The 144179-nt window shown below is 44.2% G+C and overlaps 1 protein-coding gene across 2 annotated transcripts; it reads right to left on the bottom strand.

The window, feature by feature from the left end:
* Positions 1–24802: 24802 nt before the first annotated feature.
* LOC100644762 (nucleolar protein 4-like) lies at positions 24803–121076 on the bottom strand. 2 transcript variants are annotated; one of them, XM_003397005.3, is made up of 9 exons: positions 119769–121076; positions 59149–59203; positions 51240–51473; positions 39082–39413; positions 37744–37947; positions 37266–37412; positions 32551–32765; positions 31099–31289; positions 24803–30284 (listed from the first exon to the last, which is right to left on the bottom strand). In XM_003397005.3, exons 1-9 carry the CDS (start codon positions 119811–119813, stop codon positions 30118–30120), a joined length of 1590 nt encoding a protein of 529 aa, XP_003397053.1. In that variant the 5' UTR covers positions 119814–121076; the 3' UTR covers positions 24803–30117. The 2 variants fall into 2 exon arrangements, with proteins under 2 accessions (XP_003397053.1, XP_012166338.1); XM_012310948.2 differs by having other exon boundaries at positions 31108–31289.
* Positions 121077–144179: the final 23103 nt, after the last annotated feature.

Here is a 144179-nt window from a genome sequence, read left to right as displayed (position 1 = left end):
AATCGTCCAGGATCGACGGAACAAAAAACTAGACAGTCCAAATAATTACGTTAGACGCGATAAATTGACTTCTATCTGATACTTGGGCTCATCTATTTCCCGCGGAATAAACAAACAGAGAAAAAAGGCCGACAATTGCCTGACGTAAAGCGAGCAAGCTTTTTCCATGCGTCCATAAATTTCACTACTGTTAGAAACGAACGACTAGACGGACTGGTTTCTAAATTGCTCGCTCGACTTTCCTATGAATACACTCTCGACCAAGGAGAAAGCCAATGAACTAATGAATCGTCAAATCGATTTTCTCCTTTAACCAGCCTTGCTCATCCTTGATCCGATGTATCCTTGCTCAAGCCCTTATCCGTTTCACTTGGATACGTATACGGAACCTGTACCGCTGCATCCTATTCCGCAAGTACCACCCCGACGATCGACCTTCGACCTCCGTTCGAACGAATCCATCGATCCTTACGGTCGATCGATATCTCGTGGGTAGCAAGGATAAAACGGGTACGAGTACGAGCACGAGCACGATGCACGAGCGTATAGTATTTGTCACAGCGGCGATCACACGGGCATCGACACTTTCGCAATGTGTTCCGCGTGCTCGGCGTATCTTGTGGCCAGAATACCGTGCAATCGCCGTTGATCGACGAAATATATGTACACGACCGATGTAGCGTACCGAGTCTCGACTTTGTTACACCTTTGGCGAAGTCGCGAGCGCGCCCGCTAAATTACGCGTATCCGTGTCAAACGCGTCATTAAAGATTATAGGCACATCGAGTTACCGTAGAACGTGGAAAAACAGATGCAATGGTAAGGGAACCTGTTATCTGCTTCTTCGGCCAGTATAATACGTATTCTCATGTTATAAGAAAATTCCACCGTTCCTACGTTATATTTCAATTTATTGGAGTTCGCTGTTTCTGCCATGAAAGCATCGGTACGCTATTGTATACAAACGTTTCACGTATACTTAGAATATCGCCGTTTCTAAGAAACCTTTCAACGTGCTCCCTGAAAAACCCGTTCATTCCGCATGATTCGTGGGCGTGCGGACTCTCAGCCCCTATCACGCGATGTATCCACCAATCACGCGATAAACCCGTGAGAAAACATCCATCTCCTCTTTACTGTACGACCGTGCTCCATCCTCGTTCGAATCTAACCCAGCGTATATATTGGCCCGTGAAAACCGATGCAGTCTAACCACAGTAATACGTATCGTTCGCCGATAAAAAAACTTACCATGGCAAATGACGGTACGCCGACGGTAGCTTCTAGCCGGATAAGCCTTTCCAGGATGATGCGCGCGTTTTGATTCGCGGCTAGCCTTCTAGACGGACGTTAACACCTCTTATCGTGCCGCATGGCTATGATAAATGGCTTGCATAACAGTCGTAACGTAGCCTCTTTATTCTGTTAGCGAGAATCGTAATAAACGGCGGGGCCGAGGCTTTGATCAACAATTATGGGCTCCCGAGGGAACGTTTCCCCGAATGCGGCTCTGCTGGTAATACGTGCATTTGCGCAGCAACCAATTACCGTTCCGGGAGTCATCCGAGAAATTGAATCTTTATCGACCCCTCGCAGTTTGCGTCCTTTCGTTCCGTCTTCGAGCCGCGACGCGATGGAATTATTGCCGAACACGCTAGTCGAAACGCGAGGTTCGGACCGTTTTACGACACGCTCGAACCGAGTTCGAACTTGACAGCAGCCGTTTACTGCTTCGTGCATCCATTATGTTTACGATTATTTTTCGAAATTCAATGCTCCGTACGAAAATGCAAGGATACTGGTTTCGATCGGTAAGCGAACAGCAATGTCTCTGTTTCGTTTCAACGCTAAATAAAAGCGGTAGCGAAGGAAGCTGGAGAACGAGTAGCGAGTAAAGGAATTGGTTTTGAACCGTCGTAAGGCAAGCAGTCGCAAATATTTTTCTACTATCATTTACCTGTATCGGAAGGACGATGGCAGATTGGCAGTCTGCGCGGGCATTTTCAACGCGACAGGTGGAATCGCTATTCGGAGAAAAGAAGGAAGGAGCAGCGGAATCTCGTTATTCGGTAACCCGATTCTAAGGCAAGAATAACGCGCGAGTCATCGATTTACCGGTCAGCCCCGTGAACAATTTCGTGCACAGTTAACGCCCGTAGCTAGGGATTCAGCCTTCGGGGTTCGTGTATCGGCGTTCGGAGGCTCGCTGGTACGAGCTGCGCGTTCAGAGCATTTGTCGCAGTTATTCGAGCCGATGCGATGGTGCAATAACGGGGCGCACGATAGTAAATCCTGATTACTATTACTGATACGAGCGCAAAAAGCTGCCCGCTGGTTATGCATACACGTTCGCCACTGCGTAAGCGAGTTACACCTACACGCAAAGAACGTTGAATACATTTGAGACGCGTGTGTTTCACCACGGGGAGATAGAGAAGCCTTTTAACGAATGTTGGAAAGTTCATTGAACCCATTATCGCTTGCCTCTACCGAGCTAAGAATCCGAACAATCGTGGCTGACAGTCGGCCGGCTAGACAACAACGGTGTTACACTTAAGAGCTGCCATCGGATAAATAACTGCGGAGATGTTCGAGTTGGTAATGGCTGTTGAGTGTATAGTGTGCATAGTGTTTTTCAGATCTTCTAATGTGCAGTAGTTTAGTTTCTTTTCTTCCTCGTCTTTTGTTTATGCTTTGCTCGGGTTAACTCTTTACGGTGACTTCTGAGCTTTGGAAAGAAACGAAGGGGCGATGAGTATTACTCGAATGAAACGTTTATACGAGTTTAATTAAACACAGTTGAAACTTACAACGAAATAAACGCATATAACGATGATTTACTTGATAATCGAATCAATCATAGTAAAAATTAATATTGTTTCGATATGGTTTCGCAAATTTAAAGATATTTTCAGTTACCAGTAATTTTTCGGCAGCAATATCTTGGCACTCTTGCCAGCGAAATTCCATTCGAGAGTATAGAGTTCCATCCGAAATGAGTGCAATTGCAACTGCATAGATGCACGAAATGCATAATAGTGGCATATGCAGAATCCATTGTGAAACCATCTAATTTTGCCTCATAAAATTATTTTCCTTTTGTAATCGTTTCGAAATTATAGCTTAGCTTACTTGAAGGAGTTATCTCTAGTTGTGTGTTGAGCAATTCTTCTGGAAGATGGATAACGAGGAATTTAAGTTAATCTGGATCCTAAATGGTGTAAAATTTCTACATCTATTTTTACACGAATGCAAATTTCCTGGTTTTCACGAGAATTGCGCGTTTCCGTTTCGAATGAAAATAAATAGATAAAATTTAACTAGCAAAATTTATGTTATCTTTAGTCGCGTATCTTGGTTTCCACTTATTTCACTTAAAAAATAGGGACGAATTACTTCATCGTTAAAACATTCAGCCGATAATACTCAGAATGTAAAGAGGTTAACTGGATATTAACCAGTTTATGTCGCTATCGTTCCATCTAAAGTTCGATGAAATTCAAACTCTTCCAAATTTTTGCAACTTCAAACGAAAAGAATAAAAAGGAATGGAATGGAATGGAAAATCTTACGTTTTTCCAAATATTAATCGCTCTCGTCCCGTTCCGGAGTTATCTGTGAAATTTCATCGCGTGACAGAAAAGTTTAGATAATTTCTAGGAATCTCTCAAATTCAGTCTCGATATCGTATCATAGAATTTCATTTCACGCTAAGAAGCAAGAACAAAAAGGATCCAAAAGCCACACGCAATTACATACGCAATCTTCCATTCCCATCTATTGCCGACAAAAATCTTCGGCTCGAACGAGCACGCGCTGCAAAGAAAAGAACGAAATACGTATTCTTGTGTCATAAATCATTTTCATTATTACCGCCTGGGGGATCAGCGGGAATTAGAAATTCCGTGATCGAACCCGAACAAAGATTCCACATCGATTTCCTACGTTATCTCGACTCGAAACTTCTCAAGTTCGAGAAAAAGTGGATTCTATACGCTCGATCGTCGTGAAAGACTTGACCAGCGGGAGCGTGAAACGGTACTCGCATAATCAGAATTTCCCCTTCGGGACAAAAGGTCATCGAAAACTCGCGAATGTCCCGGCAGGCTCATAGATCTGTCACTGATGGTGACTGGTTCTATTATGCCTGGTTTCGAGGGCGAGAAATCCAGGTACCCATAAAACAATAACGCGGTTTTACACGCGGACGTCCGGCCATTTGAGCCGCACCAACCAAACGTTTTCACGGTAACAATCGTATTCTCACTTTCAATAAACCGCTCGGTCGTAAATAACCGGCGCAACAAGCCGCGCGCGTGTGTGTCGACCGGGAAAAAGTACGATCTTTCGCCGTGCATTTTCAGCTCGCGTACTCGTAGCTGCTCGCCCGTTCCTTTCTTTGTTAGAAGCGTTCTGTGAGCTTTTGCCCCGTTCGATAAATTTTATTACATCTTTTCTCTTCTCCTCTGCTTCTTGTTGGGTTGCACGGGAGATCGTGATGAAAATGAAATTTTTTCAGGACGGCCGATCGCTAACTTTGAAACTTAGGTCGCTTAGATGCCGGTTAAAGACACTTTTACAAAAGATCAAAGCTCGAGAAAGATTGGATAGTACTGATCTGAGAAAACCAGTGATTCTGTCAAGGATACCGCGTCATCGAAACAGTCGGCTGGAATTTGCATTTATACGGTACCTCTGTATCGCGTATTACGTCTTCATCGTCAAAGGTAAAAGATATCGTTCTCCTTCCCCAACGATGGAGAGTGGCAGGAAACTTAGCCTTGCTACGAGTATAGCGATGAAATAAAGAGAATAATCTCACGAGTGAATTTTCATCGAACGTGATTCCGCGACGCTCGAGGTTCTCGCGTTTCCTCTTCTCCTTCTCACGAGGGTGATAGCTATTGAACCCGGTGCGGATTTACAGGTATTCCAAGTGAACCACCTGTAAATCATAAATACAAGGGCGGACGCGATATTGTTGATCGTAAATCGTGCCGCGTCACTTGCACTGAAAACTTTGCCTGACGAGGTAGAACTGGTTGCTTCCAGTTCGCCTTGGTTCGGCCTGCTGGTTTCGTTCCGTGGGCCTCGCAATTATCACGAAGAAATATGTGTAACGAGCATCAGTCGGAGTAATAATTTTTACGCGTTATCGATGAAGATCGTTTAAGTTTCAAATGGATTGAAACGAGCCAAGTTCTGAGGCAAAGGCGGTCGAGGTTAAAGAAGATATGAAGCAAGAAACAGCGAATCGGGTTTGTACGTACAGAGAACGCGCTATATTCTTTTCGCCAAGACTTAGCAAACTACCTGCGAAGTGCGTAAACGCAAGTTCTACCATGGAAACCATAAACGAGTCAACGCAACTACGCAAACTATGATCAGAGATCAAGATTCGACGGAACGTTTTTCGCAGCGTGACACCGAAGTCGCTTGACGCCGAAGAAGTATCCACGAGCCAGCGAGACCAATTACAGGTACAACGTTCCGCAGGTACGTATATCTGCCTCGAAAAGAAGCAAGATTTAACAGTGATAGAGGCGATAGCAGCTGGTCCGGCCTCTACGGGGAAATCAATTCCTGAGATCGGCGGTGCGAGATAACAGCGGCCGAAGCCGCCATTAGATCTTAATTAAGAAGACCGTGTGTTCTCGTTTCACCGTGGCGAATAATGCCCACGGCGCGGCGCGGCGCAGCGCGGCGGCGTCACGTCCCAACCCCAAGGACGCGTACATCTCAATTACTATCAACGCGATTCCAGGGCTTGAAGTTTACGTCGCAGAGGAACGATCCGAGCGGTGGCCTCCAGCGATCGGTCGGAAAGAGATCGGCCTTTTCGAACTTCGCAGGAGATCCATCCGAACTGGATCTCTCACTGGGCGGAGTTGCTTATCGGGCTGATCTAAAAATTCAGGGATGTCGTCGATCTTGCTGCGTCGCCGCACCGCCGCTGTCCTGACCATCCAGAGGCTTCGCCGAAGCGGAGACAACACGCAGGAAGCCAGACGAACGCAACCGATGCAAATTGACGGCTAAGCCTTTCGATCGAGCACGTTAGGTCAGTCGGATGCTCTTTGCTGCTCTTTGATGTCACCGATTGTATACGCTTAACGGAATTTCGGCTCTACTCGTTGCATTCTTGTTGAGAGAACATGGATCGGAACAGGCCTAATCGCCATTCCCAATCACAGTCCTTCTAAACATATTTGCATAATAAAACGTTCGAATATATATATATATGCTGGATGTTTTACCTAACTTTGCCACAAACATCGTATGCTATCGAGGGAGACATACTGTGTCTTTTTTTATTTGGCCTTATGGTGATCTCGAAAAGGCTAGTAAAGGTGACATTAAAATTTTTTAACGGATGCCTGGATCTTTCATCGCATACTCTTGTAGCTGATGTTAATCGTAGCTCGATAATTAGAAACGTTCATAAACATGTATCTCCAACGAGATGAATGTCCGGCCCATACATAAGCAAGAAAATTTCGCCATTCTTAAAATGAGAGCTGCCACATAGAAAATCAAACGTTTGCCAAGGTCGGTTTGGAAAATCACGCGATTCGGACGAATATTTCTTTGGCAATTTTCCTATTACGCGCATTCTACGTGCTGCAATTCGCTCTAAATTCATGGACCTCTTGTAACATCGGGACGATGCCTAGTTCAGGTGGCTTGTAAATAAAACACCTTCGATTTATCACGTCGAACTGTTGTACATTACATTTTAATAATTCCATGCATAAACCGAACATGATTCAAAAGGCACGCCCTGCGCGCGTTCCTACAGAAGGTGCAATTATGCTTGCGCAGCGTTGCACACTCGCGTGCAAATACACTCTGTAAGACACGGGGATACCTGGAGTATTATGCGCCTTGGTGAGCCTCTTAAATCCTGCTCGACTAAGCTTAAATCAATCAGCGTAATTAACGCGCGCTTTGTACCACTAGCGCTAGAATCCGCTCGCGGTTAGTTTTGCTGGCACGCCAATTGCTTTCTTCGTGTCCGTTCCCTCTCCCCAGTGTCGCATTCTTCTCTTTTTGCTGTTTAGACACTGTTCTTCCAATGATCTTTCTTGACTTTAATTAACCTGCTAAAATATTTGTTGTTCGTTGTATGATAGATGGAATAAGGATAGCTTCTATACAATGTGGCATAGATTCGAGATAGAATTCGCGTGTTTTTGCTCTTGTAATTGAGATCCTGATTCTTTAGCGGTGTTCTTGTGTACATATAATTAGAGATAGATAGAATATCTATTATCTGTAGAACAAATTGGAATTCTTATAATGCAACGCGGACTAGACACGAACCAGACAGACTTCTGCACTCTGTCAATCAAGGAATACCACGTTGGAAATGTGATAATAAAATTCCGGGAATAACTGGTTTTATCGTTTTCTTGTCAAAATTAAGCAAATAAAGCAGCGACTATTTTACGGGAAAATAATCGTGTTGCGATTCTTGCTTTATGATTTATAAGCGTCCAGAAGGAATCAGTTTCAAATCCAATTCACGGTCACGCGTACTTGAATCACTTTTGATTTCAAAGTGGCACCTCGATTATGAAACTGGTTCTTGCGCGCGATCCTCGCGTTTCTGCAGCTCCAGAGACAATTAGTGGCGCCATATAACGGTTACGTAGCCAGAGATTCAATTGCTCTACACAAGTACGGCTCTGACTCGCTTGCGATTCCGATGAACGAAACTCTACCGGGAGAGATCAGATTTTATACCGGCGTTCGCTAGATTGTACGGATTCTGTTACACAATTGGTCGTAAACGTTCGTATAAAACGGCCGGGGCATCGAAATTCGAAAGAATTTTACGAGATTGTAAATTCTCTGTACGAGAATTCTTTTCCTAAGCTGATAATATTCGATGTCAATTGGATTTTATCGGGGCATTTAATGTCATTATATATTTTCCATCGAATACACGGAAACGACGATAAAATGATTGTACGCTGCTGCGAATAGAATATAAATTGGCTAGATGATAAACTAATCGTTCTAGTTTGCAATAACGTTATGCGTAAAAGTTTGGAAACTTTTAGAGAACGGAATTATTATAACAGAGTGAAAGTTTACTGCTTCTTTCTATTTTTAACAACTCATCTATAAGTACTTAAAAAGTATGATATTTTATTTCGATAATGGAAATGGGCCTATAAATTTCGAAACACCGTCACCTGTAAAAAAGAAACATATACGCGCGATCGAACAGAAGTTCCGTGCGCGACAACTTTTTGTAATTTAAATTATATCCGTCTATAGAAAGATGCAAATTCAATGGCTGTATACTTTTGAATACCTTGAGTATCGAAACACATATTCCGCTGCTATTATTCTTCGCAACCTGTACTACTAACTTGCACATATAATTGCAAATTGCATGTATAACTTGTCTGAAATACATCGAACGTTCGCATCTCGTAGCAATAGGAACGGTGATAATTATCATAAAAATAATCCACTATAACGCTAAAAGGTCATAATGAGAACGTTGTCTCGGCTTTCACCGATCCTCCAGCCAGGAAATCCTTATGCAACTCGGTGGAATTTCATTGCAAGTTGATCCGTGTACAATGAATATACCGGCGTTTCATAAATTTGTCTCATCCCGTTGACTATACGCGCTCTATGCTTTCACATCGACGCTGGAAACACAGTGACGGCCGACGACTATACATACCCGTCTAGCAACAGATTTGTTCCGAAGTTTACGTAAGATCGCTGTTCGAACGAATTTCTTTCTTGCACGTTCCACGATCGACGAGTTTCTCCCGAGTTTTCCTGCTTTTTTATTTCTTCGTATTTTCGCTTGTTCGACGAACATGATAATAGTTGTAAGTCAGCAGGAAAAGGTCGCTCGATGTAGCTTGGTAAAAAGAGGAGAGCCTTGAGAGGAATGATATTCATGGTATTTGTGGGACCAAGTGCTCGAGGATATCATCTTTTTTTTATTTAATCGATTGGCTAAAGCGAAGATTTTGTGTTGCGATATTTCGCGATTCTTCGAGTGTGAGATTCGTTTAACTCTTTGCAGCTACCGGAACAAAAAAATGTACCGTTGAAAGTTGAGTAAAATATGGTACCAGTTCGGTGAATTCCGTCTTTGTACAGATCGATGAGATTTTTAATTTATCGAACGCGTTTAAAGGTTAATTAATTCGACTGCGGATTGTCCTATAGAGTTATTCCGTCGATCGATGATATAACGCTTTTATGTTAATTTCTAAATCGCAGGAAGAGAAAATGGAGAAATATAATAGATACAATGGGAATTTAATATTTATCGTATCGTCGCAATCGCTCGAACGAGTATAAAAAAGTCATAAAACATCGTACGAACGTACATCCTGTTTTAAATGCATACGTATATTATTATTTATAAAGAATAGTATAGATATATGAATCTAAAGTTATTCATTCATGGCGTGGTGATTGCGCGGCGAATAATTAAGGAAATCTATTCAGGCCATCGCTTTGTATATGAGAAATGGAAAAAACTTCGTCTTCTATCCGTTTTCTCACAAATCTGTTACTGGCGAGAGAAACGTTGCTAACTAACAGCGTACACACCCCGTATACCAGTGATCGCCATTGTTCTTCCCCGTGACGTTACACACCAGGTTTCCGTGATATTCCGGAAGCCGCAGAATCGCTGGATCGTTCACGGTACGATCGAAGACCGCTGGAAAACGAAGCACGCCGTGAAAAAGAAAGAGGGAAACGGTAGCGCGTTCACGTTTCCACGTTTTTACAGGCGTCGGACAGGCCACGTTTCGTGCGATTCGTTTTTCTCCGGTGGCCGGCGCAAGAACATAAAACGCGGTGAGATTGCATCGGAAGGGAATCGCGCGCATAACAAACCTATGAATTCCCCGGGACGCGAGAAGTCCGAACCTTCAGCGGGGAAACGCGTCTGACAAGACAAAGGACATTGCTTCCTCATAGCGGCTGGATTCCTCTAACGGGAACGCCACTTCGCAACGTTTAACGAAGATCCTGAAAAGCTCGCGCGGAAGTTATTGCTGTCTCGCGGAGGAGTTCCATCGTTCTTCCCTCTTTGATCGCGCGTTTACATCGATATCGCTCCAAGTTGCGAACGATAACGAAACGTAGTAACGAGAGATTTCTTTGTAAGCTAGTGCCAGAGGGAACTCCACGAGGAACATCCGTCGGATTAAATAATTTCTTTGGCTGTTAAATTAACAGCTCGCTTTGTTATAACGGATTAGAGTCTATGTTCGAGGTCGTACTCCTTTCTCGAAGGTAGTGCATAGTTTTTGTTCATTCTTTGGTCGTTCGAGGTGTTTGCTGTATCGGTTTGCTGTAACGAGCAATGAAACGCTGGTTATATAACGATTAATTCACCATTGTTAAAAAAATAGAAATTCATTAGTGGTCTATACCTACTAGTTAATTGTTATGATCAACCAATAAACGAAAGATCCGGGTTCTTTGATACCTGTCCAACGATCTGAACAGCTAAGTCGATTCTTTTTCTTCCTGAATATGATACGTCGATCTTTAGATAACCTTTTAAAGCGTTATAAAATCATTATTTAATGGACAGATGCAATAATGCGTGTACCAAGCGCACGCGAGTAGGTTGAATACAATTACGTTTAGAACGAGATAGACGTTCCACCACTACCACGTATTTACATCACTTTCTCCGACGAACATTTTTCTTGTCAACGTTTTACGTATGAAATATTTGTTTAATCGAGATATTGCTATTCACAAATAAAAAGAAAGAAAAAAGAAATGGCGTTAAAACACGAACAGTGAAAGGCTACTCTGTTTCAATAAGTTCTCTCAACAGCATCTCCTCTATTCTCGCTAGCGAGTTTCGTTTAAAATTATAAAACTCGCTTCCATTTCTCCGTTCTCTTGTATTTTTTTCGAAATTCTCTTCTATAGGAATTGCTTTGCTCTCTACATTTCTGGCACACTTTTACTTCCACTTTGGTCCTACCATCCACCCACGCCTTGTAAGTCACAACTGTTTCCATTCTATTCTTTTATATTCAAACGCGTTTCTTCTTAGTCCGTCTTCATTGTCATACGGCTGGTAACGTACGAAAAAGCTTCTCTCGGTGTCTCTGTCTGTCTGCGCGTTGCTGCCCTTCGATCTAACTGTAGTCCCTATTCAATTCTGCGTACGCACGAACCGTAACGGTGGTTGACAAGCTTATCAAATTGCACGCCTATTTGCGATTCTCATTACACGCGTTACAATAGATGATGCGGTGATATCTATCATTATACACGTAGACGGAGCGGCTGATCGCTGCGGCGCGCCGCTGCGTGATAGTGCGCGTACAAGGAAAACGCGGACGAGCGTTCGGGAAATTTTCAACGGGCAATTTCACGGGTCAACGGCAGCTCTCTGTACTCCGAACAAAGTTTCCTGATGCAACAACCTTGCCGCACGAGCTGACCGAGGTTGAAATGCGGCGTGACGAGCGGACAGGGCCTTTGGTCGAAGCGAAACGGGTCGAAGGGTTAGCTCGAAGAATCTTTCTTGTACCATGGACTCGTATATCGCGGTTGCATTTCATGTATTAGATCAGATGAATTTAACTTTTTTAAACAGTTGGCTCTTGTCTACGCGCAACAATGTATCTAGTTAATATACGCGGTACGGTCAACATGAATCAGACTCGAGACGATGAGCAGAAAGATGACTACGAGTAGAGATTACACCGGAGATGACGCTCATTAATTAATCATTAAATATTTCCATTGAGAAACAGGATTCAATTCATGGAAATGGCACATCACAGGTTACTCGGTAGAAAACCGTCAAGTCATTCGAAGCATCGCTCGAAACTGTAGGTTCGTCATAATCTTAGAAAGACTTCATATACATATCTGACAAGTTTGAATAGAGAGTGCTGCGAGTATTTCAATGACAACAATACATCGTATAATTTTCTATGTAGGTACTTACACCGCTAGATACCACGCACCTACATATGTTATATACTATGATGCTCATCGTAGAATTGCCATTGCTGCTTTAATTAATATCGATTATTTTGATTTTCTTTGTCGATGCCAACGATACGAATAGATAGGGCTTCCTAACTTTCAAAGCTGAAAGCCTTATCAGACGCATCGGATTTCCAATATAAAAATACACAGGTACGCAAGTTTCTCGAACTCTGATTTCAATCGTCGTCCAATTTCAAACGTCCAAAGCGATTCTTGTTTCTTTGGAACGGCATCGGTCGAAGAATCGAGGAATGGAGGATCGAACGCCCCATCGCGAGCTCTGAATGCATCCAGGTTGACCCTCGTGACACCCAGCAGCTTCCGAGCCATTAAACACAAGAACGTACACGCGGTTTCAGCGGTGATCGAACCGGTACCGGACGCTTCGCTCGTACAAATCTGCATTTTGATCCGCTGATCCTATCATGGCTAACATTACTGGAAACTGGTGCCTCATTAATTCTATCCAGCGGCCCTTGTTGTTTAAATGCACGGCACAGGGGAAGGCAAACCTGCCGCTAGATCCTCCGTGTCCATTAACCGGTCTTCCTGACGCATGGCTCTCTGTGTGCTTGAAGGGAGTCGCCAGAGGTCGAACAGGAACACTGCGCGCTCTCGTTTCTTTGCTCGCGTTTGCCATATACTATACCGCGGTATCGATAGTTTTTTTTTCGATTTCACTTTCGCATTACGCGTTGTACGCGTTACTCAAAATGAACGACTTTATACGCGCGATCTGACCTTAAATAATTATTCCTTTATCTTAAAATAATCTCAACGATGATTTTCCACCAGCTGTGCCTCACAGTGCTCTATTAAACACGAAATCGTTACATGCCAATTGCCTTTGGTATCGTGTCCAACCGATCTAAGAATTTCAATTAGATATTTTGTTGCCCTTATTCCATGTTCGACACCTATTTTCTTCTTTCTTACTTCGCGTGTGACACGCAACGGTCTCTGCTAATTCGTTTTTCGAAAAAAGAATGCATTTCAATCTCGTTTTATCGAGTACACCGGCGCTCGATTAAAAACCACGTTTTTCGCGTGTCTCGACAAACTAGACCACCTTGACGTTCTCGAAAATCGCGAATTTTAATCAATCCTGTCCGCACGATACGACCTGCGCTCTAAAAATCCACATTCCACCATTTGGCATTTCAGCTGGAGTCCATAAAGCAACGCTTCGTTTCGTTTCTTGCTTATACGTTTCGTACGACCTTCAGCCTCCGAACTTTCCACGCTTTTCCTTCTCCATCGCTGAGACGCAGTCAAACGTAGAATCTGACGCACACACGCGTGTAACACGCGTGGTCGTGTGCAAACACAGGGACGAACCGCGTGCATTAGCTCGCTGGCACGGTCTCTTAAACGGCATCGGTGCTCTCCGCAAAACAAGTGGTCTAGCCAGTCGAGCAAATTACCCACACTTATTCCCGCTGGTACGTAGGCAAGGGAACGTAGCCAGGACGTCTTCATTCGACATCGACAGCAGGCCGCGGTCTAGCAGTTGCCCGCCGCTGCCGACCTGTCCCGTTGCTCGCTATTTTTCCGCTCTCACGCACGATCAGCCTCGTCGATAATTATCAACGACGCTTCCATTGCCTGTTGAAGTCGCCGAGTCTGTCCCCCTCGAGATCCTGGAGGTCTCCTTTCGGTCGGAACGGACGGTGACCTCCGTGTTTTCCTCGATCGATCATTGACTCGCATCGGAATTTTCTAACGCGAGAATATCCGCTGGAAAATAGCGCGGGATTGCTTGGAAAGTTTGTAAGGAAATTTGAATAATTTACGGGCAACGTTTTTATTTACAACGATACTTTACGTAAAACTCTACGAGTACGTGGAATCGATTTCATGTGGTATCTGCTGAAAAGTATCAGCCTAATTTCATGTTTTAAGGACTCGATAGACAAATCTCGCTGTCATAAGTTTAATTAGGAGAAATCTGCGTTATCTGACATCGGAGGAACAGTAAATTCGCTTACCAATTATTTCACACTAGCGACGGCTTAATTAAGATTCCGACACCGTTTCGTTTCTTTCTACATTTTTCATGACACACGCGATTCACGTTCGAGATAATTACAATAGCTGTGCACCACCTATAACGCGTTATTAACAGCGAAATGAATTTATATAATAACACGAATGTATATCGATCTGACAACTTCGACACAGTTTTACTCGCTTTACAACTGGTAGAGAAAAGACGAACAAAAGGTGCTCGAAGTCGTGGTTCCACGGCGATTTATCCGTTTGCAATGCCGTTGTTCCAACAGTCGGCGATCTCAGACATCGCCGACGATCGCGATCGCAGCGATAATCCGACTTCTGTTCGATCGAAACGCCGATATTTGGTCTTCTCGAGTACAAGAACGCCGGTCGTTGCGAAGAAACTATAACAGGAAATAGTGGTCTCCGAGAACTTCAAAGGGAAGTGGTGAAAGAAAGTGAAAGTTATCGTCGGAAACGTTGAACGCAAACTCGACGTTGTAACCCGTCATCGGTCGGCTGAAGAAAACAAGGGTCGATCCTTGGCAAAATGGATCGCGCTGTCTTCGAAAGGTTGCACAATAGAAATCGACAAAATCGCAGAATTTAGCGAGACTGTAGTCGAACAGCGCTGAAAATTGATACCAGTCACGTTCAACGATCGACTAATTTCGATGTAATTTATGCGTCAGATTTCATATTTCGGAAAGAGTTGGTATTCCAAGCAATCTGTCGAAAGAAGATATCTAAATTTCAAAAGTCCATTAGCGGAAAAGATTGATCTCGCTTTCCCCGGTAGCTTTATCTGACGTTAATTGAGAACTGATGCAGCGCTTCACGCTTCGCTCCAATCCTTACAACATCGAAAAAATATCTCTTCTAATGGGTAAGAATTTTAAAACAGGTCCAAACGGTATAGCGATACGAACAGATACATATTAGGTAGGTTTCAAAGGCAGGTAGCCGAATAGTTTCACTGGCTATACTATAAAAAAGAAAGAAGCTCAGTCACGCTTTATTTAGAGATAGGAGTTCGGTATAATACGAGGATCGAATTATCGGTACGATCTAACGACGCCAATGTATTCTAAGCGTGAAGTATTTGGAACGATCCAATCGCCGTTTTCATCAATCTTCATCGTCGTATCCCTCTCGAGCCGCGCGCTCGCGTAATCGAATTCCACCACTAATTCGTACAGGAGATTTCTGGCAGCCACAGATCGACGCGTAGCTCGCTTCACGGCACCATTATTTCGCCGGCAATTCGTACGCGCACCGAACCATATCGCGTTCCTTGAAAGGCTGTTTTCACGTGCGCCTCGTGGCCGTTAGGGTAAAAAGTACGTCAGCGATCGGTTGTAATTGCAGCTGAGAAGGGCGAGCAATTAATCTCCATTGGGCTGACACGAGCGTTAATGCGAAGGGAGCGTGCAGCATTGACACGTGACGAAAAATGGACCCGGAGATCGTGAGCAAAGATTTTCGTGGCCGCCGCGGTAATTGACGTGGGCGGTTCGAGATACGAGTAATCCTCTCGAGAAACATGACAGGGAATTTGTTCGAACTTAAAAGGCCAGGTAAATTACTTACGTACGTTAAGAGTATGTTAATTATTTGTTGTATCCTTTCTTTTACAGATAGCCGTGTATACGGTGTTGGCGCAGACGATCGTAATATTACGTCATGCCATAATGAACGTCGTTTGCCGACGTTTTATTTAACTCTTCTGTACTTTTCGCCTTTCAGAGGTTTTACAAGGCATACGCGCCTTCCTCGTACCGATGGATGGATGGAACTCTGACGAAAGAAATGAGGCGCGTACGATCGCGAAACACGGTTACGTGATCGAATTCGAGTCCTACCGCGATATAGAAAGCCGTTTTGAGTCAGAGCCAAAGCGAACAACGTGTTCGCGGCCGGATGATCTTGTGACCCGCGCGCGAACCACGAGTCACGCGGAAAAATACGAAAACTCGGAAGGCTGCGAGTGGCTTAAACGCGTATGAATTATTCCGCGGACGTCGACGCCGCGCACGATACGCAATTAAGCCGGTCCGATGAATTGCAAATACAGTCGTTAGCTCGCCATTACATTCGAATGCTTTCAAGAGAGGCCGGCGGACACGCGGTTCGAGGGGAGAGCTACGAGAAACCGTCCAGCCAGCGTCACTGCAATCCGAGCCACGAGCGGAATTTCAATCTGCCGGCAAATAGAACACAGTGGTCCCATGGCGTAAAGGTCGCCAACCGCCATGCACGCCAACCTAGCCGGACGGTCTGATGATGCCCCGGGTCGGTCGTTACCCAGGCTAAGTGGACCGCCGTTACGGTGATCAGGGTAAGCGCTCCATATTCCGCGTGCTGTTTCATCGAATGGCTAGATAACACGCGAACCGGCCAGCCGACGATTCACAGCTGCGCATAGTCACTTGTCTTCGGCTTTGGCCACGTGTCGCGTCAATTCAGATTCATCCTCCGCCGAATGTGATTCATCATCGTGCACTTTCTACAATGCGCATTACATTGTACGGTGTAGCTTAGACGAAGCTATCCGAAAACTTTGTTCGACTTCATTGAGGATACGCGAGACGCGACGCGTGTTATATTTTTGCGAGCGGAGGTGTTTCGCAGATTCGAAAGTCGACATGCTTTTCGCAAGTTAAACACGCTATTCATTTAAAAAATTGTCGAATTCAACGTGTCGGCGTTACAAGCGTTTCTTTCATCCTGTGTACAAAGAAGTTCTCTATTCCCAAACCTCGACCCACAAGCCTGTGGCTTACGCATCAAATTCCGTGTCACGTCGTCCCTGTCATGAATGTAAATTACCTCCACCAACTCTGACTTGTCCTTGACTATTGTTATCGCATCCCACCTGTCCACTTTCCACGCGTTAAACAAGGAACATTCATCCAAGGCTATCTGTATCTTCTTTCTCGATCTCGCGTTTGCGAGAACTATTTTCCTTTAAAAAAAGTAGGAAAACGGTTTTAACCGTCCTCTACAGAGTGCGTGTGTGTATGATAGGAACGAGTTCGTGGTCGATTCAATACGCCGTGAATGGCTGAAATTTAAAAGACTTCTTGACCGCGTCTACAGGACCCTTTCTTCGTTTCTGCGAAGTCGTTAAAATTATTCAAAGTTTCTCGATGCTGCACTTTCCAAAAAGTTTCGACGAAACGCACCACGTAAGCACAAGCAATCCCTTCACCGGCGATCTTCTGTAAAAGTCGAAACTTTCATCGGTGAACTCGCTCGCTCGCGTGTTTTCGCCTTCCGATGCAGCAACGCGATCCAGTGGGAAATTTTCGATGCGTTTCCACGCGGAAGCGCGGCCAACAATGAATCGTTGGCATAATTGGTAAGCGCAAGAATAGTTTCGCAACGCGTACGTCGAGTCTTCTCGTTCCGGACCGAGTCAGTAAGTCAGTCAGTCAGTCAGCCGGCTCGCTCAGCCGTGGGATTGGATCTCGACGTGCTAATGAGCGCCCGCGGTTACGCAACGCTCGTTAGAGCTTCTCCCGCGAGGATCCTCGTGATCGGCCCGCCCCCGGAGAGAGTCCTTGCGCGGGCGTGACGATTCCTTGCGACATTTCGCACAACGCAATCATAGCCAGCCCACGCCGCTTCGTTTAGAAATTGCCCTCGCCCTGTCGACGACGAAACTGACAATGAACGCTATTCTTCGAGAATTCCACGCGGGGCGGTGCCTGGCGAAAGCGACACGTTTCGCGACGAGAATCAATTATTTTCTACGCTTCGTCTTTTGATTGCTATAACCACAAGCAACGTTGTTGCTCCGTCTCCTCGAGAGAATCTTGCGAATTCAAGGAATCTTGCTTTGGGATACAACAAAGATTTTTTACAATTTTTGTGGAAAGGTATGTTTCGAAATTATTGGATCAAAGTACTGGAAGATCATCCAACTAGTCATTTTTCAAGGATCTTTGTTCAATATCAAATTCCTATTCGCAATCTTTTTGTTCCTAACTGAACCGCCGTACGTGTTATCCATTTATGGCTGCATTTCGAACGCGTCTAGTTTAATCGCGATATTAGACACGTGATTCTCGATAGCTATCGCCTCTCTTCTTCTCGTTGCCACGACCTTCGTCGTCTGGAAGACGACCCTCTCTCGGAAGTAATCGAGAGCCCCTCATTATTTTCTAGTTGACTATCCGACACTCGATTATTCTCGCAGTGATGGATTAATTAAGTTGGCCGATTTGTTGGTGTTCCTACGCGTCAACAGGTGTCGGACGAGTACAATCGATTTCTCAATTAATCTCGGATACCCTCTCGCGTAATTCTGTTCGCGTACGCTCTCCTCGATCTATCTCAAACATTCGTTATTTTCAGACAAAGGAGCCATTATCGTCTCGGATAACGATTACTTTTCCATTAAAGGGCTCGAATTAACTTCTCGCCGATTAGCGTATGCGTTCGACTTGAAAGAAACAAAAGTCAACTTCGGAAGAATCTTTAATCGAACTTATATCATTCCTAAAATAAATCATCTTTCCCATCCTTATTCGTTAGACCTTCGAACACCTTATTTCGTATACGAGAACGCCTCCCACAAGCCGAATCTCCCTCTGCTTCCTCTCCGTGGTAATTTCCATCGAACTACCAAGCCAAACAGCCTGTCCAATCAACCGCTCTAAACGAAATAAATCCAAAGAGACAAGCGCATACGGGCGAAACAAAACTGACACACGTTAGCTCGTAAAACCGCGTTCTTGGCAGCCGGTTTCCGACTAATAACGATAACGTGGCGAACGAAAAGATCGCTATTGGAAAATCCTTCGACCTCGTTCTCACGATGCCGGTTTCAACGGTAGATAGGAATTCTCGACGAAACGCGTACGTTTTCCAAGCGAAGCGAAGTCCAGGGGACTGGTCGATCCGGTCAGCGGCCTTGCGGTGTTTTTCGAAACAATTAGCACGAGCGATTTTTCGTACCTACGATGGAGATTGGTTCACCAGGCCTGCGAATAACGAGATTTCGCGAGGTTCCCGATGGGAGAATATATGTGGAGGCCAGGGCGGCCAGGCCAGGGGGCAGCACGTTTCTCTCATTATGCTGACCGCGGCCGCTCGAAATCCTAACTGTACAATGCACTCACCCCGCCCAAGGGGCCAGCATCCTCGACACGCTCCCGTGTGGACGTGGAACGCAGGAACGTGCTCGATTATTTCGCCGAGCCGAGAGGGAGCGTGCGAGAAGGTCGCAGACACGCCGAGCTACTAAGGGCCTCCTCTCGAATCGGTCATCTTGATTTACGACGTCGGAAACGGTCGTAGATACCTCACGCACTCGCGCACTTGCGACGGTTGTTCGTTCTGTCTACCAGCCAGTGCTGCTGCACTCGGAAAAATCGGTCCGCTTCTCCGCGTCCTTCAGACGCTTCGCGTTTTCATTTTAGTATCGTGTGCGAGTGCGTCGACGCGCGACGAAAGGAGAAAATGAAGGGGCGTATAGAAGGTTTTAAGGGCTAGTCGTGGATGTAATTTCGGTTGAACGAGGTCGGACCGCTACTCGCATCTCGATATGCTTCTTCCATATGATTGATAATGGTCGACGATAGGACATAACGTAATTGGTAGCGTTAGTCCAATGGATTGAACCTGCGGAGAAATAACATTGCGTATCCATCGATCTGAAACGTAGAACGAAGCTAAACTACCAGAATTACGAAAGGCTACCTCGGCTAATTGCGTGTAGCAAAAGATAATAAACTCTGCAACTTCGGTAGTAATCGTGGAGCAATGAAAGTCAATCACCGGTGTAGCGAGGCCCGTGAGATTTATCCAGTTTTAAAAGTAAGAACGTTCCAACCTTTGGCCCCTTTTGCTCGCGTAAAGGAACCAAAGCGAAGGAAAAAATCAATCACGGGAGGAAAAAACAACACCTACAGCGATATTAGCCAAGACTGGAGCGGCACGCGGTGGATTTGAACGGATCGACGCCAAAAGGAGCCAGCTTCCGCTCTCGAACGCCTAATTGGACCTCTATTCCAACTCGTTGATCGTGATAATGACATTTACATAGGACCCGGTATCGGTTTACGGAACTGGTTCGGCCGCGAACTCGTTAACGAAACTAATCTCAATTAAGACTGAATCCGATAATGAGGTGGCTTAGTGTTGGCGTGCGCGCGCGCCACCGTTCTAGCTTCACGTATACATGTACACAGGGCAGAGCAAAGCCCATCGACTTATCTAACTTTCACATTCCAGCGAGCGCGAAACGATTTGCCTTGGTGCTTTATTAACAGGCTTTAATTGCGAATGCAGCAACCCGCCGCCGTGTTTGGTGTCGATTAATCACATTTGTCAGGACAAGGCGCACTTCCTAGTGCATCGTATAACCGAACAGACCCGATAGAGTATCCCTGATATCCTTGTCGCGATGATACAGAGCCAGGTGCTTCTACCAACTAGCGCCTATCGTATAATCGCGATTGATCGATAATTAACAGCGGCTTCGGCCTGTTCCTTTCTTCTTTATCGGATTCAGCTAAAAATCTCTGCTTACTTTTCCTTATCTAATGTCCGATTAGCCTTACCTCTGCTGTACAACGCGGTTTTTTAATGACATGTTTCGCGATAGACCTCTGTAACTTTTTTTCTAAAAAAAAAAAAAGAGTTCTTTACGTTCCTATCTGATAATAATAGAGAAATAGGAAACAATAAGTCGTTTAATAAAGCTTAGCTACGACTATTTATACGTGTTTCGCGTACACTCGACACACAGCTATTTTAAGATCTTGATGTTTAAAACGTAGAACCAGTCTCCTTTTTTCGCTTAGTCCGCTAGAGTCTGCTCGGAACAAGAGTTTCTTCCAGCAACGATAAGGTAGTTTTTTGTAGCAAGTAACTTGTTCTAGTCCACCCATACAAGCCCACTCTTTGTTACCTCTACGTGTACTTCGATTTCTTATACCCTTTAGATTGACCTTGTCGGATTAATTACTCCGTTACTCCACTGGTATTACATGTCTCGTTTCACGCGTGTCTATAGGAATTTATTCATTATCTGTAATATCACAAAGATATTCTATACCGAATTCCAGAAATTTCATATACACGCGTATAATAACGTAGGGAACGGGTCGAAGAAATTAATGGTTCCGAGTATTTGAAATTCTCAGCCGACTTTATCAGAAATAAAATCGAAAATACGTATCTTTAACATAAGCCGACCTACATATCCTATTTATGATCTCGGTTGCATACAATGAAACCGTTATGCTTAACACAATAGAAAGCCAGAGAAATTTTTAAACAATTAAGCGAATACAATCACGTCTAATCGCCGCCACGTGTCGATAAAACGAAGTTGAAGAAGTATCGCGACAAAAATGTTACCTAAACTGTTGCATTTACCGATCGAACGATATATACAATGGCGGATTAAACCTCGTGGTAAAGGAATCGATTTCTTTAATCCTTGCCGAATATAAATCCTTCGGATCGAAACCGCGCACCACCGGATTCGCTTTCGAGTCACGTCCGACGATCGTTGGAATCGATTCACTGACGCGTGCACGCCTTGACCGCAACACGGCGCAACATATCCGTAAGGCTGAGGAACAGAGCTCGCCTTAACCTAGGCGAAGCAAAAGGCAGTCAAGCAGTGAGACGCGCGAAGCAGAGAGGCAGGCTACGCCGGAGGCCGAAATGAAAGAGAAGGTGAACGCAAATACGGCGTAAATCACGCGTGGCACGCACACGAAATCAATCGAACCGGTGATCGAAGATCGTGGCCGAGCCAGTATCAATAACCCCAATCACCGGGTCGTTAGAGATCGCGGTCGGTCGGCCCTTAACGATGCAATTAGAACGCACGAGGGTGCTCGAATTAGGGCTGATAAATGTCAGGAACGCCCCCGCGCCGCTCGCGTCGTTTCGCTCGCAATCAGAGGCGGACGAATTTATTCGGTACGTAGCCGCAATATACCGAGTCAGTCCGCGTCATTAATCCTCTGTCGCGCCGGTAATAAGCCCTTAATCTTCTCCGCAAGTTGGCTACCAGCGCGTACCGAGCACGATCTCGCGAGTTATACTTGCGAGTAGCCATCCGGTCTGTTCCCGTTCGCGTTCACGTTGTATTCCGGAATTTCTAAGCGAGCTACGCTTCTCACGCGGTCTCCGCGCGATATTTACGACGAGAAAGACACTTTTCGCGCCGTCGCGATTAATAAAGCTAATTAACGCGGTTAATAAATATCGGCTTGACCGCGTTAAATCATACCGAAGGCCGGCCACCGGCTGGGATCGAGGCTTCTGAAGATTCTGAAACACGGGGCCGGTTGCCGATCAACCGTGGAATTTACCCTTCTTTTCTTTCTTTTCTCCTTCGTATCTTTGACGTTCTTTCTTTGTGCCCCTCCGCTTTTTTTCAGACGCTTCGGATGCTCCTCGATCGCGCCAGGTTGATCGAGTGTAGGAAGATGATTTATCGGTGGATCGCAGGGAACTTTTCGAGAGCTTCGAGCGTACATTGTTTCTGTTGCTGCTGCGTGTCGAGCGAGTATACGCGCAGATTCAACTGCGGAGAGTTCGCATATAGCTAAAATGGCGCGTTAAATTACTTTCTCGTTAAGATATTAAGTACTTTTCCTTGGGTTATCTTCTCAAGAATCTGACGCGGGGCTGACGTTCGATAGAAACGGAGGAGAAGGTCGTAAATTTAACAAGAATCCGCGAAAATCGTCGAGAAATTTACGGGACGGATGGACGCTCGTGATTGCGCGTTTGCATCTGTAGCTGCGTCCAGCGATCTTCGATTTAAATTCGTTTAAATACACCGTAAAAAGCGTCGATTTATTTCTGTCGCATCGCGTAATCGCCACGAAAGAAATATTCTTTAGCGAAGGTGAAAGTTCGAGGATCGTCCACGGAGTGTCGTGTAAATCATTCGACCAGCAAGGAAATAAAAGAACGGAAACCCTTCTTGCTTGCACCGCCTCTCCCCTTCCTCCCGCCCTTTCTGTTTCGTTCGAGATTTCTAGACAATTGTCAGACGCCACTCTTCGATCCACTAAGTTCTCATTTTTCCTCCGGAATCTTTCATTTATAATTCGAAATTAATAAAACGCAGTCTGCATTTTACTTAGACGAGAGCAAAAATTATCCATCCTTTGTCTGTTCGCCATACCTGGACCCTGAGAATGATTCGAGATATATTAGCCACAAGGTATCTTCATTTTCCTATTCTAATTTATCTTCGTCACTTGGAAGCCCATTGCGAGAAGATAAAAGAATGTATCAAAAAGCCGAAGACAATTCTTCTTAGCCACTACCGTACGATAAGACAGTCGGTCAAATGCTAGCCGACATCCCAGCTGGGATTTCCATTACGCATTCGTCATCGTCAAGCAGTTAAAATAAACAGGCAAACAACAACAAGATACGAAAATATATTCATGCAACAAAAGCAAAGACCCGAGGCACGCAGTGGTAGCCGGAGGTTCGATGCCAGCGAAATCGCGGCTCGTAATCGTTGGCTGGTGAGTCTATACTATAACCTTGACGTGACCTTCCTTTGAATCGAATGACCCTGACAAGCGCACCGGACCCAGCGGGGGACGGGCAACGTTCCCTATTTCGCGGCGCGGAGGCCTGCGATGAGTCCATCCCATTACGGGATGCGGTGGAAGGGCATTAAAGCCGGATTTAATGAGCGGTTTCGCCTTTCGGTTGGCGCGATACGCGCGCCGATTCCACGTCGTAATTGGTATAATTGGCGTTGGTCGATCGGTGACCGGGCTGCTCGTTTCAAGGGTCGTCGCCTTCGGCTGCGCCAAATTCAATCGGTCCGCTCGGTCTCCACCGCGTCCGGACCCATTATTTTCGCGGCTTTGATCGATCTCGCCGGGACACTTTATCCTCGAAACTGGGTTACAACAGCCGCGTTCTCCTATCTGAAATTTTAGCCTTTCGAGTCCCAGCTCGTTTCGTAAACCCGGCGACCAATTTTCCTGAATTTTCGTTGTCCTGAGATCTTATTTCGTAGCTGACGATTCCGTAGCGGCACGGACGAAAATCTTTCGACCAGGATAAAAATAGATTCACCAAGAATAACATTTTCCACAGACCTGGAACGACCTGGTTACAGATTTGGATAAAGTTGCTCTAAATTCTTTCCGCAACGGGAATAGTCCGCGTAAGACGAAAGTCCATTGTCCGAAATATTAATGTTTTTCGTTGTTGGTATCGAACGATTCGAGCGCTCGGCTCGGTTACACGGCAAAGGGACGGATAAAAGAACAAGGCCCGATGTTACTTTCATTCGTTGCTGTGAGCCGCGCTCGTGGGCAACTCTTATTTCACAATCGAACTATAAGATCGTGATCTCGCGCGGCTCTCATTCGACTTTCCATTTCGTTCGATACACCGCGCACATAATACATTACCCTGCTGCTTGTTCGCCGCTTTTAAGGCGCTGATTATGCATGCGTTCGGATATTTATGTGCCGCGGGAACTTCGGCCGATTTTTATTTTTGTCCGACGTTAATCACACCCGGCTGAGGACGACCAACCAAAAGATTTATGAGATTTCGTGGCGCGGAGCCACGGAGAGCCGCCGATCCTCTTTTTTTCTCTCAGCCTCGCTCGAATCTGATTTAAAATTGTCGGAATTATCGAGCAACGAAACAAATTTCACTCTGCACTCGAATAAATATTTCTCGTACGATGAGATTTTTCGTCTTAAAAGCGTCGCGCTTCTAACTCGATTCTCAAAATCTTAAACAGGACCGGAGAAAGAAAGACAGGCTGGACTATAAGTTGAATAATCGATTATATTTGGTAAAACATTTACAAGGTAATAAGACTTTTTTTTGTTCATTTAACGTTACATTTACAGGCAAGGCATCATCAAAGACCGTACCAACTCTACAATAATCGTAATAATTGTATAATGTTTACTTATAAGAAAGTATGTACCATCAAATTATCTTTATCGTTACTATCGATATTAATATTACGGTAGTACTACTCTTATTAATTCTTTCTCAGGAACAAATACATATTCTTTTTTTTCTTTTCAATATATTTATATATTTATATATATACCATTTTTTTTTTTTTGTTGCTTTAATCTTTAATCAATATACATCAATTCGCGATTACATTGAACGGTGTTAGAACTGCACCCCGTGTAGGCAAATAAGATTATTTCGACACATTGTTCGAAGTGTGCCTCCACGCGTTCGTAGACGATCGAACGAACAAACAAATTATACGTGTTACATGTATATATAGAATATGTACGTGTATGCATACGAAAATGAAAAAGAAGATGAGAGATAAATGAAATCGTAAATGTGTGTTTGTATTGTTTCTTCCTTCCAAGTTTCTCGTTACTTTCTTCGTCTTTCCCTTTTCCTTTCGATCGCATGTCGGACGTATCGTTGACTCGATGTTCTTTTCCCTGCGTGAACGATTCGATCTACTACGTTTTAATGGAATCGTAGTTGCGATTCGTCTTCGATCGATTTCAGTTTCCCTTTCGATGATCATCGTCGAGTGAAACTACGGAGGGTTTGGTCAGTCGCGGAGAAAATCGAACCGAACTCGCTGTACCGTGTTAATTATAAACGATTTTAATTGAAACAAGACGAGGAATGATTTTGAAACAGTTGTATTCGAGGCTAGAGATAAGACTTTCGCGTTGGTAGATCGACGTAGGAACAACAACGATCGTTATTCAAACTTAACCGAACGCAATCCAATTTCTTCGATTAAAGGATAATTGAATCACATACAAGATGGAAATCTATTTAAATTAAATATAATTCAGCTGTAATTACAATTAGTTTCCATCGAGTTTCATTTAAAATTGCATTTATTCTATACGACGGAACAATTTCCAGTTAACTCGTTCTAACCACGATGATAAAAAGAATACCGTACGTATTACGACAACTATAAAAGCATTTCATTTCTTCCTATGTTCGATTGAAAAATCGTTCGCAATCTATTATAATTCAACTTCACCGAGGTAAATAAGTTTCTTTAATTCTCCTTTTCGATTAAATTCGATTCGATCGTGGCGCGACTAACCGTAGAAACCGTGATGCAAAACGGAATTATCGTGGCGTGTTCGTGTAGATGCACGCGGTCCCATTACACACGGAACAAGTGTACAAGTCTGAGAGACACGGATCTAACGCGGTACAACTATCCTGTATGATACGACGATCCTAACGATTATTACATTTCGCGAAGAGGAGACGTTCGAATGAAAGGAGGCGTTCCACGGTGCCGCGAAGCGAAGTCTACTTTATGCTCACGCGGAAAGAGACAGACAGACAGACAGACAGACAGACAGGCAGGCAGGCAGGCAGGCAGACAGAGACAGAGAAAAAGAGTAGCACTTGTGTGTTTGTAGAGAACTATTGCACTATACAGATTCACGATACTTGCTCGATTAACTAGGCAGCGGCAGCGTTTCTTCGAGATTCCACAAACGAGACACGTTCGATGGTGGGCTCTCGTAGCGTTTCGAATCACTTCGAACGTGTGACGAAAGTTTTCGATCGTTTCAAACGTTGCCGAAACGTAGCTTGGAAATTTATCGGGAAAGTTTGGAGAATACTATTTATTTATCGATAGAAATCTGGCGGCTTTCGGGATCAACTGGAATTTTTATACGAATTTTCCGAAGGTTGTCGTACACGGTAAAGTGACTTTCCGATCGTTTGCCTTGTTCAGTCATAAAATGTAGAGAAGAAAAAGTTAAGACATCGATTCGTATTTATTTTGTAATATTCGAGTTACTTCTACTATTCTTATCCTCTCGGTAACAATAAATTTTCAAATATCTGCTACTTTGTCTTTTCCAACAACTGAATTATTCGATACAGCATATAAATTGCGTTTATGTGTTATGATCTATTTGCTTATGGCTTATAATATTGCACTATACAAATTATCATCGAAATGTATATGAAATAAATAAAGTTTAATCAAACTATATACACATTAGATAACAATCTTTGCCAGACGCAAAAGAATAAAATCATGAGACAAAGTTCTTCAACACCGAATTCATTTATTACATAGACTTGTAACATTTAAACGATTCAAAATTTACAGATTCTTTGAAACCCTCGTTCCAATTTTCAAAACCTTTCGAAATGAGATCTCAATCTCCTCCAAGATTTCAAATATTTTCCAATTCCTAATAACTTAGGAACTTTTGAAGTTCCATGTACTTCGACTGAAAATTAGTAGATTTTTAAATAGACCGTCAAATCTTCCAAACCATTCGACTTCTCGCTGGTTCTCTAAAGCCTTCCCATTTTCAGCAACGTTCGATTCGGTTCCAGTGTACGGTTGATCGAATTACTTGAACAATTAGCAACCCGCTTGTTTCTACAGATATTCCAAACGGAGCGATCGCCGACCGATGGGACAAGTTGAAAACGATTATACGTTCGTTTGTCGAGAGACGAAAGCAATTGAATGCGCGATCGAATTCAATGATAACGGTCGTTGTCGAAACGGAGAAGGGAAAAGGAAGTACGACATCGTGTACAGGGGTCGGTTGATCGTAAAACAGTCGGAGAATCGTTCGTCAACCCTTTCCTTCTTTCCAATTGTTCGTTCATCCCTGCCGATGGAATGTTTCTCCGTGTCATTCTCAAGCTCGAGTTCACGGCGTCACGGCCATCAATCATCCGTAAAATATATTTTACAATGGTACATATACATTTATATATATATGGATTTATATGTATAATAATAATTAATTAATTAATAATAATATATTCTCTCTTCGTATCACGTTAAAAGCAATTCACATTTTCGAAATTTTCTTTCATCTCTCGATTTCTCCGTCGTCGCGTCGCGATACGACTTTTATAAACTATGTACAAAAAAAAAAAAAGAAAAAAAGAAAAAAACACAACGACAGAATTGAATTAACGCGCGAAGACTGTTAGCGATAAACTAGAAAGATTTTTCTAGAATGCTTCCCTCTCGAATCGTCGGTTCGAGGGTAACCGTGGAAAATCGTAATCACGATGATAACGTAAAACATAATGAAACGTAATAGTGAGCGAATAGCGATAGGCAGACGCAACGAAATCGATAGAATCGATAAGAATAATGCTTACGTGGCGGAAGATATCGGATGTGGCGCAGAATCTTTCTTTTCTTTTTTCTTCCCCTTATTTCCTCGTAAACACGTTAGAACGACTCGTTGGCCCAACGATAAAACAACGGTTTTGCCTTAGAAGAAAGTAAAACGGAGACAAAATAAAGAAAAATTAGAGAGAAGAAGGAATAAACGCGTGTCTATATAGCCCTACATGTATCATCGTATAATGATAATGATAATAATAATAATAATAATAATAATAATAATAAAAATAATAATAATAATAATAATAATAAAAATATTAATAATAATAATAATAATAATAATAAACAGTGTTCTTTGGTAACACAGTGATGCGTCCGGAGACCACGAATACGATTTCAACGTATTGTCCGATCGTGACAAGATGGTCCCGATAAATATATGCAGCGTTGGTCGAGGATCGTAATTTTTAATATCTTTTTATGATAAAGCGCATTAAACTTCAAGTACTTGTTGTTTTCGCAGGGGCTCTATCTTTGAAGGAAAAGTTTCAGAGGTACAAATAGAGTTCCATAATAAATACAAATATCTCAAGAGGTTTTTTCATAGATTAGACACGAACGGTTTACAAATATGGTAGAATGTTTCGACTATTTAAAAAATCATATATACAATCATATTTCCAATGCAAGAAATAAAAATACATGGAAATTTTCAATCGCGAAGTACGTTTACCGCGTTCGAAGCGGAGTCGAAACAGCCTCGAAAATCTTTTCCTTGAAAGCTAAGCTTCAGACAAGACTGGTCACTTTGCCAATAAAATTCTTGGAAATCCCCAAGCCAATCTGCACGATTCAAGTACTATGCTTTCAGCCAGTGCAGGATTCCTGTGTACGATTAATCGTCTCGATCCACTGACCGTTTTCTCGCGTAACAAAGCATGGCCTGCATCTTGTCCCGCGACCTAATGTAGTACACACGTTTACTCGCGCGGACGTACATGTAGTTACGCTTGGGCTCTATATACACGTAAAGACTGGAGCGTTCTTCGTCGTTTTCAGGCTACTCGCGTCTCCCCGACTTCTCATCTTTCATTCCCGTAATTATGGTACGTGATCCTGTTTCTTTCACGTTGATTCCTATGTACATGACGACGTTCTCGGGTAAACGACAATGGCGACGTTTGATAAGTTACACGATAGACGTTCGAAGCAGCGAGCTTTGATCGATCGAACAAAAACGGCAACTTCGAACGTACAAGCGGTCGCTGCGATCGGGGATTGATTCGCGTGGCTAGCGGAATTACTCTAAAAAGATACGCCAGTACTTTCGAGTAACGATCGATCGATTCTTCCGCCGGGTCGCTCTTCGTCAAAGCCTCTTCCATGCATTCTCGCACGCACGCACGCACGCAACACGCATCGTCTCATATTCTCTTAAGCTTAAGCTTATCGATAGTTAAGTAAATATCTGTAAATCCTCTCTATGTACACCCTGTTTGAATAGTTCCCTTAAACCTAGCCCTAGAAGAACCGCGTGTTTTCCGGCGATCCCCTCGCTTGGCGTTTGGAACTCTGTTCTTTTCCACGAATAAAATTCGTTTCCGCTTCGTCCTATCGATCCAGATGGACGTCCCTCGTTATTCTTTCGAGGCGTTACAGTCTGCAGAAGAAGCTAACCGCTGTCATGCTCGAACGATAGGAAATTCTATCATCCGACGTCCTCGGGTGTAAGTTTCGCCGGGTTGCATCGTTCGTTCTTGCATCCTCGAGGCGATCTGTTCTCGGGAATCGTGTTTCCCAGTGGTGGATAACGGAATCTCGTTACCAACAGTCGGTAATTTCCACTTAGAGCAAGGTAAACGGGCTTCGTTCATTGCGGGCATTCAAGTCTCCGGATTCGAGGATCGGCCGTTTAGTCGGTGTATTCGTGTTGCATGGCAGTCTGGTTCCTCGTTAGGAAAGACTTACGAGCCGAGCTGTTGGCCACTGGCTACGTAAATGTAACTCTATGGTTGTTGAAGCAACAGCTGCTCCAGTTCGTCGGCAGATCTCAGGAGGAACGCTGCTGATTCTCGATATCCAGTGATCAATTGCCTGACGGCCGTCATCTCCGTTGCGTTTAACTTGTGACTGAGAAGCGGCTTCGTGTTCTTCATGCTCAGATCCGTCGGTCCTGCAAAAGTAATCACGGTTGCAAGAGCTTTCATCGTTTTTATCGCGGTGGGCTTTAAGCGTGTTTTCAAGCGAACATCGTCCAATTTACGACACATCGACTGGCATTCGAATTAATCCTTTCGCCACGGTATCTTTGGAATTGAAAGCGTTCTCGATATATACTTAGACCATAGAATCGGCTTTTCTTAATACGTTCTGTTAATCTACGTTATAAAGTACGTATATATATACAGAGCTCACGGCAAACGAATTAAAACGTTATAACGTAATGATATATGAACGATTTGGTGCAGAGAAAAGAGAACAGACCTTTTTCTACTGTATCACGGTTTCGTTCCAAGCAACGAATAAATAAACGTTTCTTTTTCTATTATAATCCCAACGTGTAATTATTTGGAAAGCTACGCGTACACATCGTTCGAATTTACTACTGGAAAATCTACACCGACCGGATTATCTACTACCGTATTATATACAAACGAAAGCAAAACGAAACATCCCATTCATTCTGCGGATCATCGAACAGAGAGAAATAGGCAACACGTTAAAACAACTTGTCGAAAGAACGCGTATCTCTCCGAGATTAAGTTCGATCTGTTTTGTACGAGCGATTCCTGCGGACGAAACTCGTGCAGCACGTGACCGAATTCTCTGTCGGTAGAAGCTGAGCGAGATTTTCTGATCTCGTCACGAATGTTTCGCGATTACTCGAATCTCGTATACGCAAACGGCGGAATATATAGCGGAACGAAAATAAAATGGAACTAGCGCGGCATAAGCAAACTCATAAGAACACCGATAAGCAATATTACTTTGTGTACCGTTGCTCAATAGACCCGACGTGAAGCTCTGCGTGGGGTAGAGGCCTGCTGACAAGGTTGGCGGCACTGTGGTCGGTCCAGCTCGCTGGAACGCTTGGCTGAAGTTCGGTCTGTACATCGCCGTCGGTGCACCGCCGCTGGCAACACCGTTAACCGTCGACGAGCTGACTATCGTCGCCTGGCTGAAAAACGCGAGCGAGATTCGTGTTAACGATAACGCCATGTAGCATTGATTAGCTCCGCCCGATTCCGCCTCCGGTCTCTCTTTTAGTTTCGTTCCATGATCTTTGACCGTCTACGAGACGTTTTATCTGCGAGCTCCTTCCTTCGCCGCGGCTAACTCGGCTCTCGCTGTGAATGAGAGATCGTCGATCGCGGAGTGAGAATGGGCGGTCGAGCCACCGATTACGACAGGAGAACGTGCTTTTTTTCATAGCGATCGAACGTCGTGTCGACGCGCGAGCTCGAGGCGTGTAACGATCCAGTTGTGGAAGACATTTTACATCGGCGCTGCTTTTATGGTTTCTATTCGTATTTGTCTTAATACGACGAATCGAATGCGACGTTTAAAAAATTTCCGTTCTTACGTTATTAGAGGAGAGAAATATTTATTCGCCTTTCTTCTAATTTAATACGAAGGCTAGGACTGAAATTTTACTTAATTAATTATACTAAGTTAAGCTATTTTTAGCCGAGAGGAAAGGATAACTGTGTCTACTGAAATCCTTTTACTCGAAATCGAATTTCTCACTGATCTAAATCCGGTCACCTCGTCTAGACGCTATCTTCATTTTTATAAAATCCAGCATCACAGTTGACTTTAGACGTATTCTCGCAAACTTAAAGCCATTGTCTATCTTTGTAGCTGTGTAATTGACGCGAAGTCGAATTACCGGACCAAATAATATGATTTAGTCACTCGAAGTTCGTCGTTTACTTCATTTTTCAACGTATTTAACTTTGATTAACGAAGCATATTTGATCTGACATGTTATATTTGACGTTTGAAAGTACCACGTTTTCTCGAAAGAAAATTTGCTATTTACGAAACGTATCGAAAATTCAATGTATAATTTTATAAAAATTCAGTAGAAACGCTGAAAAGAGAAAAGTTACTTTCAACTTCGTAATCTACAGATTTCTCCAAAACCGTTACTGCTTGAATTTTTTTTCCTAGCATATATCGTAGCCTTTCGTAGCCTTCGTAGAGTTCGCTCTATCAGTACGTTCTAAAAATGGTATTAGTATCTTCTACTTATTAGTCAACAATTTAATAAATTACGCTTTTTAGAAATTAAACGATCGTGAATTCAATTACAATTACTAAACGAACTGATAACAGTGTAAATACAAGTAATCTGGAATTGTGAATCTCTAGTATTTACTGATTGTACGAATTATCAAAAATAATCGCTCCAACGAAACTAAACGATTTATACTGACCTCATGAGACTCTTGTTGTCCCCTGGCGCGAGCAATTTCGACGCGGGTGCGAGAGACAAGGGTGTAGAAGAGAGGGTGCTGCTCGGCAAGTTCGCCAAACCGGTTAGAGGCGCCAGGGACGTTAGCGATGCCGGTGGTGTGTCCTCCCTCTTACCAGGAAGTGACTTTATCGGTGTACTGGAGAAATGGTCCAAACTTGACCGAACATCCGTTTGCTGTAACAAGCGGTGCATCTTAGCTCTCGTTCGAGCGGTAGTAGAATCGAAAGATCGTTGAATTTGGATAAGTTACAGAAAAATGAACTTCCGTTTATTCTCTATTATTCGGCAAGGAACGAACTTCATCGGAAACATAGGTTTCCAATCTTAAAACTGATGGCTGAAGGAATGACGATGTTGTTGGAAACAATCTTCAAACATTTTCATTGATATGAAAATATAAACGTTTGTAAAATTCACAAACGAGTGCCTATAATTCATCGTTTAATCCTTTGATCTTTATTTCTGTATATCGATAACTACAATCGTTACATCGTGTTATAAGTGAGCTAATAATAATAATAATAATACTGACAGTGGGATAGTTTGGATTCTCGTCGTGCTTGAAATTTCTTCGAAGCTCTTCCGAACGACGTTTTCTCTACACTATCGCGCGTATCGATAAACAACCGATTCACGTAATTCCGTATAATTAACAAAACTCCGTATCAACGAGTATCTGTATCAACAAATGGTATTCCAAACGACCATCTATAATTAGCAACTCGAGACAGCCAGTTCACCGATTCTCGGCTGAGATTAAACGACAACCGACGTAGTTAGACAAGTTACTTTTGAAGATGCATGATACACGATACATCGTCGTATACATAATTTCGAGTATCATGAAGCAGCTGGTTTGTAAGCAAACTTTACAAGGAGAATGTAAAAGGTTGCCGGTCGTAGCGAATCCGTAATTCAGCGAACAAGCTCGACTCGCACGTAAATTGATCGCAATCGAGTCTATTCGTGTCTGAGACGGGGCACGACTTTTGGATCGCTCGATAAATGGACCATAATCGTTACATTTTGTTGCCTCTGCTGATTGGCTGGATCCCTCCTCTGTTGGACGCCCCTCCACCCCCAACGCATGAGAAACCATTATCTGACGCTCCACATTTTTAAGCATTCTGACCCAGTTTTCGCCAGTGGCGATTGAGAATCGGTTTGGCGCGGAGAGTACGCGAAAATCGATCGGACGCGACGTCTCCTTTCGAGAATAAAACATGGAAGCACGTGGCCGTAAACTTCCTTCGTACCTGCTGGACCTGCACGCGATCGTACACTTGCTTGTGCATCACTCTTAGGTTCTTCTTCCTCATGTTTGACCCTCGTTCTCTAGTCCGTTTCTTTGTCGTCACCGTCAACTGGCCAATATTTTCTGCACTTGCTCGTTTCGACGCATCGTGACGAATTGTTGACGCACACTGGTTGTTTCTCGACGAGAAGATGTTCGTAAAGTCACTTGCAACTCGTCACTGACAAGCACACCATGGCCTGCTGAACCGGACTATCCTTGAAACTCGATGATACACCGTGTCACTAAAACACCACGTGTTGCCAGCGATGGCCGAATCAACGGACCACCGATCCTCGGTCGAACGAACGATCTGCCGGATGAACCCGCGACACGATCATCCTTCTGGTCGAGCAGCCAGCCCGGGGTTGAATCACCTGGCGCGAGAACGGTTCGGACGGATCGGCGAAAAACGGTGGCAAAAAAGGCGCGGAGGGACGGCAGCAGCGAGATCGAGAGGCGGCCAGATGTGGCGGACAGGGACGTCGAGGCGTGAGTAAGCTCTCTCTCGTGGCCAAGGAAATTAATTCGTGGAAAGAGAGGCGTGCTAGTGGCGAAAGAAAGGGGAGAAACAGAACCGAGGAAAGGAAAGGAAAGGAAAGGAAAGGAAAGAAAGAAAGAAAGAAAGAAAGAAAGAGAGACAGCAGAGGGGCGCGTACCGCGGGAGGGGTAAGGGAGAAGAACGTGATCACACAGGCGTGCACGGAGGAATGAAATCGTCAAGAGAGAGGAGAACGGATGTAGGGAGGTGTTTTTATGAAAGGCGAGCAGTGTGCGTTGACGTCAATTATATAGGTGGCCACGGCAGATAGCCGAGTCCGTACACGAACCCCGGTCTTCTCCTTAATGGGTTAGGTTTAGGTCGCCGCAGAGGTTATCGGTCTCTCCGAGCTCCCTCTCTGCTCCTCGCCAAGCTGCCACGACGCTATCTTGCTCCTCCTCGCTAGGGATTTTCAAAGTAGATAAGCCTCGAGACGAGAAACTCCGATGGTTCTAGCTTCTTGCCTCTGATCCGAGGAGGGATCCTCCAGAGTAGGTATGTAATATTCACGAGGGCAGAAGGGAGGATTAGGCGCGCCAGTGACACGCTGCTGACACCCACGCGTTAGACGCGCGACACGGTGAACACGTCGCGCGATTCTACGTTTTGTTGCAGGGTGAACGAACAGAACAGTGCCAGGGTAGCCAAGGATACCGGTTGCAAAATGACTCGTTGTGCAGACTCTTGCAACTTGTGAAATTCGTGTTGGATTCGCGGCATCATCGACTACCGAGGAAGCGCCGCATAGATGTCGCTGGCTTTGCGCCGCCATGATCCAACGGATGACGGCCTCCGCAGTGAACATCAGTCATACAGTTATACGACCAAGGGACGAGGTAATTCGTTGAAATGCTGGAATACGGCGGTTGGACGAACGAGAATGTGCGATTTTCTTGATCGGAAGGCGGAGCAAGTCAGCCGTGGCCCTTTTTAAACGATGTCACGGACGCGCGATGATGACTAACGCAAAAAAAGCTGAGACTGATGGTGATTCGGGCTTGTTATCACCACCTTTGACACATGTGTATCGTTCGATTTTTATCTGAGACAATATAGCCAAAAGAAACGGTGATGCTTCGATCAAAAATCAAACCTCAGGTTAACTCTATTTCTCGCGTGATTTCTCCGTTGTGAAAGGAGCATCGATACGCGGTGTTGGACAACGCAACCATCTCTACGATATATTTTTTTTTTTTTTAATCGAGGAACGCTATATGATCGTAGAAGCGAAAGTTTCGAATTGTCGCGTCCTCCGTTAAAAAATTAATTTTGCCAAAGTATCGCGAAAAGTTTCACTGGCTTATCGATCGTAGCCAAAGCTTTGTTGCCGAAAAAACAAACTCTGCTACGCGAAGACCAATTTCGATTTCGAACATGGTATTTCGTCCGCTCTTCGAACATACCATGGGAAAGCTATTCACGGCTGGAATCTCGGTGAAAATTTCGATCGAGCTATCCGTAGCTTGTTGACGACTCCTGGCCTGGCAGAGAGAAAGAGAGTGTAAGAGACAGAGAGAGAATATTTCGATTTTTCCGTCGTTACACGACCACGCGTGGAACGTGGTCAGCGTGTGTGCGTTGAATCAGAGTGGGAGAGGTGCGCGACCCATGGGGTTATCATCGGCCTCTCTGTGTACCTATATCAATCCTAGCTTCGTTTCACGTATCACGCTCCGAAGCGTTGCGCAGGAGCCGCGCGACGTTCTCTCGGATCTCGACGCGCGATAATTTTATGGACGGAGCTACTTTCATGGAAAACTTTATCGTACACGGTTGCGTCACCAACACGATCCGGATCCTCTGTCGCGAACCGTAGATCTCGACTCCTATACTTGGTCACTTTTAGTAAAATATCTCCGTATTCGATCGCACATTTTCGTTTTTAAAAATGGTAAAACGTCGCATTTGACAAATCGTCCATCGCTTTGCGAATAGTTAACTATTCGTAGTGAAAAAGAAAGTCTGGCATTTTAGTCGTATCGTATTTGAATTGTCGGGTTTTGTTTGCATCGCAATTTCAATCGCTCGTACGTCAAAATTACGACAAAATAGCGTTTGAGGTTATCGACAAACGTATTCAACGATATAAATTATTTATTACTTTTCCTAGAATGAAAAGCTAGATACGCAGCTAGAAAGTTACGTCAGGTGATGTCATACGATCGATATATTTCATAGAAGAGATTGATATTTCTTCGATAATTTAGTGGAACGTATGCATCAATTAGAAGGAAAAGTATAGAGTGCCGATGCTGTTGCAATACTATTCATGTGCAAAGTGTCGTTAGGATCATATAATAATCACGTGATGGTTTGGCAAGCGTTTCTAACGCACGATGATTTTTGTTTTATCAGCATCAATAGAGGAGGCTGACGATGATACGTATGTACATAATTTCCCATTTCGTATGCTGAAACGATACCGTATCGTCGTGAAATAGTATCGAGTTACGTTGCTTTGCGCATCGAATTAGAAAACATAAGTGCAAACACGTTATCGTTTCTTCCAGTTTTCGATTTTGACATGCAATAACCGTAATTACGCTGACGTTAACATATTAAAACGTGATATAGAATATTTAGAGAATCGATTTTGTAATATTATCGCTGTGATCGTTGCGTCGTTATTCCCTTCCTTGTCGCTAAATTAATAATTTGCAACGGAAAACAGAAACGTCGAAAAGTCTTCATTTTCGAAGAGGCACAACTTTCGGTTGAAATAAAAAAGTTAGCGGTCAAGAGAACGAACCGTAAACCGCGACAGGCAGAACACGAAGCAGAGAGCTTGAAACCGCGTGGACGAGCGTGACCGTGCTCTTTTCATTCTAATTTTACTCACCGTTGCGGCCGGAAGAGTTGGCATGGGCTGTGAGACGGGCTCCAGACCGAGTCTCATGCGTCTCGCGTTGTCGCCCTCATTTTCGCAGGCCGCTGACAAAATCTGCTCGGCCTGTACGGAGGTCAAGTGTGCCGGAGTGGGCCTCGCCTAAAAAGAAATCCCACGGTCACGTGATCGTCGCATACCGAAAAGCTCGAACTTGACTCAGACCACCGGAATTCACGAGCCTTCGCGGCCGATCTTCCTTTCTCGAGAATTTTTCCCGTGGAATTTTCGTACGCTCGACGCAGTCGAGGTACCCGACACATCGATGTTAATCAATTTTTACGATAGCGAAACACAACAAGTTACTAAAATAAGCAATATTCGTCTTCTTTCCGATTACTACTGATACTACATCTTCGGATATCTACCACCCACCATATTGCTCGAAATTGTTTCTCACCGAGCTCACACGACAAAATAAACCTCGACTCACCGGGTCCCAGGCTACACCTTCCCTGCCACGTTTGTTTCTCCGACAGCTTTTCAGGTACGTTCTGATCCTCTTCCTGGCCCTTTCTGCGAACTCTGGGAACTGCCTGGTGCAACTGTCGATGATGGCTTGTATCTTCTCCTTCGGTTGCTTGGAGATCGGCACAATGCGGTCCAGGTTCTCGTCGACGAACAGCCTGACGAACATCTGTAAAGACGCGACGCGGACAGACCGCCGCGGAATGAATTAAACGAGCCCGTACAACTTAACCGGCGTAGGAATTAAGGATTTCTGCGATGGTGGGAGCGTGTACCGCGGCCCTCTATTAAACTAATTGTAATTAATTAAGGAGACGCTGGCTGGCCGACCGGCTCACGGCCATCTGCGGGCCCCGCTTGGATTTCAGGTTCCGCGAGGGCAGAAGGGAGGCCGCGTGCCGCCGCGACGTTGCCTTCGTAAAACTTTACGATAATTGAGGCTTTTTCGGGGCGAAAAAGTCCAATACCGGTCTGGTTTAGCTTTCGTTTCGAACACACCCCTCGCCACCTCAGCCCTTCCGTTGCGAACGCGCGAACAACAATTCCGTATCTTTTTACGCGGTTACGGAGCACCCCGGCTAATACCAGCCGCAATAAACTCGCCGTTTCCGGTTTAATGCGGCCTGCTGCTCCAGCATACGGTAGTAACGGCAGACGCTGCTGCGGGGTTACGGTTTCAGGTGTTCCTACGGACGTTTAGCGCGGATAATTACGCGAAAACGATCGTTCGCCGGTGATGCACCGTGCACCGAAGAACAGAGTTTCTCTTTCGATCGTATGGTCGTGCTAGTGACTTGGGAAAATGGTGGTTTCAGCGTGTTACGGTAATGGTGTTTTGCATAATCGTAAGAATATTCTTGCGAATGTAACCTTCCAACTATATATTTAGAAAAGCTAGAGATATTCCATGGAATGGAACGCCTTTGCTGCGTCGAAAAAAGATGCGTAAAAATGAATTCCGTTAATAAACGTTAATTCCAAAGATAGGTGACTTATCTCGGCGCAGTTACTACGTTCTTGTCCGCAAAATCCCAATCGCAGCATCGCTCTTCGTCTCTAAACGTAGCCGAAAGAGAGTCGGTCGCCCTTCAACTCGAAGCTTCGGCTGAAATTCATCATTCTCGCCAACCCTCGATTCGGAAAAAAGGCAGATACGAAACCTACTCTCAACTCCGTTTCGCGTCATTAATCACGTCGCCGCGGCGCGGCAGGGTAGCCTCGCGTTTCGTCTTCACCCCGAAACAAAATAAGAAGAAAAAGGAAAACGACCGGCAGAAGGGAATTACGTAAATCGCGAACTTACGTTGAAAGCCTTCTGGCGCTCTGGGTCGTGGTGTCTGGGATCCAACCTCTCGTCGGCATCCTCGTCGTCGTCGTCCTCGTCCTCCTTATTACCGCTGCTGCTCGTTTCGTCGTGAGCGCTGCCCGTCCCCTCTCCAGGTGGACTGGACTCGCGATCGCGATCAGATCGCGAGGGCGTGGCACCGGACGCTGGCGACGGTGTCTTCTTTAGTCCCATGGCGTAGGAAGCCCACAAGGATGCCATATCCTCGCCTCCGACTCCTGCCACCGCTCCCAAATTCGGAACGGTCCCGGCTGGCATATCCACCAAATCCGAGGACCCGTTTCGCGAGTCTGCAATATCGATAAAAGAGCGTGGTTATTCCTCGTTGTATCGGTCATTGATCCGCTGAAAATAGAAAGGTGGATTGGCGGATTTAGGTTCTGGGGTTAGCATGGAAAAGATCACGAATTTTAGCTGGCCATAGCCGTTACGCTGAAAGACAACTTGGAACAAGTGATGGTTGATCGTTATCGTAGATTCGTCTGCCTCAAACCTTCCGGAATTTTAGCACATAAATCGTCGAAAAAGCAGGAAATTCAGAAAGCAGGAGTCAATTTCTCCTCGAACGTGACTCGAGAAACACGTGAACTTGCTGGTACTATAGATGTTTGATGACGGGTTTGAAGCAGTCTGAGATACGTTCCTGTCTATAAATCACCGAATGTTCGCTACGCCGCAATGAAATGCTTCTACGTAAGATCTTCGAAAGGAATAGGAATTATTTATAATGAAAATCAAACTTAAAGCAAACACACGGATCATACGGAGAAAGAACACCGCCGTAGGCACACTCGTCTTTGTTCTGGTTTCGTTTTTAAGTACGAAGGAATTCTTTGCCCGCCGTATCCTTCTGTGAAGAAAGGCATTCCAATTGACCCCGGCCATAATTGTGCTCAAAAGCAAGAACGTAATTGGCCCGAAACATTCGACTAAAGTGCTAAAAGCCGAAAACCATGCCTGCATCGTCAATCTTCCCATCAAACAATTCCCGCGACGTTCACGAATTACGCGAAACGGTGAAACGAAACGTCCAATTCCGCATTTACATCAACGACCAGTCGCGTAGCTCGGCATTAAACCGTGAAGTTTTTATCGCCGCATCTAGAACGGCGTCTGTCAACTTGTTGCGCCTAGCCAACCCGCCAAGACAATTCAAATAACCTCTCAGTTTTCCGTAGAACTTGTTCTCATCTGGCGATCTAGCAATTCCCTTCGAGCCTCGATTCTCCCGCTTCTCGGGATCTCGCGAAGCGATAGATCACTGGGACGACGTTCGTTCGGAATCACGCGATTGGGAAAATATTATTGCGCCAAGGAGAATTATTAAGGACAAAATATCGAGTGGAGAGGAAAACTTTCGCATAGAATATTAGCGCCGATGCGATCGATATCGTAGAACTTTTCCATATTTTTTTGGACGCTTGCATATAAATAATGTAATTTGCATTCAGAGTTAGAAAGGATGTACGTTTGAAACTACGTTTAAAAAAGCAATCGTGCTATGTGGTTGGCAGTTGGTCAACTATGCTAATTCTGTTTTCTTCGATTTTGTTACGCCGAGTAAAACACGTTTGAAAATCTCAAAGATATATCGGATGACTTTAAACGCGCAATACAAGCTGTTAACTGGAGGAAGATTGATGGGGCGTTCCTGTTCAATTGAATTCCTGTTCGCGGAAGAGAAGGACGATCCCCTTTCTTCCCACGGTTAAACTGGAAAACACTAACCGGTTAAATAAACCAACTGACGACGAGCATGTGGGTGGTATTTATGGCATAAATATAATAACGATGCTACGTTTGAATTGCGTGACGCCACTGATTAAGGACGATCGAAGGAACAGCGAGCCGGCTCGCACTACCGTATGCATCGTATCTGAGAACGGAGCTGTTAGCATTACAGTTATTCAAGTTTACGATGGAGATGTGATAATTTCAGTTGTACTAGCACGATCAAACAAGAATACTATCTGAAGTCGTATCGGCATTTATCGTTAAACGAACTTATAAATTCTCCTTTCAACGGACGATTATCAGATCGACATATAGGGCGATATTTAGCAAAGTTTTATATTATTAATTAAATAAATCGATTTTTTTTTTATTTTAACACGCTATAAGCACGAAAATTAAAGATCTCCGCCGTTTATCGAACCCCATTCGACGGTTCCTCGTAAACTCGCCACTAAAAACACACATTCTCTGACAATTCTCCACCTAGAAAACCATAAACTTAACGAACGGTCTTTACACACCAAAATTACTCTTCTAAAGTTCTTCGCTGCCCCACCTCGTTCGTAGCTCCTGGTATAATCACTCCTCGGCCGAGTTCAACCAATTGCCAACGAAACGGGCACGAGAATAAAACATAACAGAACGGAACACTGTCGTCGCGTTAACAACAGGATATCTTAACGGTTCCCGAAGAAACTCGCTCGGCAAAGTTCGAGCGTCGAGCCGCGTTAAGTCGCGATGCCTATTAGAAAATCGTTCTTAGGCAACGAAACGGCTCATCTTCGTCTGTTAACGGCTCCGTATTATTCCGAATGATCGGGTTCCGCCGAGAAAAATTGCAGCCCGCGACCCGCGCTCGTTCGAATAATGAACATCGTCGACAAGTCGGCGCGAGTACGCGTGCAACATGGAGCGCGGCGTCCCGAATACGGGGCTCTGTCTCCGCACCAACCGCTATTTACAGGCTTGTCTCGAGGCGTCTCTTAGGAACGTATCCTTTCCGCCGTGCAAAAAGGCCGACCTGTTTCCAAAACCCGTAATAAGTCTAAGTAGATCCCTTCCACCGGGTGTAAGAAAGAGGCACGCCACCGCGGTCCCAGGAGAGAACGTACCGGGCGAAGGTGCTTTCACGAGGATGTTGCCGAGGACAGGTACGAGTCGGATCGGCGCGGCGAGAGAGGCTACACGCGCGAACTCGACCGACACCGACGCGGATCCGTGGGTAGGGAGCGCCGCGGGGGAATCGTAAAGAGGCTACCTCGGCTTCGTCCACTTCTTCCACTCTACCTACTCGGTAATCGATTCTGGATTAGAAAAAAAAATCGAGGATTGGGAGGAAAGCGTAATTGTCTGCGCAGGCTGTTTAGATTGCACGGATTTTTCAATTTCGTTGAAGTAGCAAGCAGAACAAATGTATAGTAAACCGCGTGGAAAGCTACCTATTATTCGTCGATAATTTTATTCTCGAAAAAATGAATCGCCTACCAAATTCCGTATTCGACGACTCGGCTATGTCCGAAAGACTCGCAGAACGCATACGCTTCGATCGGCGAGAAACTCTCTGCCGCGTTTCCCACGAAGCAGCGCGCAACGTGAGCAAAAGTCATCGGACAGGAAGTCCAACCCTCCTGTACCGAGAGAAAAAATCCACCACAATACTAAACTTACACAGTTAGACCAACGCTCGACGGTGCGAGCAGAGTAGTCTGACCAGTCGCTCCACAATGAAACTGGCTGCCACGAGCGTCGAAAACAACAAGATTAATGGCTAAATAATCGCGTTTTCAATGCCGTTTGAGTCTCGTTCAGTCGAGGGACAAATTGCAGGACGCGACATCATCCCGGAAGCCGTTCGACTCGAGATTTGCGTGGCGTCTACGTCGTAAGGCGATGTCATTGGTAGAAAGCCGGGCGCCGCGCCGCTCATCGTTGACCACCCCGAGTCGCTTACCGATTCTAATTCCGCGCCGCGCGTTCAACGATCGCGCGCACGCAACCACGCATGCCGCTTCCAGGAAGATTCCGGTAGAACCAGTAACTGAACGCGCGAGTAGACGACCCAGGAAACTGGACCCTCGTCCAGGAGGCGGCGCAACATCGGCTCTCCTTCCCTCTTTCTCTACGGCTGAAACGGCTCCGAGGTTGCTGCACCTTGGTTCTTGCGCCCGTACACTCGGCTCAAACAATTCGTGGCCACGAGGAACGCGCTGAGCGGAACGGCTTCCCTATTCCCCACCCCTTGTCCTGGGTCAGGGAACGATTTCTCAGTTTGGTCATGCTCGATTGTGTTGAAGAAACATTTTGCGGCGGATGTGATACAAAGACCGTTGCTCGATTTTTTGACCGAGTTTGCAGCAGTTTTTGGGTAAAATCGAAGTTCGATCAAATCGAGGATAATTTTGAGGAGGGAAATCGCTCGGGTACGTTGAACTCCCGTTTCATAATTTAAGGAAGAATATCGAAGAGTCATGTCCGGTTCCACGCTACTTTGATATATTTTTTACATTTACATACATGTATATGTATATACCATTTTTATTAATCGAGACGATAAGCGGATGTAAGTTCACGTTACTGTGAATGTAGAATGTTAACGTAGAACGAAAGCGTACGCGTATCGGATTTCCGAAGCTGTAGATACTAGTACCGAATACGTCTAAACAAGTGCAATATGAGTTTGCAGTATCAGAAATACGATTTACAGGCTGCGAATTAACTAGCGAGAATAAATAGCTATCCGATGTGGGAGAAAAGTGCGTGTGAACGTAGATGATCTCATGAGGGCATACTTTAACGACTCAGCGAGTCGAGGACAATGAATAAAGCTATTAATGATCTTCAAAAGGAGTAAGAAATCCGCCACGATGCTCTTTGACCGAAGAAATCGCAGATTCAGCAAGAACATAATAGGGTTGTAATTATGGTTAGTAAGAGACCTACTCGAACCCAACCTATATGCCGTGAACTCAAGAAAATTACGCTGCACCCTCTCGGCGTGTTGTTTATATTTTATCTGCTTTGGCACGCTACGACACAAAGTGACAAATAATGTTTTATTTCTGGCGAGAACGAATATTCCTATTGCACGCACAAAAGTAGTAAATAATAGATAACTTCGCGTATCTAAAATTCTAATATAATATCGTATCTAATATCGTTTCACTCTCACTTCCTGAATCTCTCACCATGCAACGTTTCATTTTGATATTTATTTCAAACAAAACGTAATATAATATTACCCTCGCCATTGCCTCTTATTAACTCTCCTCTGCGATAGTCAATAGCTGCTTCAGGCCCAAAACAAAATTACTAAAACCAGCCATTGCTTCATCCCCCGTCCCCTTCCATGTCTCGAATGCCGTCGGTGAAAAAGCGCGCAAAACGAATCGAGGCATCGGTGTTCGTCCTGCTGGCGAGTCGTTTCAGCCGAATGTACATAGGTACTAGTACGTGTACGGGTATACGCACGCAACGTGCAGCAGATAGGAGCAACGCACGGTATACGGCATACGGGGTACGGTACTACGCTTACACCGAGGCATCGAGGGTTTCTGGCCTGCGGCGAGCGGATGCCGGCGTTGCAAAAGCAGCAGAGGGGCCAGGGGAACCCGGCCTAGGCTCGGCTAGAAAGCCGGTTAGCAATCCCAATCCCACCAGGCAGCACCGTTCCTGAACTCGAATGGCCGTCCTGAACCTGAAATCAGTCGCCTCGGCACCCCACCCGGCAGAGTTCGTCCTCCTCGTTCTTTCAACCGCTTCCCGCAAAAGGAAACTAATACCCGGCCCAGGCGACTTCCTCTTTTTCTAGCCGCTACATGCGTGGCCGTGCAACAAAATTCACGGACGAGCTGGCGCACGCCCACGGCCCCGTCCGGCCAGCTATGAATACATACCGGCAAACCAACTCCGAGCCAGCGTGTGTTTTATCTCGTTCAGCCAACGATACACGCTAGAATGTTGCCTGGGATATAGCGTGGAACACGCCGGGGCTTGAATCCGAGAGGATGTCGTGGATTTTAACGGCATGGTCGCTGCCGCGATACCGCACCAACCGCCGGACGTTTACGCGTTTCCTTCGGACTTTGTTGCGTTGGTGTGATGCTCGTTCGGCTAAGGGTAGGGATAAGGATCTTTCGTCCTTTTACTTTACGCTTTATATGGTTCTGCCGATGGAAAATTTTATATTAACGTAATGCGAATGCGTGGTTCGTCTGCCTGTTTTCGCAATCTATTCGTATTTTTGTCTTTCAATGATTTTCAGCTAACAGCTTGCCCATCCTTGTTTTCCTTGAATATTTTATTTCCACGATTGGCTTGTTTCCATAATATATATCTAGATGGATAAAATATCTATATGCGCTAGATTACAGAAATTCAGAAATTTCCAGTTCGATCGATCCGATGCTATTCGCCCGACACCGGAGTAAGTGCACGGTCGTTTAGAACTATCTTATAAACTGTCAAGCATCGAATCCTACTGCATACAAAGTAGTCTGGCAACGCTTTCTCTGACGGCACATAATCGTAATATCATTTTCATATCTCATGCCGATATGTTCGCACCAGTTGTCGTCCCATGGATAGATGTTTCGTTCTATTTTAACTTATATAGGTGTTATATGTTTTAATGAACGTTTAACGAAACGCGATGACTTTCGCTATCCCTCGATATTATATCTCGATGCATAATTGTAGTATAATTTTCTGCACGAGAGAATACAATTGATCGAGTTAGCGACGTTTCCTAATTAGACGGAATTATACCCTTGTTTCAATTATAAGGCTATTTGCAATCTAATTCAATTACGAACTCGTTAGAAACTTCTTTGCGAGTCGAAGCTACTGTTATTTTTGAAAAAAGAAAGATAGAGATCATCCCTGCACTTTCGCGATTTCTTCGCGTCAATTTTCACGTAAAAATTCTCTGAATCACCAAGTATAATACATTCTGAAACTCGTAGCGTCCACGTAATTCCGTGGTAAACGCAAATACGAACAGATTCGCCGGCACAGGGTCTTATCAAGATTCGCGTTATCCGAAAATCACCTGACGACACGTACGGCCATGACGAGAGAAAGAAAGTATCCGTGGCAACCGAGCTAATAACCATACGAGAAAATCACCGGAGACACGATTCGCCTCGCAACAGGCGTTACTTCGCGTCGCTTTCGTAAATGTCACCAGCCATTAAAGCGAAGATTCTTTATCGCGTCGCCGACCGCAGGTTCTGCGAAACAGCGAGATTTAAAATCTCGATATTCGCTCGAAAGATGAAAAATCGCGGAAAGACGTTTTTCCCTGGCAAAGAGAGAATTCTGTACGGAGCGTATCTCGCAAGAGCTGTATGCTCTTCTCCGAATGAAAGAAATTCGTATCTTGTAATTTTATTACGAGCCGGAGATATTCGTTGGTAATTTAAAGACAGTTGGCAAAAAATTTTAGTCGCAAGTTGGACTTTAAATTTCATATTTATCGTATCGTCGAAGCAAGAACGCGCGTACAAACTGTCGAGTCGTAAGTAGTATAAATACAAATTAAAATGACAATGCGTCGCTCGCATCCATCGACTCGAAATTTTACGATCGTTCGTACCTGACGTATCTCTATTCCCACGGAGACAAAACCAAAGAAACAACGTACACCATGGAAACAGATTTCTTTCGCCGATTAATAGATTTACACAACAGCCATGACTATCCTTTGTCACGAGCGGCCGTGTTTCTGACCAACGTCTGTTCGCCTACGAGTATTTCGCAAAATCGATTTCCCGATAAAGGCCCCGCCATTCCGCGCCGCGATCGCGTTGAAAAGATCGCCGGGAAAATATACAACGAGCGAACTTTCGTTTCGCAAGCGCGGCTGCTATCTGCCTTTTGAATCATCCGACGAGAATTCACCTTTCTGCAAAAATATAAAAAGGGAAAAAGAAAGGGAGAGAGCGAAAGAAAGAAGGAGAAAAGAAAGGACGAACCTTCCCTTAATGGTCAGTGACATTTGCGAGGATGACGGAACAATCCGCGCGTCTCCCCACACCTCCACGAGATTCCTGATACCGCACCGGCACTTTTGTTCCTTTTTTCTTCCCTCGACCTCGTGTTCGCGTTGGCAGTCCAACGTTTCGCGAGAATTCATTTTCCTGGGACATTAATAAATTCTTTGGCCGAGTAGCACGCGAAAGAACGTGGAATTGCTTCGTACGGATGGTCGACGTCTTTGGTGGCAAGAGTTTTCGTCGATTTATGAAGAACGGTTCGTTAAACAATATTTTTCAAGCTTGTATTTGTATTTCTAAAGCTTTGGTCATCTCTTGTTGCTTTTGGTAAAAATTCTAGTTCGTAGACGCGTCCGTCTAACGATTTATTTCTTCGTCTATTTTCCATATATCGCGAGGAACTCTCACGAATGTCAAACGATAATTTAACAAAAGGACAAAACAGTCGTAGGAGAAAATCACTTTTGCTATGCAAAATCAGGTTTGGTAATCGCACGACATCAGGCATCTACCGCGCAGAAGGTACGTGTTCTCTTTGGCAAACATCGTCGAGGAAAGATTCTTTACCGTTAAGGCACAACTTGAGCAGCAGTATATTAACTGATTAAAAATCGTGATAATCACACGATGATAGGACGAAGATTTATTCGTTCTTCTCTCGAAGCTGTTCCGTCGACGTCGGGTGACAGGCGCAACCTTCTTCGAAGAATTCATCCGTAAGATACATCGTTGCCCACGAGAACCTTTATTCGGAAAAAGAATCGATTTATCTTACCGGCTACTGTTTCGAAATTCTATCCACTGTTAATGGCTTTATTGGTAGTTGAAAGCTCATACAGGGACCGGACGCTAACGAGTATTCGAGTGGTTTGTCAATGTATCTATATTAGGTGCGTCGCTACGGTAGAAACATCTGTCGAGAAGGATAAATCCAAGATTCGTACACTTCGCCATTGCAAAACGCAGAAACCTAGAGAGACGCGATTAAAATACGTTTCTCGTTTTTATGGAAAACAATCTAACATCGCAGGAACGAAATTCAAAAATCAGACAAACTCGAAATCCTCGGAATTCCCAAAGCGTGATAAACATTTCAATTAACACACCCTGTGCACGCAGCCAGGCGAGACGGGACGAGGCGGAGGCAGAGCTGGAACCGGCGTGAACGACAAACGGGATGGGAGGGACGGTGGAACGGGGCGAAACACCAGTAAACCGGTATAAAATATCGTCCGCCATTTTCCCAGCAAATTTTCCGCGGCGATCGTAAAACGGCGGCCGCGCGTGTTTATCGCGAAATCGATTTGCGAAACGCGCGTCCGGGGACAGGAGAACGACGACGAGCTGTCCCACGTGAAACGCAGAATCCGCGCGCTGGTCACCGCAGCCGGTAAAGGAGCGCAGGGAGGCAGAAGGGGAGGCGTGGAACGATCCTCCGGTTTGCGCGCGTACCATCGCGTCTTCGTCGGGCTGGTTCATTACGCAATGACCAGGTCCGAGATGCGGAGGCCCGGTTCGAAACCAGTTTTGCGAAACGGCCGCCGCCGACCAGGATCCCGGAGGAGGGGACAGAGGGCAACGGTGAATTATCCTTCCGCAACCTCGCCTAACTGAACCGCTTCGGCATCGAGTCAGCGGCGAAAAAGGAGAAGGGAAGGCTGCTCGGTCTCCGACAGGAGGTGGTGTGCATGTCATCGTGATTTAACTCTTTCGCTACGGCCGAGTTGCCCTAAAAATGCTACCGTTCTACGACAACCTCAATTGCGAGCCTGGATATTAATCAAGACGACGAGTTATCTCGTCGTTCGCCAATTACATAGCTAAGTGATCTGCTTAAGATTTCAAAATTCCGAAATTTATTTTATTAAAAAAATGTCATGACGAAAGTTTTATGAATCGAGAGAGATAAACATTCCGATTGCAAGGTCGCTGTTAATCGTACGATTAATCTCAATGTATACTTGCAAATCGGCTGTCAGAACGAAATTGATTCATCGCTTTGATGCCTAATGTATACTTAATTCGACTATGAAGATTTAAACCTTATTGTATAGTCGCGCTTATCTAAATGAATAATCGCGGAGAAAGAGAAAGAGATCCTTCGATATTAATCTCGACGATCAACATTCAATTGAATGCATTCATTGATTCAAATCGATGTAGCGAGGAAAGAGAAAGGACTGCTTTGGAGTTCAATGTCTAATTCGACGGTAAAGAGTAACGTCGGCACGCAGTCGCGTATCTGAATCGATTCGTTCTTGCGAGAAAGAAACCGGGTATCCGATGTCTGATATGATAAGATCACTATGTACTCGTGTATCCGAATGGCTTTAATGCTTGTTCGCTTGTATCGATTCTTACCACCTTGAATGGAAGATAAGAAATAGTTGCTTACGTACTCGAGTGTTTGAAATAACTGATACGTTAAATAGATGTTATTTAAAAAAATACGTACACGTGCCGTACCATGCATTCGGATAACGATAAAATTAGTTCCATTAATAAACGTGAGTTGTCGCGACCTTGTATCGAAGCCGATCTTAAACGTAGCGCTGTTTTCGTGCTGTTAACGATCGGAAATCAAAAATTTAAAATCTCGCGATTTAACCAACTCGGAGAAAAATATGACAATAAAAATCGAAGAACCGGAATCCATCTATCGGGCTGTAAAACCGTTTAATCGTAATTAAATTTCATTTTTACGTTGCAAGGTAACATCGTTCTCTCTTCTCTGTCGCGATTTTCCAGACAACGAAAGTTCCCGAAATAATCCAACATAAAACGTCAACCGATCGATCCGCGTAATCCCATGCATGAATCTTCGTAACATTGCAGCATTAGTCGAGCGATTCCGTCAGACGATAAAGCGACACGAGCTCGAGACGATTCCCAGCGCGAAAATATTCCAACGAACGATTCCAATCCCCGTCCACGGTTGATCGAGGCATTTTCTTCAACGTTCCCGTGTATTCTATATCTCTAAGTACTCCTGCGTTCCCGAATATCCGCGATTTATTTCTGCTCGTCGAACGATGCTAGGGATTTGCGAGTACTGCGAATCGTTCGACCGTGTTGATGCAAAGTCTAATTGTTATTACGTTTCGTTAATATTTGAAGATTTTCCTTCGCTCTATGATTTATCATTCAATGCGTGATCACGGGTAAAATAAAGGAATACGACCGTAAGCGATGTTAATATTCGCAAAAGTACTAAATCTTTTTCCATTCAAATTCAGTTTCAATTCAAAACCGCAAAATGGTCGTTCTTTATCTCCGGCGAGCATTCTATGTAAGGTTGAAAACCGAATGACAAAGGCAAATTTCCTCATAGCGTAAATACGTACCGCACGATACAACGGGCCACGCGTGGGTGACATGAGAAATGAAGCACGGTTAATTAGTGGCGTTAATCACGGTCGATTAACAGAGAGAAGTATGTCGCCTTCGAAACGGCTCTGTTTCGCGGGCCAAAGAAGGCGCAGTCTGAATTTCCTGCGCGGCACGTCACGGCCCGACAATCCATTAGTCACGTCAGCCACCACGACAAAACTCGCGCGAGCTAAATAGCCGGTACACCTTGGCCCCGCGAAACCTGCAATTCACTGGCCGCCGCAGAAGGACGCGAAACTCGAGCATTGAAGTCTCCATGTTTATGCCGTCGTTGCCGCGAGATCCTTTTCAGCCTGCGTCCAGCGTTTCGTCATCAAAGTGGAATTAAGCCTTTCTTCCTTTATATACCGCATAACGTTATCTCAAAGGATATTCTTGCATCGTTCTCATCGTTTTTAAGACGAATCGCTCTGACGAAAATTCCTCGAACTAAAAATTGTTTAACCGTACAACGAGTACACTACGTTAAACGCTTGCCTTTCTTCCCGACCCCCCCTCCCTCCCTCACTCCCGCAAGCGAATCGATACGATTCAAACAGATATCCAAATTACAAAGAAAAAAGAAAGAAGAAACACTCCATACCAACCACAAAGTACATGTAACAACTAATAATGTCAACGAAATATTGCAACAATATTACCAACCAAACAAGATATACCATACGAAAATACCAACTTCCTATATTCATGCTAATAAACAACACACGTTATCAAATTCTCGAAGTCCTTTTTAGTCTTCCCACCGAGAAAGAAAAGCGAAAGGAAAAAAAAATATATCAACCCCGGTTGAGAAACTTCAAATGTCTACCGACGTCGCAGCAACCGATTTTTCAAGCAAATAAAAAATCCTCCGTACTGTTTCGTTACTCGCGATCCACGGTCACATGGAAGAAACGATTATCTTAATTCTTTGTAAAAAAAAAAAAAAAAAAAAAAAAAACGTGGAAACAGCGGGAAGCTCGCGGTCGGTCGTTCGCGGTCGATGAAATAAGGTGTTACCTGTAAGTGTGGAGTTGTTAATGGTGTTGTTTGCCGTGGAAATGGCCGATTGGCTGGTGACAGGTGTGCCAACGGTGGTGGCCGTGGTTGTCGAGGAGTTATTTGGCGAGAGGGCCGCGTTGGCGGCCTGAGCCTGTGCCTGGGCCTGGGCCTGAGCCTGAGCCTGCTGTTGAAGATTATAATTCCAAGCGAGCAGCATCAGCTTCAGCTTATCCGCGTCTTTCATGAGCGCGCCTGCCGAAATTAAAAGTGCCAATTGGTTTCAGGGCATGATTAACACGGTGAATGGTGCCGATGGAGGGGTGAGAGTCGGATTTTTCGCGCCCACTTCCGGCCCGGCCGAGGCCAGACCGGAGACCGGACCTTTCTGGTAGTGCGACTTGCATATAACATACATAATATATTGGGATTGTTAGATTGTGACGTGGTGCTTGAACGATCGAGATCGTTAAGGATCGTGATACTGTAGTTTCTATGATCGTTTAATATTTGGAGAATTTTGACATGGTGATTTATTCGATGCTTTGATTTGCGTTTCACATTCAGTTTGATTTGGGTAAGCTTTGGGAAATATAGTTCGTTTTGTCTTTCCTTGTCGATCTTTCGCAAAGGAATATCCGTGAAAATCGTAATATCTAAAGACTCTTGTACTTTTCTTTACTAACGGATAATAAAAATTGCCCTACAGTCAACATTCTTTTCTAGCGACCGAACAAAGATCGAAAAAGTTAACGGCAGAGAAAATTTTCAATGAATTACTTTCGATGAAAATAAACGAGCTAACGATCGCGTAATCGATAACTCTTTGGTTTCGTATATTCGTGATAACGGTTATCAACAGTCACGCATGCTTGTAACTCTTGTTAAAAATATCATTTGTCTTGTAATCTTTATGCAAACAGCACAAATTACTTATTTATAAATACAACGTTGGATCTTTGACAAGTATATTCTAGTGTTAGTAGCCTCGAATTAAAACGTTAGTTAAATTACATCCATGCTCGTTAAAGTAATTCTCGACGTTTCTCTAAAATACTTTAGAATATGGAAAATTATGAACCACGTACATAAACTTTCTTCGCACTAATAACGATTATTGCCACTTGAGCATGTATTAAATCGCTTGACTCAAGATATTTATACTCGAAAAGTATGTAGTCTTAGTATTCTCGTCCTATATAGAAGACTACTAATTGGTCATTCGCCGAATGCACATGCGCTTAACAGACTTTCAAACTCACTTTCTTCGAACGCGAAACATCTGACGTTAATTTCAGATTTAGGATAGAAAATATTTCAGAAATATCTTCAATAATCATTTTTATCAATCTGCTATCATCGAGACTAATCTCAACGATATATTCCTGGTCAAAAAACAATTCTAAAATTGTACAATTCGGCCAACTATTTTGTTTGCATAATAATCGACGCGTATAGCACCGTAAATAATGAAAATCCGATCAGCAGCGAAGGTGTTAAGCATTGAAGAAAGTCTTTCTCGCGCGAGAATTCCTTAGTGGCATCTACGTCGATTCGTTTCTCGGTCGATCGACGTTCCCATCCCTTCGAACGGGTTCTGCGATGCAACAGGTCCAACCATCGAAATTCTCCGGCATTCGACGAATTCCCGAGCTCATTCGCGCGAAAATGCAGCTACGTTAACAGTTTCGTCACCGATCGCGCATGGAAGCCGCGTTTTCAGGATTTTCGTTCGATCGCGTCAACAGGTACACACACACGCACACAGGCACACACACACGCGCACGCATAGACGCACAAACGTTTCGAACCACGAACAAAGAACGGGTATACCGTTTGGACGAACAGCGAAGGCGTTTCGTCGAATATTTTTACTCCCGGAACAATGCGTACCATTCCGAGCAATTTCATGCGTGACATTTTCCGTTTTCCGCCTGGTCCTCCCTTTTTTAATTGGATTTGGATGCAGTGCCGATTTGGGATTCGAGTTTCGTGACTCGTGAAATCGTTGATAGTCGCGGTAAAAGTTGTCGATAATCTTGTAGAGTTTAATATAGAAACGTTTTTATGGGAAATTTCATACGAACAATTTTAATAAGAAATGTTAGATGTATAGAACGGTCACCGTTGATCGGTAGTTTTCTCTCACAGGTCACGATAAGCCTTAAAAATGCTTAACTCTTGCTTTTTAATATCCTGTATCGAAACTGTGGAAGAAAAAGTGTCACGTAAGTGGTACAGATAGAAGAGAAAGCACAGCAGGAGCGTGGTAAACACGACGCAGAAGGGCGACAGTGAGTTGGTCGAGTGTCAATTAAAATCTCATGCCCAATAAGTACGAGCCTCATCTCGATCGTGCACGCGCTTATCGATCTCTCGTCGTCTCGTACAAGTAAAGATTCCCTTACGCCCGAAGACAGATTGCGCTGCAACAAGTTACAGCGAGAAATCATTCGTTGAAGCATTTTTGGCACAGCCAACCTGGTCGTTTCACCCAAGTCTGAAATCACATTTGGAAAATGAAATAACCGTAACATAAAAATTAAAACACTTAGAATTAACTGAAATGGATATGTTAATGCCAATACGAGTATACTAAAACGAATTAAGTTCCAACACGTTAAATCTTCGAGAGGACTATAAAATTCGCTAAATCGACGATCCACATTTCGCGTATTGAATATATACATCATACTTCGTAATTACAATAAAATGCGATGATATAAATGTTTCAAATGCAATTCCGTTTAATTAATCAGCCCGAAATCAGATTAAATACGATTAATCCGATTCTGCCTGCCGTTGTAGATTTCACCGTGTTTCATTTATCTAAAAATCATTGTGTATAGAAACAAAATTTAATACAACCATGTACAACGACTGCGTATAATCAACCAATCGACGAGCTTTCGTTCGAAGCGTGTAAAACTTGGAACGTTACGTTATCACCGTGTAATTTAATTAAATTACACGGAACTGTCATTTTCCTATAATCTTTATAAGGAGAGCGTCACGGTGACAGTTCACGGTTCATCGTTTCAGACAAGTCTATCGCCGCCGATGGATATCACTTTGAAAATTTGTTAACGCAAACGCCAAGTTCGCATAACGTCCTAATACTTGGAATTTGATCACCTTTTTGGTTGCCGCGTGTGTCGCGTCGGTTTGAGTCGCGCTCAAACTCGAGACACCGGAGGAAAGTTTGCACGTGGTTAACGAAGCCTGAAGAGAGCCTCGTAACGCGAATCTCGAACAATAAGACTCGATGATCGCTTTCGACGGAATGACGACAACCTTTGAAAAAAATTCGCTCGATACGAGTCGTTTGAAAATTGTGACTACAAATTTTTCATTTCCATATTGAAAGATTAATCGCGAGACTACTTGCATACGAACATTGAAAATTGGCGACGTAAATCTATTAGATTCCGATTTTTCACTGGTCAAATCGCTTTCATAATCGTCCAAAGTAAATACGAACGTAGAAGTAACGACGAGACGTAAACACTCGGTTACGTCTATCATGTAGCATCGCGTATAGCATCGCGTAGCGCGAGTCGAAGATCGCAGGAGATCGGCAACGTGCTACGTACAATTTCATCTGATCGAAATGCCGCGGGATCGTGATCGAAGGAGGACGCCACGGTGTCGGTGCGAAGATCCTCGTCTGATTAATCGGTCGATTCTCGGAACCGCGAGGCAACGTCATCGCGCGTGAGACGCGAGTGTATCCCGTTCTTTTATGTAAGAGGCCGCGGTAACGAGATTACGAGGTTGAAGTGTCGGTACATGCTAATAAATACGTAGCTCGTTCGTGACGCGGATGAATCGGCTCGCTTTTACCAACGCGTTTTTGAAAAGGTCCCTTTTACACGCTCGAGCCTCCATCGTACGAATCGATCGTTATTTCAATAAAATCGTTAGACACGCGTTTATGATGACGTCTATAAACTGATTAACGACTTGCACAGTAAAATTATGTATTTTTTTATGTTTTCGAATATTGACGTCGAGCATAGACCCTTATCGGAAAGTAGGAGCGGATGAAAAATTGTTTCCCTCGAAGAGGAATACTTGGAAGGAGAATTACAAATTACTGAAACGCAAAAAATAGCAGTCGCTTAATCTCTCCACAAAATGATGTCAATTTTCTAAACGAATGAAACTCAAGTATACCTATTCGTACTACAATTAATAGAATATAGACGCGCATCTTGAAAAATTCCATTAAACCGAGCAATCTTCGTAGAAATAATTCCCAGAACAGTATACAAACAGAAAAATATAGGAACCTATGAGCGAACGCACTCGATCTATGAACAGAAGGCAGGGGAAACGGAAGAGTGGGGCGAACGAGTGACAGTGGATTGCCTGTAGTCTATAGTCAGACACATTTTACACCGAATGCGATAATCGCTATAGAGAATACATCGACAGTGACAGTGCAGCCACGGGTTACGTATAAGGCTTCGTTTTCGAGAAAATCGATTCAGATTTGTACAAGTACGCGTGCACTTAAGCGCAAGCTTTCTTCGTAGAAATATGTTTCTATCTTAGTTTATATCATTGCCGGTGTAACGAACTGTAACATCGCCATGCACGATCGTAAAAAATATTATCAATCTCGTTCCGATTCTACCAACACCTGGCTGTATGCCCCTAAGCAGAATTCATACTCTTGACCCACGATGACATATGTATATGCATATGAAAAATATTCTACTGCTGCATAATTATGAACGCTCGTGCGCATTCAGAGAAATCGGTATTTCTTTCGACAAAAATTATGCCATCTTATGAAACTTCAAGCAAAATCGAGGAATAGCGGAGATTATCGAATAATCAAAGATTCGCTCTTGAAGGTTATTTTCTTTACGCAGGCAATCTTTACGCAGAAACGAAAAACGTGTTTCAAAGCGAGTCTTACCAACGTGTCATGGTCATTTGAATTTCGACCAATTCGTTTGCAATGTTCAATTGTTTAAAATTCATTTAATCCGTGCCTTTGCCGTTTTAAATACCCAATCTCGAGCTGCTCGAAAATGAAGCCCTGTACGAAGAGAGATTATTCCAAAGTTTAGACTTAGTTTTCGCAGAAAAAAGACCAGCCGATGCAAGATTGGGCTGTCGTTATTGCCGGATCCTGTATATTCATGCAACCTTTGAAGAACACGTTGAGAAAAAATTGCTTGAATTAATGGGAACTTCAAAGATACGTATAGATTTGCATACATGATTCTTGGCATACGTTTCTGTGTATCCCTTTAGGTTGGATTAAAATTATCTCTTTCGTTCCCTGGGAACAGTTTCTTCGCCTATGGTGAACTTTTAAAAAGAAATTTGGTTCCACTGTATCGCTTTAGTAGATCTTCGATGGTAGGCAACTAGATCCTAGCGTAACAAGTTTCACAGCTGCCGACAACAATGGTAAAACTAACGTATCAAGATTTTTAATTCACCTGGCCCTAGCGACGAAAAATATTCGCCACGCTCCTTTTACCTAAAACCGCGATCGCACAGCTTAGAAATATCATTTACTCGGATTGTATGAAACTGACACTTTGACCAACCACAGGCACTAAACTCTCAAGAATACAACGTGTTAGCAAAGTCCACTTGCATTCGCATTAACGAGTTCGTAACACTGAATTACCTGAATTTCTTTCATACGATATAAAATCATAAATATTATAGAATAAAAGTTGTAATTTGTTAAAGAACGACACATCGTTGCCCGGCAAAGCGAGGATTGAAAAACAATTTCAATTATCACCTCCGTTTTTGCCATCAGTAGTAAGGAATATTGATATCCGATTCTAGAGAAAAACCGTCGGTATGAAATAAATTGCTGTTATCCAGACATCATTACTCAATCGTTAATGACTTACAATTACTTAAACGTAGAATCGTATTTATACGCAATAATAAAATGTATACACGATATAAAAACGATCCGCCGATTTAAAAGACGCGTTGCTAATGACTCGTTGAGAAACCATACTCTAAACGTTGAAACTTTTTCAAGTTAACGAATCAATCGCACGGAAATGATACAAATTCAAAGACGATCGATCTACATAATCGAAATTACTCTTCTCCGCTTTATCGCGTTTCTTTCGAATCCTTAATTATTGCTTCGCAGTTAATTTTATTCTCATCGTTTGAATATATTTCCATTGCACGCCAACAGTTAAGGATTAATTAACCCATCCACCAATAAAAAGGAACCAACTGAAACGAAACGAAAAAGAAGTGGAAAACGAAAATACGACAAGCGAAACCTAGACAAAGTAAGTCGCAGTGCAAATCGAAGCACGTCGCCCGATGAGAATCGATATTGGCACCCCATGATCGGTCTCTGCCACGAAACCATGATCGGCTGAGTAGCTCGCTGCACTCCACATTTCCCTCCAGTTGCAGCGTCGATTCGTTCAAGCGGGAGAATTAGCAGTGACACGTAGAAGGGTACTCGAGTCGCGCCAGAACGAAAGCATACGGAGCGAGAGAGCGAGAGAGCGAGAGAGATTTATTAGCAGCCGGATAAAGTTGGCGGCTGACGGGGACGGTGTGACGTCTAAATCATTCAGTCCGTTCAATAATGCAGAAACGCGACGCCACCACCGTAGGATTTGGGTCAGATTCTCGAAACGGCCGCGACCTGACCCCGTCCAGGGGACAACGAACGTAAAATTGAACGATTCCACTGCTGGAGTTCGTCGATCTCCGAGCGGACGCCCGATCGCAGAAATAGTGAACGCGTTTTCATGGATGCGTTCAGGGGGAGAGGGGGATTTTCTAAAATCATCATCTGTTACGAAAAGAAGACGGGAACTTTGGGCTGACCACATTTTGATCGATCAAATCTCAAACTTGTTCGTGTCTCGATAGAAATCTAATTTTGAAATTGAGCAATTAAAATTTGTCACGAAGAATTTCCAAAACAGAACGATACGACAGTCAAATCCAACAATTTTGTTTCTGAATTCTTCTGATTCAAAGATCCACTGCTTCAGCCTGACGTACCGTGACCGGTTTTATTGCGAACGTATCGACGTTGCATCTATCTAAAAGAGTCAAGTGCGTGCGTCCAGATGCTCGCTTCCAGAAAATCCCACCTTTACGTAACTGTCTTGCGTCTTTTTTGGAAAACGTTTGATCACACAGAAAAGTCGTACGAAGGTCCAGGTGCGAGTATGGTCGCAGTGAATGTTCCAAAGGTTTGCGAGTATGGATGCTTCGATGAATGGAAGTTTGGAAGAGTTGTAAATGAATATTTGTTATATCTTTTCGTTGCATATTAGGGCGTTATTTAATATTTCGTCTGCATGATTATGTTGCGATCACTTGGACAATTTTGTTCGTAATGCAATTGGTCAATGGTAAAAATGTGTGCGAAAATTAAAAAAAATGGATCGGATATATCACGTACAGCGAAGAACCATTGTGCTAGGATTTAGGATAGTTTTGTATCATTTGCAGATTGCTCCATACATATTTAATGTACGAGAAAGGAAACAAAATTACGTAAGGGTGTATGAACAGTAGAATTATAGGAAGAGGAAAATACATTTGATTGGACATGAAACACATGCATCGAAGTACGCTGTATAATTCTAAGGTTACGATAAATGTATATTCTGATATTTTATGGAATCACGAAATTGTTTTAAACGTATCGAATGCTACTTGCGATCGCTAATTATTTTCGAAACATGCAAACTTCTATTCCGATCCGTCTATTCGTATTATAATTACAGAATACGAACAAAGGTTTATTCTTCTCTGTTAAACAATTTTTTCTACGACTTGGGGAACGCGTGTATAGCAAGAGCATGACGTAAAAACCTCGTCTCGCGTTCTGATCGCCTCTGACACGAATGGAAGAACAACAAGGTCCACGAGTGTACGGGTAATGAAAGGTTTTGCTTACTTGAGTAGTGATCCTCCTCGGATATGTCGGTTGGCTCCGGGGTCGAGATGTTTTCCTGCAACAAGATGCAAACGTGTCGTTAGCAGCGTGCACATTGCCACTTGTCGCGCGTAGTCGAACGATCTTCTCGCGCGAGCGCGAGAGGTGCGAAAGAGCTTTTCAACTTCCTCCCAAATAGTTTCCACGTGTTTTTCTCACTACCGATAATTCTTAATAAGAAACGACGCGACGAAAACACACGCTATGCTACTTTTGAATATTCCACGAGACGCGTGCTACTTTGCAGGAAAAATGATATCGCCATGTATTTATTACACGTGTCACGACGTTCGAGTAATGCGAAGTGCAGTGTCTTTATAGCATTATATATTGGATTAGAGATTGTAATATATAACGTTTTGTTAGGCGCGAGTAAAGAGAAGCTGTTTCAGTTTGTTTCGAAAGATATTTCAAAACGCGGTACATGATTGATTGAACATTAAACGAATGGAGCGATTTAATCGTCATTTAATCGAAAATTGACAAGCTGCTACTGAAACGGGAGGAAGGATTATCATGGAATTTGTAGAGAAAAGGGGGATTTGGCGAGTTCGTTAAATAAATATTTAGAAAAATTCTAAAGGATTTTAATTATATTTCACATATAACTTTTAATTGAATGTATTGAAAGGCTCGCAGCGTGGGGAAAAGCCGATACCTGCGACTAAAACTAGAAGAGATCAAGCTCGAACCTAAAACGCGTCGTCTCGGAAAAACACGAGGCGGCTAACGCGAATCCATAGAAACCGACGAAGTGGGTCGACTTCCCGGGAACTGGATTATTGAAAAATTAAGAGGCCGCAACCTCGGACGAACCTCACGGTTCCGCGGTCGAACGTGCACGCTTGGTGTCCGACGCGTTTCATGGAATCGCGATTGTCTTCATCCGCGATTGCGCCACGTTGAAACACACCAACACAAACCTTTGCGTACACCCACGGAACGGCCGTGGACTTTATTGTCCCGGATCGAGAGCTGGCTGTGGCGGCTTGTGGTTCGTCCGAACGCAAATTACTTACGCCTCGGCTAGGCTCGGCGACGCTACGTGCCGTGGGAGACAGAATCGAGGCACGTCGAGAATCTCCGATCGATAGCGTAAGACGGCGGGCCGCGGGAAAACCTAAACCCGCCTGCCACCCAACTGTCCGGCGTTCATGTCACCAAGAATAGCCATAGCTTTTTATCACGAAAGTTCCTACGTCCGATGGGAACAAGTTTTTGAACGTACGTACTTTTTCGAACTTTGACTGTGGCTGCTTCGGACGTGGTCCCTAGCGATTTTAATGAAATTTCATAGATGAGATTTTTCATCGCAACGTAATACGTATCGGTTATTCGCGCTTGAAGATGCTGCATAAAGTAATTAAATATAAAACGAAGAACGTTCATTGATGTATTATATCGTTAGACGCGGCTGCGATAAAAAAGAATCTTGTGTAATGTATTTTCATTCTTCGATTCTTCGTGATTCTGTCTGCAGCATTGCACGGCCGTTTAATCTCTCGATCAAGATTCAAATGTCATTCTCTACGAATAACAATCATATTCCCTGTGATATCTATATAATTATTATAATAACAGAATATACAGGCAGTAAAAGGTACAGATAATTTCCTCATTACTTAACGAGAATAGAAGGTTTCCAATTAACCACTTTTAAAAGTCCTTAATAGCTGACTACCATCATCGTAATGCGCAAGTATTCCCAGATGTCTCATCGTTGTTACAAGTTACGAGTTACGAATAGGACACACACGTCGTTTCCTTTTTTCTCGAATAATCGTAACGTGAAAAATTAATCGGTCTAATAACGAATACGATTGTCGGTTTAGGTAATTTCTGCAGACAAAATTTTCTGCGACGAATATCCCATAAACGTTCGCACTATCCAATCCTCGACCTAGTCCGTCACGCGTTCATTCAAACACTGCCGTTCGCATTCGCACACTCTAGATCGAAGCGGCATTTCGATCGATTCTAGGATCACGAGGTCGTGGTATCCTCCCATGCCGAGTCCGCGTGGCAACGTTGGTCCTTTTCTCGTCACCCAGGGTTTTCCGTTGAAACGAACGGCGTCCGATTTCGCAAGGCGTGTGCACAGTGTGCGCGCGGCTGGTCTGTCACACCGACCGAGCGCGGCTCTCCTATCTGTGTCAGGTCTCGTGTTGCAACTGCAGAAGGTCGACCGGTGTACGCGGAGAGCACGGCCAATTGATACCGGCCGCAATTTTGTCCGGCGGTGTAGGACGACCGGCACGACCGACTTGCACGCGCATACCGCGCTGTACCGGCGCAAAAACTGCCGCTGATGTAACCGAGAAATTCCGTACCGTGCGCGAGACCGTTCGGCGATCCGCTCCGTCGAATCCGGCTACGAAAAAATCTGCCAGGTACTATAAGTTTTATCGGATAATCGACCCGTGGCAGAATGGAACACGACCCGGTAGATATCGTCTTACGAACGAGCTTTTACCCCGACCTGATCTTACGCGATGCGAACATGAAAAGCTTCGCGCGAATGGAACCGTGTGCATCGGTCTTTACGTTTCTCAAGATGGCTCGTAATTTACGTGTCTGAACGCGGTGTCCTATTATTTGGACTAAAAATGATAGATAACGAGGAAAAGCAAAGAACTCGTTTTATATCGGTACCATAAAGAGTCATTGCGAATGCTCGGAGAAGCATAGTAGGAAGTCACGATTTTAACTTCGCGATGTTCGAACTGCAGCTTCCTAACGTCATTTGACCACCCGCTTTAACACGATCTGTACCACGTGTACCGTTTTCGGTGCACGCGAACCTTTCCAACGTATGTAAAACAAGCGATGACATGCACCAACGGTGGTACATGTGACTCGAATGGAACGTCGTGCGGAAGAAGCGCGACGCGAAACGTGTTAGCCATCGTTGCTTTGAACGTTGCTTCTCTTACTTTCTTCTCTCCTCGTATAAATTTTCCATCGTTTGTTGCGCTATTTTATCGAGATACTTTCCAACGTTCAAGCGTTTCGTTTCCTCGGCTTTATTAACCAGCGATTGAAAACTACGTAGCGCCTCGTCAGATGTCGCGTCTATCATGTGTAATTGGCAAAAGCAGTCGAGCAGAGATCTTTGAAAAGATGTATTACATAAACCTCTAATTAATCAACAAGTCCCGCTGATTATGTTGTGAATATTACCTTACTACCGGTGTAAAGATACACCTATATCCTTAGAAACATCAAGACCAAGATCGCAGTCATCTATCAAGATCCTTTAAAAGATCTTTACGTCTCGTGTGCATACAGTCATATTTCAAATTCATTAATCTTGAAACGTAGATGGGATCGTACGAGCCGAATGAAGAACGAATGAAACAATTAAAAGGCACACGTAAGCGGCCATAGAAATCTCGCGGCCGTCTGGCGAATTGATAGTCCAGATCACGAATAAAAGGTGAATCCATTAACCCATTTGCCGGATACCCGCCGCGATAAATCTCTCCGCCTACTGGTATCGCGTGAATTGTGCAATCCTCTCGAGCTCGAGGAAAAAAAGGGAAAAACGGAAGAAGTAAAGAAAGAAAGAAAAAAAAAAGAGGATCATTGACACGAATAGCTCCCTTTGAAAAACGACAGGTCGGTGATTTGCCATTCTCGTTTCTCCGATCCTGAGAAATCGCGACACCCACCACCGATCGTTTCTCCCGTCGTTCCACCAAGAACAACGAGACACCGTCCTCTCGAGGGTCTACCGTTACAATCCTCCCGCGCATTCCTCTCGTAATCGCACGATCGAACGATCCGATAGCCGGCTACCGAGACCTCTGCGTTTAATAATCGGTGGAATTTATTGGCTAACAGCTCGTATCTTCATTCTCCAACTACAGTTTCGACTTTGCACGGCACGGGTTATTTTAAGAATCTTTCATTAAGAATTTAATATAACTCTGTTCCGGCTAACCATTGGTACACGCTTGCGAGGCGCCACTTTTGTTGCCAGTTCCGCGTTGCGCTTAGTCCACATCGCGAGAATCTCGCGACAGTGTTTCTGGTTTTCCACGGATTCTACAGCTTTCTGTAAAAACAATGACCTACATATCTAGCTAACGTGAAGGGGGAAAAAATGATGAACACGAGGAAATTGCGAGTTTATCAATTTCGAAACGAGATAGCAATTATCTATTGTTCGCCTTTTTATATCTTTAAATAATTTATCGACGAACAGAATGTAAAAGATACTATTATCACACGTGGAAATATCAATAAGATGAAATCATTGTATTGTATTCGAAATGGAGTAGAAATCATTCTATTGCTATTTCACTCCTCTCGAAAACAATCTATCGATCGAATCCGTAGCAATCTGTGTCGAATTTTTAGGCGATCCGTTCGTTATCAGCGATAAACATAACCGGTTACGGCGATCGATCGATCGGACAGCTTTAATACGAGTAATTCGTTTTAGAATTTTAATTAATTCAATCTCTTACGACCTGTCTCGCCTTCCACGATCGTTGTCGCAATTAAAATTCGTCGACATCCGGGAAGTACGAGTCTGGCAAATTTTTAGCAGACAACCGGCACACCAGTCCGAATTGCTTCTTTTTACTCAATTAGAATCGACGCGCGATACCGACGCACCAAAAAATCGAGCAACTTGTCGCTATCGATTTGTTGGAGTATTTTCTTCGAACAGACAAGCACGGATCTCCGATCGACGTGCATGACTGTGTTAATTGTTTCAGCGTATAGAGAAATAATGTAAAACATTGCGTTTTCTCGGAACTTACGCTACGTAATCGCAAACAATAGAATAATCGAAGAAAACGCGAAAGTAAAGAAGGCTGTAACTAGAGTTTATTTATTGACAAATTATAACAAAACATATCTGTTACGTGTGCTTTATATAACTTTGCAATATTTTTATTGCGATGTTTCGACCATCTGTCAGTTAACGATAACAAGAATTTTATTATTTAAGAAAAGACGTAAGTTCGTTATGTAGTTTCCATAAAAAGGTTGCGAAGTGTCAGAATGCAGAAAGTGACGAATGATGGAAATAACAATTTTCGGAAACGTCCTTGCGAAATCGAAGACGGAACGCACATGTTCGAGCACGAGGGAATGGTCAAGCTGGCACATGGCAATTACAGCCTAATTCGAAAACCTGATCGTGTAAGATACATTCTATATCGCGCATGAAATGCTAAAGACTGTGTCGATTATTGTGATAACACTTCCCTACTGATATCGAACTTTGCATAAACAACCCTCTTTAGGGAAAAAGAATTTTCTTCTAAATGGCGCTTACAGCACTTTTTGCTTCCCTTCTTCGATCGCGGATTCGAATTGTGGAATTTGAAATACTTCACGACTCTAGTTTCTTTCTTTGCATTTCGACGTCTTAAAGTTTGATGAAGATAAATTTACGACATCTTAAAAATCGAAATCGAAATGTTCGATCAACTTCCGAGTATCTTCGTGGGGTGTCGTTTACTTTTATCGTTCAGCGGACACGAGTGAGCAAAAATCGGACGATTCGTAGCAACTGTGGTCGATCGTCGGACCTAAACCGACTCGTAAATCATGCGACAGCAGAGACGAGGTATCCTGAGGTCGCAGGTAGTAATGAACAATGTCCTCTGGCTTTCTCTCTCTGGTGACCGTCTATCTTCTCTCTTTCTCCCCGTCTCACCTACGCACGGGCCGCCCCACTTCCGGCGGATGTACCCTGATAAATGGGAATCTCGGCGAGCGCGCGGCCAGTCGGCCGTATACACCTACGACATAGCGCACCGCGCCGAATGAGAAACGAGCCGGGAGCGGTGCTCGTCTTCGAGGCCGGCAACAAGAGGCAGAAAGAGAAAAATGAGGGGACGAGCTCCCTCGAGCTCACCATGGGGCCGTCCGACTAGCCAGAAGGAAGCGACCAGTTAACACATTGCGATTGTGTACTGAAATGACAGTTTTCAGTTTTTCGATATTCCGGAACATTTCCGATAAAAACGTTGACCAAAAAATGTCCAGCACGTTAGTTTCTCCCTGGCTTACCTTTTCTGTACGAGGCGTTATGAAAAAAGATTTCAACTCCTCAAGAACTCGCCAAGTTAGATAGTAGCGAATAATACGAGTAAAACTTCCAATTGATACGAAAATCGACGTTTTACATTGAGATTTGTTAATTTGTGCTTCTTTGATTAATTTCCATTTGTTCGAACTTTCAAATTCGTGAAATTACCGCTATCAATTTCGATCGTGCGAACGCTGTAACTTTTCGCTTAAGCGAAACACGTTAAATATACGCCCTGCTGTTCTTCGGGGACTTTCTTAAATATTTCCAACTTTGTCACACCCTAATAAAGCGTGCTAAAAATAAACGAATTGGCAGATGTCTACTTCGTGACGACGAAATTAATTCCACCGGAATGGGGGGTGCGAAAGCCGAGTTCGCGCTACCCGGTCGAATCTCTTTTGGTAGCAATTGCCGCGTCACCGAGAAAGCTCTATCAGCGACTAGATAACGTCGTAGAGATGGTACGCGAGACGTTGGACCCGTTCCCATTTAAATGACAAGCGTTTCTTGGAAAAAGGGCAGCTGGTTCCGGTAGTAGTTCACCGATTATCCGCTCAAGCTGCTGAAAATAGAGCGGCGCTGATGAGAGATACCTACAACAGGATGACACGTAGCATCTCTCTCCTTGTGGCTGTTTCGTTCACACCGACGGCTAATATAGCGGTTTCAACGCTCTCATCCCGAGATCTGTATTTGTCGCGTACATTAACGGCGTGACAAACGCGTCACGCTGTCCGGCTGCTCGGTTGAACAACTTTGTCTCGCAATTGTCACGTAAGAGCGGCCGACGAGGGAATACTTGGCGACGAAACGGCACGGGACGCGTAAGAAAAATCGAAAATACCAAGAGGCAGGGAGGAAGAAAAAGGACGAGGTTGGCGCAGGATCGGACCATCCTCGACTATGGTCCTGGAACCCGGCCTATAAGGGAAAAGAAATTGTCGAGAGTCTGGAGAGAGAGAGAGGTACACACGGCCAGGGAGATACGGTTGGAACATTTGTTTAGTTGGCTGCAATTAAGCCACTTGGCGGCAATTGTTTGTCGCTCAGCACAGAATTCCGCTCCCACCGTGCGGATACGCGGTCATAAAGCGCGCGCGGACGCGTGTGCGTACCGCGCGCGCCTTGTGTTGTACCAACTCGCCACCAACACCGCAATTCCAGACGATAAAGCCGAGCGAGTTGCCGGGGTTAGAGGTCAACCGGGTCCAGTAGCCGGTGTCCAACCAATCAGCGACTGGCAACCGGCCGGACACTTCGCGAGATCGACTCGGACGATTGTCTTTTGTCTTCGGCTGCTCGTAAGACGGACGTCGATGAATTGTACGTCGAAGTCACGCGACCGACCGTGCCCGCCGACCGGCTGCTCTGAATTTTTATTCGCTTCGACCGATCATCGCGCCAGCCGATCGATTGCCACGGTTGGCGTTGCGTTCGTGGGATCTACTTTGTTGTTCGTACGCGTGTACGATTCTCATACGTGAACTTGACTTTTTAACTTTGATCGATCAACCGATCTGCTGACATTCTCAAACGTAGAAGACGATTCTCTTCGACTTTGCTCTCCCGCGTGAAATCAGCAGCCAGACGCTTTAGTCGGTGCGCAGAAACGTTCGCAGCGCGGAGAAGTTTCGCGCGTACAGTAGATCCGCTCGTAAATCGTTGACGAAAGGTTGCACGGTTTGCCAAGCTTCTCGAACGACCATGTCCTGGCTCCGACCGAGAAATAAAAGAGATTGGGCCATTAGAACCGGGGAATCGGTCCACCGGTTGATTTAGGTTGCCGTGGCTTGACCGCTCTTTGGATAATGGGCAAATGATCGTCGCCTGCCGGTGATTTCAGAGCCGTGTGTTTTGACTGGAGCGAAGCACCTATCGACGATTCCGCTCTTTCTCGCTCTATCTATTTTCCCATCCCTGTCACTCTGTCTCTTGGGTAAGCGCCTCTCAATTTCGGCTCATTTGCCTACCAAATCCGCCGGCCTATAAATACACGGCTACTCCTTCGGTGAACCGGGTTCTCAAGGTCATCGGTAATTACCTCACCAACGTCGCTGCGCCCTTGTACGGACGTTTCTCTTTCGCCTTTTTTAAAGCTCCGTTCGATTTTTATCGTTCCTGTCGCTGTATTCGGTCGGGCCTTTATTAAATTCCCTTTCGTTGCGCTTAATCTTCGAGTTTTCTTCTCGCGATTCGTGTTACAAGGGTTCCTTTCTGTTCTTGCATTAATTTTATTAAGACAAAGATATCAGTCGTATCGATAGATAATTATAGAAAGAGGCGGTACTTTTTACAATTGTCCATATCTTTTCACCTCTCTGAAGGGTGCCATAACGAATAGACTAACCGGAGACACGATGAAAGAAATTACTGATTGCGAGTACGATACAACACATCTAAAGACACTTACCTATCAAACGCAGGACGTCGGCTTCATTGAATAATTTCCCCTTGATACATTAACCTCGAAAAATAAATCGACAAAACCTATGTACGTGGAACGAAGAAGGCGAGCCAGACCTCCGATCGAGAGGCCCGAGCATCAAAGCTACCACAGCAATTTCACACGACGTCGTTCAATTCCCTCCGACGTATACACGTAGCCAACCTACGAATGAATCATACAACGAGTCACTTCTTTCTCTAAACAAAACCAAGACTGCATCCTCTAACGGCCCATTTCGAAAACCGAGGAATTGAAACGTTCCGCCGATGGATTCCGTACCGTGTTGTACCCAGAAAGAAGAAAGAAGCCAATCCAACAGGACACACCTGCAAGCCATCAGCTACGCACGAGGCAAAAAGAGAGGCGGTCGTTTCCAACGTTTCCATCGCTCGAGAACGCGCCAGTGTATACACTGGCGCTCAAAACTATCCGCGATCGCGCGCTTCGAGAAAACGCGATTTAACAAGAATTATAAAAAGATGCAAAATGATCCAGTGATCTTAATTCCTTACGATCAATACCGTTACGCGTAGCGTAATACATTATCGCGCGACAAAGAGCTAATTTATACCTCCTACCAATTAAAAGTGATCTACCGACTCCATAATTCAAGATTAACTTTCACGACTTAATCAAACTCACGTACTATCGCGTAATTACATTCGCGTAGCGTATATCTGTCCGTGGACGTTGCGACTGGCCAAGGATACCGATCTTTGCACGCCCGTTTTGGAACATATTCGTCGCGTTGCAAGAGAGCTGGAACAGGAGGACGAGTACGAGGAGGAACGGAGGAGCGGCGCTGGCCTGACGTCATCGGGAACGAATGCTCTGAAGCGGCGTCGTTCAGGTTGCGTCAGGGGGATCCGTGATGATGGTCGGAGCTCTTCTGATCTGGTAAGCGGTCGCGGAGTAGGAGGAGAGGACGACGGGGTCACCGTCGCCGGGATAACCTCACACGTGTGCGGCCCAAAAAAAGAAAGGCCAAGAAGGAAAGACGACGGCGACGCCGGAGGCGAAGCTCCAGCTCGTCGATGGGGAAGAAACGGGAAGAGAAGAGGACGGTCCGCGGAAAAATAACCGACTCGCCACGAACGGAGGCCGATCCTCGTTTTCTTATCGGCCACAGCGTCGATGATCGTCAGTTAATCGCGCAACCCAGGTGATAACGACCGTTTCCGTCGACGTTCTGGGACGGGCTACTGCGGACGTGAAAAATTTTCCACTCGTATCCAGAGAAAACTGGTTTCGAGCTAGTCGCGAAGTCTGGTAGTTGATTTAAAAAGAAAAAAAAAAGAGAGAGAAACGTTGCAAATTATCTCGATTCTCGTTCAAATGTAACTAAACGGATCGCGATTATCTTGGAACAATTGGAATAATGGTTGTCTATAGGAATTATTTAATTTAATTCGTAATTCATTTTGAAACGTTTGTAGGTTCTATAGAACAGTTTTAATAACTGAGACATCCTAATTAACTTGAGGTGGAACTGCTTCTTTTCCGAGAGTTGAAAAATTTATACGTATTTATACGGTACCATTAAATCAGTAATATCGAGTGATATTTCAAACGACTCGGAACATAAGTGCAAAGATTAAAAGAGTATCGAAACGTTTCGAGTTAGATTTTCGGTTTCGCAAAACCTGATTTAACTCGCTATTTCGCTAGTAGATAAGAATAAAGATATGACCATTCGTATTCGTTTTCTCTTAAGAGAGAAAAAAAAACTAATTCGAACGAACCACGTTATTATTCAGCTGAAAATTTTATCAAATCGTCCGAAACGTCTCACTTCAAACACCGAAGAAGCTTGGAAAATCCACGAAGGTTTTGAACGAGACAGAAAGCTAAGTCAGGCACAAGTATCTCGAGCTGATGGCCTAATCATCGGGGGCAGGCTTGCCCCGGCTTGAAACGGCACGGAGGCGACGTCGACTGTTACTATATCAGGCGACAGGCGTGACGATATCGTAAAGTAACGTCGTTGTTTTCCCACCGGGCTGTCGCTGTATTTTCGAGCTGGTCTGCAGTTTATCCAGCACCAGTCACGGATGACAACGGTGCACAGCGTGGCCGCTTGGCTACCTTACTTGACCCCCGTACAACGAGGGACAATTGGGTGTAACAGTCTCCCATTCGTTTGTCCGTCCGTCCATCCGACGAGCTGTTCGTCCCATCCAGGCCGTTCGTGTTTCTCTGAATCCACGGCCGTGTAACACGTCCATTATGCCCGCGGTGCAGTCGCGTCTGCGAACGTGTTCTCGTTTACGTAGATACGTGTGCGTGCAATCTCTTTCTTTCGATTCTTCTCTTTTCTCTCTTTCACCGACGCTCGTCTTTGATCGTTTTCGAATTCCGTTAGAATATCGTTTCTTATTCTTATCTGCTTTCTTTCGGACGAAGGAAAAATCGACCTTTGGAAATCACTTCGTTCCGTCCACGAATAAAAATTTCCTCTCTTCTGTCGCTTTGAAATTGTGACTTGGCACGGGTTCCCGGGACACCCAGTATATTGCACAGAAAATTGTACGTTTCAGAAGTTAGTAAAACTTTGAAAACGTGTATTAAAAAAAGTTTCAAAGGGATCCACGAAAACGATGACGAAAAGAAAGAGACCACCCATAGATTCGTCCGACGTTCATCGCTTTTATGTTCAACGTGGCTCGAACCTTTCTTCCTGTTTTCTTTTTTTTTGGAAACGCCCCTTGTATCGAAGATCAATCGACAAGACCCGTATTGGCATGTTCGTGCGTGAGGTACATATCACCTGATCGAGTATTCGCGGCATTTGGCCACGAGGGAAGAGAACACGAGGGAGGCGAACGTACGAAAAAGAGGAAGAGAATAGAACCTCGGTTTCGAGCACGCGCCCTACTCTATCCGCTTCCGCCGCGTAGACGCGTTCGATTCGTTCTCTTCAGTCGCGTCTCACGCCACGAGCAGGGAGTGCGCATTCCTCGTCACCGGTTTTCTCCAGAACTCGTCGATCCGCGATATAAAATATACGTCTCCGTAATTCGATATCGCGATTTACTATACGCAGAATCTTAAGTACGACGCGTTAATTATGTCACCTTTTGACAGAAAAAAATAATTGATTGGGAAGATAAAAAATGCGATATCGTCTCGGTATTCCTAAGATTCTAGCGCTAATTTCTAACTTTAGCAGTCGTTGGATCATTCTAATATTTTCATCCTTTTTTCATTTTTCCTCTTTCCATCCTACCCTGCATGACATGTCGACGAGTACGTGATCAAGATTCGAGGTTCGGTAACGTTGACGTTAACGAGAAGTCCCAACGACGTAGGAACGTTGAAACGCACGCGGTATATCGATTATGTAATATCGATCGCTGGGATCGCCAGACGATCCTTCATTTTCGATCGATATTATTCGAACTTTTATTTCACCATCTTTTCTCCGTCTAACCGATAGAATTCTTCGAGTGCTATTAATTAAAGACACTCTGAAATCCTTTCTCACGCGATTCGACTAATATTATTGGCGAAATTTTACAAAGCACACGTTGCAAGTTAACGCTAGTAATCAGTTGTCTTGTATCATACAACAGTAACAAGTTTAATAGCAAAGGAAGCAAAGTTGTTGGCTTTGTCTTGCCTAGATTTGTTTTTCTTTTTCTCGATGCTTATAATATTTCTTTCACTCGGAAAGATATAAATAAATGTGATAACGTGAATTGGCAATCGTGCAACTTTTTTCAATCGAGATGGCTCATGGAACAAGTGCTTTCTGAGTCATCGAACAAAGTGAAGCTGATTATATTTTATACCCTGCCGTTAATTGCGCCCGTAAAGATTCGTTTATACAAGACTTATAAATAATGATGCACCGTGTCACTCAACAAATAACGGTCTTATCTGTGTAATAAAGAACAGTTTGAACGTATACAGCGCTATCAAACGAGTCTTATTCAATGCTAAATCAATGTAGAGGCAGTAGCAACGTTTTCATTCAATTCTGACAATTCTTCCCAGAAAATTCACATAGCTGAAACGTATATTCCATGTTGTGCCTGTGAAGCGAATGTACATACATACACGCTTAAAATTACTAAAAATAGTTGGCAAGCAACGTTAAAATGCATCCAGCAAGCATCTTAACGAACCAATGTTTATTCAATCTTTCCCACGTGTTTATCAATCTGCTACGTTTCAAGCATCGAGATTACCTTCAATATGCACGTTTGAAACCGTTGAAAATTTTAATAATTCCTTGACTTCGAGTTAGCGTTGTACGCAGCCTGGCGTGCTACGGAAAATAAAAAAAATGTCTTTCGTCTGAATGCAACGTTTCGTCGATTTTCGAGGCTTCGCTGCTAATTAAAAGTGTCATACGCGTGCTTCGCTCTGTTCCTACTCGTTTATCTATTTGCTACGAAGGATACGCATACAATTTGCGGAAAGCTAACATGTTTATTCACTGTAGCACAGAAGCATCTCTACTTTCCTTTACACGCGTTATGCCTTTATTAATTATTCATTGTGCAATGTTTGCGTTCGTGTTTCTTTCGTGTCAAGAAAACTTGTCTCGATTCGCACACCGGAAACGCTTTTACTTCCAAGGATGCCGTAGCTATAGTGCTAGCTCGGTTCTTAACTGCTTTGGCTCGAATCGAATAACATTCTATTTTATCCTATTTCTCTGACTTTCAAGGATTTCGTATCAATTTTTACAACACATATGCAACAGTGTCGCTCGAACAAACGTCGCGTCATCGAAACGTCTGATCCGCGTCGATCGGAAGATCGAGTTAGCCAAAAATTGTCGTCTTTTCGTCCCGCGCGGAACCCAGTGAACAAACGGAAGGGCTAATTTAATCTTCCCATAAATTAATCACGTCGCATCTATGCAACGCAACGCGGCCGTACAGATCGGCGATTACGGGCTCATCGCGTCGCTTTCATGCTAATTTCTAACCAGACGTATAATATTCTTATTAAACGCAACCGCGCGTTACGCGACCACTTGGTCGGCACCGTTGTTTCGCACACCTAATCCAGCTACGTTAATTGACATCGTCTAGAAGCGGACACGCCGTTTCGAAGATCAACGTTTCTACGCACGATATCTCTCGTGTTTTTCGGTCCTATCGTGCACGCGTTTTATTTGTTTAACGTTCTTCTATTTAATTAACGTGTATATAATTGCTTGTTCATATTTCAGGTACGTTCGTCGAATAACAAATAAGATCGCGTTGTGTGTATTTTGACAAAGATAGTCGAATTAATGGTGTAATGTAATTAAGAAGGTGCAAATTGTACAGTATAGTGGATAGAATAAATGATAAAGCACATGAACAAGATAAGCAGCGAGTAATTCGGCTAAACAAATTGACGTTGAAATAAGATTTATCAATGGAAAAAAACGGTTTTTATTCCAAAATGTACTAAAATGAAGGAAATGATTTTCTTAATCGACAAACAGAAAAGTAAGCCAAATAAAAACGATTAAAATCACAGATGTCGAATAATTTTATATAAAAGAAGAATTTATATAACAGATAGGAATATAGAAACGTATATAGTATGTGTAGTAACTATAGATAGTATGTGAGATTGTTGCGTGATGCGATTGAAGAGATACATGTTTTTGAAGGAGAGTTAAAAATAATAAGCACGAAATTAATGATCAAATTTGCACAGTTGCGTGCTAAAGTCATCGATCAGATAAATTCTTCTGCCAAGTTTCTAACGCGTTCATTGAATAAAATGGCAAATAACTTTGCGTGTTTCAATAGGCGTGAAATAAAATGATTCATAAAAAGTACAGAAAATTTCAATCTCCAACCTTAAACGTTTCAATGTATCCGAGTAAAAGAAAATGAGATACAATACTTGTAGGTAAGTTAACGGTGAACATTATCGGACGTAAAACACGATTCTCTGTAATTCTGACACATAATTCTCAATTAATTCTCGGTTCTCAATTAATTCTCAATTAATTGTGAATATAGCTTAAGCGTTAAAATAGCTCGACTGTTTTCCGTATCTCGAATTTTGTTCCATTTGCTGTCGCCTTTTATTTGATTTCCTTCTTTCGCTCGCAAGTGTGAGCTTCACGCTTGTTTTCGTGTCTTACCGACGTTAAAACAGTGTTCAACTAGTAATTACAAGTAATTACACGAATAAAGAAATAGTCTGTATCGTAATTCGTTCGTTATCTAGGAAACGGACGAAATAAAATAGAAACGGCGTGTGAAAAATGTAACAGATGTTTTGGAATTAACTAAAACCACGAATCTCAGTTTCTTCTTAACTGTAATCTGCCCTAACCCTTCGACGATAGAATAGTTTCACGGAGGCTCGAGTTGCACGAACGGAGAAGTTCCAGATGAGAAAATTATTCCAAACTTTGCGTACCTAGATCTCGAAGAGTGGCCATTTAAATGAAATAAAACTCGTGATATTCCAGGTTTTTTCTTTATAGTGCTTTGACAGATAGGCCGTTGAAAGATATTTGCGTACGCTAAAAGCCGAAACGATAGCAACATAAATTTAAATAAGAAATAATATTCGATTTAACAAATTGTCAACGTGCTAGAAACTACGAGTATTATATTAATTTTTATTAGTAACGCGTCTCGACGTGATACACAAAGATAGTTTCTACGCGAGCGAATAAAACGGCGAGTGGCCTGGTTCTTAGTCGTCGGCAACCGGCAATCCCTTTTCGGAGCATCGGCGACGTCGAAATCCGTCGTGCCCATCGAGGGAAACTTCTCTCCGCGCTCGTCACAAGCGTCGAGGGGCCCCTCGAGCTGAACTCGCATGCGAGAGAAGCCAGAGCCCAAGCCTGCCAAGGGAATATTATACTTGACGATGACGCGTACGCTCCGCTCCGCGAGGAGGAGGCCTGTCTCGCCTCCGCGTCGGAGCAGAGGAACCTCCGCGAAGAGCAACAGAGACGGCGATAGCGAGCTTTCGACAGAGACAAAACGAGCGGAAAGGGATAAGAGAGGGGAGGAAAATAGGAGTCTGAGAGTTTAAAGGAGGAAGAGAGACGAGCCGAGAGGGCAACAGGGCTTGGGAGTAAAAAGAAGGAAGGCTAAAGAGACCGGAGGAGTGGTGGCAAAAAGAAGAGAGCAAGGAGACCGCGGAGCGAGAAAGAGGCAGAGGGGACGATTGGGAAATGAGAAATTGAAATGAAAATTGAGAATGCGAAAACAGTTGGAGAGACAAGGGGCAAACAGAGCGAAAAATTGGCGCAATTAAGCAAAATGCAAGAAAACTTAAAAGCGAACAAAGCGAGAGGAGGGTAGCCCGCGGTTAAACTGAAGGATCAAGAAGAAAAAAAACGGAACAAGAGTACGGAACATAATAACGTAGAAAAAGTGGTTACCGTGTGTGGGCGTAGAACAAAAGAACGAGTGGAAACAGGAAGGAAAATATAGAATTTAAGGAAGGGAATGTACAAGCACGATAAAATTCAAATCTAGGAAGCGAATTCTTTCCTATTTAGCTCTAATGTCGATCGATCGCTGTCGTATTTTTTTTTCTTTTCCTATTTTCATCGCTAGATTCGAAAGGTTGAATGAGAGAGCCGACTAACTTAAAACATAAAGAAAATTCCAATTAAATAAATGAGCGTCTCGGAATTTAATTCTAAGATAGGAATAAAAGATGAAAGCTAATAAAAAAAAAAAAAGAAAAAAAAATAGAGTTTATTACATATAATATTTGATTCCACAGAGATCGGATAAGAAAACTAATTAACTAAAGCATAAAGAAAATTCCAATTAAATAAATGAGCATCTGAGAATTTAATTCTAAGATAGAAATAAAAGACGGAGGCTAATGAAAAAAATAGAGTTTATTACATGTAACGTTTGATTCCACAGAGATCGGTTAAGAAGAAATCTATCCTACTCTTTTCTTTAATGCCGAGCCATGTTGTAACGATAAAAACGATAAAAATGCAGGGAAAAGATGCGCAGGGAGGGGGGAAAGTGAAAGAGAAAGATAGAAAGAGTAGGATATAGACGTAGCAAAGATTTAATCAGACGGGACTATTCGCATCAATCTTTTCGGTACGCGTAGATTCGAGCAAATGAAGGAATCGTTAGTTGAAAGCGGAACCGATGTCCCTTAAAAGTCGACGTCCAAGCAAGATCCACGGGTGGTCCCGAGGATATCGGAGAATTCCCGGTAGAAATCCGACGGCGAGAAAGTAAAATGTGTCCGTTGATAATCGCACCGTCGCTTATCGCTGGCAGCAAGGTATGCCAAGGACTTCCGGGGTAGCTTTAATCGATTCGAACGATTGAAGATATATACATAGGTATGCCGGTATGTCTGCGCTTTAGCACCGATGGCCATTGGGATCTAGGGAATTTTGACTAGCAATTCGGTCAAGTTCAACGTCGACGTTGCGATATAATACGAATAAAATTTTAGATAAATATCGTATAATAAACACGGTTATTTGTTTAAATAGCTTTTGGTTAAGTCATATTTTTGTTAGTCGTTCCCATTACTTTCGTGATAAATTAATCATATTTCGTTAAAGTAACGAAATCGTTTCGTACGCGATTTGCAATGGCTGAAATAATTAGCACGTTTTACTTAAAACTCCGCTTTTAAAGAAGCGATATCAAATTACAAAAAAAAAAAAAGAAATTATCTTAAACGATCGTTCAAGCGTTGGTAAAACATTTTAATACAGACACGCCTTATCGCGACCACAGATTGCGCAATTAAAAGCTACGCGAGAACTGCGTGTCACCCGGTATATACTGGCGCACTGAGTATGTAATTGCGAGGGTCCCCTCTTGCATTGACCCCGGTCCCGTCAGACGACTCCGCCGCAGAAATCTCAAAAGCTGATCATACAAGACATCCGGACGCATTTTTAGGCCGGGTTGGCCACGTGTTGTGTGCCGGTGCTTGACGAGCCGAGAAGCAAGCTGTCCTTGAGCCGGATGACCAAACACGGCCAGGCCGGTGACACGAGGGACCTCGAAAACGGGGAGATCGCGACACGATTGCGGTGCCGCTGTTGGTTGGAAACGTTCGCGGAGAGGAGAAAGCGAACGCTACCAGAGGTCAATTCTGCCTGTGCTTATCAGCGTTTGCCCTTTGCTTCGTGTTTCTCTCGGCCGGTGCTCGATAACGGAACGCGAGGCGTCGCGAACCAGCCTCGTAAATCGCCGCACGGATCTTTAGAGCGAGCGGTACTCGTCGCACAGATGAAGATGAATTTCAGCGAGCCGCGAGGCACGCGCTGCCGAGAGAAGCGTTCGCCAAGGGGAATATAAATACCGTGTGCCGGACTACGGAGCTGATTTCGAGTGACAAATGTTACGGAGGCCGTGTGGTGTGCGTGTGAGAATGTTTGCGTGTTGTTGCACGGCGTTGAGATATGCCATCGATGTTCGCGATCGATAGAGATACGAATGAGAACGATCGAACGTGGTAATTAGATGTAATTAGGAGAAAATGAAAGTACACACTTAGCTAGAAAGGACCGTTGGATCGTTGAATTTTGCTTTATGCATTTATTTACGTTGCATCAACCACGCATCACGGTTGTTAGCGATGATTACCGTGGAACGTCGAATTTCTAGTTAAATCGCAGTTACGAAACTTTTATTTCGAACGAATCTTTTCTTAAATTCAGGAGGGAGGAAGGATATTGCTCGATGGAACTCCGCAATAGGTATGGAATGAGATCCAGTCTGATCGCGCCCGTTCTACGATTAAAGTAGAATAAACAGCACCAAGTCAATTTGTATATCTTTCATCAGAATTCAGTATTTCTCCTCGAAACAATTGCAAGCAGGAAATCGTTAAAAAAAAGAAGATCAACAAGTTAATCCAAGTTTGATAGCCAAACATCGACGATCTTCGAGGGCCCCGCTTCCAGTCTTCCCGATTATCGGATTTCCTTTCTTTTTCTTTTAGGCTGCACCTTTCGTCGACCTGCCGGAGGAATACGTAAACGACAACGCTACCGAGATGACGGCAATTGAGACGAATAAAGTGCATTGCGATTCGTTCTCGAACGAATCGAAAGCAGCGACGTCGAAAGTTTTCTAAACTCTGCCAACGTTGGTATCGTACGTGTATTTGGATACGCGTGAAACGAAGGCCTCCACTTCTCTAAGACAGACACGGCATTGATCGTAATCGAAGCAAAGGTGAAAACCCGCTCCATCTTCGAGTTAACTCTACGAAACAACAAACCAGAACTAGTTGAACGATAAAACGACAGGAAGTACATCACGAGGATCATAAATATTAATTACACGTTTCTATAAGACGTTCGAATCTCGTGCAACGCTCCAGATACAAGCTGCACCTTATTACGTCGATCGAGCCAGCAGCAAGACAGTCCATCAAGACTATCTTGGGAGGAAGCGTGTCAGCGAGAGGTCGACACGAGCACGCATCCGGCACGCTTGAATGATGAACAGCTCTCGATCAGACACAGCGAGGCGGCCCGTGTCTTCGATAATCGATCGGCCGGGGCCGAGTTTCGGGGCAACGGAATCGTCAAGATTGAGCCATCGGGGACACTCGGTCGGACAGGGAGTACAATGAGCGCGACTGTGCGCGGAACTCGATCGTCTCTCGCCGTCCAATCCATAAATCGAGAGCTACCTCCGTTTTGTACTTCGCTAATTGCCCTCGAGGGGAATCGGTTTCCCAGAGTCTAATAAAGAGCCGCTGTCTCTGTCCGTCTTTTACCTGGTCCGCATCGACGGGAGCGGCGCGCGCGCGCACTCCACGAAAGAAAGAGAACGAAAGCCATCCTCCTCCGTTTCTCCACTCTTTTGCCAGCTCTTACCAGCTGCCGAGGTCTCGAGTTGATCGCGAATCTCCCGACAGAGCGAAAAAGCTGAAAGAAACGCGGCAGACGGAGCAAAAGAGCGAAAGAGGAAGAAGACGGTGGAGGGTCGGTCCCCGTTTTATTTTGGCACGCCGCGAGGAGAGAGGAGGATCCTTTTTATTTCTCCCGTAGCACTGGCAGCAACGCTCGCTATAAGGTATTCTATGATGGTTCGTCGGTTTCAACGGCGCCCCTGCTAAATGGAATACGACCGGAGACGGGTTGGCCAGAGAGAGCGAGAGAAAGAGAAAGAGAGAGAGAGAGGAAGAGGAGGGCCGTACAAGAAAGGAGGAACACCAACGGCGTGCAAGAAGAAGAAGAAACAGAAGAAGAGGAATACGACTACGACGACGACGACGACGACCAAGACGACGACGAAGAAGTAGAAGAAGCAGAAGAAGAAGAAGAAAAGTAGGAGGAGGAGGAGGAGGAGGAGGAGGAAGAGGAGGAGGAGGAGCTGCACGATGGGGGAGCCACGGTGTAACTCTCCTTCCTCCTTACCAGGCATCATCCTCTCTCAGCTAGACTCGGTCCTCTGCCGCCCCGCAGGACCACTCCTGCCCCCATTTCCCCTGGCATTGGGGGATTTTTTCGAGGGCTTGGCCAACGGAGCGAGAGAGAAAGCCGACTCGTAGTCGCCGGCCTGGCAAATGTTCTCGGCCGTACGTACCCACACACCTACGAGGCCTCGTCGTCGAGGTCGATACACGCGCTCCTCCACTTCGCTTCGCTCCGCTCCGCTTTACTCGGTCCTGGGAGGACGCGTCGTACAGAGCGAGACAGACAGCCTTACGTGTATGTATACGCGCGAGAATCAGCCGTCGCGCCGAAATCGACTGACAACCGGTGCGACAAGGCCGACAGATAAGATAAGTCCTTCGCGAGGAGAACAGCTTCGAGAGCCTGCTATTCCTCGCGATCTTGTCTGGCTTATCGATCCGTTTCCATCGATTGCCTGCGCGAACGGTATTTTGATCGCTTTAGAACAGCTTACGGAGTTATCGGGAGCAGGAAGATCAGGCCTTTCGCACGAATTACGTATGATTTTAACTTACGAGTCGTGCACGACCGTATAATGGGCTAAATTGGATAGTTGTTTTCTGTCGTTGATTTAATATATTATCGGACTTGGTACATTTTGCGTTCGAAGCTCGACGTACCGAAACGAAATCTTATTTAGCGTTCGATCGATCGAACTCGCCGAATCGATCTATTCCACTCGATGGATTACTGTGTTTGGTTATGCATACAGTTTGTCACTCTCACAAACGTAAATTTAATGCTTCGGAAAAGTCTACGCTGCAACGAATCTTAAGGCACTCCTAGTTGCGAAACGTCGTTCCACGTGACTGTCGAAGCGATTTTTCTACGGTAACGTACGTACAACGGTGCTCAACGCTGAAGAGCCTAACAACCATGGACTATCTGCCTGCTGCTTGTGCTTCAAATTCAATTGCCGCGGAGTTCAAGTATCGGAAACTGTTTCATACCATCCATTCTGCGTGCTTCGAGTTTTAAGTTGATCTTGTCACATAGAGGAAACCTCTTTCGATATTTACAATTCTGATTTTTAAATAATATCGTTAGGATACCTTGAAACACACTAATAAGTATCCGCGTAAGAGTAGTTCGTGGCATTTTTGAATATATTTCGTTTATTTGTGTCTTTATAGGCTTTGTCTTTTCTTCCTTCTCTTTTTCGTTCCGCTTCCTACTTATTCTTTTATTCGTCCCACGTTTTATCGCGTCACACGAATTACTAGACGACGTTAATGGAAATTCTGACCGCAAGTGCGTTAAAAATTTCACGAAAAGTAAAAAACTTCCATACGTACCACGAGCTGGAAAAGTATTTCAATAACACACATTTTTTCAGATAAATTCTGTATTCTGTTTTAACTATTTATAATCAGGATACTCTCGAACGATAAAACGCGTGTACGCGCGAGTAACTTGAAATCTTCCATGTACCTGATTCTGGGTGATTGGTAGGAAAATTTTTAACGTCGTCGAAACCAACAGCGGAGCAACAACGGATTGACAGCGAGCCAAGAATCGAATCGGAACAAAATCCGAGTCACCGACCGAAAACAACGTCGAAAGTTCCGCTCGTTCGCGGTATCGTTCGTCGTGTTAATTCATCAGCAACATAAAAGTCACCGTTACCAGTCGGTTGCAACCTGGTTGGTCATCCTAGCTCCATGCTGGCAACCTATTTCGAACAGCGACCGCCAGCGGCTCGGGAGACGGCGTTCCACGTGTCGTCCTCGGGAAATACGCTTATCTGCGAGTCATTCGGGCCCAGCGATGCTAGGCACATCTGCACGTTCGTGCACAAGCCACGTCGGCTTTCGTACTTACACGAGCAAAAGAGCGGGAAAAAGAGAGACGAGAGAAGAACACACGTAGTCAGAGGCTACAAAGCCAGCAAGAGAAGCCAAGAAAGTAGCGGCGAAGCATAGGGTGGGGGTCGTTGGGCGGTTGGGTCGAGGGGTTAGACGAAGAAGCTATGAGACGTTGGCTTTAGCGTCGGCGAAACGACAGAGAGAGAGAGAGAGAGAGAGAGATAAACAGACAGAAAGACAGAGACAGAGAAACAGACAAGCAGACAGAGCAAGGGAGAATCGGTAGGAGAGAACTGTTGGAGTCGGATTGAGAAAGGAGGAGTAGATAGGGCGACGGAGGCGTGGGTCGAAGGGAGGGGGCGGGAAGAAGAGAGGCAGAAAGAACCAGAGACGCCAGAAGTGGGAGTCAAGAACCCTACAAGGAATTAAGAGCTTATTCGTAACAGGCACCGTGATGAAGATCCTATGGCTCGTGAAGCGGGGAATGGGGGGAGGAAAGTGCCTCGACTCTCCCACACCGGGGATCTTTGGAATACCAATCAACCGGCTAATACGTTCGCCAGTTTGCCCATGCGGGCGCCAAATTGCCTGGGACGAGAGGCCCTCCGCGATCCAACTTTCGTCCCTCTGTTGCGAACGTCACAGGGTCCTGCCTCGTTCCAATCCACGAAGAGCGACCGGCACTGGAGAGAATTCGTAACGCGACCGGGGTCGAACGACCGGGTTTTGTTTTCAAGAGGCTACTGCTGCGGTCAAAACCTTTTTCCACGGAATAGCTTAGGACGAGTGAAAGACCGAGGTGCGTGGGAGACGGTGTTGGTTAATGGAGCACGGGAATTTACGAAACTGTTCTCTGGAATATCGTTAAAACCGTGGACGTTTAACGACGGTTTAAACGGATAAACGTGTGTTTGCGAGAGCGCAGGTTTTTATCTGTTTTACTGAATCCTGAAGAGACGGCGGCAGTTCGTCCCATTCCTGCGTGAAATTTCAGTAAGCGACTTTCACGCTACTTCATTATGCGTTTGAAAACGTTTGTCGAGCAGCCTCTAACTTCCCGTGGAAATTCTTGGACATTTTTTTCATTGCTCTTTAAATATTCTGTACAAAGGGATTCTTTCTTTTTATATTACATCAACATAGACGATAGGGCATTTATAGGATACGCTGAAACAATTGGAAGACTGTTCGATTTAGAAAACTATAAAATTATGTCTATAGCATGATATTAAACAGAAAACGATCGTTGAAGTCTGGCCGTAACAGCACTGTACTCGTTCTACTTAAATGTAGTCATTGATCGAACAAGGAAGCGTTTCATCAAAATTTCTTTCTAACATTATAAAAAACTCTAAGTCCGCTTTCACCACGAAATGATAAAAGAGGCAAAAAGAAGCACGATGTTCGAACGACAGAAGTTTTTTCAAAAAACCGGCTTCGCTCTATGAAAATTCACTATCTATTACATCTTCTTGCCACTGTCTCGTATCTTCGACTAATTTCTTCCCTCTTTCAGCCATTTCCTTTATCACCGCACCCTCTTCCATTTGCTTTCCTCGCACATCCTCGTCAACCGACTCACTTACGATCTTCTTCTTTAGAATCGAAAACCAAGAAAGTTGGAACGCGTCGCATAAAGCTTCGACTTCTCGCTACTCGAGCAAGAGTTCGTCAGGGGGAGAAGGCGTGAAAAATGCTGCCATTTAGCCGCGATGCGTGGCAGAGAATCGCCGTATTCCTTTGAAAGCATTGTACCCCGCCGCGCCGTGACGCCGACTCGTTACAGGTCTTTGAAGCACCTCTTCACGTCAGAACGCGGTAAGAGTCGTATAAGCGGAGCGATCGCGGGGCAGTTTGCACACTGGACGATCAGCGTCGCGGCGCTATAACGGGCCGCCAAGTTACGACGAAGGCTTAAACTTTTACTGGTGCAGAAGCGTCAGCGTCTGGTCTTGTTTTTGCTCGTTCCGCGATTCACGAGAAACGGTGATACAGCTCGTTTGACGCTTTTTAAATCAGCATTGTCTCTCGTTCGTTCTCTACGGATTTCGTGAATATTCTCGGAAAATCACGATTCTTCTCTGATGATTTTTAGCGAAGTTTCTTCTGATTCGAGAATAACGTACGAAAATATAATTATCCATATCGAAATAATTTCTCTCGTTTCTCTTTTCCGCTGTCCATATGGTACTAATACGATTTTTACTCTTTCGCTGTTGGATTAAGAAATTTTAGCGTTGAAAACGACAGCTCACTTACGAAATTCAAAAACGAGAACAGACAGCGATCAATAAAGACAATATCTTGTTAAAGCAAGACGTATGGTATGGCGTTTTTAAACAGGCCATCGAGAATCGCAGGGAAATGGATAAGAAACGAAGCAGTATCGCATCTAACACGAAGCATCGTCTGAAAAGGGAGTTATACGTCGCGATGGAGCACGATATTGGCTTGGGGCTTTAGTCCGTGGGGTGGCCAGGCTGGGCAAGCCTTAAAACGGCAGTGAGACTTTATAGGAGTTTATCCTTCCAGCGATGGGAGTGTTGTATAGGAATGAAGTCGTTGGGAATTTCTGGCCGTAGCCGTGGCCAACGAGGACGTGGAAAATGCCAAGGAACCGGAATTACGGTAGAACAAGGGTACTGACAAGATCGAACGACCCTCCGGGACGATGATATGTCAGGAAAGATGAAAGGACGTCGTTGAAGTGGATTCAGGCTGCACAGCTAAACGTCTGCGACTCTGATTCACTTTTCCGAGAAGATTCGAGGATTAAGATTTCTCTTTGCAAACGTAACGATAGCAGGAGTGTCGAATGTTGTTCGCCGAAAGTTCAGAAATTGGAAAATTTAGAAATTTCTTACGAAGCTCGAAGTCTTGGAAACTCGGCGATCTAAAGATCTAAGATTATGCAAATTAGAGAGTTTGAAAATATGCAAGAACTTGCGAGCTTGAAACTTTATTAATTCCATAGTAGGTACTTTGACGTGTCAAATCTCGAGCTTGAACTTGAAACTTTCGAATCCTACGCTAAATCCCGAAGTTCGACATAGAGTTCGCGGATACGGTAGAGCAAGAACCACTTAATTTCTTTATATTTTTAAATAACTAATCGTCGAGACTTTCAACGAAAATTTCATCGATCGTCCGATCTCGAGAAGCTCGAAAACTTCAAACCAAAGGATTTCCTCGAAATCTACCACCGAATCCCGATCGATCAAGCACATTTTACCGTTGCCAAGCGAATTCACAGCTGGTATGGAATTCTTCTTTGACAAGAGGAGGCGAGGATGGCCTGCTAAAATTGCTGTGAACACCTGCGAAGTATTAGCATAGCTTGACTTATTAACAAGGCTAAGTAGCCGTCGAGAGAACCAGATGAAAGTTTCCAACGGAGAGACTTCGCGAGCTTTCCGGCGTTAAGTCATTGACGAGGCTGCAGCCGTTAGTAATGGAACCAGAACACCGTAACGAAGTCCCACACATTCCTGGTTTAACGAACCGTCTCGGCAGATTCAAGGTCCCTTTCATCAATCGCGCTGATCTCCTGGAGGTTGACGCGAACTCGTCAAATCGTTCGGTACACTCGAGACATCATCGTTTCGCGTAACTCGTTACACGACCATCGTCTTACTCGATGGACTAATTCATCGTTTCGATACGGAAATAATTAGATTAACACCTATTATACTAAACGATCTGCTATTTCGTACGATACGTAGCGTGTAGACGAACTTTGGTTGAAAACCTAATTTACGATGTTATAGTTGAAATATAATCCGAATTAAAGAGGCCAAGGAACTTAATCGATTCTAATTCAATCAACAGTTATCCGCTATCGCTCCTTTCCTTTTTCCAACGAATTTTACTTCGCTTAGGAAAGAAGCAAAGACGACGAACTATCTGCCAAGGTGATGTACCGAACGACTGATTTTGCGCGAAACTCGAACACAACTCGCGCGATCTTTTTTCCACCGTTACTCCTTGACGCGTCCACGGACCGCGCTTGTCAGTGCCGCAAGAAGCGGTAGCGCGCCGCGAAACGCGAGACGCGGGCTGACAGGGCAGATCGAAGGGCCGCCACCGTTTCAGGGGAAACTCAGCAGCGAGAAAGAGAGTAGCGAAGAGGGGAAGCGAGCGAAAAATGGAGGGGTAGGCGAGGGTGATATACACGCGTGCACGACCAAAACTCAATGAACTGCTATCGATTAGTTGCTCATTTTATTCCTCGTTCGCGTTCGTGCGGCTGACTCGTTAAACGCTCCGACCCCTTCCCTCTTCGCCTCTGGCCGTCCCGTCGTCGCTTCTCATCATTCGCGTTTTTTTTCCCGCAGGGGTAGAGAACCGAGTCACGAGGGTAGTGGGTCACGGCGCGGCTTTTTTTTCCCCGCCAAACGACAAAACGGAGAAAGCAGGTCGCGCGGGATGCTTTACGGTGTCCTCCGCTATTACATAGGCTCCTCTCTTCGGTAGCTTGACCAGCACGCGCTGCGGTAAGAACGTGATTTTCTAAATAGCTGGGCCTGGATAACGGGCCCCGGTGCTCGGTTCTGATCTGGCGGCGAGTGGAATCGCGTGCATTTGTTCCACGATGTAGAACGATGGTTAGGATTTGGGATCGAGTTTCTTTGCAGATTTGAAAATGATTGGCGACGTAAGTGGAAAAAAATATATAGCGCACCAGGTACAGTGTACCTGACAAATAAATAAATTTAAGTAGTTTTGCTTGAATCGATGAAGGTGAATGCCGAAGGAGGTTTATAGCGTTCAAGTGCCAAAATGAACAAACCAGATTTTATGTTACTTCTGACAATTACGTCATTTACTGCTTTAGCTTCTCGATTATTAAACGCGCTACTACCTTTTTCGCATTACCAACCAAGTAATTTCGTCGTAAATTGGAAACTGGGACGGGTACGATTTATAGAAGTTTTTATAGCAGATGCGTAAACTTATTACCACTTGCATATAGTAGATATGTTGTAAAATGAAATTTATGCGAACGGTAAGCATAAATCAAGTAATTAACCGGGGTGTTGAATCGCGGATCACCAACGGCTTTCACTTGTTACATTTTACAACCATATGTTGCTTCGATGCTCCAACTGGATGTCTTAAAATACAGATTCTTCGATGTAATTATTGATTAGTACAATACGTTAATTAATCAAATTTGGCGAATAAAAATTGTCACTAACATCGATAAAAGTCATATTGATATTTCTTGTATCTTGTTTCTATCCGAATACATATATATATATATACATGAATCTTAAATCGTCGTATATATATTTTCATTATATTATATTATATTCAGTATATATATTTTCTATCTTCGTACTATTTAACATGTATATACATTTTTCATTGATTATTATAATTCAGCCGAATGATCGTCGTGGGTGCATAAATTACGTTCACTATCTAAGTATACTCGTAAAAAGACGTATACATAAAATTATAGTTTCCATTGAACATATCGAATAATTTTTACTCCTAACGTGTACTATAAATATTATACCTTAATGCGTATATATACTTAATGCGTACCATAATCGTATATCAAGGAAAATTCAGTAGAAAGTCAAGCAAACGTAGTCGTACCTGAAAAGGAAACAGGACTTCCTCTATTAGTTTGCCCCTTGCCTCCAACGTAATACCTACTTCTCACGTGAATGACCAAGAATCATCGTTTCAGAGAGAAATCCGGCTAATTCGCGGTTCGACTTAACGAGCGATCGTTCGATTTGGCCCGCATCCAATTGTATTCGTTCCCCGAGCAAGGGAGACCAGGAGGAGAGTCGAGTCGCGGGGGAGGCAGACGAAGAGTTGGAAGCGGGCGAAGAAAGAGAAGAGGTGGCGGCCGCGTGTCGAAAGGTGCGTTGTACTCAAACAAAGTAAGATATAATTAGACGGGTAGACGGCTGCGACTGCAGGAAGCCCACGTGTGAAAGTCGCTCGCAGAAACCTCTCGGTCATCGCTAAAAAGATCCCCAGAAGCACGGGAAATCGCGCACTTTCTACGACTTTTACCGCGATGCACGATCGCTGTTGCGCCGAAACTTACTCGGAAATAGACTGTTCCCCGAACGTTCCAGCTGTTTTCGAGTGGCCATCTCGATTCCTCCTTGCGTTCGATGCCGAATCGCTTGATAGAATTCCACTGCAACACGTATCTACGTACACTATCGTTTAAAAGTATCTGCGCGTTTGCCGCGAGTTTGCTCAGCTTCTGACACGATGTAAATCAATTAAGAAATTATAGATAATGAAATGTTGCGGTTATTTTACTTTATCGTTGTTGTTCGATTATCAGACGTTACACGTAAATGGATAAAAATTTATATTATCACCGAGATTGACAATGAGACTAGTTTAAGCGATAATACCTAGTAACACGAATATCAACTTCCACGTCCTTTTAATTTTTATCATTTTCAAGTCTTCTATCTTCTAAAGGAAAGAATCGCTGGTTTCCTTCTCTAATCCATTAATCGCTTCAAATCCATTCTAATTCCGTTAATCTCTCCTCTTTCTCTCTCTCTTCTCGCGCTTTAAAAATCTGAATTTATTTTAGTAGAAAATTATCCTTAAAACACGTTGCAACAAAATTCTTTCCACGTATTCGGAACAACGCGATAGGTGCCAGAATATCGATCCTATTTTTCGTCGGGCGAGTGCATAACGCAGCGACGCCCAAATATTTACCCGTTTCGAAATATCTACCCCCTTCTATTGCCACGGCCAGCCAGATGAGAACTGCTGAGGTCGGGACTCATTGTCAGAAGTCTTGGCATCTCTCGTGCGAGTGGGCGTCGCTAGCGATGGAACGTCTGTCGGTAGCTCATGGTTTCGTCGCTTCTCTCTACGTATTGTCCGTGTATGTGTGCGTACATGCGCGTGCGAATATGCGTGCAATGCTCGTGGTTCACACGTAACCACACGCACCTTATGCGAGCGGATGCACACCTACTACCTACGTAGATGCACGCCAGATCGACGCATCCTGCGTCATTTCAACGTTGAAACGCTGCCCCGCTCGATTTGGCAGAGGCGATTCTGTCATCTCTTAGCGAGATCGTGGCAGCGATAGCGGAGTACGTTCTACGATTGTTTAAAGAGTTTCTTCTAAACGATTTCAATGCGAAAAATATTTGTACTCTGAGATGTCTATTTTTTCTTTCTTTCTTTTTCTTTTTTATGGCGATTGAAATTCATCGAACGGAAAGGCAAGATTCTTTTCGAACGAATTCGTCCAACGTTGAAACTGTACGGAACTTTCTTGGACAAATAGCGCTACGTAATCAGGAAAGAACCTCGCCACTGTATGTTTAATCAACCGCGACGATTTTTGCGAACTTTACGAGATACTGTCGTCCACGGAACCCGCATTCACAGCGAACGACCTGACGTAACGCCGTCATGCGTCATCGAATGCAAAGTCCAAGACATGTTCCATTTCCAAATACATACCGCTAGCAAAAACCTATGTTCTTGCAAGTACTACGCTTTCTGACATAAATATTCGCATTTATTAAACAAGGATCGCGTACTTGTCTCGTACTTGAAATTAAAATCCCTTCGAACTTTACATCACGCGTAATTCTTGAAGTAGTACAGTCGATGAACAAACGGAAATTATTGAAATTTCAATTATCGGGATTATCCTCTTAATTTTAACAACGATATTCTCGATAACAAGTTGAAGATACATGGAGTGATTTTAAAATCTCCGAGACTCTTCGAAAACTCTCAATTTCGAGCACGATCCGAGGCAATTCGTGGTTTCCGGCGCACGGTTGCGGTGGCCGAGGTCTTTTCAGCCCATCGCTAAATCCAGCAGGGTGATAAGTAAAAAAATACTCCTCGTCCCCCACCGTGGTATCGTCGCGGATTGTCTGCAAATTGCACTCGACCGGTGCGTCGTCTGGCACGGCCAGGTCGATGTACCCGGTGTTCGAAAAATGCGCGATGACCTGCGTCACCGTCTGTTGCGAGTTTGCTGCGTATACGGCGTACACCTCGGCAGTCCAATCATCGGGTGCAGTCACGATCCGGCCAATGAATACGAGCTGAATGCTGTTGCACCCACACTGCGTTTCCGAGATCACACGCCTGCACCGATCGATCTATCGAAAGTGGCTCGGTTGCGATTCTTCGTGGATTTGTTCAAGGCGAACGGTTTCGTTCGTTCGGCGAATCATCGAAGATTTTTATAATTGCTTTTGCTTCACTGACTCTCGAAACGATATTACGAGTAGCCGGTGCAATAGGATAAGTCAGTGTGTAAAGTTCGATCGCTTTTCTAATGACAAAATTAATTAACTGACAAATGCGAATGTGGGAAAAAGAGAATAAAGTACAGAATATGGAATATATGAAAGGTGCGGTATTAGGATACATCGCGTAGGACGTGAGACGTAAAACGTAGGACGTAGAAGATCGGATAGAATATTAGTGTTTCGGATGTCTGATCTAAATAACCGCGCAATAATCATTTCGAAAGCGACTAAACAATCGGCAAGGGGATGCTCGAGTACATAACGAATATTGAAATTCGATTTTCACGTAAACGCGAGTCTATGCGAAACAATTTCATTGTACATTTACGACTTACTTTTATCACTTCCTTTTCGTTTGTACCATGGCAATATTCTGTATAAAATGTAATAATTACTACAAATCTGAGAGACTATCAGAATTTATTTGGTATAAATCATTTCGAAATGAAAGAAACTTACGCCGCGCGAACGATATTACACGAAATAACATGCAGAAATGAGATTCGTAAAGGTGGAAATCTCTACGTCGGATCATTATCCGGCACACAAATCAAGGGAAGGTGTTGGCGTGATAGTTAGCCGAGACGCTTGTAATCAGTGATTAGCGATCGAGCGACAAATCGTCCGTTATTGGTGCTTGGCCGAGCATCGTGGCTCGCTCGTTAATATCACTCTTCTCCCCCTTTCATGACGAGGACGAGGAGCAAGTTCAAAGTCGTAGATTTCAATTAGCTTGACCGGTGCAACGAAGCCCATCAGGCTGAGAGAGAAATAAGAGAGGGAGAGACTGCGACAGAATGCGCCGCCGCTCATAATCGAAATGCAAACCGGCCAGATCGATGATATTAGCCGTGATAGCTTATCTGCGACTCGTCGCGATAATGGAAGGGCAACGGGCCTCCGCGGGACCGTGATTGATGCAGTCGTACACGGAATAAGACTGGTGTCTGGCCTGCGCAATTAATCGCGCCTGTCACCCCTAATTCGTTATCGTTCCCCTAACTCTGCGCGTAGAAAGAGTATGGCACGAGCTGAGCGATCGGTTTTGGGGCTTCGGATAATCTCTTTTCGATCGGAGTTCATGATTTCTCGAGATTGCCTGTAATTTCGAACCAAGGGGTCTGATCGATGGCCGCGTTTTTTTCCCTTTAAATCGCTGGAGGATTTCGTCGATGAACTTTGTGGGTAACTTTACGACGATATAATAAACGAAGCACTTAGACGCTTAGATAGTAAGGAAGATACAAAGTGGACGAGTTTTCGGTGTGTTTTTAAACGCAATTGTATAGTTTTTCGTATGATGCGCATGGTACATGGTTGCTGGAGATATCGGCAGGAAAACAGCCGAAGAGTATAAACGCAAGGAGATCTTCGATCGATAGTAGGAGACGAAAAATTGAAGGTTCACGGCGACCGAGAGCTGGCAGCAGCAGTAGTGTTTCAGGCATCCTACTCTAGAAAGCAATCGACCGGTTGATTACTATACTTTCTCTCGGGCAGCAGCTTGACTGCCACGAAACTTAGGTGTTACGTGCATCATCGGGTGGTGAGTTTAGCATAAAAATCTCCTTGAAACGATGCCGTACGAGCGCGCGTGTAGATATTACCGGGTATTACCGTAACTGCCGCTGGATTATGGCAATTTTCAATTTTGCCGCGCTCTCAATCGACCCCACTCTGAATGACTCGGCTACTATGCCAGCCAAAGAAAAATCCGACGGACATCACAGAGTGGTAGAATTTCTTTTCTCTTTGACCGTATTGATGCAAAAAATTGATCGACGTAAAAAGGATCAGTAATATCCCAGTTATAGTTACAAGAGCAAATTTCCAGCAGAGACGTTCTAGAATTTTTAATATTTCGTCCGGTGTCTGCGAACTTTTTTTCCAATATTTGTACTCTTTTGCATTACAAGAGCGATATGCTGTTGCGTATACCGAATCGAACTTACGCGTCTAATTTTGTAAATTTCTATCTGCGTATAAAATTACTTCGAAAGAATACATTTTTAGTTGTGAAAAATAAACAAAACCCAATATCAAACTCTTTATATTATAAAATCAATACGAAGCGAGTAAGATTGTAAATGAATGTGATTTTTCCGTATTTATCTAGCGAAATTAAACTGAAGCATTTAAATATTCATAAATAATATAATTTACGAAAGATTGGAACTACCTTCAAACTGTTTCTGTTCGCTTTCCCTCCAAAGAGTCGTATAGGACACAGTGGCGAACTCAGTAATTACAACTCACCTATAAAGAAATAGAGAACAATTTTTAATTACTCAAAATATAATTACAAGTGTAACGAGTACAATTACGTTACGTTTATCTTTGAAAAGCATTTTCATTCATCGATGAAATGTAATTAAAAACTGGTGAAACCAGTTTGATTACACTTTTATATACCCATGATGTTGCAGAAAGGTTTAAGAATTTACTCATCGGACGAATTTCGTCCTACGTGAACAATTTCAAAGATATTCGCGGGAATCGATTTAAATGTAACGTCCTGTATGAAAGAAGGGGTTAAAAAAGCAGGAAACATTCAACCGTAAGAATACAAATTCCAAATACAAACACGAGTTTTTGCATGGTTGTCGGATTTGCGCGGTCAATTTAACCGAATCGTCAAATCCCCGTGAGCGAACCTTCTTTCGTCCCGGTGAATTCCTCGTGGAAAAAAAAAAAGAAAGAGAAGGGAAAAAAGAAGAGAGAAGGATAAAAACGAAGATGCGACACGCGTGCAGAAACCACGTTCTAAATTGCGCTCGACAAACGAGGCGATTTGACGCAGCTTCGTTGGCTCGTTCTGCTCGCGCCCGTTCGTGACTGCTCGAAGAAGTAACGGTGAGGATCGCGAGGATTCTTTGGCGAAGGTAACGGAGTGGATGGCAGGAAAGGTCGTCAGGTGTATCGAGCTAAATTCATCGCGCAAGATCGATAATGCTCGACGTTCTGCCCGCCAAGGATCCTGATCTACGAGATCTACGACGAACTGAGTCAGGGGAACGCGATTACATCGACGCGTGTATCATTGATCCTTGAGGAGAAACATTCCCTCGTTATTTAACCTTTTCCTACGAGAAACGCATCGTATAAATTAACCACTACAGTGTATAGATTTAATTGATAACGACGGACGATTTTATGCATGGTGTATGCGATCAGAAAGTAGTTTGCCAAAGTATTTGAGCAATTTTTGAATAATACATTAAGCGTGAAAAATTGGAAAGGTAACCGCACGATCTCAAAATCGAGCGTTACGTTGTTTCGTCGGTCACTTTTTTTTTACAAAATTTCGCTGTTTGTTATTTGCCTGTAAAGGATCCATACGACTATTTATTTTCTTTTCTAACGTACATACACGTAGGTTTAACACATATTCGTTCGAACACGGTGGTGAAGTAAGGGAGAACGCGATGGCGGAGCTTCAACCGAATTCTCACTGTTTCCCGGAGCAATTCCATCGAGAGTCGGTTTACGATCCCATCCCAGACCGTACCTCGATTTCTTTGTCGACGTTACAACCGAGCCGTACATTTCGCTTGGCGAATGTCAGAGGTAACGTTGTGCCGTGCTCGCCGACGGTTTTTCGCTGCGAGTATGCTCCGAACGCGATACGAACCGGACGAAGGCGGAATGAAAGCCGTTGAAAGCATCGCCGAGAAGGAGAAGAGGGGAAAAGGACCACGGCGAAAGAGGAGACACTCGTCTCTTTTGAAAGACTTGTTTAACTGCTAATTGATTCTGCTTTATTACTTTTTAGATAGCGCGAATGAAAATGAACGTTCGAAGAATGGAGCGATAAAGAAATTTATACCGTGTTCGAGAATATGGACTTTTCGATTTGTTTTACCGTTTATGACAATGATATAGGTGTATATGTTAAATGACGCTTACAAAAAATGAGGTTGCGTCTTTTATCATCGCATCGCTAACATTTCTAGTTTCTCGTTCGCAAATAATACCAACGATTTTCTGACTAAAGCTTTTCTAAAAAAAAGAAAAAAAAAAAATAATAATTCAAGGAAACTTTATCGCTATCGCATTTGCCTCTCGATTTTCCTTTTCGTTCCCCTCTAACTTTCACAAACATTCACGTGCCATAAAACTCGACCGGAACAACGATCATCGAGCCAGCCCAGTAGCGGGGCGTACAATTTCAAAAATCATCCCCTAGACGAAACGTATACACTGCTCACGCACACGTCAACGTGTTTTCGCCGATGCATCGGCAAATAAATTAAATTTTCCTACCTCGCAAACCGGTCGATAGTGCAACGATATTTTACATTTTCCATCGACAAGCGGTCACGGTCCCCGGTTACCCGATGATTTAAACTCGGGCGCATCATCGCGTCGGCACATCAAAAAATTAAATCAATTAAAACAATTCGTTTAATTGAAATGATAATTGAGTTACACGGGAGCGTCGGGATGCCGGTCGCTCGAACCTTCGTTCGCACCTTCCCGACCCGGAAAACGTCAATTTTTGGTTGTAATTTGCTAATTAAACGTTAATGCTCGCCAAACAAATGTGCCTCGTCTTAATGAATAAACGTTCGAGTGCTCGGCTGGCACCCTGTCGCGTTCACCGCGAACGATATTCCCTCTCGAAGCTGCCTCGCCACGGCGACAGCTCGTTAATGGGAAAGAGGAATAACGTATCCCGGCTATTAGCGTTTGTTGCCGGTGTAATTTGGCATAATAAGGCCGATGGCCGCGTTTTAATCTTCGTTATTGAATTCGTTGGCTAAACATCCCCGACTGTCGATTGAAACGCATCGGACCCGATTTTATGACGATTGATTTTTGGCTCTGGCAATTCTGCTCAGCACGCGATAATTATGTACATTCAATTTTATACCTATTACAGTCGCTCTCTGATATACAGCCCTGCCATACATACAGTTCGGACCATCCAGTGTAGATGTTTTGCAGAAGTCGATGTAAAATATGATTTATTCAGAAAATAAACGGAAGATCATCTTTTTTAACGGGCGTTTCTGTTCGAGCGTATTTTGATTAATTTTTATACAATTTCAAATTGACTTTACACGCTTAACTTACTTTCATCCGTTGTTGTACAGTCTCGGATTTTAATATCGAGAACTACTAGCTGTACCACGGAGTTGCAAAAAAAAAAAAAAAAAAAAAAAAATAAAAGAAAAATGAAAAAGGAAAAGAAAAAGAAACACAAAACACTAAAAAACATAGCAACAGCCCGAAAAAGCGTCTTCTCCTCCGGTCGTTTCTTCGATGACGAGACCATACATTCAATTTCCCCGAGCCAAGCTGCTTCCATTTACAGATTAAAACGCGACACCCAGTATAAGAGACGCACACCCAGTTTCAGGTGAAAGAAACACAAGCAGCAAAACGATCTCGTCCCCCGGAGAGATCTCGCGCAATAATTTCCCGATCCATTAAGGCACGGCGAGTCACAGGCGCTCGCGAATACACGCCAACTGCTGAGTTCCAGCGTGTACACACCCGTACAAACACGTATTCAAACGTTCGCGCACATACACCGTGTCCTCTAACAGGCAGAAGACCCTGAAGGGCCTGGCCGCGTCGTAGGTGGTACGTTGGACGGTCGCCACTAAGAATTCAATTAACGGTAATTATATAGCGACCCAACCCTCGTTACTTTTCACCAATCGGTCCTGCAACCCTCTGCCAACCCCTTTCGACTCTTTCGCGCAGGTGCATCCACGGTGCGCACAGAGAAAACTGGCTGCCAGAAACTTCTTACCAAGTCCCATTTCGAAAGCTAAAACTAGGCAACAGCCCCCGTCTGTCCCTCTTTCCCTCTTTCTATTCTTTCCAATCCTCTTTCTCTCATCCCTTCGTTTCCTTGCTTTCTCTTTATCCGCCAACCACTACCATCACTGCCATAGCCACCAGTCCCAGCACCTCGAGCAAAGGGGTTTGCATTTAATACTGGCGGAAGGTTCTCAAGAATTGGCAGAAATATCCGTGGCTGCACGATCCCCTAATTGTGTGTCCGCGGAGTTTGCGGAGCGGGGTGGTCGCTTTTATCCCCAGGCTGCATCAGGCTGGCTGCCAACCTCGCCGAATCTTAAGCCCTGCTTCGGTGGACCTTCTTTTTATCCGTCGCGATAAAAGCTCTTCTCCCCTGCCCGTGAATTACAGCCGCGTTGCGTAATTAGGGGTGGGTTTTTGATCGGTCAAAGGGCAGATCTGCCTATAGTCGGGCTACTACGATGCTGATCTTTTTCGAATTCGACGAATGAAACGTTTAAAGGGCGTGCTCGCTTTGACCGACGGTTTTAGGGGAGCTTCTGAGTATCTTCGGCGATTTGTTTACTGTTTCGCTCGAGGAGCATTTGAGAAGCTGATTTATTTGTTTACGTTACGTGAGATATAAACTGGATACGATGATATCAATCGTAAAATGTTCTAATCGCTGCTTTTGAATCGTACGAGTCTCCGAGCGAAGATACGCAGTTAACGATAAATCATTTTTTTTTTTTTTTATTATTATTATTATAACGTTTTGCCACCACCGTTAGTAATTTCAAATATTTCCATCGAAAACACCAAAAGATTTATTACACCCTGTTCTACGATTACATGTTATGGAATACTAATAAAGTATATATATAGCAAAAAAAAAAGTAAAATAGAACGAAACAAAATACGAAAGGAAGATCAGAGAGAAATACGACGAACGGCAAGAAAAATTGCTATTTAAACTCAACAGATATCCGACCGCTACTACTTTCGCGAAAATTGAAGAGTGAAATAAAATAAATAAAATAAAATAAAAAGGTGAAAGAGGAAAAAAAAGGAAAAATGTCCTAACTGGCCCACGCCCGCCGAAACGGCAGATTAACAACGGCCGTAGTTTCTACAGCTCGGGCGGATATTTTTCATTTAACCGGCATCGAGCTTTTAAAATCGGAAATATTTTTTGCCAGGGCAAACACGAACGAACGGCCGAAACAACGGCCGGCAATCGTCAGTAAATTTCACGAGCGAGCTCTCTTCCGCGCGCGCGGGGGTGTAATATCAATTATAAACGCGTAACCAATAACTATGCCCGCCTATATCTGTTCCAGCAGTCGCCGGCCCGGAATTCGTCGAATATTTACCAATCCTGCGTAATCGAAAAAGCGGGAAACGACCGTCAGAATACCTTTTCATCGCGTTTACAAAACACATTCGTTTCCCGCCACTGGTCCACCAGCCGATCGCGATATTCTAGGATCGCGCCACGTTTCTGTTTGTCCTTCCTTTTGTCCTTACGTACCTCCTTATCAATGTTAGAGATCGATCTTTTGCCTGGTTTCGACGGATAAAACGTAAAATATAACGATGATGACAGAATATTGAAATATCTACGTGTCATAGATCATAGATGATGGCGAACGGATGAATCTTTTATCTAACGTTCTAGTTTAGTTACGTTCTTTTGAAAGGATCGAATCTTTCTTTTCTCGTAACATTTCTCTATTTTTGTACGATACGTTTCCCCCCCCCCCCTTTTTTTCAATAGTATTTTTAGTTAACGTTAAAGTTTATCGGCACTAGGAAAAAATGGAGCGTAAAACGAACAGGAATTTAGCAACGACAGATCTTAATGAAATTTTGAAATTTATACTCCTTTCCACATTTTGTTTCGTGTAACGATACACGTTTCCGAAATTTTGTGAAATACGAGAGCGGCAATAAATACGAGAATTTCCAGATTTATATTCCTATTTACTCTATGTCGCAATAACAAGCGCGTCCCGGCTCTCGAATGATTTTTTGACAATTTTTTTACTAACGCGCTTTATTTTTTGAGTTCGATGGAAAAAAAAGACTCGACCTCTATCCCATCGAAAACAGAATTTCTAAACAGAGAAGAATAGAGAAAAAGATGAGAGATAAAAGGGGCAAATCGTTCATAAATAATACTTTAAACCTCCAAACGCTATCTAAATGTTTTTTGACGCTATCCGAAATACCTGTACAATGCGTATCGTAACCAAAGAGTTGTCGTAAAGTAAAATCGACCGAGTCCAAGCAAACTGAAAGCTACGATTGACGTCAATCTCGTTTCCATCGAGAAAAGTTCGATCAAATTAGCAGTGTTGGTTAACTGCTATATTTTCGCGTCGAATGGTTTCTCATGGCAGAAAAGCAAGTGCGTTTAAGGCTTAATACGAGATTTGTGGAAGAGAGTATTAAAAGATTAAATTGCCGAGACGCGTTGTAACCGAAGCTGTAAAGGGAGGGGGGGTTAATAAAACTGAACAGGATCATAAAACACTTGGACGAAGATCAGAGGGGTTCTCACCCCTAATGACAACTCGTACATCCTTCCATCGGAATCGTAAACGGAACACTAAACGATCGTCACGCGCATTCGTCTTTTAAACCCCCTTTGCTGACATCGCAAGCTCCTCGATATGGCGATACGGCATCCCGATTCCTCTTTGAAACAATTATCTACGTTCGAAGCTGAAACGCTTTAGACGCTCAATTTCCAAAACATAAATCTTCTCAAACGAATATCCATACATCGAATCGCCGCTATATTCTTCTTGCTTTTATATTTTTTACGATCCTCGTGATTATACCTTTATTCTCCACAGTTTCTCTATTTTCTAGTACTACTTTCATAATATCACATTTCCAAGCCAAAACTTTCTAAATCCCGCATCACTATGCATTCTCAATTACTGTCAATGATCTCGGATATCTAACAAATGTTAACGGAATTAGCCAATCGCCAGAGGAAGCGACCATATCATACGGTCGACGACTCGACGACGAAACGAACGTATCGGAGATTATCAAGATGCGAGCAAAGTCCGTGGAGTACCTGACAAGGAAGATTTTCAAAGAACAGGGAATAAAGAAGGGAACGAATGAGACGACAGGCGATTGAAAAGTTCGGATTCGATCGAGGACAATACGTACACGCGGCTCGCTTCGAAACTCGTGGCGGGTTAACCGTGAAAGCCGCGTGAGCGAAGATAAGTGTTAGGTATCAACTTGTTGCATTAATTACAGCGGGGAGACTATTAGCCATCGATTCGCGCGAAACCTCGTTTCTCTCTAGTTACCTCTCTTCTCGGTTTCCGTGTACATAGACGCACGCGTACACCGTCACGTTGCTGTTTAGAGGCTTCCTACACACGCGTTCAAGTCTTCCGGATTTACGACACGCGCGTATAACGAAATCCACGTAGATACGGGCTAATAAAGAATACATTGCGATCCTGATCGATAGCAAATGTACTTTTATTAGTAATACGGAATTGAATAAAGCTTGCCAATGGTGAAACGTCAGCTTTCTATCTATTTAATGGTAGATCATCAAATTTGTAAACATGTTATTGCTTTGGATCTCTATATCAAAATACAAAACGAAGATAATATACTATACGGATTGAGCAATATACCCGTTTAAAAACTTATATAAGCCGCGATCTATAAAATTTCTTTTACTGTTATATAATGTTTTAATACTGAATCAGTCGAACTACTGGAAACTTTTTTCTTAAAAACTGGTTCTGGTTTAACTAAAGTTCACCTTCGCGAGTTTTTCCTCGCCTCATAGTAAACACTGTCTGTTCTTTAATTGTACCGGTGATTATGAGAGTGGCCAAAGTGAAGAATCTAAAAAAAGAACGAGTTTATGGCTTATTTTGCTTTCCGTCTATTTACACTACAATAATCTGAAACCGTTTTCGCAAAGTAGTAGAAATTGAACCGTTGGACCTAGTTGATGGTTGCGTCATTAAACGGAATACGGTTCATGCGTCGAACCTATAACTTGATATATCTCGAAACAAGAAATATACGACTTAAGTCACTTTCATAATCGTCCGTGCAATTGATGTTTCCCGATTAAAGAAATATAAAATGCACCACGGCATAAATAAATAATATGATAAGTCTGTTATATTTCGATTATATTGTACGTAACAAATTTCACGGTTAGGGTGATCACGACACGCGTAACTCGCTATAACTGTTATATTCTTTTGCGAATATAGTGGGAACACGTGTTCTACACATCTAAGTCGTTTCATTGATAAGCGGAACACAGCAAAATATAAATACGTGAATCAATTTTGCCGCCAGTGATAACCTCTTTACTCGAAACAGATCGCGCGTGTCGCAAATATCGTATATACATGTGTAAATATATAATATATGTACATGTATATACATGGCAAGAGGTAGGAACGTGTACTAAGAATCATGCGAATTATTCAATTTCAAGATTAATTCAATGACAGACGCATTGCCAGAAAACTCGGATGCTAAACTTAGACATACTAGTACCCACGTAAATATTTTGTAGATGAACGCTATTTTCTTCTGTTTCCTGCTGTAGACGATCTCGGGAAAACGTGCGAGAAGATCGATGCGTCAACGATGTACGAAACGTGGAAAACTGAATGTCAAGTATTATATAAAATTTGTAATGTCGCGTATCGGAAGTAATAAAATAAAATTTCCTCATTGTCCTCGGGCTAACCAGTTAAAATATGTCATTGTTTTAGCAAAAGGGGATTTACACAGGCAAGGAGCTGTAAGAGTCCTTCGTAACGTTTTACATTCTCGCGGAAGCGCGTGTTACTTTCCGGCGAAAGGAAGGTGCTTGCAGGAGCGGATACGTGGACCGGAAGTGGTCGGTAGCACCGCGCCGGCAATTACGCAGACCTGCATGGCTATCCCTATCAGCTCGTCCACACGTGACCGTGTGGAAAATCTACGTGTGTGTTAACGCGCGCACACACGCTATACTCCTCCTCAAGTATTCCCTTAAGCCCTGTTCACATACGACGAAGAAATGTAATTTAATTTTCCTACGGCGTTCTAGGTTCGAAGCGTACCAATCTAACTCCTTATGTTCGCTAATTTTTAAACGCATTCGTAAACCTGTCGGCGTAGCCAGTTCCGATTCGAAGAAATAACAAAAATGAATAAAACATATATATTCATATGCATGTTGACATACGTCCGAGTCGTTTTTAAATCACACACATGTGTATGGCACTTTATTACAGCGATACCAATCGCTCGTTTATGTCGATAATTTCCTAGATTTCAAGGAATTCTAATCGATCACAATTACGTGCTTTCGTAAGCAGATGAAACTGCAGTTACGAGAGATCGAACACTTTTACATCGTACTTGGATGGATGCAACGGAACACGGAACCTTAATCCTCCAGTTTACGCAATACGAACCGGCAACTTATGCAATTTCATCAAACAGAACGCAGAACTGTATCAATTGCATCATAGCGTTCGACGCGATCGAATTATCAATAACACCCACTGGCCGTGCCGATAGGAAGCGGCCGGCATAGCAACGAGTTGCTGACGATTCGCGGTGTAAACGCGGCTTTAGCCGCGCGAACCCGTGGTCAACTCACCGGATGAAAAAAGCGCGTCGTTCTTTTTTTCTTCTTCTGTCGGCGCGGCGCGGTCGGCTCACCTTGATAATGCGAGATATCACGCGAGTACACCAACAAACGAGAGTGTATATGAAAAGGAAAAAAAGGAAAAATGGCAGAGCCGCGGAGGGGGCAAGAGAAGAGGCCAGTGGGTATCTGTAACTGAACACTGTGGTTCGCGTGAATATGGCGGCCTACGAGGAAAATTAAATATTACAGCAGCGATCGTTGACACGAAATTTTCTGTTTTTCAAATTTTCCTTCGCTCTTTTCCACCGAGGGTTGATTCGGGGTGTATAGCGGTTAATGCGCAGAACGCATTACTGGTTGTTGATTCGCTGCACCGAAGTGGTAGAATAGGAAGGGAATTTGGTCCCCAAAAAAGAAAGATAATTTACGTTGGAATTCGGTTGTTTCCTACTTTGAGCTTTTAGCGTAGGAAAGATGTTGGGAACAAACAGAATCTATCGTTGAAAAATATTATTTCATCGTGATTTCATGATTTTTCGTCGTTAATTTCGATCGAAAGAAATATACAATGATTAGTATTGTAAAGGCGCAATGTTTGATACAATATGTTGTATTATTATAAAAAATATCGTTTTTCAATGCTTAAAGTATGAAATATTCGTATCTGCGTAGGTGTTTAGTGTTCTAAAGGAGGATTTCACTCGAGAAATTATTAAACGTATCGAAACAAAACAATCGAGTAAAACCTGCGCAACGAAATATTGCATGTATGGCATAAACAATTTTTAAAAATTAAAAATTTGACCTCTCGTATATATGTGGAGTACATCGCTGCACGCTTTTAGTTTAATAACCAATGCGCTGTTACTACTCGTACCGTTGCAAAATTCATTTCGCCCAGTACGCAATAGAAATCTGTGAAAATTTCATTAAAAATTGATTGCGTACACGGCACTTCATGAGAATCGATACAACGTTCAATCGTACAAATTTCAGTTAGTACTTGCCTGTGATTTATATTTGAAATTAATCGCGATTAATTACCATTATCTCGTTAATTACCTAACTATCCCGATTAACTAATCCACGAATCATAGTGAAACATTGTCGTTATATTCTTTCGGATCGGCGATGCTCGTGTCAACTTTAAAATCTAACGTCGCTTCGTTGAGAGAACAACGCTGTAAAACAAGCAATTCGCAGTGATTCACGCTCTTTACGGAAATAAAGGTCAGTCGATAAATGAATATTTTCTCTACTTCCTAAATATGCAATGTTTAACTTGCCTCTAGATCAGTGCGATCATTTTTCGTCACTTATCTCGAGTATCACAAATATGAGAAAATATAACGAACAAAGGAATAAATAAAAGTAAAACGATCAAGCCGAAATTGCAGCAGGCTAGATCGTCGATTCACCGTAAAGTAAAACGTAAAACAATTTTACAGCCAAAACAGTCACGGCAGTCCTGAAACGAAGGAACGTTCAAGAACGAGGATTCCTCGAAATAGAATAATTTCGTGAGAGGAGGGAAGATGCGAGACACCTGAACGAGATCGACGATCTCTCTGCGGTGATCAAGCGGCGTCCCCCGTTCGATGGCCGGTCGATCGCAGCAACCGCATATCCCGACTAAATTCGAAAAGGTCGATATTTCAAATGCCAGCGTCAGGGGTTAACCGGGGGCTATTTTGAGTGTGCCGTACGGCATGTAGGACCCGAACACACCACCCGTCAATAATCCGCTGAATAAACTATCGTCCGCCCGCCCACACGGCCACCCACCCGTCCACCACAACTCCACTCAACCGCCACGTACAGCCAGACATATATCACGTACGAGTGTGGCGTGTGCGCGCGTGCGACGCTGTTTCACGGCGTTGTGTGCGTCGAACGTGCTAATATATGTACCGCAGGCGCGGCTGCACGAGCTTCCACCTTCTCTCCGCGTTCCATACACGTATACGTCTCTCCGTGCATACGAATGTTTACGTGTGCTCGTATCTGTGGCAATACGTATGTGCGAGCGCGTCACCGTGTATGGGAAGCGGCCACGCCGGGGTTGGAGGCGGGAGAGCCGTAAACTCGACCAGAGAGCAGCCACGAGGGAGATACAACGATGGCTACGACCGAGGAAATGAGTAAAGTTCCGCGAATAAAATAATAATTTTGCTGCGCCGCTGTCCACGCTCGAAATTCCGCCGTGGAAATTGCGCGCTTGACGCCGCCACCTTCCGACCGCCGCACCCTGCAACCGTCGAACGTGTCGATGCCGTGTAAATAACCACGGTATTTTGCGAAACCGTCGGAAAATGTAAATGTCGAATGGCGAATGCGTACGGACGATCTCGCCAATTGCACGATGCTCGGTCAAACTGGGAAATTTGTGGCTCCAGAAGACCGGGAAATTGTAATGTACCCAGAGCCAACGGACAATATCTTGCGATCGTTATTGCGTTCTTATTTCTTCATAAATATCGTTACATCGATTCATCCGATACTACGAACTCCAACGTTATTCCTTTATAAAGATACATCGCACGGTTTCTAGGAGCTTTTTGGATATCTGATCGAACGAGAAAGCGTATAAAGCTAGTAATTCCAGCGGTCCGATAAAATTTTGTAAATGCGTACGACGGTGTTTGAGCCGCATCGAGTCGATATAGCGTATTGTAATTTATGTATTTTGTATCTGCACGAATTACTGGAAGATTATTTAAATTCAATTAGAATGGAATTCAGCTTGAAAGGGGACTGCAAGAACATCGAATTCTCTATTTCTCGATACATATTTCCTACTCGAGATCTTCTTACAACCATAAAATCTTCTATCGTTCGAATTCTACGAGCATAATCGAGACCTCAAACTCAAAGATACGATCTCCGAGGATATCTTCCTTCGTGAGAATAAAAGACGATATTCACGATTTTTGTTCGTGCACGAACGCGGCTCGAATACCCGCTACCAAGAGTCACCTACATACGAACAGCACGATGTATTATTGACACCGCAACCCCCAATGTAGCCCGCCATCGTCGACCCCCTTTGTGTCCTCTCTTGTTGGAAATCGGACAGGTATGTGCACACGTATATGTGCGATATATGCACATATATGCGTCTGGGTACCGGGTGGCGTTCTACAAACCGCTGTAGGGCTCGTATCGCGAACGCGTCCAATAAATTTTTCCCGATGTTTTTATTCCACCGTGGAAAACCGAATCTTCGCTCGAAACACAAAATCACAGACATTGTGATGGCAACGTTTGTTCCAGTCTTAAAATTCTTCGACCAGACTACGAAAGAAATCAGTACGTAACTTTTACATACGTGGTTCTTCTTTTCAAGAGGACTACGTACATCTTTTCGCGTTTTAAAACGTTGTTTCGGCAAGAACACCGCATCCTCGAAGAATGTGAATCGAAACTGGTATGTCGTAAAACAGATAGAAACCTAAGTTTTAATATATTCTGCCAAGCCAGAGTTTGCCTTGCAAAAATATTGATCTGCGAATAAGTATAAAGAAAATTCTACGCCGGTTCTTGTCCACCTATTCGCCTGATCAAAAAACAAAGCCGTAACATCTATCTTAGAGAAGAACCTTAAAAGAGCGCGATATAATATCCCGATCGACTCGTTTCCACGAAACGTCGCGTCTTCAGCCAAGAAATGTAGTCACCGCAGTCGCTCGAGCCGCCAAAGAAATCGAAAGCTCGACAAACGTGGCCTTCTATCGGCCGCTGTGGTTCTACACACGAAGAAATAACGTTTCCGTACGCGATGGCCCTCTAAGTCCCAGCATGTCTGACAGGCCGTTTCATCGGTAATTTCCTGGATCCTCTCTGTCCCGTGGAACGAAAGGTGGGAGGGCAACCTCGAGGCTCGGTCGCCTACCTATGCGCATGTATAATGAAAATCCACGGACTCGGTATAATTATCGGCGGAGCGTCGTATCCGGCCTCGATTTAGACGATCGTTGTCGTCGAACTTTTTGGTTTTCGGCCACGGAACGAACAAAGGTAGGCATCGCTATGCAAAGACAGCAGCCTGTGTATTCCCCGTCTCGGTTTCACATAACCGTAACTAACCGCGATCCCAAAGAATTAAGTACAAAACAACAAAGTCTAAAATCCCTGTCGGGTTATTAACGATTTCTCCACGTATCTTCGTTCATCGCGCGTCAAGATTATCAGCGCATCGTTTTCCAATTACGTCCAATTTATGAATTAACCCTCGCAACGTTGAACGAAAGCGCGAGCTTTGAAAAATTGCTCGTTCTGCGCTGAAATTCCATTTGTGTATCATCCAATCTTATTTTTAGCGACGCGACGGAAGGAGAGGGACAGAGAGAAGAAAGTTGGAGAATCGTATTAAGCGGTCGAAAGTCGTAGGTGTACCTAGCTACTACGCTGTTCGACCGGAATCATTTTCCGACAGAGACAACGGCGCGTTGCTTACCCTAGGTTCGGGATTACTCGACGATAATCGAATCCGCTCGCCCCTAATTGACTGGAGGAGTAATCGCGAGTAAAACTTTCATGCTTCGACCGATTCGCGCCGCTCTGCTTGACTGACAAGCGACACGGGACGAGGAACAAATGGCTACGGAGAAAGGACGACAGGGTGGAAGGGAGGAAGAGGATCGGGTGAACGATATCACCGGAGATGCCTCTCAGGTTGCACGGTAATTGAAGTAAAACGGGAATCCTTCCCTCGAATGTCAAAACGAATTTACTACAGCGCATACAGCCGGTTCTTTTGTCTTCGCGTTCGCCTGTGACGAGTTTTTCGTGTGTTTGAAACTACTGAATTTAAAGATCGTTGAGTTTTACATTCATACAGGCGAATTATATTTTATAGCACATCCTCAGACCAATAAAGGTATTGCATATAGCAGCTTATTTGATGCGATAAAATTCTATAACTCCGATTGTTAACGCTGTAAAGATTTATATTGATAAGACCGTAAAGTCCGAAAAGGACATTTCATTCTTAAAATCCACAATTCTCCAAGTTGGTAAATTCACAAAATATCGATCTGAAACTCTAAATATTCCAATCGGCCAACGAATAACGTTACCTCTCTGTCGTTTATCCACAAAACTAAAGACAAAGCCTCTAAATTGCGCTTAGAGCTGTTCCTCGACAACGTCGTTAACAACTACGCAGAGAGAACACCACAAATAATCCTCTGGCATAATCGTGTTCCTAGTACGCGCCCGTAAAAGTCCCGGGACGTTCCAGGGGACTTCTACAAAAGGTGGGACGAGCATTGTTCCATAAATTCGAACGACGTATCTTTTAAGCGCTGTTTATAGCATTCAGGTAACAAGCTAACCGTTCGAACAGCAGTCGCTAGCCAGTTTCGGCTCTCCATGGATTACAAACAGTGTCGTCAGCGAACAGGTATTTCACGAGCCTGAGAGAGGGCAGATGGTTGAATTATGTACGAGGCAGGTCAGGTAGATTCTCAGTAGGTGACCTTCGAACCGACGGTAATTCGGTTATCGCTAGAATTTCTCCTCGAAGGTGTAGCCTGTAACGGGTTTGAGTGTTTCGACCATGAAATTGTTTAGAATCTACGCGATTAAGGTCGACGATGGCATCGACGTTATGATAATGGCGTGTAAAAATTGCGTAGACCTATAGTTGCTATATTTAGAATTTAAGAGCATAAACTGTTCGATACACCGATCAAAACATGAATAAAGAATGAAAGTAAAACTAAAGCAGTGTCATTTCCATTCTCCTTCAAAAAAAAAAGAAACGAGAAACTACTCGCATAATTTTTCTTAAATTCGCAACTCTTACTCTTGGTAACTTTAATTTGTACGTGCGATAATTCCACAACTTCTGCATACCGAACTTTTGCTCGCGCGGTTTCAATAACTGAAAGTTCGAAACACGAAAAGTATCGGAACCAGGTCAGAAGTCAAAAAGTAAGATCTGATCGGTCAGGTTGAGCCATCGTGCGATCCAGAAACGACATAACTCATCGGCTCGCGGTTGCCTTAATTATCTGCTCGAGTGCGCGACTAAAATTACGCGTCAGGTCGAGCCTTATTTCACAATGTCACCAGCCGCGTGATTATATCGATCGGCTGCATTCCAAGTGTCGATACGTTTTCGTAACAACAGAGAAAACCGGCCTGTCCTGCGGCGCTCTCGATCGCTTCGTAATTTCCTTCCGGCGGCGCGTTTCGCGTAATTTATCGATGAATCGCGTGTTCCAGCTAATAGAATCGTCGGTTAAAAAGACGATATAGCAGTGTTTCTTACGAGCGAAATTATCTCGCGGGTAATTCATTCGCCGTTTGAAACATTTGGCACCTTGCAGAATTTTTGTCCCATTTCTCCAGTTCGGTCGTTCTTCTCTTTGTGACGATCGTCTTATATTTCGAAAAGGGGGAACATTAATGGAATTTAATTGCCATTTATCATTTTTTGCTTCCTTTGCGAGTAGAACGATATCCGAACGAATGTTGGATTACGCGAGAGCAGAAAAATCATGAATGATACTCGATGACAAAGCAATGATACTCGTAAAACAATTTTATTACGTATCTTTATAAAATATTCACTCTCGAACGATTGCATCTGAGCGCAGATAAAAGCAAACAAGCACACGATTCAAGTAATTATGTACACGTTTCAATTGGACGTCTGAAGTGTAACGAGTTAATGGTACACCTTCCTACAATAGCTATAATTTAAGATAATAACGGATAATACTGTATTTTTCTAACTCTTCCTACATGATTCAATTCTCGCTTAAGAAGTTTATTTTCAAAATACGAAAATCCGAATGCGAATTCTCGCGTATCAAGGATACTAGCGATATCTGCGACTTTTAAATCCCAACTTCTTTCATACTCGATGTATCTCGTTAATGTACCAATAATCAGTTCCACTCCTTTCAAACCACTCTGGTTCGATAATTTTCCATCAGGCTCGAACGTCTACCATTCTCCGTTCCACCCCTAATTGTAGCCCGATTTCCAATCCACTCTGTACACCGCGAGGCTAGCGCCATGCAAGCTACAGAGTCGATCGTTCTGTCGGTACGTGTGCACGTGACTGGTGCAAAAAGAACACAGGACGTTGCATGTGGACGTCGATGTGGTGTACCTTGACACGGATGGCTCCCTGAATCAGCCGACAGCTAGCAACAAACATCACTTCGCTATCACACACGCCTACCGGCCGTACACGATCACCAATGCACGCTGGCAAGCGGTGTGCGTGCGTGTGTGCCGGTTGACGAACGGTGCCGATAAGCTCGTCATCAGGCTGGCCAACGACGATGAGCACGACCACCACCACCGTTGCCTCCGTAGGAAATTCCATTTCCTCGAGCCGTGAGCCGGACCGCTGATATTACCGGCCCACCAAGGATTCGTTCGGAGGTGAATCGCTGGACGTAGCTTTATCGAGAAGCAGGATGATGGGTCTACTTTATGCATCGCAGCTTTCATCAAAATCCGTTGAGATATTGCTCACGAAATGACGAATACGAGAGAAATAGCCTTAATATAGGATCGTTTGTACATGAATATATACGATAGTATTATTTATAGAGGCGTTAAATTTAGAAGTAAAAACGAAGTTGCCACCTCTAGTACGAATATGATAAATTCATCTTTCAAGAGTGCAACTATAACGTACGACTCTAATAAGGCTAAACATCAACGCGCGCAAATAAGCGTAATTTACACGTTGTGCACGCACTTGTAGCGAACTGCGTATTACCTGCTAGTTTAGTTTGTATTTATATCAAAGCCACGTTTCGTTGAAGAAAGAAACGGTTATTAAAAAGAATCAGAATCGATGTTTCAAGAAATTCTAACGCGATTTTTCTAAAAAGATTTCCTCCTTTCTCGAAAATTCTATTGGAAATTTAATCCCTAAGAGGCAAGTACGACGGTAAAACGAGTTGAGAAGAGATTTTAGAAAAGCCACAGCCCAACGACGGCCCCCAAGATCGGTCCGCCTATTAATACTTCACGCGCGGAATTCACGGTACGTAAACCCAGAATCTTTACCGCGGCTCCGACAGACTATAAAGGTAACCGCAAAGCAACTCTGCCAAGGAGCCAGGGCTAGAGGCGATCTTGGAACGTGAACAACGTGGCTCGCGGTTCGCTCACGAAAGAAGGATGAGAGGGCGTGGTTCCACCCCGAGTGCATTACCGGAGAGTATACTTTTGGAACATCGGCTGCTCCCGCTTTTGGGGTAGCGCTTGCTATCCGAGGGGTGGAAATAGCCTCCTCTCTCTATGTACTCCACTTCGGGTGCTCGCGTCATGGATAGGAACAAAAGCATCCATCGATTGCATCGTTGCTTTTGGGAAATCGGTTAACACGTTTTGTGCCGCGTGCGCCATCGATGGTCCTCCGTGAATACCAAAGGGAAAATTTTTATTGGTCAAAGGAACGCGTTTTCCAATTTATTATTTACGTAAAGTAGGTGCGACGAGGCCGTTTTTTCTCCGCATTTACTAAAATTCAATTTTTCTAGACGGCACGATAAGAATCAAATATCGTTCGCAAATTTTTTCGGTGTACTTACACGATACCGTAAAAGTATCCATAATACTATTGCACGGGGTTTATCCCCTTCCCTTTGCTACGCAAGTTAAACAATCAGTTGAAAGTACCGTTCTACGAAACAAGAAAATATCTTCCCTTTTCTGTTATCAGCGTTTGTCAAACGATTATCTCAAATCCTTGGTCCACGAAACATAACGAAAGATAGCAAATATGCGAGCGAATATATGTGTATATATTTGGAACGTACCACGCGACATGATGAAACGGGGGCTAGAAAAGAGCGCAGGGGTCGCTCGAAACGGGCCAAGAGAAGGGATGCCTCGGTTCTTCCCGTTTCACCCCTTCGCGCCTGTTCCCTTTCACCGCGTATAGCGAACGAGCACACTGACACACCCTTATTGTCGGTTCCAGGCACCAGCATACCTGATCTTATGGGAAATCCATACTGGCCCTTACCTCGCTGGGAATACGAGGGGTGCGAGACACCCCTCGCTCTCAAACTCTTTCCTTCTCCTCTTTTGCAAGGCTGTCGTGGGACGAACAGCTCCCCGCTAACGCCCCCTTCCATCTCTGATGAACTCGCCCTGCGAAGACTGTCCAATCGGAAAATGCAACGCGTCAAAATATTTTTCGCTTTATTGTACATAACCTGGTCGTTCAAATTTGGTGTGAAATTCCTTCGAATTCGAATTTGTTGGAAAGTTAGCGAAAGTTAAAAAAATTAATACCATATGATCGGTTGTTCGAACTCGATATATCAGGCTACTCGAAAATTCGCAAGGCAGAGAACACCCGTCAACAGTTGCGTGTTAGGCTGGCACGTGTGTAGGTGAGTTAATTGGCTGAACGAATGGGAACGATCGTGTGAATGATAAACCGGAGACTTCGAAGTCGATGGTAGAAGTACCTTTCCCGACTAACTGAAGTGGCGATGTATCAACGGCACGATTAAGGGCGTTATTTCCACAACGAAATATGTTTCACGAAATCAGAATAAAAATGTAGACTCCTTCCTAGATGAACCATGTTCGATTTTCCGATAATGGTGCAATTTCATTTCATATAAATATTTATTGAAAAATTTGTTCTTTCGTTTGAAAATAAAACAAGTTGATAATTGAGGTCTTTCTATCCACTGCTTTTCCTTATTTATGCCACGAACCTTATCGATCTTAATACTAAAATTAAAAACAAAATGCTAAATGTGTGTTTCAATAGAAAGCACGAGAGCTGGGGGGCAAAAGAAAAAAAAAAAGGAAGAACAGAAAAAGCGGACATATTGAAAAATAACGTTTTGCTCGCAAATCGATTTTCCGTCATTTACAAGCTCCATTAAGCCCTTGAGATCGTTGTTAAAGAACGAAACCTCTTATGCCAAACCTTCAGCCTTTTGCCGCGACTTTCCACGTTCAGTAATTTAATCCTTTAAAGAGAGAATCGCACGCCTCATTAGCGCCCCAGGATTCTGCACGGAAAGCGTTGCAAAGCAGCCTTTAAGAGTTCTGTCTGCAGGATTTCAAGAATTTATATTGCCAGCGACTGTCTGAGAGAACTGAATTTCGAATACTTCGCCTTCGATGCGCCGGAATAAAACAAGTCAACGATTGTTTTCATACATACACGCGCGTATGTACGTCGAGATCAATTTCTTGCGCAACATTATAATATTTAGAGTTGGTAAATAAAGAACGAAACGAACAAATAATTCCTTTCGTAGGCATCACACCTTGTACGGCACGTCAACGTTGAAGTAACAAAGCACATTTTGGATTATATTAAACTTTAGATCGTGCCTAATTAAGTAAATTTCGCACTTGGTGTAATCGAGTAAGTTTCACACTCTGTGTTCCATGTAATTAAGTAAATTTTATATTCAAATTAACTTGGCGAACTTTAAACTTACTTAAACATCAATTTTGCACATACATACTTTATGTGTGATCGGGTAAATTTGTTTTGTAAATTTACGTAAATTTCGCGACTATGTAACTAAATTCTGCTACTTACATTTCCACTAGTACAAAAATAAACCGAATGCGACTAAAAATGCTGGTTTACATGCAACTTTAATAAAACCTCGAGTCACTTTCTTTCAGCAAGACGACTTCAAGATTACCCTCGAGTGTTTACCTTTCTTTAAAGAGACACTCGAGAAGGCGGCCTTTCAAATATAATTTTACATATACTTTTCCACTCATCCGCCTTTTCTATAAGCTCTACCCCTTTTTAAATACTTCAAGTAATTCTTTATTAACTCTTGGCTCCGAATGGCGTACTCATACGTGTACAAGCCTGTAGAAAATTGCCGTTTGCTGATCGAAAGCGTATGTACGACCGTGCGCGTGTATCGACCCTTGACTGATATCGCGGCGAATATTCGGAAATATCAAGAAGCCGTCGCGTTCACCGCTGACTGCTCAACTGTTAGAAAAAAGGATCGTGCGTTTAGAGAAAGATCGAAAAACGTTGTTGTAAAGAAAATCAAACGTTTATCACGGTAAATCAATAGAATTCCGAGCAACCTTTAACGCCTGCATGGTACATCACCCACGTATAAAAAAATTTAACTCCATATTTTTCACTCTCACATCGCATAGATTATATCACATGGCAGGAACACATCGTCTCCTGTCTCTTTTGTCTTTTTTTAACCAAAGAATAACGACGCAAATAAATAGCATCCATCGTCCAAGTAGGCGAGCAGCAAGGACACAGAGTAAATATTACATCGCGAACAGGCGGCAATAATACGCTAAAAGCGTCCCAGTTACAAACGTTTCTTGCTGTTTCCTTTTAAACGTGTCGTCCATTCGCGGCTAATCCGGCTTAACTCTTGCCACATTACTTGGCCGAAATACAAGGGAAAACGATAATCGTATAATGTATTCGCGACGAATACGGCGGTATCGAATTACGCGTTCATCTTGCGTCCCGTTCCTTCGCGTTTAGCTGGCTGATTCACATGGTCGCTCGCTCGGTCATGCGCTAAATATTTTTCAATTCGCATCTCCGTGACAGATACGTCCGTATTATCGTCGACGAACCGCGGACGACGTCGATAAGAAATTTCGATGCGCCACCGCATCGCTGGCAACAACGTCGACGTGTCGGGGAATTCCCGACGGTCGATCAATCGGGAAAATTTTAAAGGAACACACACCCGCTTGCATCGTTTTTTATGTTTCGCCGTTCTATTCAAAGACAGAGGAGCAACAACTCGAAAGATATTATACGCGCTTCGTTATACGCCAACGTCAACGATATTTCTTTGCGCATTCTTTTACGTAAGAATAACATTTCTGGTATTTTATCTACGTTGAGTGTGATATAATTGCGGGCAATATGGATCCACGAGGTTCGGCCTCGTATAACATCCGAGGGAATAAATTATTACGTTCCAACGTCCGAAAATATTATTTTCTCCTCCGCGAGCTTTTTACGAGTTCTAGCAACTATGTTTTTAAAAGTAGCGTTACGTTGCAACTGAAATTGCTTTACACGGCTGGCAATGCCAAACGTAGGAAATAGTCGCCGTGCTGCAATCACGCACGAATTTACGCTGAAAATACGCGTGTCTGCAAATACTATTTCGTAATCTCTAGGGTCTAGACAACCTCTGTTATTTCGTGGACGCCGACGCTGTCTTCCATTCATAACACATAGGCCATTTTACGATTCTAGATATTGCCCGTTCGACATCAACAAATATTAACAAAGGATAATCGTCAATGACGCATTTCTGTCAGCGCGCGTGATTACTATCGTGGGACTCCCGGAAATGTTACGCTTTTATGAATATAAATATCGTTAATTTAGATACGCCACCATCTTTCTAATACGCACATACGCGCACGTTTGGGCGGCAAACTTTCACAAGCCGTGCGCGCAGCCCATTCGCTTCTATACTTCATCCCCGATAATTTTTCGAAAGCCCGGTTTTTCAGCTGCCTCCTCTGGTTTTTTAAAAATTCCATATCCGTGGATAACGGTCAGACGGGAACATAAAGGGTAATAATTTTTTTAAGTAACACCGAGACCGGTGCGGTTAATACGCGCCGCGAATCTACCATACTAATCCAATTCGTGTTAAATGAAAAACGTGCACGTGCTTCTATATTATTTAAAAGAACAGATGGTGGGATTAACAGTGCGAAATGTTAAAAGGCGCATTATAGCAAATCATATACGTACGTAACACGGTTGAATTATAACGAATACTTTGACAAATTCTAAATTAAATCATTATCAAAAAACGCGAATTTCTGTACAGTGTATAAAACAGAGTATTAAGGGACGGGGGAGGGGTCCGATTATTCATAAAAATCTATATATTTAAGTATATGATAGTTACAATTTCAAGGGAAAACACAATTCTCCGGGTCTTTGACGTCTTTGTCTTGTTTGCATTTTTCATGCTATCAGCATATTCTACGTTATCGTCAATTGCCGCAACGAAGTAGAATAAATTTCAACGCAGTGAAGTTCGAGCCATACGTCATTTACCTGGGATCATTCGATTTCGCAAAAATTATTCGATACCGGTGTATTTTGTTAGAGAACAATCGTCTGACGTCAGTGGAAACGGACAACGCGAATCAGACGTAATGAGTTTGCGTTCGGAACAACGCAAGCAGAGCGATACACGATGAAAAAATGCCGGAAAAGCTGGTATTGTATTATTAAGATCGAAATCGCTCGCAACGAGCCTATCTAATCTAATCTAGTTGTATGAAAAACGGCATCGCCGTTTTTATTATATAAAGACATGTAAATGTATAAAATATACAGAATTGAAGCTGTTTCTGCAGAGTTACTTTCAACGATTTATTTCTTGTGTAAGAAATATCTTAATCCTGTTTGAGACGAGCGTGATATCGTTTGGGTACGATCATCGAGTTTCAATAACGATAATTCTTCCAAATCGGCGGTGATTCGACAGCCCCTAAATTCCATTCAGAAATAACGACGTTTTTCCGAAAGTTGGCTCCTTCCAAGCGCGGAATACCGCGAAATGGAAAAGTCAGAGTTATTGGACGCTATGCGACGAATCGTTGGATGTGGAATCGTGACGATGAGAAATATCGCGATGCTCCGCGTAGCTTCCTAATTACCTGGTTCTGAGCGCGATCGACGTAGCTGAAAGGGTGGTCGAATGAGCGCGGTGGGGTGAGTTGGAGCGTTGCGTATCCGGCGGGCGCAAGCGTGAAAAACTTTCGAACGTAGCGGGAAGAAAGCTCGGTCGGGTCGTCGCGGAGGCGACAACGAACGAAAGGGAGTCGAGAGGGAAGATTGATTGGCCACAGCGAGTACGCGGCCGAAAGAGAGAAACAAGAGTACACGAGAGTAGGAGAGTAGGAGGAGGTGGAGGAAAGGGGCAGAAAAAGACGGGCGAAGGAAGACGGGTCGAGGGAGAGAGCTGGAAAAATATAACCTGTTGGACCGTGAGGGAGAGAGAGCGAAGAGGCGCAGGCGCGAACAGGACGAGCGATTCAGTGAACGACAGCGAGAAAGAGAAGAAAAGAGAGGCGGCAAAGCGAGACAGCCTCGTTAGTTCAAGAAGAGGGGAACTCGAGGAGCGAGTGCTAGCGGAGGAAAAGAGAAAGAGAAGGAGCGGCTATGCATAGAGGGGCGAGAGAGAAGGACACAGACGTCCCGAACCTGCCTCAACTCCAACTTGACTTTCGCGGTTCGATTCTGATCGGATCGATCTAACTAGCGCGCCGGCAAGCAAACCGGCCACCGGTATTTACTGTTGCTCTCTTCGTCGTGCGCGCGCTCGCCGCTGTACTCACGCGCCTTCTCCGCCCGTTTATCATGTGTTGCATCGCGTTCGATCGGCGTGAGCCGCGATCGTTCTTCAACCGGGACCATTTGTCCTTCCTTTTGCCATTTTTCTTTTCCTTTTTCTACCCTTCGTCCTGTTCGTTGCTTTGCTTTCGGTCGGAATGGACGCATCGCCGCGATGGACGAGATTGCAAGAATTAGAGAGCCGATAGCGGATTGCTTTGTTCGTAGTTTCCTTGAAAATGAAACTGCACGGTATTGGGAATACGTAACTGTAGCATTTTGTAAGTTGTTCGATCGCATCCCTGTAGCTTCGAACAGACAAAGTACGAGATTTTCAAATGGTAGGAGATATTATTGGGAAGTTTGCTTTCGCCAGGGAATGGACGTAATTGGAGTATCGCGTGAAGTAAAAAATCCTGTAATTGTTTTTCACTTGGAACGATACATCGTGCTTTCTTTACATCGAAACCGCTGTGTCTCCGCGAAGGCGGAAATAGATTTACCAAACTTTTTACAACTGTAGATATATCCTGTTTGTAAGTTTCCATAGAAGCTGCAGGAGATACGTGTAGCGGCGAGTTACGAGTTCGGTGAAATAAAAGTTCTAGACATTTCACGTTTTTAATTTGAGGATACAAAACTCATAGAATTTTATCAAAAAAAGTTAATAAAAACAAATATGTAACAGATCTGTCGAACAAAGTTTTTAAACGTTAACCATCGCGCTTAAACCACGCACTTAACCACGTTAAAAGCGCTTAAATTTAATTAAATACTAAAAATATCAAATCATATACGATTTCTTCGTTAAAAAATACCTAAGAAGGCAGCGAATACCATCCAATATCATATAAAATTTGTATTTCGAACGTGAAGCAGATAATCTCGACGCTTCATACACCGACTGTTCATAATTGATCGACCAACCAGCAGCTGGAATTTATTTTTTCTCCAATTTGTGAATACCGAATGTACCGTTTTATCAAAATAAATCATAAAACAGTTTCAAAGTTACTTCACTTGTGTAAATAAAATAAATTACTCGATTCTTAAGAATACAAATAACTCGTTTATTCCGTATTTCATCCACGATAAAACGCGAATAAAGTTAGAATAATTATTCCGGTAATTTTACTTTCGAACGAAACGCACTTCCCATCCAGACGTTTTCGATAAATCGTACTCTGAAATTCAACTAAATACGAAGTGCATCGAACCTCTCTATAATCTCTTATCCGTGTTAAAAAGAACATAAAAATAGGCCCGGGCATCGAATAAACCAGCGACGCTGTTAATTCTAATTGTAACGTAAAACCAAAACATTTGTTCCGATTGACAAACGCTGGTGTTCGATTTTGTTCTGAATTATCCAGTAAAATTTCCTGACTGGCGAATTGTTGGAAATTCAGCGTTTCAACGTGGACAAAAGGGCACTGCAGCCGCGCGAAAGATTCAAAGGCAAAACGAGTACATTTTTCGAATCGATCATTGTTACACCGTTGCGTAGGCTAACAGGATGGTATATGGTTTTTGGAGCTAAATACGGTCGGCATAGCCAGGATTAATTTATGCAACCGGACGATCGATCGGCTAATGGAGTTCACAGGGTTGAATATATCCACAGGCCTGGCTCGCGATCGTTTTCCACGAATTTTATTTCATTCACGGTTGAACAGTACGGATAAAAGGAACTGGCTCTTTTGAATCGATAATTTTGAAAATGTTTGAAATATCCCTTAATCGTGGAAGAAATGGATCTTGAATAAACGCTATTACGGGTCCGCCTGTTATGCAAATGATCAATACAAAATTTACAAAGTGCTTTAAAGAGATAAACGATTAAACAGGGACTAAAGCTGAAAGAAATGAAATATAGAGCAATCTTTAGCCCAGCGAAAGGATCGCTTTTTGGAAAAGAAATTCGTGGTAGCGAAATGATCGATGAAACGAAGAACTGCAGTCGAGGGTGAGAATAGATTGCAGCCTGTAAAATGGCAAAAACAAGAAAGTATCGGAAAAAACATTTTTTGCCCTAGAACAATATTTTTTTGAGGGGTTCGATATTTTCTCGTTTCTTTCGTTTCTCCCAAAACATTCCCCTGAACCCCATCGCCGCAACATATGCAATTAATCGCGGATTTTAACGATGTTTCGGTCACCCTATCTGCACGCCACCCTCAAAATTACATTTCCGCGTCAATTACCCCGGGCACGAATAATTAGAATAGATATCCGGGGAACGAATCGAAAATATGCAAATATAATAATAAAATAACGCTCGGTTACGATCGACACCCCTTTAACGCCTGCGTAACTTAAAACACCTCAAATATTAATGAAATTACAGGAAATATGAATGGTAATGAGTTCGAAGTATAAACAATGAATTAAAACTGAATTCGATTCGTTTCGTGACTACGTTACATTTCCCTTTATAGATAACGAGACCGTTTGACAACATTTCTGGGTGAATAACAAGAACGGAATATATATTTAACATCTTAGAATCGTTACCTCTTAATTGGATCAAGAATATAAAGAGAAAGATATTATTCGCAAATAATTGAATCATTAATGGCTCCTGGTTTCTTAACACGTTTGTGTGCTAATAAATGAATACATTGTTCGAAATATTCTCGAGTTCTATTTTCTCAATTTTCTGTACATAATACGTATATGCTATAAAATAACCAACAAGATCCTATCGTTTTAAAGCAACACAAATTACAATGTTCGTCGTAGAGAACGCGTGAGAAATACTACAAACCGTCTTATTTAGAAGAAAATGTACATGCGTATGCCTGTCCTACTATGTTATTGCGTTAAATGTATTATAATAAAGATATTACTTCCCAAGGGGTTAAGTTCCATTTTCTAAATTCATTAAGTAAGAAATTACCGTGTATTTATTTAAATTATTCTACATCAAGGAAGAAGCTAAAAATGATCGCTTACAAGGAATAAAACGATGTAGCGTATATTAAAATTTAAATAACGCGCGAGCGAAGGAAACGAAGTAGGTACATAATTCCACGTCGCGTCGATGCGCCTAGTCACGGAGATTCTTGAATCGAGCACGTGCTCCACCGAGCTCCCTAGAAACGCGATCCACGGATTATCTTTCGTGCAAGATACACAGGTCTAATCTAACCAAGGAGAAGAAAAAGCCCCGCGATAAGTCCTATCCGACAAGTTCGTCATTGAGTATCGTTTATTTCTGCGATTTGCGTGTCGTCAAGTGAATATCCGGCAATTCTGCGATGTTTTTCCAATCTACAAATTATCGAAGTACCGTGACAACAAAATCTAATTTTAACGTATTCGTTTTATAACAAAATGGCATACTCTCCGAATAGATGAATATTAAAGTGCTAAAATAAAAGAAGACAATCGTTAAAAATGTAAAGCGACTATTAGAAAGTGCGAAGAATTGTTAGTAAAATATTGCACGCTGTGTAAAGGTTGTCAAAGCTCTCCTGCGTAGTTGTTCATTGTATCGCTGTACAGCTGTATGAGTTAAACTTGGTTATACCAAGTGAAATGTAAAATGCAATCAGAGTACAAATGGTTAATTACACAAAGTTATTTAAATTGCGTTAATTTATTACTCGATTCATGCGAGATTATTAATAATATGTACATTTAAGTTATAACGAATAGGAGCTTTTATGCGACTCCAAAATTTGATTCCACCTTTTCTAAAGGAAATAAAATAAAACAACGACAATTTGCTCATACGAGAATCCTGAATTTTCGTATTTTATTAGATATATCGATAGATTATTCGAGAAAAGATTAATGTCTTCGAACAGTTCGTATAAATTATTTAATCTTTATATAATCTTTTCGCGACGATATAAGAATGAAAAAACGGCTCGGAAGCCTCGTCTAATCATACGCTATTCTCGATAAAAAGTTTTGATATATTCGCACTTTTCTCTTTACGATACTAACCGTACTCTTATTTCGATATGAAACACAAAATTGTTAAAGTGCTTGGTACATTTGTTGCGCAACAAATGCAAAGTGCACACTTTGAAACTTCGGAAAAAGAACAAACGAAAAGACGTACATAGTATCCATTACGACATGCAACGAGATTAAAAATGAAATTCAGGTTGCCACTAAATTCCTGGTCGATACAAAAGTACCAATGTACATCGAAAAAAACAGGAAAATGTTGAAGCCGGTACTCGTACGCGTCCGCGTACAGGTTCCAGTAGTTCGAAAAACAAAAATTGGGAATAACGACGCAAGCAACGGTTAATGAGTCAATACGCGTTAAGTGTTAGCCTCGCAACTTTTCCGCGCTTGCGTCCCCTCCGACGAAATTCGTGTAACTCTTTCAATTAAAACTTTCGCGCGCGGTACATCTTCTCCCCCCCCCCCCCACGCCCTCTCATCCGCCCACTCTCGCACCGACTGCCTCGTCCGCAACTCCAAAAAACATGGAGGGAAAAAATTAGACTGCAACGGAATAATGAGTTGCACGAGGAAGGAACGCAACCTGGCGGCAGAAAACTCCAATTTTCCGAACACCCAGTACCGTCAGATGCCCGCCCCCCCTCATGCTCGCTTCGCTTACGCGACAAACATCCCCTCCGTTCATACTCTTTACGACTTTACGATATTATCGTATCGCGATTCAACAAACGTGGTGTTCGCGCAACACAGTTACACACGACGACACGGTACGTACGATTCGCAGCAAGGAAAATGACAACCTTGAACCTCGAGCCCATGAGTTAAACTTTGACTCCAACGAGTTTTTACTAGATCGACGCATCGACGACTCGCTTTACGGAGTCCTGTCGCGAAAAAAGTCCGATCACGTGGTGATACGGTGGCAATCTTGATCGACTCACCTTGTGATGCTGCATGATGGCAGTGGCCTTTCGCTTGGCGGACATATTCAATTCCAGCGCGCGTGTCTTTCTTCTTCCTCGTGGAGCGACAACCGTATATCTGTCTCTTTCTTGCCGCGTCGCTATTCCGCGAGTGCTCTTTGTCTCGCTCGTGCTATCGGCTTTACCCTCACTGACAAACTGCGCTCCGAACAACGAAAGCTCGCGATACAAAAGATTGGCCGATGTTCTTTATTTATCGTACTTGCTTTGCTCGATCTTCCGACCTGTCCTTGTACTTGATTCAATCACGAAAGAATAACACGAATCGTATACACGTACGTATAGATAGGTGGTATTGAAAAAAGGAGTAAAGACGAGATGTTTCGTATATGTGACGGTGGCACGTATTGCTTCAACTTTCTCAGAGTTCTTAGTTTAGTTCTGTCTCTGTCCAACACTCGTACTCTGTCACCTTCTAGTTAGACACGTACATAGAACGCGCGCTGTCCTTCTCCCGCGCACGGTCCGCGAACTTTAAGCTGGCGCACAACACCACGCAGCAGCGACGCCGCGAACCGCCGCGATAAAATTCCCGCGGTTACCGCAGGTGTTGACGTTGACGGGCGCGAGCAAAAAAAGGGCTGTGTACCCGCGCGAAAACTGTTCCCTCGTCCACCGACGATCTAACCTTTCGCTCACGTACGCGATACTCGACGAACGAGCTGCCTCTATAAAGTCCATTGAGCCGATGCAACACTGCCAGAATCGCGATCAGCTGGTCGATGGAAATGTTCGCGCATCACGCAGACACTGACACGCACAGACGTAGTATCTGGCTACGCCGCGTAAACGTTCCAAGAGAGATCGTCTTTGGTGAGTGAGCACGGTAATCAGTAGCTTGCAGTCTCGGGAAACGTTACACACTGACGAACAGAATGCCCGCGAACTGCAAGGACATACAGGCCTCGACACACAAAGGTAAATAAGAAGGAAAATGTGGCGCTTCTTGTTGCACGAGGGACGCTCGTATTCCTCGTGTACGCGTCGCGTGGTCGCGCACGCCGCGGGTTTTTTGACTGTCGAATATCGGCCGGACACGGTGGCGCGACAACAACGATCTTCGGTCGTCTCTTGCTGGTAAAATCGTCGATTCCACTGGACTCGACAGACGTCTGTCTGTTACGCGAGAAGAGGGAACGCGAGTTGCGTGAAAACAAACGCGTTCTTCCCCGTTGCTAGTGCCAGTGCTAAGAGAGCGCCACGCTCCTGAACGAAATCATAGAACGTCCTCACATCACGAGCGCTCACGGCAAACTGGCGACTGGCGACGCGGCGGCGACCCCCTCTCTTCGCCTACCTCACCCTTTCCACTACTCTCCTCACCGCCTCCGCGCCGCTCCCCTGTTCCTCTCGACTCCCCCACGTCTCCTCACCCCAACCACGCCAACCTCACTCCACGTTTCACCCATAACCCACTCTCTCTTCCCTTCTCTTTCTCCTTCTCGCGCCGGTACTCTCTCTCCCTTTCTCGCTCTCTGTCACACCCCCTCCCCTCCATACCCCGGCCCCTTTTCCCATTCCCTCGTTCCGTCTCTGTCTCTCCGTAATGCCGCGCCCTGCTATGACCCGTACCGCTCTCACTCCCCAGAGCGGTCCTCCTCGAACGCGTCAACCCTCTCTCCTTCACCCCTGGTATTCCTTTCTGGTCTCTGCCTCCGTCTCTCTTCCGCTCGTTCGCTCCCCTATACCACTCCTGTCTCTTTCTCCTTCTATCTGTCCGTCGCGTTCTCTCTATTCAGCCAACTGTCCGTCTCGGTTCTTCCTTTCTACCGTTCCAGCGCCCTCGCCGGTTCGCCTCGACCCTCCCCGGCCCACGGCGGCGGCGGTGGCGGCGGCGGCAGCGGAGGCGGTAAGGTAGGGTCTGTCACCATCAGAACACCGAAGGGGCCGGTGGACGGGTAACTCTCCGAGGGAAAGGAGGGATCGAAAGGGGCGCAAGGGGCCGCACACGAGCATCCACACAGGGCTTTCGGGGGAAGGGAGAATCGAGAGAGAGTACCTTTAGCTCTGGGTGTTGGGGTAAAGGGGGACTGGCAGGAGTGTTGCGCGCGAGGGGAAAGGGACGTCGGCACTCATCGGCCGAAGGGGCTTCCACGGGTGTGTTAGGCTTGTGCTTAGGAGGGTATGTGCACGCCACTGCTGTTCGCCTCTCTCTCTCTCTCTCTCTCGCTCCCACTTACTCTCTCTCTCTCACTCTCTCTCTCTGTATGGACACGTCCCCGCGTGTATGGACACGTCTGTATGGATACGTGGACGGCCGTACACGGGATCTGTGCTCTCCGTTGCCAGCCGTCTATCTGTATGTCCATCTCTGTCTCCTGTCCTCTCTCTCTCTCTCTCTCTCTCGCTCGCTCTCGTGGCACACCGTTGTGTGCGATATCGTTGCGCGCTGTTCCGCTCTCCTCATGTGTGCGCGCACCGCGACTTACACGCACGTCGTTGATGATGACGAGTCATCCGAGAGGCGCGTCTCGAGTGCGTGTTCCACCACGGCTCTTTAATGGTACGTTTTTCGAGTTATTAGCCGGCCAAGCTAACGGCCTCCTCGTCGACCACCTGCGGGTTGATAAGGGAGGATACGATCGAGAGGGTGTCCTGCTTTGACTCTAGGAACATTGGTCACGGGTAACGTCCAACCAACGGTTTTACAACAGAGACTTTGTTCTCGGTGCCTCGTCTCGAGTCTCGATGCCTGGAATATGTAGAAAATGCATGCTTCTTAGAATCGCCAGAGAGACTGTGAGCTATTCTATAGTTCCGTCCCTAACGCGTGTACGACGTTTTCATTAGGAATTGCCGTAAAAACGATTCGATGGAACGTTACGTAGCGTCGTAAATAAGCTCGTCCTATGCCAGCTACGATGTTTCCAGCGCTTGAATCGGTATCGATCAAGCGGATGTGGATAGTTCTACTCCTCGTAGGTTTACCTACATGTTAGAAATAATTTTACAAACATAGAAAGAAACTAAGAAACTACTAACAAACTGCTTCTAGCAGTAGCCTCGATCGGAGTAACGCGTATAATTTTCTTTATTCTCGCGTACTTCTCTTATCGAGATCCTAGCATATCGGAGTATCAGCGTGAAATACGTAGCATAGCAAGTGGCAGTTCATAGAAACTTGACATATTTCTTGTCAACACGTGACATCTCTGTGATTCTACGCTTACAGTCAAGCATGTTTACGGTCTATAATCTATTTGACATACTCGCATCGAGAATTCACACCCGACCGAAAAGTTTTACCGTCGGTTATTTTTATAATCTCCTATCTCCTGAACAGAGACAGAAGCGTAGAATGGATGCCACCTACGTGCGATCAAAAATCTAACGAACCGCAAAAATTATTACTCCTTTCATTCCGTTTCAACCGATGAAACCAATCGAGTCCGAAGCTCGATTTACGCCCCTTTTTACGCGTTACATCGGCCGACGTTTCGCTATGGGGCTGTCCGTTTCGCTCCGAAAGGGCATCCACCGTTTTATTAGCGAGTTCATATTTCATTCGCGACGATCTCGACGAAACGGAGGCCCGTCTCTTTATATCGGTAATCAGATTAAAGCGTGTCTGCGGTACCCTTTTTAAACGGCGCTCATTAACCGGCGAATTGAAAAGTCGCGGGAGCGAATGGAAGGGGAATAAAGCCGCGACCCCACGTCGGTGGCGAGATTGTTTCTAATTCTTCCGACCTCCGTCGATAGGGGCGGAGGGGAGGCTTATCGGCCGCGGCCGTACACGCGATAACGATCTAAGCAACAGTTTGCCGCGGGGGCGGAAAACTTCGGGACACGGCGGCGCATAAAAAACCTCGAAACTTTTCGGTGAAAGTGCGATCTTCCGCTTTCGATTCGACTGCCTCCGCTGCCGGGGGAGGGGGCGACACCACCCTGCCGCTAGGTCACGATGCGTACGTACAAGAGATTCCGCGTTCGATCGACCGCTTTTTGCGCTTTAGTTCGCTTCCTCGATACCGGAGTTCATCGATTGTTTTACGTGATTGCTTTTATGTATCTTCGTTCCGATGTTCCGGATTTTCCGAGGGTTGGAAAGATTTCGGGAAATCGAGTGCATACACTGTAACACGACGTGTAGGTAATAAAAGGGAGAAACTTGGGATACAAAAAGTTGGATGGTTGCGCTACTTCGTCGCGATCATTGAAATTGAAGTGTTCGTACATCCGGAGAGGAGTTTCTTCCATGGAAATATTATATCGAAACGAAGGTAGTCTCGCAGCAGAAATGAAACGATTATAGATACAAGAACAGTACTGTTACGGATTCGATATTAGAATGTTTTTATAAATCAGCGGATCGCGATACGGTTGTATCTTTTTTGCGATTGCAACGATCTATCTCTTCGTTCTGATTGTAAGTAACGTAAGGCTTCTATACAGTAACGAATCGCAGCGTGTCTCTAAAAATAAACGCATATCGGAATATTCGATCTCCCAAAACTTCTGACAGCGCTCCGTAAGAACGAGATAGAAGGGTGAGAGTGCCTTCTCTCGTCGTACTTGTTACGAATCGTTCGCGAGCCGGATGTGCAACGTCGTAGAATCGTTAAGAAGGGCCAGATAGACGATTTACGTTTAAAATCGATCGAACAATTCTCGAGTACGATGTAGCATGATAATTTGTAACGCGTAATACTCGCTATAGGTAAAGAGAAGTGACGTTAAAACGCGCGAGGTAAGATCTTTTCTAGTTTCGACTTGTACGAACGAAGATACAACGTTTATACGCTCTGTACGTTAGTTTCAACGTGTCCACGTCTCGTTTCATCCATTTTCGTTCCAAACGTCTCGTGACTCCGACGACCAGTTTCAATCTTCCATCAAATATCTTCATTTGCAAAAGCTTCCGTGAGTCTTCGTATTTCTGCCGTTCTAAGGAATAGCAAGACGCAGTTTGGAGCGGAACGAGTCAACCAGGCAGCACGCCAAACGAACTTTCTCAAGACGCAAAAAGCCACGAGGAGCTTGGCTTCTCAGTCTAGCAGAGACGTATACGTGTATACACGTACATATCCGCAATCGCGATGCAAGCAGCGCGCTCGCGCCCTCGCAACGTGTCATCCCACGAGGGAACAAAGACCACTCGACCCGTCGCACACCCCCGCGCACTTTCAGAAGCGTCGAACCACGCCGCCTTCCTCGCCCTGCTACTCCCTTCGTCCACGGCAAAAAACTACGTCCCGTCCGTGTCTGAAAGCGGTCGAATTAGATCTATAATACCCAGACCCGGCCGCCATCCCCCTTAGAGAGGCGCGCGTGTATACGTGTGTCCCGTTTTCCGATGCGACCATAATGCAACGCCGGCCTGACGTTTGGTCGGTACTCGTACCTAATACAGCGGTGGCTCGTGGCACCATGTACTGGATCCATTTACGCTGCTATCGACGCAAGATACGCGCGTGCATTTCGCGCAACGTTCCATGCACACACGTAGTACACGAGCACGGTATACATGGAACACGCGCGTGTACGCGACGCGTGCAACCTGCCCGTTCGTGTCCCCGTGTGTACTTACACGTCCGTGTCGCGCTGTCTTTCGCGTGTGTTGGCTCCATGCGCGCTTGTGTGTACACAGTGTGTCATCTCGCGAGCGAACAAAGTCCACTCGGCATTAGACACCCTTGGTTTCTGAAGCCTTGGGCGGCAGTCCCCTACCCTTTGCCAGCACCCCTATGTATCTCTCTCCACCCGACCCACAACCTTCCCCCCTGAGCGCAACGACCCTCCTTCCTCTCTCGACCACCATCCACCTTCACCGCCTTCACCCTAACCCTCCCTCTCTCTCTCTCTCTCTCTCTTTCTCTCTCTTCCTTCTCTCTCTCTGTCTCTTTCTCTCTCACTCTCTCTGTGGCTCGACCCCTTCCATCCTCTATCTATGTTTCTCGTTCCCTAGAGCAGCCCCTGCTTGCTGCCAGTTCTGTCTCTCCCCCTCTGCCGCCCCCACAGCCCCCGGCTGATCCCCCTTGCCGCCTTCCTGCTCTGTCCCCTCGTCCGTCCGCCGCCCCCTGTTCTCTCTGATGGGTCTGCCGCTCCTCACGGCTCACGGTCGCCCCCGTCCCTCCTGCGTCCCCCTCGCTCGCCAGCACGCTGCTCCTTCACAAAAAACCCAAGTCCAGTGTAGGCGCAACGGGGGGTTTCTCCCTTCGCCTTCTTTTACCCTCTTCCCATCGTACGTCGTTCCTCCTTCGCCTCCGCCGCTCTCCCCCGCCGAGCACCGCTCCACTGCTCCCCCTTCCTCCGCTCCCGTTTCTGTCCCTCTTCCAAGCCAAGTCTCATCATGCTCTATACCTTGGTCTGATCGTTCTGTTCTCTCTTGGCTCCCTTTCCTGCTCTTTCTCGCTTTCTCCGACGGTTTCTTTTTTTCTCCGTCCCTCTATCTGAGTTACGCTGACACTCTGACGTTCCTTCTCTCTCGCTGCCTGTCTTTCGGCCTCTTGGGTAGTGACTCTCAACCTACGTCAGTCGATGACTCGAGGAGTCGCTCGTTCCACCAGAGAACTCGTCTCTTCTCTCTATGGGAGAATGTTCTCGGTTCTATACGATGGCCACGAGCACAGGGTGCTCGCTACGTTGTGCGATATCGGTGGCAAATGAACTGCGTGATCGTGCAGGGAAACCAGGGGCTTGTGTTATTGTGTTACGAAGCGTCCTATCGTAAATAATAATAACGTTGATGGAGTGGGCGATGGTAATAATAGCGATGACGCGATGCTAGTAATTTGATTAAAAAGGGAATTAAATGGTAATCACGTATTGCGCGTTCAAAGATCGGCCGTCGGATCTTTTGTGAATTTTCAACGATCTCGACAGAAATAAGTCGAAAATGCCGCCTTTTCACGCCTGTCCGTCACGCTGATTAAAATATCTCAAGTTCGAAAGGCAGAAGCGAGATCATCGGAGTTGAATCGAATGAAACCGCTTAATCGGATTCGCATATTCATAAAGTCGTTTCGTTGTTTTTTTTTCTCCGCGTATGCTTAATGACTTATTCCCCTCTTGCGTTATAATTCTCGTCATAACTTCCTACGGAAGAAAGGGGAATGAGCTTCGGTTCCTTATTAATGACTCCACATACGCGAACGTGTGATTTTTATTACCAACGACAGCATTAATTTAATCGTTTTTTTAGCGTAATTGACTCCTAATGATCATTTAGAATGTATTAAGAGTGGACGAATAAGACTAAAAAATGAGTACTCCAGCTTCTTTTATACGCGCAAGCAACTAAAATTAGATCATACGCCTTACAAGTATCGTCAAATCGAAGACGTCTTAAAGTTGATAAATCGCAACAACCTTTTTACATTAAGTATTCAAATTATAATGATATACTCGCTTCACTTACACGATAGCATTACGATGAAACTACTTTAAAAATCGTAATCCCGCTTCGAACTTCACCATCGTTACGCCCAAAAACGCTTAACCGCTCGGCACAACACAAATCACTAGCAAACGAGTCTTTGCTATGTTCAAAGATAATTACAATTATTCACGGTTCTAATATTTAACTTTGCGATCGAACGCGCAACATACACGCAGACCTGCGTCGAACATTCCGAGACACGTTGCTCGTCCAACCTGCGATTCTCGCAGCTGACGAAAGAAGCATTCTTGATCGTAAAACACCGCATCGGCATGACCCCGGATATTCTAGTTCCCGAACGACAAGTTTCACGGGTTGTCGCGCAAAGGAAGGCGGAAACTGGTTCACGAACGGCCACGGTAGCATTGTATCGATCTGAGGTATCGATGATATTCGCAACGGGATCGCGTGTCAGAAGATTGGACGCCGGCTAAACGCATTACCTCGTACCGTTAAGACGAATCGGCGTTTAATCGGATAATCCCATTAAAATCGACGAAGAATCAGCAGCAGGATAGACACGTTTTACGCTGGTAAAAGGCAACGCGTTGGTAAATTATCGTCGACGTGACGCGGTGCGAATCGCATGCGACGCAACGCTCTCGTCTCGATCCCAACCACTCCCTTTGCCTCTTATTACCTTGTTCCATTTACGCGGGAAAAAAATGAGATACGCGATTACTTTCGATGGCTGTTTCGCGTTGCTGATGCGATCTATGAGGCGTGTTTAACTGTCCCGTCATGTTACTAGCTTTTAACAAAGCGGTCTCTTTTCTCGCCCTCCCTCGTCGTGCAGTTTTCGAGTTAGCTTGGCGGGAACTATCGACACGTCGATCATTCGATCACAACTTCATCAACGTTCCAAGCTCGTCGTGAACGCGTATGTACATTGTACGATAGAATTCCGTTTATTCGAACACGACGAACATGGCAGGACAACTCCGAAACCCGACACAAACCGAATGGTTTCGATGATTCACTAGCGATTCCCTTTGTTTCTTATTAGCTCCGATAAGAGGAACGTTCAGAAAATTCAAGTTACACAGATTGGTTTCGCAGCGCAGTATGGAAATACGCTATTGTGGAACAGTATCCATGAATGGATCAACAAGTTCGAAAGTGGATGATTTTCCATCGATGAGCAACTGTAGGCAGCGGCGCGTACCTGGCTTATCTCTCAACTGAGAGCATTTTATTTTCAGAGTACGGTAAAGCATGTAGTAAAACTCGTACAGCGATGGATTACGCATTGCATTAAGAGGGTACTATGTTGAAAAATAACACAAAAAGATGCATAGTTACGAGTGCATTGGATTTTCGCGTAGATGTTCGCGTTTCGATGGTGATTTGCTAAGGGAATTTTTGTTGCTCGTGCATAGTGATATCTTGCGAAAAATGGGAATGAAAATTCATTTTCTTCGCGCATTTGGAATCTTGTTTCGCGTAATGGCTCTAATGAATGGCATATTCGTTCATTTTGTTGGCAATTCCCTTATGCGTGCTATGCATCAGAAATTTGTTCTTTGCATGATAATTGAACGAATTCTTTTTAATCAGCAATTTGCGATGGTTTCAGAATCGTGAATACATGTGATGAATTGTTTGTTATTGAACAGAGCAACGTACAGGGATAGATTTTTCCGTTTCACTTTTGTCTCCTTAAGCGTATCCGCTTTTCAATCGTTCCTATGTTACGAACTCGAATTATATCGATACGTATCGATGCAAGGAGTCGTACAATTTCTCTGTCCTTTCTTCTTCTGTTCCAATTTTTCTCGTTTTATCCCTGTATCTCCCCTCTATTGAAAAAAGGTCGAGCGGTGGCTGTATTTCACCCTTTGCTTCGTCAAATATTTTTGTTTGCCCATTCTCCGTTACGTTGTCCAATTATTCGCGCGTTGCTGTCATGTAGAGAACCGACGGCATTTTTTCCTGTTCATTTTTTTACCTCTTAAGCATTTTATTACACCTACAAATGAATCTTGAATGGGTATAAAATTGTTACGGATATTAAATTATCTAATTTCACAATTTCCTGCCCTTTCCAAACCTCTATTTTATCTTCTTCCCCTCTTTTTTTTTTAATCTAAAAAATTACTTTTATATTATAATAAAAGATGATCATAAGTCCCTTTTATAACGTTAGAATATAATTACCCCCCTACCCCTTTGCTCTACATAATTGTATTCTTTTCAGATATTTCCATTTCTTTGAGACTTTTTCGATCTCGTACCTTTCCATTAATTACACTACACGATCAATTAGCTGGTATTCAAATTCCGATAAAACTAAGAAAGAAAGAAAAAGAAAAAAGAACAAAAACATACAAAACCGTCCAATTTGTTCACCCACCCCCGTTTCCAGAAGCTGGCCGCGCCACGGTTTTCTAAACGGTTCCATCGCCACGAGCGAATGTTGTCTCATCGTCTGAAATTCCTGGCCGGTTCTTTCAAAAACCATAAAGCAGCGCACACAAAGAGAGAAAAAGAAACGAGAAGAAGAAGAAGAAGAAGAAGAAGATGAAAAAGAGGAGGAAGAAGAAGAGAAGCGTATCCGTGGTCTCCGCGGCCAGGTACGAGTCAGCCGGCAGAAGCATCTCCGGCTGCGTAGTCCCTCTCTTATATGCAGGACGTGGCGGGGCGCAGATATATGTCCGGCTACGAGCCGAGAAAGAAACGTTCAGCTTTGCCATCACACATGGTGGCCACGTTGCCGCCTCCTCGGCGCACGGCTCGCCTCCACCTCTAATGTATTCCCCGGCGTTAATACCCGAGGAAGGCTCACCGAGGCCGTTCTGTCTCCATCACACGTGCAAAGACGAGGTCCAAGCCGGCGTACACCCGTCTCTGTCCGCCTCGCGGACACGGTTCGCGTTGTCTTACCTCTCTCGGGGGTGAGAGGCTTCTTTTAATAGTGCTAGAACAGGATCCGCAGCTTTCACGAGAGCGCGCGAGCGCGCGTGTGACAGAGAGCCACACCGGGATGACTTTCAACTCACGCCACTTTTTCTTCGTTGATTTTATGGATGTCTTTTGTGTCTTGCTTAGAGAGACCCTTTGTCCCTGCGTTGCTCGTTCCTCTCTTACCGTTAGACTCGGTAGTTAGACGTGGCTGGACTTTGAGGTTTCTTGGGAAATTAGGAAGGTTCACGGAGGCCAGTGGTTTCGAGGGCCGGTGGCTCGAGCTGGGAATACATGGCCCAGTTTTACACCAGGTGTAGACATTAGCGTTGTGGATTTGGCTTTCGAAATGGTTTCGATCGGTCTCGATGGTATCGGTCTTATGTAGGAAGATTAGCAACAATTTCGGATCGTGGGTATTCGCTCTCGTCCATAAATCATTGAAATTAAACGAAATACTCGTCGAATCAGATCTGTGCGATATTTTTCCAATATAATGTAATCTAGGTTTCTTTGTAACGAGAGAATAAAATTCGAAGACCAAAATCTAGATGTTTGCGTATTCCTCTGTAGCTACCAAACCTGTACCTCGAACAGCATCCGTTTCATGTCGCGATACTCGATTAAACCTAACGGCGTCCACCGTAATTAATACCCTATGCACGAAGCAAACGAGTAGATAACGAGGCCATCGTTTGCACAGTGTCTCTTCCTGATTCTCTGGAGAGCGGTGAAGTTCCACGATTTTCATAAACGTATCCTATGCCGAGGTGAAGTTTGTATCAAGGAGCAATTTGACGCACCGCCGAATTCCACGTCTCTGTCCATCCGTATGGTCGACGCGTCGAGGGAATACCTAAAGTTGTCCACTGCACGAAGATATCCGTGGCAAACAAGAGGACGAGTTGCTCATTGTTCTCAATTAGGCGGCGACCGTGCAGCCGGATAGATCTGGATCCGTGTGGACAGAGATTCCGGGGACGATTGCTTGAACGAAGGCGTTTCGGTGATCGGATGCGTGACGTGGTCTGCAATTGCTAGCTTTTACCGGCGATCTCGGTCACACGCGAATTACTACTCGGTCGCTACTGCTTTTTTTTCTTAGGGGACAAAAGGAAGCCCCGTTATACAGAGCACAGAGTAATGCGAAGGGTGAAGCGTTCCTTTAGAAAAGTTACCGATTCCTTTTGGTTCGAGTTATCGTCAACGTTTCGCTGATTACGTGTGGCACGAGTAGAAGATTTATAGAAAAAGCTCGCAAATATCGCAAAAAGAAAAATGGCAAGTCAGTACGAAAGAGATAGTAAGAAACAAATAAATCACGAAAAATATTAGATCGTTGATGTAAAAAAAAAAACAGAAAACGGAATATATAGAAACAGAAAATCATTTCCCTTCCTCGTATCAATTCAAATTACTCGAATCGCCAATTTCCATCACATTTTCATCACAATTCATTGATCAATTTCATCAGATACCTCTCCATTGATGTCATTAAATATCATACGTTTTAACGATTAGTCGCATCGTGGCCCATTAAAAAGTGAAATTATCGGCAAATGGAAATGTTTCATCGCGCGTAAGATTTACGGATGCGTATGAGTTTATTCTATCCACCGTTAGGCGGTAGTATCACACGTAATTATTTCTATAATTAATACCTCGAAACTTGACCATTAATTATATTACGCTGCGGCCACTGGTTCGTTCTCGTATATTTCGCGGTGATCATTAATGCGATCGTCATTATTATTCCGAAAAATTGTGGTATTATCGTGAACACCAGCGGAGACGTCGCAAGATATATGTTTGTGATATCGATGAACTGTTTGGCAGCGACTAACCGATAAACGCGTTAGATCGCGTTACTGTTAGATATTTGGCCACGCTAAAAACTCGTTGTTGGAAGCTTCGTTTCCAAAAGATATCGTATTAAATTGCTTGCATTTTTCGCGGAGTAAATCGTTTGGGTGATCGAACAGACCACCTCGCAGAGTATGGAAAATTTAAATTATTGCTCGCAACCGCGAGTACACGTATAACAGTACATTCGTCGGTATTTGATGGTTCGCATGGAAATATTCGATGCTTCAATTTGAGACTTTGTGATACCGCGACGGTTCATAAAATTCCGCTTGGAGGACGAGTATACTCGATTCCATCTTTTTTATACACCGGGTCCAATCGAGAGTGCGTCTCCGCGCGGCGAGTCCCGCCGGGAATCCAGCTTATCGCAAAACGTCGCCTCGGTTTACTCGATCGGCGCGGCGCAGAGAGGGACGCGAAACACGCTGGCGTGTCCTCGATGACACGCGTGCGTTGCCGCGTGCACGCACGCGGCAATGTGTGCGTCGTGTGCGTGTCCGTTGCGCGTGTGCATCGTGCAACGCAGTGTGCGATGGTACCACCCACTAAACGTAAAGCCACCGGCCAGAGCCGCGACTCCCCTTTAGTACAGGCAACCGGGCAATGGCCACGTTCTTGCACACGAACGCGTTGCACACGATGCACCGCGCTACATCCCGAACCGTACGGAGAATGCACTCCGTGGACCGGCATAAACGGCTTAGCTGGAACGTTCAATTGCTGCGAATGGGAGTCGCCGTCGCCACTGCCACGCTACGCTGGCAACAGCTATCCAAATCACAGGCAAGATGTTCCAACGTCTCGGTTTATATAGATCTGGAACGAGTTTTTAGTTTTACTCCGTGAAAATTTCTTCTTGGTTATTTAGGACGTACTTTTTTCTCCGCAGTTTCTGCGATTCTAGACCTCTGCGTTTAATCCTCGATCACGTATAAACGTCTTTTCTATATCAATCGAACATGGTAATTTTTCTAAGAGTAGTTGCATTCGACTTGGTTTCGAACAATTGTCCGTTCTTGCAAACGTGAGATCGACGTTCTAACGCGTACTTAATTAATATAGATCGATGATTCGTAGTTGTCGAAAACACCTACGCGTTCTTAGTGATTGAAACATCGTTCTGACGGATTCGATAATTCTAGCGCCGATATCGTTTCAACCGAGATAAGCGGACTAAACGAGTACGTAGACGAATAACCCTGGAAAGTAATGGAAGTGTAGGTATTTTTGATTCGGTTCATCGCGTTCCCATTACCGATATCACCGTTTTACCTAAAATCATGGAACAACAAGAAGAAAGTCGGCCGTTTAATTGACCGTAAAACTAGACTCGGAACGTCTTCTACGAGCAGGCGCAAAAACAATGAAAAAGTGAAATTTAATCAAGCGGTCACAGGCAGAGGGTACAACGTACCTTAACGTGGAGTGATCTAGCCAGGCTGTTCAAGCGGGCTCGGTGCATGTACGCGTGTGTTACATCGTGCGTGCAACGATGCACTGCAGCGTGGTGCATCCGAGTGCTGCACCGAGAATGCACTCTCCGCGGACCACCATAAACGATTGCACGCGCGAAGGGCCGCCTTGCCGTTCGTAAATCTGTCAGGAGCAGCATTTACGACGGCATTAATAAGCCCAGTACTGATGTAATCTGTCAGAATTCGTCGAATCGCCCTGCTCATTGCTGGTTATCCAGCTTTTCGAACCGCCAGCTAATGAAAGGCGAGGAGCGTATGAAAATTTTGCAAAATGTGCATATATCGCGACGTTCGGCAACGGTTGTATCGAATTACGGATAAAATGATAACGAGTAAATTCGATTTACTCGTTGTTCGTTTGCTACTCGCCGTAAACATCGTTTTAGCGGAATATATGATATTTCAGTGAAGTTAGTTCCTTTTTTTTTTTTTTTTTTTTTAATCGAAAATCTGAAAATACTCGAAAATTCCAAAGACGTTTAAAAGTAGAATTTCAAATTCGGTTTATCTCCTCCCACATGTGATAATCCTAAAAGTGTAGCCGAGAAACTCTCTACCTAGAACGACATTCCTGATGACTTAACATCCCTAAGAGAAAAGTTACTTTGGCGATTTGAGAAAAGTGGCGGAAAGGTAGCGTCTTGCTTGCGAAAGCGGCGATGACACAAACCAAGCAAGCTCTACCGCACTGCGCAAAGGGTGAAAAGTACGTACGCTCCACTTTCGAGGTGCATTTGCGTTTTGGGGCATGATGCAACTGGTCAGAGGACCAAGTATTCGAAGTTTCCCCCCAAAAAGCTGCTTCAGAATTCAACAGTTCACGAACTCACCTTCCGCACAGGGATAAAAGAATCGCCAAGATTCCTCGATGATGAAACTGCAATTTTTCATACTTTTCGTTTTCCGGTGTTCCAATTCACCGTGAAGCGTACATAATCGTTCAGTTATTCAATAATAATTTCGATTTTTCGTCGGCATGTAATCGTTACGTAATTCCGAGAGATACGCGTAACATCGGGTGTGAAAAGGTTTGCTGGTGTTTTACGATCGTAATTGTGACTTGAAACTTAAATTTTTTATTGGTATTCCTGGAAACCATGAAAGAGTTAACACAGATGTTCCATTTCACCGTGGCGGTTAAGGGTTAAAAACAATTAACCTCGCGAAACCACGATATTTATCAAGCAGGTACTTACTATCGTTTGAGGTATAACACGCGACGAGACACGCGATAGAAACGATATCCCAACCGGTCGGGTCGCATTAAAGCTGCAACGCAGCGCGACGCCAAAAACAGTAGCATTTCGTCGTGGGCAAAAACGGAAAAGGAAAATCGATAGCGCGGGCAGCAGCGCAGGGCGGACGGTCAGAGGAGGTGGGGAAAAAGGGCACGGCGTCATCGTGGACAAACAGCTCGCGGGAAGGCACACGGAACGACCGCGTCCCATTTTCATCGTTCCACCAGGCGAGCCAGCGAAGGCCACCGATACGCGGGCCAGTATTTGACGAATTTGTATGCACATTCACGCGCGGCCGTCTATACGTCCCACGCCAGAACGTCCGGACGAATACAAGCGGCGCGGGAATGCGACAGCCGGCCCGGCCTGACGTCGCAGGGACCAGCACACACTGTTGCCAACGCGATAAAACCAATCGTCGAAATAACCGCGGACCGCGGCCTGTTGGATACGCGTGTACCATCGCCACCCCTGCGAAATCTGATACCTACCACGCGTTCGATGCACTTCGTACAGCGTTTAAAAAAGGGCTATAAGATCGTAGAGGTATTTATTCGGGGGAGCGTAGAACGATGAGTCGATCTTTTTTAAATTGTAATTTTTTTCTCTGCTCGATCTGGAAAATAGAAATTATCGATAGTCGTTGCGAACAGCTTGCTTTTGGGGCAAAGCCGACGAAGAAAACGTGCAAATAGGTTTCGAGAAATATACTCGCAATAATAGAAATGAATTTTGATGTCTAATAGCGTGTATAATCGTTCTATTATCGAATACCGTATACGACGATAACCAATAATTTCTATAAAACGCGTCGCTTTTGCTTCAGTCATACTCTTCGCTGTATATACATTTTTCATTGTGCCATTGAAAGAATGTTTTTTTAAAAAAATTAAATTGGACGTTTGACACGCGCTGATGAACGCGAGCGTAGTCCATTCGCAACATTGTACGTTGCATAAATTCGAAAAAGAAAATACCGCGGCAAATACAATTGAAAATATTTGCCAAACACACATGAAAATGTCAGCAGATTAAAAATTTCGAATGATGATTTCAACCTTTGCGATAAATCCACGTTCGATCCTCGACTGAAATACCAACAGAACGCAGCGATACAGGCTTTAATCGAATTAGGACGAGATTTAGTCGTACCAAAAATGACGAAAAACTGAATTTCTCGTCGTTTTAAAATTGCTGCCACGGATATTTTGGCCGAGACCACGATACCGAAAAGTCTTTCCAAGTTGAATCAAAGTTATTCGCTTCTACTCGAGTCTTTCGTTTAAAACTAACTTTTATTCTTCCATCTTCTCTTGGTTCCCTCAAAATCCTGCCATCATTTTTCTTTCTCCAAAAAAAAAGAAAAAAAGAAAAAAAGAAAACCGTGACTCTCCACGCGTTTCCCTTTTAACCTTCGCCAATATTCGTATATTTATGAAACCACGCCCCTCGTATGGCTGAAAATCAAAGGGTTGATGGAATCAGTTGCACAATTTCGACCTACATTTTTCTAAAAACATCACCCCCTCGAGCGACGATTTCCTAGCGCACGACCCTCGCCTGCTTCTATCCATTTTGCTTCCCTCTTCCACCCTTTCGCTGCGCGTCGCTCGACGTTTCACTTGGCCGGGCGCGCGTGTGTACACGCTTCCCCCCTTCCAACCCCCTTCGACCCTCTGCCTGGCTCTCTCTGCTAGCTCTCCGTTCGCGGATAGGAACGTGTCGCAGCCTACGGTGTAGAGGTATGCGTAGCTTCGAGCGCTGCGGCTCACCGATGCCACCACTGAAGGTTTAATTAGTGAATCGGTTAATTCGATACGTGACTATTAGCGTGAAATCCGGGGGTGCGTCACAGGGCGAAAAAACACCGAGGACGGCTGTTCTATGGTCGATTTCGCGTCGCTTCGTTTGACCAGCTTGTTTGTTTAGTCACGTTACGACAGACGGGAAGCGCGCGCGACTTTAATGTTCGGAATTTAGGTGAAATTTTACGAGAATGATAAGGGAAGGTTGCTTAAGAGTTTGCGGTTTCTCGGTAGAGGGTGATCTAAGAAAAGGATAACAAAGGCTTGTGTACGTATAATAGGAGTGGAGATTACTTCTTTTAGATTAGACTGTACATTCTTTACGTTTAGGTCCGTTACATGTTTGCGTGAAATATGTATTTTTGTTGTAAAACATTGAATATCGTGGTAAACTTAAACCACCGTATTTTCAATTTCAATTAAATTGCTAATTTACACGTGCAAGGGATACGATTGTGAAAATTACTTACGAAATAGACGTAGAAGAGAATTCCAAAGAAGAGAAGTCTAAATACCATCTTCAAACACTCTAATCCTCTTTTCTCTCGAATAATCAAATAAGCCACGAATAAATAAATATTATCTTTCACGTATTAAGTAGCGATGAGTAATGATAAACGCTGAAAGATGTACAATCTAAACGCAGATAAAGACATAAAAGTTGTACGCAAACAAATGCAAATTGAGCAAATAGAGATTTCCACGCGCCTACTACGCTTGGAAATTCATGTACAAAATATGCTATGTAAATATGTACTTGTTTGTCATCAAATTCAGTAGCATTATTTTTCCTGTTCTAACAAGGAGATAATTATACGCAATAAAATAAAGAGGAAGTTAACGAAACTACTATTTAACGTATACCGTTGGTTCATTCGTTGACTGGTTGATTTTTCCCCTTCCACAACAACGCCCTATTACTGCGATAAATACAAAAATATCGTAACAACGCAATAAAATGTTGCTCTCTACGTTGAAACGATCAAAAATGATCTGAACGATCAACGTTTGTTGGTACAATCGCGAAGAGTACGAATTAGAAAACAGAGGATTAACATCTTTCGCAGTAGGAAACAGAGAAACGTAAAAAATAATAAGATAAAGGAACGTAGAATGCATGGGTGCTCGCAAGGGGGTTGAATTACGAACTGCCGCGTGCCAATACGGCTCTCATTGACCGGCTTTCCACCCTCGCTAGGTGAGGCAGAGTTTAAAGGAGGCTGGCACGCGCGCAACTGCCACAATTTATATTCGCAGTCCAGTTTATATCGCGAGAGATCACTTCGCGCGCTAGGCTAGAAAAAACGAGAATCGCGAAAGAGTAGCGGAGGAGATTGGACGCGTCTTGCGAACGTGCCATCTCGCCGAGCTCAACTAATGGCAGCATAAACTCGTCTTTAAATCTTAAAATAGGCCCAGTAATTTATACGTCCTGTTGTTGCACCTTTGCCACCATTCACCCGCTCCGATCTCTCCCATTATCGATGCTTCTTCCACTCTAGAAACGATCGCGACTGAATTAGGAAGATAGGAAAGAAGTTGTTCGCCTATGCTCGCGAATGTACACCTGCATCGCGGCGATAGCATACCGTGGGATAAAAATCGAGGTGCAAGCGCGGTATGAAATTGTAGATAGAAGGTGTTTCTTTGAAGTACGAAGGGTGGAATTTTGTAGCGGATCATTCACCGTTGGCGGAGAATCGACATCGATGCGAGTAGAATTCAGTTCTTGCTATGCACAGCAGTTTCTCAATACGGGTTGGTAACTCGAAGCTTGTAATTTGTAAAATTTCAATAATAATACTACGTCGATATCGCTAAGTTTCTACCGTATAGGAAAGTTGGATAAAATGGAAATATCAATAGATTTCAAGCAATATCTGGCGCGTATTTATTTAAAAATTCCGTACGTTAATACGGTCGTGGAATTAATTCGTTCACGAAAACGAGTTGGAAGATGTCTTGAATGTTGCGTTTCATCTTCGAGCGGTGTTTATCCTAGCTAAATGTTATATCAAACGCAATGCAATCAAACAGGAATCGATAAGACAGTGAGATGCCCTAGGTGGTGCCGTCTGAATCGAGGTCATTGGGAAATTAATGCATGTTAGGGTCAAATACATGAAATTAGGAGAGCCTTGTTCAAACCTGCTCTAAACCTGAAATACCAATCCGATCTCATGCTGAATTTCCGGCGAATGTGGTCACGCACGCATTACGTGTAAAGATAATTTGCATACAAAAATCTAATATACGATACTAACCGTAACGCGGTGTAATTATAAAAGAATAAAGCTGCGTATCGCATTTATCGATCCAACGATGATACAGCGAACTTATTAAGATCGAACGTATCCGTGAAAGTTGATCAGAAGAATTTTGTAATTACGAATGATACGAAAGGAACGTATAAAATAGGTAATACGGTAATAAAACTTCGTAAATGCATCTTTATACGGTTATGTACTTTCGGGCAATAAAGCTACACATTCTATGCAATAACGTAGGCAACAATGGAGGGCCGATTCATAAGGACGCGTTATATTTTGAACTCTAGCCAGCTAGAATCAGGACCAACGTTGTTGCATAAAATGAGTTACGCGTAATGCGTAGTCGTAAATGCGAGTCAAATCGTTTGTCGTTGATCATTTCAGAAGATAAACTCTGTTCGAGGGCTTAGAACGATTAGAACGAAGAACAAAGTGTTTTTCCATGTACCTTCGATTAATAAAATCTCTTCACACAGGTAACATACCTAGGTTTGTTTAGTAAAATCTGCAGCATCCTGTATACTTGACTGGCTCTATCAAGAAACATTATTCTCTTGTAAAATACCCACACAAATTCCAATCGTACTCCATCACCGTAACAAAATTTATCCAATCCCACTCAGCATAATTCAAAATCGATTCGATTCAGTTAAACACCCTCCAACGACCCCTCCGATAATCTCCATTCTACCTCGATCGACTGAAGCTTCGTAGAACACCTCCGCAAAAAAGAAGCTGCTCGTTTCCAGGAAAAGGAAAAAGTGTGGCCGACAAATGCACGCTTTGTAACTTGGCTCGAACGTGCATCGTTCTCCGTCGCCCAAGGAATCGTCAGAATTGTAGATAAGCGGGTGAAATTGCGTCCGCGTGCAACCCAGAGCCACACACGTCGCCACCTACGTGCACTTCACCGGGGTCCGATACGAAATAGCTGGCACGGAGCTGGCCGAAGATAGGGACGTGGACACCTTTCACGCCCACTTCCGGCACGAAAGGGTGTTTGCTACCGGACCAGGACAGATAGCAGAACGCCTCGAATCTGTTATCCACAGCGTGTTGGCTGCTCCTGCGGGATAGTTGTCGGGATTTCGACGAAAGGAGAAAGGGAGGAGGACCGGTAAACATCGGGACTACGGTGTCGTTGCGATAAAAAGAGCTGTAACTGTTGGAATCCGGTCGATGGCGGCAGTCGACAGACTGATACTGTACAGCCGGAAGCGGACGTGAAATAGACAAGGCAGTCTTCGGGCGATAGGTCGCCGAAGAAGGAAAACATGCCTGTACAGAGCGTTTCAAAACGATGGAGAAAAATTTGCTTAGATTGTACGCGTTAAAATAAATGCTAAAGTTCATTCAACGGAACTTTCAATCGTTTTGATCTTCGATTCTGACTCTTGCTGAATTTTGAAGAGGGGAAAGGATAAGTTTATGAACCCCTCTGCCTTTGTGTTCACCCATGAATAATATAAATAACGATTAATATAAATCACAGTTCCCTAACTCCATCAATTCGTAATAGCGCATTATTCTTCCCTTGTACGAACTCGAGACACGATCATATTTAATAACATAGTACACGTACATGTTCTATTCTTTAGTCTACTTTGGACGATTCGTTGTAATACTCTTCAAAAGCTTGAATTTCCAAAAAGTAAGTTCCAAATAGGTATATAATGGTATATAACGAATATTCGAGTATTCTCAATAATGGAAAAATTTGGAAAAGAAGAAAAAATAGAAAGACAACGATAATAAACTGTAACGTCGAAAAATCTTCGAACCCATTTCCTGATCTTCGGCCATACATATACATCCGCAAGAAAACATATGCGAGCGTTGCGCAACAGTATTTTCGCAGTGGAGCGCGAAGCGCTCTTCCAAGGAACCGACAGGGCATTTTTGGCCAAGATATACAGTCGCGCAAATAAACAGGTCGGAGCCGAGCACCGAGGTTTGTTTGCAGTCAGATACGAGGATCCAGGATAACAATTTGTAACAACAAACTGGTCGTAGAATTTCTGGTGCGTGGAAAGGGCTGCAAAGGGAAGATGGTCTCCCTCTACTACCCTATCTCGTTCCTTGCACGAGCCCCACCCCTGATGATCGTTCAGCCACCAAGCCAGAGGGTATTTTTTTATTGCGCGACAGCCAGGCACCAGCCAGTCATCCTGCCACCGCTAAGACGTCCTCCTAAAGCGTTTTTTCTCTCGGAGGGAACCGATACGGCTGCCTGCCCTCACCCCTTATCTCGGTCAAGACGCTCCCATGAACTTAGAGACGATACGGGTCGGAAGATACGAAAGAGTTGTTCGTGCAATTTGAAAATTTGGGAACGTCGAAGAACATAGAAGTTGAATTTGGATAATAGGATTTGATAGAAACTGATACATTTCTTTGACGTCTAGAAAATATGTAGTAGGATAATGATATTGTTTTGACGAAAGAATTGCGTTAGTTAGATGGACGAATTTCTCTACCGCTTATAAAATTCCGCGTAATCTTCTTGTAATATTCTAACTAAGAACGTAGAAAGCTGATATTACGAACAACGGTGTACGTTAAACGTAAAATGTTTTTGAGGGTAAATTCATAGACAATTGCAAAGTTACCGGCATTACTTCAGTGGCAATAGTCCTTTTCCGCCCTCGACACAATACGTAGTTTCTCTTGAGATCCCTCAATAAGGTCCATAAAAGCTCGTTGTGGAACCAGAATTCATATTATAAATAGATGTACATCCGAGTGTATGTTGAAATATATACACTGTAATATTGTTATTACATATGTATGCATACGTATGTATATTCGAAGATGCAGTTTGTTAAACCACAGTTACAAGTTAGTCCACCGTTGTATAAACTTAAAACGATTAACACCATCGCAACGATAAACGCAAATAAATCTACTCGAAACAATGTCACGATCAATCGTAAAACCTGTCCGCCCTATTCGTAACGATTTTCACGCCATCGAACCCAGTTCGAAATAAAACGTTTTGCTTCAAAGTATAACCGAATGCAATCTCGAATTGTGTGCCGCGTTACGCGGAACACCGAAACAGCCCTAAGCGCATCGGAGTTTTCCAACAACAACATTTCCGACCCACTGTATCCATTAGCATTCCGCAATTATCCCCTTCAGAATCTCCAACACGTCAACTATTCCCATCAAACAATACCAATTCCCCGCGTATCTGTGTTCCCTATCTTCGCCACCCCTCCCCCTCGCTAATATCCGCGAAGGCTGGCGCGCGGTACTGCAGGAAGCGCAAAAATCACTACGACCAAACAGAGAGAGAGAAGGTCTTCGCCCTTTTCCGGCCGCAACGAGCACGGGGAGGCAAAAAGGGATCCAAGGAACGGAAGAAGGAAGGGCGGGAGGGAGGATTTCCTCTGTAGAGCTACGGGGCTACTCCAGTTTCGAGGTTATCCCTAGATAGGGAAAAAATGTCTCGGCCACGGCAGCTGGGTAAAATCGTATCTCCCTCGCCGCCCGTTGCCCCCGTTCCGCTTCTCCCTCGAAGCAGAGGGGCGGCAACCCTCTCCTTTTAACGAAGAGTACGTCCTCGTTGCCGTAAAGGGAACGAGACGGAGAGAGACAGAGTGAGAGATAGGGGTAGAGGAAGAAAGAGGGAGTATCGGCCACCACAAGCAAAAACCTGGCAGCCATGGGTACGTACGTGAGAAGCGCGCGAACGTAGAGAACGTAGAGAACTTGTGAGCGTGTAGTGGAACGAGAAAAGAGGGTAGCAGAAGCGAGGGAGAAGGGTGGCGACGATGAAACCTCGGCAGAGGGAGAGAGATGCTCGAATACAGAGAGAACGAAGCTGCGAGACTCGTTCCAGCGCACACAGGCCATCCTATATTACGAAGTCTCACCCTCTATCCTGGCCAACCCTGCCCCCGGGTCCCCTCACGACTCGGCTGCCTCATCCCTCGAGCCCTCGAGATGAAACCCAACTTCTCTGCTACCTCGACTCTCTCGCTCGGCTAGCCCCTCGCCCCTCAGTCCCGTTTCCCTTCGCTCTCGCTATGCCCTGTCGAGAAGAGTAAGGGAGTCCTTTGGGGTTGAATCGAGGGCGCGGGGGCGGTCGGGACGGGTGGGAAACGGGACGGGTACATCGGTGCAGAGAAGGTAGAAGGACACGGCCAGAGAGAAACGTGTCCGAGGAGCATCCCTATACTGGGTGCTCGGTATATCATGATCACGATGAATATATCCGGTGATTTTGACCTCGGCTCGAGCATACCGGAGGACGTCGTTACTTCCTACCGAACGAAGAAATATTTTCTGTCAACGCTGCTGTTTATGAACGTTCCAGCTTTCTCGTCTCTTTCATCTCCTTTTCCCTCTTTTCCCTATTTCTCCGTTCTCTCGAGGCACGCGTGTAACGACAACCTTTCATTTTGCAAATGTATTTCCTACGTAGATTTACATTTGTAATTATTTCAACTTTGAAAATCAAAGTTTAAGTTGGAAAAACTTGGCTAGAGAATTTTGTATATTGTTACCGGTATCCGTGTGTTGTCATATTCTAGTTACGTTCGAGCGATATGCGGTTTCTCGTAAATAGGTCAAGTAAACTGCCTTCTGTGCGCGTTTATGATATTAGCATTTTAAGTGTGGAATGTAATTAAGATTTCAAGTTATGCAGATCTTTTTCCAAAGGGTATACATAACTGGCGAAACGTAACGTAATCTCGCAATTCGCGTACGATATGCTGATTCAATTAAATTATACCCTCCGATCCTACCTCTCCGATCTTACACTCTCCAATTCCAAACAAACAAACTTCGCATCAACTCCTCCAAACACCTTCGTTGATCAAAATACAGGAATCACCCTGTATAAGGATACGTGTACACCCAGTGGTACACGTCTATATAATACACGTGCGTGCGTGTACAGTGCACACGATGCAGTATACACCGATACACACGCAAACACAGGTATAGGTGAACGCCGCCGCTAGGCGATATTAATTTCTCTGCAAGGGCTTTCGTCTACGTAAGTACCTTTCCGCTGCGACTGTGCCAGGCCCCTCGTGACCCCGCGCGCAAGAACGCTCCGAGTTGCGACTTTCGGCGGTCATTTCAAACTGACGCCAACTTTCCAACCCCCGTCCTTCGTGTCACCCTCGAGCTTCTGCCCCTTTATCCCCCCTTCCCCCCCCCCCCCGGCCCTTCTACCAGGCTCCCTATCTGCCCCTTCGCAGGTAGCTTCACCGCTTCGTTGCTGGCTGCAAGGCTCGTTGCTTGTGGTAGTTTCACGTAGATTGCCAGGTCTGAATGGAAAATCCCATGTGCAGGTAGCCGTCCTTTCCTTCCGTAGCCTGGATCACACCGGTGGACAAGTGCAATGGTCTGTTTGTTCTGAGAACGGCAAAGATATACAATGCGTGGGAGCACAGAGGATTCGGGGAACCCTGGATT

The sequence above is a fragment of the Bombus terrestris genome, chromosome 8 (assembly GCF_910591885.1).
Source record: "Bombus terrestris chromosome 8, iyBomTerr1.2, whole genome shotgun sequence".
Classification (NCBI taxonomy): domain Eukaryota; kingdom Metazoa; phylum Arthropoda; class Insecta; order Hymenoptera; family Apidae; genus Bombus; species Bombus terrestris.
This window is presented reverse-complemented; position numbering and strand designations above follow the sequence as displayed.

Coding starts and splice junctions, on each gene's coding strand:
- LOC100644762 (XM_003397005.3), bottom strand. CDS start 119,813: ATGTCCGCCAAGCGAAAGGCCACTGCCATCATGCAGCATCACAAG. Junction 37,948..39,081: donor AGCGCCAGAAGGCTTTCAAC/GTAAGTTCGCGA, acceptor GCGTCTTTACAG/ATGTTCGTCAGGCTGTTCGT. Junction 37,413..37,743: donor AAGGTGTAGCCTGGGACCCG/GTGAGTCGAGGT, acceptor ATTTCTTTTTAG/GCGAGGCCCACTCCGGCACA.